The sequence below is a fragment of the Mobula birostris genome, chromosome 5 (assembly GCF_030028105.1).
Source record: "Mobula birostris isolate sMobBir1 chromosome 5, sMobBir1.hap1, whole genome shotgun sequence".
Classification (NCBI taxonomy): domain Eukaryota; kingdom Metazoa; phylum Chordata; class Chondrichthyes; order Myliobatiformes; family Myliobatidae; genus Mobula; species Mobula birostris.
This window is the reverse complement of record NC_092374.1, coordinates 179,074,652-179,218,830: the sequence shown is the minus strand read 5'-3', so window position 1 is coordinate 179,218,830 and position 144,179 is coordinate 179,074,652. Positions and strand designations below refer to the sequence as shown.

Below are 144,179 nucleotides of genomic sequence, written 5' to 3'. Positions count from 1 at the left end.
ACTGCAAGGGGAAAATCACCCTGATGGGAGTTATAGACTGGCCTCCAAACAGTAGCCAGGATGTGGGCTACAGATTACAATGGAAGAGATAAGCAGCATGTAAGAAAAGCAATGTTACTATAGTAATGGGGGATTTCAATGTGTAGGTAGAGAGGAGCTGCCCAAAGTTGTTTGGAAAGGGATGATGACTGAATGGCTGGTGTTTCTGGGGGAAATGATGTGCTGACATTGGAGAGGGTACAGAGAAGATTCACTAGAATGATTCCGGGAATGAGAGGGTTAACATATGAGCAACGTTTGTCTGCTCTTGGACTGTATTCCTTGGAGTTTAGAAGAACGAGGGGAGACCTCATAGAAACATTTTGAATGTTGAAAGGCATGGGTCTAGTGGATGTGGCAAAGTTGTTTCCCATGATGGGGGAGTCTAGTACGAGAGGGCATGACTTAAGGATTGAAGGGCGCCCATTCAGAACAGAGATGCGAAGACATTTTTTTAGCCAGAGGGTGGTGAATCTATGGAATTTGTTGCCACGGGCAGCAGTGGAGGCCAAGTCATTGGGTGTATTTAAGGCAGAGATTGATAGGTATCTGAGTAGCCAGGGCATCAAAGGTTATGGTGAGAAGGCGGGGGAGTGGGACTAAATGGGAGAATGGATCAGCTCATGATAAAATGGCGGAGCAGACTCGCTGGGCCGAATGGCCGACTTCCGCTCCTTTGCCTTACGCTCTTAAATTCGGAAGGCGCAAGAAAGACACATCCCAAAAATGAAGAAGTATTTTAAAGGGAGGATCAGGCAACTGTGGCTGACAAGGGAAGTCAACGACAGGCAAAAAAACAAAAGAGATGCCATATAATATCGTAAAATTTCATGGGAGGTAGAGACCATAAGACGTAGGAGCAGTCTACTCTGCCATTCCATCCCAGATCTCAGTCAAACCCATACACCGGCCTTCTCGCCATATCCTTTGATGCTCTGACCAATCAGTAAACTATCAACATCCACCTTAAATGTACCCACAGACTTGGCCTCCACTGCAGTCTGTGGCAAAGCATTCCACAGATTCACTATTCTCTGAAGAAAAAAATCATCTTTACCTCTGTTCTAAAGGGTACATCCTCAATTTTGAGGTTGTGCCCTCTATTTCTGAATAACTCCACCATAGGAAACAACCTCTTCACATCCACCCTATCTAGTCCTTTCAACATTTGGTAGGGTTCAACGAGATCCCCCTGCATTCTTCTAAATTCCAGTGAGTACAGGCCCAAAACAGCCAAACGCTTCTCATATGTTAACCCCTTCATTCCTGGAATCATCCTCATGAACCTCCTCTCGACTCTCTCCAAAGACAACTCATCCTTTCTGAGATATGGGGCCCAAAACTGTTGACAATTAAGTGCAGCCTGACTAGTGTCTTATAAAGGCTCAGCATTATCTCCTTGCTTTTATATTCTATTCCCCTTGAAATAAATGCCAACATTGCATTTGCATTCTTCACCACAGACTCAACCTGAAAATTAAACTTCTGGAATCTTGCTCAAGGACTCCCAAGTCCACCCGCAACTCTGATTTTTGAAGCTTCTCCCATTTAGATAATAGTCTGCACTATTGTTCCTTTTACCAAAATGCATTATCATTCATTTCCTAACCCTGTATTCCATCAGCCAATTTTTTGCTCATTTTTCCAATTTGTCTAAGTCCTGCTGCAATCGAATTGCTTCCTCAGCACTACCTATCCCTCCACCTATCTTCGTATCATCCACAAACTTCACCACAAAGCCATCAATTCCATTCTCCAAATCACTGACAATGTGAAAAGTAGCCGTCCCTATACTGACCCCTGAGGAACTTCACCAGTCACTGGGTGAGAAGCTCTTAAAAACCAACAGAAAAGAGCCTCCTGGTTTAAGATGGTGCTACTGAATTTTGACAACAGCTTAATGGTGGTTCATAAAGCAAGAAATACAAATAAATACTTTATTAATTACACCTTTTCTGTGGTAACTTGTGGTAAACGATCACCACAATGAAGAGGCAAGTGAATGCAAGGCTGACTCGAGGTTCAAGGCACGTGAGTGCAATGTCAGGTTGGAGAATTGCGTGTTAGAGGAGAAGTGGCCGGAATGAAATCGTGGCATGTTCGACTTGGAGTCTGTGATAGAGTTGGAGTGAGGGGATAGGTGAGGACTCAGAGCGGAGGATTTTCTGAGCCCATCCACCAAAACTGGGAATGAGGATGGATCAATCTAACCATCAAGCCAATTTGGAAATGTCGAGTATGGGCTGGAATGTGGTGGTGGCCATGGGCTGGGCGGGGGTTCCAAGCCCAGAGCATTTCGCCGCAGTGGGGCCCAGGTCTTCATGTGGGGATAACCCGGTGTTTGGACAATTTAAACTCTAACCAGATAGACTCAAAGGGCAGGGTTTCATGACTGGAGCCAAGAGGCAGGACTGCTTCTGTTCCACAATGGTTACTCTGCTCTCCTTGGCACTGAGCCTGTGCCCTACTGTGGCTGCTCTGGGCTCCATGTCTGAGAGCTTGTGGTGATTTGCCCCGCTGTGTGATGAACTGAGACCAAGGCTATCAGCCTTCTCCAGATGCTCTGGGCTCTGTGTTCATGGACTCACTTCCATTCTGAGTGCTGTTACTTGCCTTTACTGTTTGCAGGATTTGTGTGATTTCCACGTTTTCCCTCCACACGTTGGATGTTGGTCTTTCTTTAACTAGGTTCATTCTGGTTTCTAACTTTGTGGCTGCCTGTAAGCAGACAAATCTGAAGTTTGCACAATTTATACATACATCGACTATAAACGTACTTTGAAATTTCAACATGAACTAAAGAGAAATAGATGAAATATAAAGGCAAGATAGTCAATAATTCAAAAGAGGATACAAGAAGTTTTTTCATACATATATATAAACAGTAAATGAGATATGAGAGTGGATATTGGATCATTGGAAATTTACAGAGGAGAGGTAGTCATGGGGGACCAAGAAATACGGATGAACTTCATACATATTTTACATCAGTCTTTACAGTAGAAGACACTAGCAGAATGCCAGAAATGCAAGCGTCTGGGTGCAGAAGTGAGTGTCGTTGCTATTACAAAGGACAAGGTGCTTGGAAAGCTGAAAGGTCAGTAGGTAGATATATTACCTGGACTAGATGGACTACACGCCAGTGTTCTGAAAGAGGTAGCTGAAGAGATTGTGACCAGATTCTCAAAAGGATCCCGAGGACAGGAAAATTGCAAATGTCTCTACACTTTATAAGAAGCGAGGGAGGCAGAGAAAGGAAATTAGAAGCCAGTTGACCTGCTTCAGTGGTGGGAAAGATGTTGGAGTCTATTATAAAGGATAAGAACTCTGAGTGTTTGGAGGCAAAAGATAAATAAAATGGCCCAAAGTAAGCATGGTTTTCTAAAGGGGAAATCTTTTGGAATTCTTTCAGGAAATAACAGCTAGGATAGACAAAGGAGAGTCAGTGGAAATTGTTTATTTGGATTTGCAGAGGTCTTTGACAAGGTGCCACACATGAGGCTGCTTACCAAGATAAGAGCCCCATGGTATTACAGGAAACATACCAGAATAGATACAAGATTAGTTGACTGGCAGGATGTAAGACGGGTTTAGGCGGAAACGGGCGAGGCGAGGAAGGTTTGGTATTCATTTTTTGTTGTTATTTGAGGAGTGGGGCAGTATGAGTCTGAGGGCAGTTTGTTGTTCTTGGTGCCGGATGTGGGAAGCCCTGGAGTCTCCAAGCCTCCCGGACGTCCACATCTGCGCCAGGTGCGCCGAGATGCAGCTCCTAAGGGACCGCGTTAGGGAACTGCAGCTGCAGCTCGATGACCTTCGTCTGGTCAGGGAGAGTGAGGAGTTGATAGAGAGGAGTTACAGGCAGGTGGTCACACCGGGGCCACAGGAGGCAGACCAGTGGGTCACGGTTAGGAGGGGGAAGGGGAAGAGTCAGGTAATAGAGAGTACCCCAGTGACTGTGCCCACTGACAATAGGTACTTCTGTTTGAGTACTGTTGGGGGGAACAGCTTACCTGGGGGAAGCGACGGTGGCTGTGCCTCCGGTACAGAGTCCGGCCCTGTAGCTCAGAAGGGTAGGGAAAGGAAGAGGAGGGCAGTTATAATAGGGGACTCGATAGTAAGGGGGTCAGATAGGCGATTCTGTGGATGCAGTCCAGAGACCCGGATGGTAGTTTACCTCCCTGGTACCAGGGTCCGGGTTATTTCTGATCGCGTCCAAGATATTCTGAAGTGGGAGGGTGAAGAGCCAGAGGTCGTGGTACATATAGGTACCAATGACATAAGTAGGAAAAGGGAAGAGGTCCTGAAAGGAGAATATAGGGAATTAGGAAGGGAGTTGAGAAAAAAGACCGCAAAGGTAGTAATCTCGGGATTACTGCCTGTGCCACGCGACAGTGAGAGTAGGAATGCAATGAGGTGGAGGATAAATGTGTGGCTGAGAGATTGGAGCAGGGGGCAGGGATTCAGATTTCTGGATCATTGGGACCTCTTTTGGCGCAGGTGTGACCTGTACAAAAAGGACAGTTACACTTGAATCCGAGGGGGACCAATATCCTGGCGGGGAGATTTGCAAGGGCTACTGAGGTGACTTTAAACTAGAATGGTTGGGGGGTGGGAATCAAATTAAAGAGACTAGGAGAGAGGAGGTTAGTTCATAACAGGGGGATGGGAACAAGTGCAGAGAGACAGAGGGGTGTAAAATGAGGGTAGAAGCAAAAAGTAGAAAGGTGAAAAGTAAAAGTGGCAGGCCGGCAAACCCAGGGCAAAAATCAAAAAGGGCCACTTTTCAACATAATTGTATAAGGGCTAAGAGTGCTGTAAAACTGAGACTGAAGGCCTTGTGTGTCAATGCAAGCAGCATTCATAGAACATAGAACATAGAACATTGAATAGTACAGCACAGTACAGGCCCTTCGGCCCACAATGTTGTGGCGACCCTCAAACCCTGCCTCCCATGTAAGCCCCCACCTTAAATTCCTCCATATACCTGTCTAGCAGTCTCTTAAACTTCACTAGTGTATCTGCCTCCACCACTGACTCAGGCAGTGCATTCCACGCACCAACCACTCTCTGAGCAAAAAACCTTCCTCTAATATCCCCCTTGAACTTCCCACCCCTTACCTTAAAGCCATGTCCTCTTGTATTGAGCAGTGGTGCCCTGGGGAAGAGGCGCTGGCTATCCACTCTATCTATTCCTCTTATTATCTTGTACACCTCTATCATGTCTCCTCTCATCCTCCTTCTCTCCAAAGAGTAAAGCCCTAGCTCCCTTAATCTCTGATCATAATGCATACTTTCTAAACCAGGCAGCATCCTGGTAAATCTCCTCTGTACCCTTTCCAATGCTTCCACATTCTTCCTATAGTGAGGTGACCAGAAGTGGACACAGTACTCCAAGTGTGGCCTAACCAGAGTTTTATAGAGCTGTATCATTACATTTCGACTCTTAAACTCTATCCCTCGACTTATGAAAGCTAACACCCCATAAGCTTTCTTAACTACCCTATCCACCTGTGAGGCAACTTTCAGGGATCTGTGGACATCTACCCCGAGATCCCTCTGCTCCTCCACACTACCAAGTATCCTGCCATTTACTTTGTACTCTGCCTTGGAGTTTGTCCTTCCAAAGTGTACCACCTCACACTTCCCCGGGTTGAACTCCATCTGCCACTTCTCAGCCCACTTCTGCATCCTATCAATGTCTCTCTGCAATCTTTGACAATCCTCTACACTATCTACAACACCACCAACTTTTGTGTCGTCTGCAAACTTGCCAACCCACCCTTCTATCCCCACATCCAGGTCGTTAATAAAAATTACGAAAAGTAGAAGTCCCAGAACAGATCCTTGTGGGACACCACTAGTCACAATCCTCCAATCTGAATGTACTCCCTCTACCACCACCCTCTGCCTTCTGCAGGCAAGCCAATTCTGCATCCACCTGGCCAAACTTCCCTGGATCCCATGCCTTCTAACTTTCTGAATAAGCCTACCGTGTGAAACCTTGTCAAATGCCTTACTAAAATCCATATAGATCACATCCACTGTACAACCCTCATCTATATGCCTGGTCGCCTCCTCAAAGAACTCTATCAGGCTTGTTAGACACAATCTGCCCTTCACAAAGCCATGCTGACTGTCCCTGATCAGACCATGATTCTCTAAATGCCTATAGATCCTATCTCTAAGAGTCTTTTCCAACAGCTTTCCCACCACAGACGTAAGGCTCACTGGTCTATAATTACCCAGACTATCCCTACTACCTTTTTTGAACAAGGGGACAACATTCGCCTCCCTCCAATCCTCCGGTACCATTCCAGTGGACAATGAGGACATAAAGATCCTAACCACAGGCTCAGCAATCTCTTCTCTCACCTCGTGGAGTAGCCTGGGGAATATTCCGTCAGGTCCCGGGGACTTATCTGTCCTAATGTATTTTAACAACTCCAACACCTCCTCTCCCTTAATATCAACATGCTCCACAACATCAACCTCACTCATATTGTCCTCACCATTATCAAGTTCCCTCTCATTGGTGAATACCGAAGAGAAGTATTCATTGAGGACCTCGCTCACTTCCACAGCCTCCAGGCACATCTTCCCACCTTTATCTCTAATCGGTCCTACCTTCACTCCTGTCATCCTTTTTTTCTTCACAAAATTGAAGAATGCCTTGGGGTTTTCCTTTACCCTACTCGCCAAGGCCTTCTCATGCCCCCTTATTGCTCTTCTCAGCCCCTTCTTAAGCTCCTTTCTTGATTCCCTATATTCCTCAATAGACCCATCTGATCCTTGCTTGCTAAACCTCATGTATGCTGCCTTCTTCCACCTGACTAGATTTTCCACCTCACTTGTCACCCATGGTTCCTTCACCCTACCATTCTTTATCTTCCTCACCAGGACAAATTTATCCCTAACATCCCGCAAGAGATCTCTAAACATCGACTACATGTCCATAGTACATTTCCCTGCAAAAACATCATCCCAATTCACACCCACAAGTTCTAGCCTTCTAGCCTCATAATTTGCCTTTCCCCAATTAAAAATTTTCCTGTCCTCTCTGATTCTATCCTTTTCCATGATAATGCTAAAGGCCAGGGAGCGGTGGTCACTGTCCCCCAGATGCTCACCCACTGAGAAATCTGTGACCTGACCCGGTTCATTACCTAGTACTAGATCTAGTATGGCATTCCCCCTAGTCAGCCTGTCCACATACTGTGACAGGAATCCGTCCTGGACACACTTAACAAACTCTGCCCCATCTAAACCCTTGGAACTAATCAGGTGCCAATCAATATTAGGGAAGTTAAAGTCACCCATGATAACAACCCTGTTATTTTTGCACCTTTCCAAAATCTGCCTCCCAATCTGCTCCTCTGTATCTCTGCTGCTACCAGGGGGCCTATAGAATACCCCCAATTGAGTAACTGCTCCCTTCCTGTTCCTGACTTCCACCCATATTGACTCAAAAGAGGATCCTGCTACATTACCCACCATTTCTGTAGCTGTAATAGTATCCCTGACTAGTAATGCCACCCCTCCGCCCCTTTTTCCGCCCTCTCTATCCCTTTTAAAGCACTGAAATCCAGGAATATTGAGAATCCATTCCTGCCCTGGTGCCAGCCAAGTCTCTGTAATTGCCACTACATCATAATTCCATGTATATATCCAAGCTCTCAGTTCATCACAAACAACAGGAATTCTGCAGATGCTGGAAATTCAAGCAACACACATCAAAGTTGCTGGTGAATGCAGCAGGCCAGGCAGTACCTCTTCCTAGAGATGCTGCCTAGCCTGCTGCATTCAACAGCAACTTTGATGTGTGTTGTCTCAGTTCACCACCTTTGTTCCTGATGCTTCTTGCATTGAGGTACACACATTTCAGCCCTTCTACCTTACTGTCTTTACACCGTTTATTCTGCTTCTCTTTCCTCAAAGCCTCTCTGTATGTTAGATCTGGCTTTACTCCATGCACTTTTTTCACTGCTCTATTGCTCTGGGTCCCATCCCCCTCGCAAATTAGTTTAAACCCTCCCAAACCATGCCAGCAAACCTACCTGCAAGGATATTGCTCCCCCTCAAGTTCAGGTGCAACCCATCCAATCTGTACAGGTCCCACCTTCCCCAGAAGAGATCCCAATGATCTAAAAATCTAAAACCCTGCTCCCTGCACCAACTCCTCAGCCACGCATTCAACTGCCATCTCCTCCAATCCTTACCATCACTGTCAAGTAGCACTGGCAGCAATCCTGAGAATGCCACCTTTGAGGTCCTGTTCTTCAGCCTTCTGCCTAGTTCCTGAAACTCACACTTCAGGACCTCATCCCTCTTCCTGCCTATATCATTGGTCCCAACATGTATCACAACTTCTGGTTGCTTTCCCTCTCATACCAGGATGTCATGCACCCAGTCAGACATCCCGGACCCTGGCACCCAGGAGGCAACAAACCATGCGGGTGTCCTTCTCACGTCCACAAAATCTCCTGTCTGCTCCCCTGACTATAGAACAAGGTGGATGAATTAAAAGTGCAGATTGTTATTAATGAATATGATATAGTTGGGATCACAGAGACATGGCTCCAGGGTGACCAAGGATGGGAGCTCAACATTCAGGGATATTCAATCTTTAGGAGGGATAGACATGAAAGAAAAGGAAGTGGGGTAGCATTGCTGGTTAGAGAGGAGATTAACGCAATAGAAAGGAAGGACATTAGCCAGGAAGACGTGGTATCAATATGGGTAGAGCTGCATAACACTAAGTGGCAGAAAACGCTGGCGGGAGTTGTGTACAGGCCACCTAACAGTAGTAGCGAGGTTGGGGATGGTATTAAACAGGAAATTAGAAATGTGTGCAATAAAGGAACAGCAGTTATAATGGGTGACTTCAATCTACATGTAGATTGTGTGAACCAAATTGGTAAGGGTGCTGCGGAAGAGGATTTCTTGGAAAGTATACGGGATGGTTTTTTGCACCAAAATGTTGAGGAACCAACTAGAGAGCAGGCTATTCTAGACTGGGTATTGAGCACTGAAGAAGGGTTAATTAGCAATCTTGTCGTGAGAGGCCCCTTGGGTAAGAGTGACCATAATATGGTGGAATTCTTCACTAAGATGGAGAGTGACATAGTTAATTCAGAAACAAAGGTTCTGAACTGAAAGAAGGGTAACTTTGAAGATATGAGACATGAATTAGCTAAGATAGACTGGCAAGTGACACTTAAAGGGTTGACGGTGGATATGCAATGGCAAGCATTTAAAGATTGCATGGATGAACTACAACAATTGTTCATCCCAGTTTGGCAAAAGAATAAATCAGGGAAGGTAGTGCACCCGTGGCTAACAAGGGAAATTAGGGATAGTATCAATTCCAAAGAAGAAGCATACAAATTACCCAGAAAAAGTGGCTCACCTGAGGACTGGGAGAAATTCAGATTCCAGCAGAGGAGGGCAAAGGGCTTAATTAGGAAAGAGAAAAAAGATTATGAGAGAAAACTGGCAGGGAACATAAAAACTGACTGTAAAAGCTTTTATAGAAAAGAAAAAGATTGGTTAAGACAAATGTAGGTCCCCTACAGACAGAAGCAGGTGAATTGATTATGGGGAGCAAGGACGTGGTAGACCAATTGAATAACTACTTTGGTTCTGTCTTCACTAAGGAGAACATAAATAATCTTCTGGAAATAGTAGGGGACAGAGGGTCCAGTGAGATGGAGGAACTGAGGGAAATACATGTTAGTAGGGAAGTGGTGTTAGGTAAATTGAAGGGATTAAAGGCAGATAAATTCCCAGGGCCAGATGGTCTGCATCCCAGAGTGCTTAAGGAAGTAGCCCAAGAAATAGTGATAATTTTTCAAAACTCTTTAGATTCTGCACTAGTTCCTGAGGATTGGAAGGTGGCTAATGTAACCCCACTTTTTAAAAAAGGAGGGAGAGAGAAACCAGGGAATTATAGACCGGTTAGCCTAACATCGGTGGTGGGGAAAATGCTAGAATCAGTTATCAAAGATGTGATAACAGCACATTTGGAAAGCGGTGAAATCATCGGACAAAGTCAGCACGGATTTGTGAAAGGAGAATCATGTCTAACGAATCTCATAGAATTTTTTGAGGATGCAACTAGTAGAGTGGATAGGGGAGAACCAGTGGATGTGGTATATTTGGATTTTCAAAAGGCTTTTGACAAGGTCCCACACAGGAGATTAGTGTGCAAACTTAAAGCGCATGGTATTGGGGGTAAGGTATTGATGTGGATAGAGAATTGGTTGGCAGACAGGAAGCAAAGAGTGGGAATAAATGGGACCTTTTCAGAATGGCAGGCAGTGACTAGTGGGGTACCGCAAGGCTCAGTGCTGGGACCCCAGTTGTTTACAACATATATTAATGACTTAGATGAGGGAATTAAATGCAGCATCTCCAAGTTTGCAGATGACACGAATCTGGACAGCAGTGTTAGCTGTGAGGAGGATGCTAAGAGGATGCAGGGTGACTCGGATAGGTTAGGTGAGTGGGCAAATTCATGGCAGATGCAATTTAATGTGGATAAATATGAGGTTATCCACTTTGGTGGCAAAAACAGGAAAACAGATTATTATTTGAATGGTGGACGATTAGGAAAAGGGGAGGTGCAATGAGACCAGGGTGTCATTATACACCAGTCATTGAAAGTGGGCATGCAGGTACAGCAGGCGGTGAAAAAGGCGAATGGTATGCTGGCATTCATAGCAAGAGGATTCGAGTACAGGAGCAGGGAGGTACTACTGCAGTTGTACAAGGCCTTGGTGAGACCGCACCTGGAGTATTGTGTGCAGTTTTGGTCCCCTAATCTGAGGAAAGACATCCTTGCCATAGAGGGAGTGCAAAGAAGGTTCACCAGATTGATTCCTGGGATGGCAGGACTTTCATATGATGAAAGACTGGATCGACTAGGCTTATATTCGTTGGAATTTAGAAGATTGAGGGGGTATCTTATTGAAACGTATAAAATCCTAAAGGGGTTGGACAGGCTAGATGCAGGAAGGTTGTTCCCGATGTTGGGGAAGTCCAGAACGAGGGGTCACAGTTTGAGGATAAAGGGGAAGCCTTTTAGGGCCGAGATTAGGAAAAACTTCTTCACACAGAGAGTGGTGAATTGTGGAATTCTCTGCCACAGGAAACAGTTGAGGCCAGTTCATTGGCAATATTTAAGAGGGAGTTAGATATGGCCCTTGTGGCTAAGGGGATCGGGGAATGGAGGGAAGGCTGGTACAGGGTTCTGAGTTGGATGATCAGCCATGATCATACTGAATGGCGGTGTAGGCTTGAAGGGCCAAATGGCCTACTCCTGCACCTATTTTCTATGTTTCTAAAGAGTGAGAATAAAGGGGCCCTATTCTGCTTGGCTGCCAGAGACAAGTGGTGTGCACAAGGGTCTCTATTGGGACTGCTTCTTTACACTTGCAGATAGGTGGAGTGGCAGGTAGTGTTTGAGGAAACAGAGTGTCTGCAGGAGGACTGAGGTAGATTCAGAAAAATGGGCAAGGAAGAGGTAGATGGAATAGAGTGCAGTGAAGTACGTGGTCATGCACTTTTGCAGAAGGAACAAAGGTGTGAACTACTTTCTAAATGGAGGGAAAATTCAAAAATCAGAAATGCAAAGGGACTTGGGACTCCTTGTACAGCATTCCAGGAAGGTCAAATTGCAGGTCAAGTCGGTGGTAAAGAAGGGAATTGCAACATTAGCATTCATTCGGAGAGGACTAGAATACAAAAAGAAGGATGTGATGCTGAGGCTTTATAAGGCATTAGTCGGACCACACTTGGAATATTGTGAGCAGATTTGAGTCCCTTATTGAAGAAAACATGTGCTGGCATGGGAGGAGGTCCAGAGGGTTCGACAAGAGTTATTCCAGGAATTTAGAGGTTAACACCTGAGGAGCATTTAATGGCTCTGGGCCTGTACTCGCTGTCATTCAGAAGGATGGTCGGGATGTGGGGTGGAGTCTCTTTGAAACCTATCAAATATTGAAAGGCCTCGATCGAGTAGGTGTGGATAGGATGTTTACTGTGGTTGGGGTGTCCAGGAACAGAGGGCACAGCCTTAGAATTGTGGGACATCCATTCAAAACAGATCTGAGGAAAAATTCTTCAGGCAGAGAGTTGTGAATCCGAGGAATTCATTGCCGCAGGGCAATTCCTTGGGTATATTTAAAGTGGAGTTGATTGGTCCTTTACTAATCAGGGCATCCTGGGGGGAAAGGCAGGAAAAGGGTTTGAGATGGACAATAAATCAGCCATAATGGAATGACAGAGCAGACTCGATAGATCAGATGACCTAAATCTGCTCCTATGTCTAATGGTTTTATGAACCAACTAGATGAGGCCAGTCATGGACCGGGTATTGGGTAATCCCCTTTCACTGGGAGATCTTTTAGGGAATACTGACCATAGGATAGTGGTACACTCGGATACAACAGCCACTTTGGGTCTAAATAAAAGTGTATTTGTTCATTTCCCAAGTCTTTTTTAAGATCGCAAGTCACTGCTGGATACTCAGTACTTCAAGAACTGAAGGACAACTCATGAATGCCGTCAGTGAGTTTCTCTATAGCGATGGAGCTGGACTTATTGCATATTATCAGTGAGTGATCCAACAAATAAAAAGAGTGTTTATTGGGATTGCAATCCCTTGATGGACGTTGTGATGTAGAATACTGCAGCTCTGTTCATTGGCAAGACTGACAGTGGGGGAGTTGCATCCCCTCAGTTATGGTGAGGACTAGGCCTGGGATCACCTTACATGTCGTGGCCTGTTGCGGTTGCCCAGGAGCGGAGGAGGGCTGAGGCATTGTAGGAAAGAGCAGAGACCTCTGCTGAGCATACTGGAACCAAGCTGGGGTGTGTGCTGGTCCCTCCCATCAGTGCTGCCCTCTGATGTTTGCTGGGTGGATGAACAAGCTGGACCAGGACAATGTACAGCCATACCTCTCTGGATCTTTGGCTATCTTTTTCCCTTTTATGACTTTTTTTCCCAAAATTGTTACCATATATGGTTTTTGTGCTATGTGCAGTGTGCTGTTGATAATGCATTTTTCATTTTGGCCCTAGAGGAACATGCTTTCATTTGGCTATATTCATGTATGATATTCAAACTTAAATTTCAGAATTTAACTTACTATCTCCAGCTTTAATATAGCTATAGATAAGAATAATTATCTTAAGTTTTGACATATGGATATTTAATTGGAGTAACCCAAACTTGCAAGACATTAGGCAAGAACAAGGGAGAGTAAATTGGGAGTAACAGAATCAAAAGGTTGTGTGAGGGGGGAGATGTGGGTGATAGGTCAGGCCACATGAGGGGGCGCTTAGGAGGATGGGGTTGGGACATGATGTAAGGACCCAGGAGATGGAGGACGTAAAGGATTGAAGAAAAAGAAACGTAATGCGAGACCACAGCGTTCCAAGGAGTAAAGGAGGAGGGGAACCAGATGGAGGAAGTGAGCTGTTCACGGGGGCCGGGAAATTGGGGGGGGGGGAGAAAAAGAGAACAGGGAGGGGAATATGGGGAGGAGGGTAGAAATTACGGGACGGTAGTGAAATTGATCTCATACCACGCTACCCAGGGGCAATATGAAGTGTTGCGAGTTTGGCCTCAGTGGCAGTAACGGGGGTCACAGATAATGTCGGTGAGGGTACAGAATGCTAAATTGTACTGAGTGGACACTTGATGGCCTGAACATCAGTTTCTTCAACTTCGGGTAACGCTCCCCACCCACTCTCTTTTTCTCGACTGCCAATGCGGAGAGGGAGTGCCGTCCTTCAACTCTGCAGCACGTCAGCTGAAGCTTCCGCTGTTAGAAGCCAAGCTTCTTTGTCGCTTTTATAGTTCGCTACTGCACAAGACGCATTCAGTGTTTCTCTAAAGTCTTTGCACCGGAAAACAAAACTGATAAGCAAATCAGAAGTATATCCGCACGACTCCGCCCCGGTGTGTGGAAACGGATCCCAGGTCATACTTGAACGGTTCAGGGTGTTTTTTTTCCCTGTAAACATCGCCACTTACATTATTAACAACTCTAGGATTGGTTTGAAAACACCTCGGCACAACAAATCTCCCAGCTCGGGGGATTCTAATCAGCCTGGTGAGGTTCAGAGTCTGACCCACGTACAGACAGTGCAGGTGGGGTCTCCCAGCGAGACCACTCGAACCATCGCTGCAATCCTGATCAGCTGCAGACGGACGCTCTCTCTACAGGTGAGTGAAACGGGTTGTAAGTAAGGCAAGTCACTGCTGAATACTCAGTATTTCAAGAACTGAAGGACGATTCCATCAGTGCCATCAGCAAGTTACTCAATAGCGATGGAGCTGGATTATTATGTATTACTGTTGTGTTGTCGCTTGGACTGGTTGCGGGTCGTTGTGCCGAGACGTTCGACGATCCAGGAAATGGAGTGAGTGATCACATTGGACATTTTTATTGGGCTTCCAAGCCCTTGTTGGGCATTGTTCACATAAAATACTGCAACTCCATTCACTGGGAAGACCGACGGCGGGGGAGGTGCATTTCCTCGATTCTGGTGAGGAATAGGGATAGGCTGCAAGGTCCCCCCAGATGCCGTGGCCTGTTCCGGTTGCTCAGGCGTGGAGAGCTGAGGAATTGTCGGAAAAGGCGGAGGCTCCTGCTGAACACGCTGGAATCAAGCTGGGGTGGATGCTGTCCTCTCCCATCAGTGCTGCCATCTGCTGTTCGCTGGGTGGAAGGACAAGATGGACGAGGACAATCTACACTCATCCCTCTCCAGATCTTTGGCTATCTTCTTTTCCTTAGTGACTGTTTTTTTCTTTCTGACACTGTTACCATGTGTGCTTTTTGTGCTATGTGCAGTGTGCTTCTGGTAATGTGCTTTCAATTTTGGCCCTGGAGGAATTCTTTTTCTTTTGGCTATATTCATGTATGGTTGCATAATATTTAAACTTAAAATTGAACCTAACTTTTCAAGGTATAATATTGCCATAGATACAGATAAGTATGGACCTTGGGAGATAGTTTTAATCGGGAGCAACCAAAATTACAAGACATTTGGCAGGACCTAGCCTCATCGGCTGCAGATGACACTCGAGTGAAGCCTGTTGTTAAGTGAAGTATTGGGGCGTGTGTATGTGTGCGCGAGTGCCCAGTAGTGTCGGGTGTTTCTGTAAGTCACTAATTGTTGGTTTAAATTGATATTTCCACTTGTGTGTCAGTTGAATAAACAAATCATCCCTTGTTCACGAAACAAGTAAACGCTCAATAACAATCTGCTTTGCGCTGTTTTATTTTAGTCAGTAATATTAGATCAGACCTCAGAGCAGTACAGCACAGGAACAAGCCATTCGGACATGGGGTCTCTGCCGGCCACGATGCCAATGGAATCTAATCACATCTAAAATAAACATTTCTTGTATTAACAAAGTGTACATTTGTTTTCTTTCTGAACGTGACTTAAATGATGTTATGTGCCTGGGATGCTGAAGCAACAAAGTTTTAATTGAATCTGTTCATACATGTTCTTGTGTATATGACAATAAACTTGATTTTGACTGTGAGATTGGGTGTACTGTACACCCCCTCTTTTTCCTAACTGTTCCTGTGCAGTGCAGAAGCATTTTGAATCTTGCTGTTGTATTAATTTCTATCACTTTACCAACTAATAATAACAACCATGACATTGAGTAATTGGATGTTGGTCTTTTTTCATGGGTTCTTCCCAGTTGTTTTCTGGCTGCCTGTAAGCAGACAAATCTCATGGTTGTACTATTATTTATAGTTTGAAAATAAATGTGCTTTGAAATTTGAACTTCAACGAAAGAGAGAAAAGATGAAATATGAAGGTAAGCTAGCTAATAATATCAAAGAGAAAAGAAGAAGTTTTTTCAAATATATAACGAGTAAAACTGAGATCAGAGTGCATATCAGACACTGTGCAGTTACACTGGAGGGCTGGTAATGGAGGACTAAAAATTGGCTGTAGAATTTAATTAGTATTTTGTACCAGTCTCTACAGTGGCAGACACTGGCAGAATGCCAGAAATGCAAAAGTGTCTGGGGGCAGAAGTGAGTGTCGTTGCTCTTACTATGGAGAAGATGCTTGGAAAGCTGAAAGGTCTGAAGGTAGATATATTACCTGGACAAGATGGACTACACCCCAGTGTTCTGAAAGAGATAGCTGATGAGATTGTGTCTAGATTCTGGAAAGGCTGCTGTAAGGCAGGAAAATTGGAAATGTCACTCCACTCTTTAAGAAGGGAGGGTGGCTGAGAAAGGAAATCGAATGGCAAATAGCCTGACTTCAGTGATTGGAAAGATGTTGGAGTCTATTATTAAAGATGAGGTTTTTGTGTACTTGGGTACTCATATGATAAAATAGGCCAACGTCAGATTGTTTTTTTTTTTCAGATACATAGCGTAAAAGAGAGGCGAGTTTAGATATCGGAGTACTGGAAAATGATGCTGGAGAGGTAGTAATGGGTAACCATTACTGAATAAGTAATGGACAAGCTGAATAAGTATTTTGTGTCAGTCTTCAATATGGAAGACACTAGCAGTATGGTGAAAGATCCAGGTGTCAGAGTTCATGAAGTGTGTGAATTTACTATTAGAAGAAAGAAGATTTCTGAGAAAGTGAAAGGTCTGAAGGTAGATAGTTCTCCTAGACCACATGGGGTACACCCCAGCGTCCTGAAAGAGATGACTGAAGAGATGTGGAGGCGTTATTAATGATCTTTCAAGAATCAATGATCTTTGTTCCAGAGGACTGGCAAATTGCAAATGCCATTCCACTCTTCAAGAAAGGAGAGAGGCAGAGAACGTAAACTAAAAAAGAGAAAATCTGCAGATGCTGGAAATCCAAGCAACACACACAGAATGCTGTTTGAACTTTTTATGGAAAAAAGAACTGTTGACAAAGGATCTCGGCCCAAAACATCGACTACTATTTTCTGTAGATGCTGCCTGGGCTGCTGAGTTCCTCCAGCACTTTGTGTATTGAAAGTTGTTAGTTTGACCTCTGGTTGGGAAGATGTTGGAGTCAATTATTAAGAATGAGGTGTCAGGAGACTTGGAGGCACATGACAAAATAGGCAGTAGTCAGCATGGTTTCCTTAAGGGAAAATCTTGCCTGACATACCTGACTGAATTCTTTGAAGAAATAACAAGCAGGATGGACAAAGGAGGATCAGTGGATGTTGTGTACTTGGATTTTCAGACGATCTTTGACAAGCTGCCACACATGAGGATGCTTATCAAGATATGAGCCCATGACATTACCAAAAGATTCTAGCATGGATAAAGCAGTGGCTGAATGACAGGAGGCAAAGAGTGGAAATAAACGGAGCATTTTCTGTTTATCTGCCAATGACTACTGGTGTTCCACTAACACTAGTGGAGTTAGGACTAATTCTTTTTATGTTATATGTCAATGATTTGGATGATAGAATTGATGGCTTTATTGCAAAGTTAGCAGACAATGTGATGATAGCTGGAGAGGCAAGTTGTTTTGAGGAAGTAGAAAGGCTAGAGGAGGACTTAGATTAGTAGAATGGGCAAATGGCTTTTATTCACTAGAATTCACTAGAATTCTTTGCCACAGGTAGCTGTGGAGGCCAAGTCTTTATTTATATTTAGGGCAGAGTTTGATAGATAGATTCTGGATTGGGGATCATGCCTTATGAGAATAGGTTGAGTGAACTCGGCCTTTTATCCTTGGAGCGACAGAGGATGAGAGGTGACCTGATAGAGGTGTACAAGATAATGAGAGGCATTGATCTTCTAGATAGTCAGTATTTTCTCCAGGGCTGAAATGGCTAGCATGAGAGGGCATAGTTTTAAGGTGCTTGGAAGTAGGTACAAAGATGTCAGGGTAAGTTTTATAAGCAGAGAGTGGTGAGCGTGTGGAATGGGCTGCCGATGGTGGTGGTGGAGGGGGAAGCGATAGGGTCTTTTAAGAGACTCTGGATCGCTACATGGAGCTGAGAGAAATAGAGGGCTATGGATAAAGTCTAGGTAGTTCTAAGGTAGGGACATGTTTGGCACAGGTTTGTGGGCCGAAGGGCCTGTATTGTGCTGTATGTTTTCTATGTTTCTGTGTTTCTATTGTCCAGGCCATAAAGGGATACGGGGAGAAGGCAGAAGATCATAATCAGACTCTGAATCAGGTTTATTATTACCAGCCTGTGTCATGACATTTGTTAACTCAGCATCAGTAATACAGTGCATTACATGATAATACAGAAAGAAAAAATGTCAATGAGTTACAGTAAGTATATATGTATATTAAATAATTAGATTAAAATAGTGCAAAACAGAAGTAATATGGGAAAAAATGTTGAGGTAGTGTTCATGGTTTCAATGTTCATTGAGGAATCAGATAGCAGAGGGAAAGAAGCTGTTCCTGAATCGCTGAACGTGGGCCTTCAGGATTCTGTACCTGCTTCCTTGTGGTAGCAATGAAAAGTGGGCATGTTCAGGGTGATGGAGATCCTTAATGATAGACAGGTCTTTGTGAGGCACCACTCCTTGAACATGTCTTGGATACTATGGAGACTAGTACCTCAGATGGAGCAGACGAATTTTACCAAATTCTGTAGCTTCTGTCTATCCTCTGCTCCTATATCTTATGGTCTTATTGACTCTCAGCCGAATAAGTTACAGGCAATAAAGTCCTAGTCTACACCATTTTTCTTTGTAACTTAGGCCTCCATATCCAGCCAACATTCTGCTAAATCACTTTTGTGCCCTCACAAGTTTAATAACATTTTTCCCATAGAAGGGCAACCAAAACTGTACACAATACTCCAAGTGCAGACTTAACAAATTAGTCTGTAACTGCAAAATAACTTCCCAATTCCTGTACCTGGTGCCCAGTCTGAGAAGGGCCAGTAGGACAACCATGGCCAATGATAAAGCAAATATTACCGTCCGGCCCCTTCAGTTTCTTTATCCAGTCTCCCACAATGTCAGAGATGCTCTTGATCAGACTCTGGGGATTTATCCACCTTAAAGCACTCTAAGGCTGCAAATCTTTCCTTCCTGGTAATATGAATTTCCTCCAATACATCTCCATTGTTTCCCTTCTCTCTTACAAAACTGTGAAATTTTCCTCGGTAAACAATGAGGAGATATATTTATTAAATATCCCACTTGCGGCTTGCTCCCTAGCCACCATTATAATTCAAACTTCAAAGTAATTGATAATCAGCGTACATACATGTCCCTCATACAACCCTGAGATTCTTTTTCTGTGGGTATGCTTAGCAAATCTATAGAACAGTAACTGTAAACAAGATCTGTAAGCTGTAAACATCAGGAACTATAAACTGAAAACAAACTCTGCAAATGCAGATAATAAATAACAATGAATAATGAGCATGGATTAACAAGTTAAAAAAAAGTCCTTAAATAACTGTAGTTATCCCCTTTTGTTCAAGAGCCTGATGGTCGAGGGGTAGTAACTGTTCTTGAACCTGGTGGTGTGAGTCCTGAGGCACCTGTCCCTTCTGCCTGATGGCAGCAGTGAGAACAGCGCATGGCCTGGGTGGTGAGGATCTCTGACGATGGAAGCTGCTTTTCGACAGATTCTTTTAATGGCGATAGAACTTCTTGGGACTTTCCTCAACCTTCCTAACCAGATGCATTTCATACCTTCTCTTTGCCTTCCTGATACCCTCCAGAATATTTTTCATGTTTCTGTACTTTATACTTTATTGTCACCAAACAACTGATACTAAAACGTATAATCATCACAGCGATATTTGATTCTGCGCTTTCCGCTCCCTGGATTACAAATCGATAGTAAATAATAAAAATTTAAAATTAATTTTTTATATAGTCTTCACTGTTGTAATCATATTAATAATCATTTTACATTGATTAAGAGAAATTTATTCTCTGAGGGAATCAGGAGATAGAGGAAGAAAATGCTTTCCAAACAGCCAATCATGATTTACTATTTGTCCTATCAGTGGTTACCAGGAGGAATATACTGTAGTATCCTTGGCTTCGCTGTTTTCCCCATTGCTTGCCTGAGAATTCAGTCGCCCTCTACAGGATGGACAAGAGACTGCAGATGCTGGAATCTGAAGCAACAGACAAAATGAATCAATCAGCTTTATCATCACTGACAAAGGTCATGAAATTCATTGTTTTACAGCATCAGTGCAAGACATGTAAAACAATAATAAATTATAATGACTAATTAATGCAAAAGAGGAAGAGTGAGATTGTGTTCATGGATTGATGGATTGTTCAGAAATCTGAAGGAAGAGAGCTATTCCTAAAACATTGAATGTGGTTCCTCAGTCTCAGTACTTCCTCTCCACTAGTAGCAATGAGAAGAGGGTATGAAACAGTTGTTGAGGGTCCTTAATGTTGGATGTCACTGCCTTGAGACACCAACTTTTAAGACCAGTAATACACACAAAATACTGGAGGAACTGTGCAGGTCAGAGCATCTACAGAGAGGAAAGAAGAACCAATATTTCAGGCTGACAGCATGTCTTCGATGGTGTGGACTGTTCTGTCTGTGATAGCCTCTCATGATCCTGTGCACTGGGGTCTCCATACCAAATGGTGATGCAACCAGGCAGAATGCTCTCCATCTGTAGGAATTTGCAAGTGTTTGGTAATGGACCAAATCTCCTTCGGCTCTTAATGAAGCCGAATGAGTACCCTTGGTATTTCATCAATGTATTAGGTACAGGATAAATCTTCTTCGATGTGCGTGGAGAGTCAGTGAGATTATATCGGCTGTGGACCTGTATCAGAATCAGAATCAGGTTTATTTCACTGACATGTTGTGAAATTTGTTGTTTTGCAGCAGCAGTACAGTTCAATAGTGGTAGCAATACTGGCAGTAACAAATTACAGCAGGTCCTGGTCCTTGCTCAGGCAGGAGATAATTCTAGCCATGACCAACCTCTCAAAGCACTTCATTACAGCGGTAGTCTTTGAGGCAGCTCACCTGACTCTTATTGGACACAAGTATGATTGATGCCATTTTGAGACAAGTGGGAACCTCCGATTGCAACAGTGGTAGGTTGAAGATGTTCTTGAACACTCCAGCCAGCCGGTCGGCACAGTTTTCCAGTATCCTGTCAGGTACACTGTTGTGTTCTGCTGCCTTGCGAGGGTTCATCCTCTTGAAGGATGTTCCCATGTTGGCCTCTGATCAGAGATCATAGTTATACCAAATGCTTGGGGGATTTGCACAATATAGATTTCAAAGCCATCATAGAAGATTCCATTTCAAAGCCATCAGAAAAGAAATTGATCGTATCAGGGTTTGAAGCTGACACTTGTGATAACAGGTTTTGTCTTATCAGAAGTAATGGCCTGCAGACCCTGCTGCAGCTGTTGTGTATCTGATTGTGTATCTAACCACATGGAATTGCCTTTTCACTCTCATGGTGGCCTTCTGCAGGTCATGTGTGGACCTCTTCATGATATCTGGACCATCGGTCTTGGGCACCACAGATCTGTCACACGGTAGACTGTGAATCTCCTGGGTCATCAGTGGCTTCTAGTTTGGGGAACAGAGGGATGTGGAAAATGTGCAGGTTGATGGGATTTTTCTAACTTTGTTTTATATTCAGCACAGATGTGTTGTTCCTATGCTGTACTGTTATACAGTATGTTGTTCTGCATCCCTGCCACACCATCAAATCAAAGTGTTTTTGGGATGCTTTATTTCTGTTTCAAAATACAAAACTGGCCACAAAGTTCAGGCCTGCTTTCAGGGGAAATGTGCACCAATATGGGACAACATAGTCTAGGAGAAGGGAAGAAAGTGAGTGTGGAGAAAGGGTGGCAGTTTGCAAGGATGATAATCACCCAGTCACACTTACATCCACAGTGATGAAGTGTTTTCAGAGGTTATTGATGAAACATACAAACTCCTGCCTGAGAAGTGCTCCAATTTGCCTACCAGAACAATAGGTCCACAGTAGATGCTATCCCATTGGCTCTTCACTCATCCCTGGAACACCTGGACAACAAAGATACATACATCAAGATGCTTTTTATCGACTACAGCTCAGCATTCAATAACATCATCCCCTTGAAACTAATCAAGAACCACCAAGACCTTGGCCTGAATAGTACCTCGTGCAATTGGATCTTTAATTTCCTTACTTGCAGATCCCGGTCAGTTCGGATTGGCAACAACATATCCTCCACTATCTCCATCAGCACAGGAGCACCTGTTTTAGCCCCCTGCTTTACCCACTTTACACCTATGACTATGCAGCTAAGCACAGCTCCAATACCATATTCAAGTTCACTGTGCCTTCATTCCTTCTACAAAACTGCTTGAGCATATACTTCCGGGCACTGTATTCCATCTACAAATTCTTTGTCCATTCACATAGAAACATAGAACACATACAGCACTATACAGGCCCTTTGGCCCACAAAGCTGTGCCGAACATGTCCCTACTTTAGAACTATCTAAGTTATCCATAGCCCTCTATTTTTCTAAGCTCCATGTACCCATCCAGGAGTCTCTTAAAAGACGCTATCGATATGCCTCCACTACCACTGCCAGCAGCCCATTCCACGTACTCACCACTCTGTGTTTTAAAAAAAACTTATCCCTGACATCTCCTCGGTACCTACTTCCAAGCACCTTAAGACTATGCCCTCTCGTGCTAGCCATTTCAGCCCTGGTGAAAAGCCTCTGACTATCCACACAATCAATACCTCTCATTATCTTGCACACCTCTATCAAGTCACCTCTCATCCTCTGTCACTTCAAGGAGAAAAGGTTGAGTTCACTGAACCTATTCTCATAAGGCATGCTCCCCAATCCAGGCAAGATCCTTGTGTCACGTGTCCAGCAATAATGAATATAGAATTGAGTCAGGTTTTATAAACAAACATAAACATTTATTAAACTCTGTGCAACAGTAGCAAAAAATATTCAAACGACTAACTTAACCGGAAATTAACTGCTATGTGGCAACTCTGGAACAGTTCTTAAAGTGGTAAATTTGAACACAGTTTTAAAGTGGTGAATTTGAAAGTCCAAGTGATTTATATAGTCACTGAGGAGAGACTTCTCTGGAAACGGATTTCTTCGAAGACGTGACATTACTGCTGATCTCGTCCAAAGGATTCACGACGAACGAAATAAAATGGCTTAAAGGAACTGACTGTTTTCCTGGATGGTGAACACTGCACAAACCTTCCTGATCTTGCAAATTATCTCAGATGCAGGCCACTATTCCTGAACGAAGATTCAAGAAGGTCGATACTTTATAAAACCGCCGAACGACACCAACTTTACTCAACACACATAATAGTTGCTGGTGAACACAGCAGGCCAGGCAGCATCTCGAGGAAGAGGTACAGTCGACGTTTTGGGCTGAGACTCTTCGTCAGGACTAACTGAAAGAAGAGCTAGTAAGAGATTTGAAAGTGGGAGGGGGCAGGTGATATCCGAAATGATAGGAGAAGACAGGAGGGGGAGGGATGAAGCCAAGAGCTGGACAGTTGATTGGCAAATGAGATATGAGAGGATCATGGGACAGGAGGCCTAGGGAGAAAGAAAAGAGGGAGTGGGGGAAGCCCAGAGGATGGGCAAGGGGTATACTGAGAGGGACAGAGGGAGAAAGAGGAGAGAGAGAGAAAAAAGAATGTGTGCATATAAATAAATAAATAATGGATGGGGTACGAAGGGGAGGTGGGGCATTAACGGAAGTTTGAGAAGTCAGTGTTCATGCCGTAAGGTTGGAGGCTACCAAGACTTTACTCAATCCTTTGGGTTCCCATACTTTGGTAAGGTCTTCACTCTCCAATACCAGACTGGAAAGGTAAATCAAAGGTGCAACACACAAAAACTGGCAGCGATTGGCGAAGCTGCCGGCACAACGATTTTACCTTACAATAGAAAGTAAATCTCCACTTTAAAACGAAACTGCGTCATGAGACGAATACGCAGCATAACGACGTAACTGATGAACTAAACAACGAATCAACTGCGTGACAACAAGGATTTCCCCTTTTATATACATGTAGAGAACATGTCATCATGTGACCTCACACTGGCGGGAAAATTACATCACCCCAGCATCACAAGACCATTACATCATGCTCGCAAGATACTCAATTATATCATGGTCATAAGACAGTCACAAGGTACCCACGAGGTATGTAATGCTTGTAAATCTCCTCTGCACCCTTTGTATGGTTTCCATGTCCTTCCTACAGTGAAGCGACCAGAATTGAGCACAATACTCCAAGTGGGATCTGACCAGGGTCCTATATAGTGGCAACATTACCTCTCGGCTCTTAAACTCAATCCCACGATTGATGAAGGCCAATGCACCATATGCCTTCTTAACCACAGAGTCAACATGCATATCAGCTTTGAGTGTCCTACGGACTCGGACCCCAAGATCACTCTGATCCTCTACACTGCCAAGAGTCCAACCATCGATGTTATATTCTGCCATCATATTTGACCTACCAAAATGAACCACCTCACACTTATCTTTTTTTTGAGGATGTGACTAAACACATTGATGAAGGAAGAGCAGTGGATGTAGTGTATATGGATTTCAGCAAGGCATTTGATAAGGTATCCTATACAAGGCTAATTGAGAAAGTAAGGAAGCATGGGATCCAAGGGGACGTTGCATTATGGATCCAGAACTGGCTTGCCCACAGAAGGCAAAGAGTGTTGTAGATGGGTCATATTCTGCATGGAGGTCTGTGACCAGTAGTGTGCCTCAGGGATCTGTTCTGGGACCCTTACTGTCTGTGATTTTTATAAATGACCTGGATGAGAATGTGGAGGGATGAGTTAGTAAGTATGCTAATGACACAAAGGTTGGGGATGTTGTGGATAGTATGGAGGGCTGTCAGAGGTTACAGCGGGACATTGAAAGGATGCAAAACTGGGCTGAGAAGTGGCAGATGGAGTTCAACCCAGGTAATTGTCAAGTGGTTCACTTTGGTAGGTCAAATATGATGGCAGAATATAGTATCAATGGTAAGACTCTTGGCAGTGTGGAGAATCAGCGGGATCTTGGGGTCCGAGTCCATAGGACGCTCAAAGCAGCTGCGCAGGTTGACTCTGTGGTTAAGAAGGCATACAGTGTATTGGCCTCCATCAGTCGTGGAATTGAATTTAGGAGCCAAGAGGTAATGTTGCAGCTATATAGGACCCAGGTCAGACCCCACTTGGAGTAGTGTGCTCACTTCTGGTCGTCTCACTACAGGAAGGATGTGGAAAGCACAGAAAGGGTGCAGAGGAGATTTACAAGGATGTTGCCTGGATTGGGGAACATGCCTTATAAAAACAGGTTGAGTGAACTCAGCTTTTTCTCCTTGGAGTGACGGAGGATGAGAGGTGACCTGATAGAGGTGTATAAGATGATGAGAGGCATTGATCATGTGGATAGTCAGAGGCTTTTTCCCAGGGCTGAAATGGTTGCCACAAGAGGACACAGGTTTAAGGTGCTGGGGAGTAGGTACAGAGGAGATGTCAGGGGTAAGTTTTTTACACAGAGAGTGGTGAGTGTGTGGAATGGGCTGCCAGCAATGGTGGTGGAAGCAGGTGCGATAGAGTCTTTTAAGAGACTTTTAGATAGATACATGGAGCTTAGAAAAATAGAGGGCTATGGGTAAACCTATTAATTTCTAAGGTAAGGACATGTTCGGCAGATCTTCGTAGGCCAAAAGGCCTATGCTGTAGGTTTTCTATGTTTCTATGTTATCTGGGTTGAACTTCGTCTGCCACTTCTCAGCCCAGTTTCCATCCTATCAATGTCCCGTTGTAACCTCTGACAGCCCTCCACACTATCCACAACACCTCCAACCTTTGTGTCATCAGCAAATTTACTAACCTGTCCCTCCACTTCCTCATCCAGGTCATTTATAAAAATCACAAAGACTAGGGGTCCCAGAACAGATTCCTGAGGCACACCACTGGTCACCGGAATCTGCTCAAGTCCTCTGCTTCCTCAACTCTACTTACCCCTTCACCTGTCTTTGTATCATCTGCAAACATGGCCACAAAAAACCTTACTAACTAACGTAAAACCAACATTTACTTCCCCTCTCACATTAACTTTCTTGGTCACGTCATCAGAAACTGCATTTGTTTTTATTTTCTTAATTTATTTTTTTTCTTTTCAAATCTTTTTATTATTATTATCCAAAATTAACACGGGTACATTGAAGTAAGCAACACTTACTTCAAGAAAAACAACATTATTTTAAAGATTGAAAAAATTTTGGTGATAAAACAAAACCCTAATGAGCAAGAGTAAGTGGGGGAAAAAAACCCCATTAGGTTTTCAACCCCGGAGCCATGCAACATACAAAAAGCTTCTAAAGATAAACATCAAACCGCCAGCAAGAAAATTTTTTTTAATGCATGTGTTCATAAGACATGATCTCCCATGCACAAAGCTGTTCTGACAATGCCTAAACATCCACCGTCTTTCCCGATGTACCAATGTCTCATTTCTCAGTATCCTCTGCAGTAAATTCCCTTTCACAGATTTCAATGTTCTAGACTAGAATTCACAAAGTTTTCTTTGCCGCTCTTCTTAAATAAAGCAGAACATTCATCATCCTTCAGTCTACTGGCACCTTATCCCTTGGTTAAAAGTGATGCAACTATCTGAGCCAGGATTCCTGCAGTGTTCCTGGCTAAATCTGATCAGGCCAAGGAGATACAGTACTTTGTAAAAGTATTCAGCCCCTCCCCAACACTTTGTTCACAAAAAATGAGTACTACACCCAGGGATTTTGATCAATTTAACTGAAAATTTTTATTTGTGAATCACATGCTCCTCTTTTCACAAAACAGAAAAAATGTGAACACATAAAGCCAAAATTCAAAAACTGAAATGGCAGCAGTTCAAAAATATTTATCCCCCTTTGCTCAGTAATTAGTTGAGCTACCTCTCACAGTTATTACAGCAGATGGTCTCAAGGTCTTGACAGAGATGTTTAATCAGGTTAAGGTCCAGACTCTGACTGGGCCATTCGAAGACGTCAATTTTCTTATTTGAAGCCATTCCATGGTTGTTCTGGAAGTTTGCTTTCAGTCGTTGCCCTACTGAAAGACAACTTTCCTCCTCAGTTTAATCTTTCTGGCAGAGATTAGCAGGTTTTTATCCAGGACCTCTCTGTAGTTAGCAGCATTCACCTTTCCATCAATCCTGACCAGATTTCCAGCCTCTGCTGCTGAAAAGCTTTGCCATAGCTTGATTCACAGTATTAAATTTACACCACATGTACCATGTAGTATTGAGGTGAAAATGTTCCACTTTAATCTCATCTGACCACAAGACCTTCTTTCACATCTGTACAGTATCTTCTACATGACGCAAAGTTTTAGCGGGCAAGGATATGCTTTTTTGTGTTAGCCAGGTTACTTCCCTGCCCCCTTCCATAAATACCCTTTTTATGTGCAAGGCCTTAGAGATTGTGCAGCCATGAACTTTATCTCCAGTTGCAGCCACTGACTTCTGCAGCTCACTCAGGATGACTGTTGTCATCACAGTGGCCTCTCTTACAAGTGCCATTCTTCTCTGGCGACTGGGTTTCGAAGGGTGGCCTGACCTGGGCAGTGTGGTTGTGCTTTCATACTGTGACCTGTGCTGTCCTGAACATGTACTTACCTTAGAATTTACCCATTGCCCTCTATTCTTCTAAGCTCCATGTAGCTGTCCAGGAGTCTCTTAAACGACCCTATCGTATCCACCTCCACCACCGTCACTGACAGCCCATTCCACGCACTCGCCACACTCTGTGCAAAAAATTTACCCCTAACATCTCCTCTGTATCAACTTCCAAGCGCTTTAAAACTGTGCCCTCTTGTGTTAGCCATTTCAGCCTGGGAAAAAGCCTCTGACTATCTGCACGATCAATGCCTCTCATCATCTTATACACTTATTCTTATGAATTCGTTGAAAACAGGTCATCCTGCAATTTTTTACATCAACAAATTGAGTGAGTTGGTAAGGTAATACACAGTTTTGGATCTGAGGAAAGTTAGCATACTACTTACAGTACAAAGGGAATGAATACTTTTTCAGCCTCAAATTTTGGGTTCTAATTCTTTATAGATTGTTGACAGGTTTTGGAATTTTTCTTTTAAGACCATAAGATACTGGAGTAGAAGTAGGCTATTTGGCCCATCGAGTCTGCTCTGCTGTTCAATCATGGGCTGATCCAAATTTTCCAGTCATCCTATCTCCCTTGCCTTCTTCCTATACCCTTTGATGCCCTGGCTAATCAAGAACTTATCGATCTCTGCCTTAAATACACCCAATGACTTGGCCTCCACAGCCGCTCATGGCAACAAATTCTGCAGATTTACCACCCTGTGACTAACGTAATTTCTCTGCATCTCTGTTCTAAATGGACATCCTTCAATCTTGAAGTCATGCCCTCTTGTCCCAGACTCTACTACTAAGGGAAATAACTTTGCTATATCTAATCTGTTGAGGCATTTTAACATTCAGAGTGTTTCTATGAGATACCCCTCATTCTCCTGAACTCCAGGGAATACAGCCCAAGAGTTGCCAGGCGTTCATCATACGGTAACTCTTTCATTCCTGGACATGATGCACAATGTTTTGTAGATTAACTCAAATATCCTACTTCAACATATTTTAATTTCAGTAAACAAAACAGTAAAATGTGAAAATATTTGTGGGGGCTGAATACTTTTTCAAGGCTCTGTATTTCGAAATTTGTACCTTGTAAGTTTTTCAGCACTTCCTGTACTGTAATGTCACTGTCCACAAGACATCCACTTTACGGTTCCTAGTTTCCAAGTCTTCAAGACACTTTCCATGTTGAATGTGCATAAATATGTATAACACTGTCCAATGCAGGGACCCTATTGTCTGAAAGCCCCTGAATCAAACTGATCTGAATAACAGTGGTTCTCAGGAATTGTCAGCCACAATTTCCCTAAATTTATGATGAAATAAATCAGCATTTTACTCCCAATTTTCAGCAACTAACACACTTGTAGAACTGATAATCTAGAACAAGCATGCTGGGGGTTCCAGGACAACTGATTTTGCCGACCATTGGATTTATATCTCATCACTTCAAATTCACTGTTTTACATAGAATATGAAGCCCATCAATGCTTTAAGCTCAGTGAGTTCATGTATTATGGAAATAAACGTATTTAAACTCAATGAGTTTCAGGGAACTTGGGAAGCAGAACCTGGTGAGTTTCAGCCGGTATGTTTCAGGCCCACTCTCCAGACCCTGACTCTGTACACACTCACAGCCCACATTCAGCATCCTGGCTCCAGCTCCAGATCCCAGCTCCGTCCACTCACAGGACCACCAGTCCACACCCTGGAGCTGGGCTCCTAATGCACACTCTGTCCTCGTTATTGCTCCACACTCCAGACCTGTCCTCTGCCCACATACCCTGTGTGCAGCCACAGGAAAATTAGGACAGCCTCACAATTAGACACCTTGCAGATGGCAAAGATTGGTAAAGTAATGAGCGAGTTAGATGTTACCGGACTGGTATTTTGAACACGGGATTATCAGAGTTTTAGTGTATGAGGTTCTGAGACTGACCTCATTTTTCATCTCTGAACAGGAGCGTATTCAATACATTGCCTTATGTGTGTCAAGTGAATTCAGCTTTTTATATTTTGTTACATCTACCATTTCAGGTCACTGGTGATTACTGAGTTTCCAGCTCTCAGTGAAATGATGTGCGAAGTCATGAAAATGGCTACTCTGGGCCGTCCTTTCCAGCTAGGAATGCTGTACGATTGCCGGTCAGACACTCTGATCCCAGGTATTGGAAGATCATCATACGAAACAGTCATGGTCAATACAATGCGATAGATTCAGTTTACAAACCACAAGGTGGTGATAAGAACTCTGCAAGTTTCAAAGTAGTTATGCAAATGAATATGGATGCTCTGGGAATAACATTCCTGAAATGTGATAAGGCCCATTTCAGTGTCATAGGGTAACACCTGGCAAAGTCAATTGGGAGCAGCTACCTGCAGCAAAGTCTCCCTCAGACATGTGGGAGTCATTCCAAATGGAAATATCAGAATTCAGGGTGAATGTGTTCCCAAAGGTGGAAAGATAAGTCCAAGGAAACTTGGATGGTAGGGTCTGTCCTGTCCATGCAGCCAGAGCACATGGTCTTAAATTTATTCATGATCTGAATTCACCGAGGAGTAGCACACATTTCTAATATATTAGATTTTGTGATGGTGAAATTGCATTCTTTTTATTAGTATGCCCAGAGTCCGGTCAGGTATCCCATAGGCAGGCGGGGAGGAGATTGCTGGGATCCAGACAGAGATTGTTAACTATTTGCTGGCCACAGGCGAGGTGTTAGTCCAGACAGGCCAGGGAACACCTGGGGAATTTGAAACAGGGAATGTGTGACCAGAGATCATTTGTTAGAAATTAAAGGGAGACAATAATTCCGTAGCAGAGAAGGTGGGGAAAAGATGGAATGCAGAAGGGGAAGATTTCCAATGGGGTGAGAAATAATGAACAAATGTGACTGCTAGATGCTTATGATACTGGAAGGGTCTGTCTCCTGTGCTCCATTCAGTTCAGGCTCGAACACTGATACAACCTCCAGGTCAGATTCCCATGACCTTCAATGACCTTCTTTTCATCTGAGGTCATAAGTGCGAATGTTCACCAATATTTTCACAATTTCGATTCTATTTGCAACAAGGTGATAAGTGACATTCACACCACAGAGGTTTGTAACAAGGATCTTGTTTGGATCAGGCTGGTGAGCAGTTGTGGTCTCAGTCGGCTGAGGGGCAATTAGGAATGTTCTGGCAGGTAAAGTGACTGTTCTAAACCAGTAAATTAATTGGTTCTGTTGGTCCAGAATGTTATACATTCATTCTAAATAGACACAATTCACTGTCAAAAAATTATTGCCAGTCTCAAAGGATGTGTTGTCTGCCTGGTGCCCTGTTTTAGGACATGTCAACTGACCTGCAGAGGAATTTGAAGTGGAAGAGGAAAGGTCCAGTTGTTGTTGTTTTTGTGAGAACAAGGGGAGACATTCTCTTGAGGGAATTTAAGCAGCTAGTGACTAAATTAAAAGGCAAAACCAAAAAGATAATGATCTCCAGATTGTTTCCTGAGCCACATGCAATTTGATACAGGGTAAATAGATCAGAGAACTAATGCATAGCTCAAAGATTGATGAGGGAGAAATGGGTTTGAATTCATGGAACATAGTCCCTATATTGGGGAAACAGGAAGGTGTTCTGACTGGCTGGGCTCCACATAAATTATGGCGGGTCCTAGCAAGTCACATAACTGGGGAAACGGAAAGGCGTATAAACTAAATATGTTACAGAAGTCTCCAGAATTAAAAATAAAGACAACATTTTATTAAGGAATGAGAAATTATCATTGAAAGGATTGAACAGGGTGATGAATACAGGACTATACGTTTTATATTTGAATGTACCCAGCTCATAATATGTAATAATGTGGATGATCTTGTAGTGGAGTTATTATGTTCTGGACATCACTGATTCGAGGCTGGAAGGAGATCATAGCTGGGAATTTAACATCCGAGAATACATATCAAATTGAAAGGACAGGGATAGTGTCTATGAAAAGTATTCACCCACCTTGGAAGTTTTCATGTTTTATTGTTTTACAACATTGAATCACAATAGATTTAATTTGGCTTTTTTTGACACTGGTCAACAGAAAAAGACTCTTTCATGTCAAAGTGAAAATGGAGTTCTGCAAAGTGATCTAAATTAATTATGAATATAAAGCAGATAATAATTCATTGCATAAGTATTCACTGCCTTTAACATGACACACTAAGTCATCATTGGTGCAGCCAATTGGTTTTAGAAGTCACATATCCAGTTAAGGAGTCCTCGCTATATATAAACCTGCATGCATTCAAGGTGTTTCAAATGATTGTAGTAGAAATATACCTGTATCTGGAAGGTCCAACTGCTGGTGAGTCAGTATCCTGGCAAAAACTGCACCATGAAGACAATTGAACACTCCAAGCAACTGTGCAAAAAGGTCATTGAAAAGCACAAGTCAGCAGATAGTTTCAAGAAAATTTCTAAGTCACTGAATATCCCTTGGAGTATAGGTAAATCAATCATCAAAAAATAGAAAGAAAATTGCACAGCTGTAAAAAAAATCTGCCCGCAGCAGGCCATCCTGAACAACTGAGTAACTATAAAAGAAGGGGTTGAGAGAGGGAGGCCACTAAGTGACCTATGACAACTCTGGAGGAGCTACAAGCTTCAGTGGCTGAGATGGGAGAGAATGTGCATTCAACAACTGTTGCCCGAGTGCTTCACCAGTTGCAGCTTTATGGAAGATTGGCAGAGAGAAAGCCACTGCTGAAAAAGAACTCACATGAAATCTTGGCTAGAGTTTGGAAGAAGGCATGTGGGAGAATCTTCCAGTCACCTGGAAGAAGATTCTATGGTCTGATGAAACCAAAGTTGGGCTTTTTGGCCATCAGACTGAAAGCTATGTTTGGCATAAGACAAACACCACACATCGTCAAAAATACACCATCCCTACCAGGAAGCATGATGGTGGCTGCATCATGCTGTGGGGATGCTTCATTGCAGCAGGCACTGGAAGGCTTGAGAAGGCAGAGGGTGAAATGAATTCAGCAAAATACAGGAAAATCTGGAAGAGAACCTGATGCAGTCTCCAAGAGAACTGCAACTTGGGAGAAGATTTGTTTTCTAGCAAGACAATGACCCCAGGTATAAAGCAAATCTACACAGGAATGGCTTCAAACCAACAAAGTTAATGTCCTGGAGTGGCCAAGTCAGAGTCCAGACCTCAATTCAATTGAGGATTTGTGGCTGGACATGAAAAGGGCTGTTCACTCACAGTCCCCATGCAATTGAACAGAGCTTGAGCAGTTTTATAAAGAAGAATGGGGAAAAATTGCAGTGTCCAGATGTGCAAAGCTGATGGAGACCCAGCCACACAGACTCAAGGTTGCAATTGCTTCAAAGGTGAGGTGCATCTACTAAATACTGACTTGAAGGGAGTGAATATTTGTGCAAACAATTATTTTGTGTTTTATATCTGTAATTAATTTAAATCACTTTGTAGAAATCCATTTTGACTTTGACATCAAAGAGTCTCTTTCTGTTGATCAGTTTCAAAAAAGCAAACTTAAGTCCCCTCTGATTCAATGTTGTAAAACAATAAAACATGAAAACTTCTAGGGGACGGGCGGGGGTTGTGAATACTTTTTAATGGCACTGTAAGTGGGTAGAAGTGGTGGTGTCTTTGTCAAATAATCAAATTAAATCCTGAGAAAGAAGTGATGTAAGATCAGAAGATGTAGAAACCCTGGCGAGGAGAGAAAAGAAACTGTGAGCATAAAAAGACGCTGATGGGTGTTATATACTGGCCTCTGAACTGTCGTCAGGTTGTGGGGTACAAATGATGATGGGAATAGGAAAAGAGATGTAAAAAGGCATTATGATGGCAATGTGATTTTCCATATGCAGAGAGATTGGGAAAATCAGGTCGGTGCTGGACAAAGCGAAAGAACATTTAGAATGCATATGAGACAACTTCCAATCTCACAATGGAAAAAGTAATTCTGTTTTAGATGCAGTGCAATGAAACAGATATGATTAGGGAACTTAATGTAAAGGAATACTTTGGAGGAGGTTATCTTAATACGACAGAATACACTATCAGTTTGAGAGGGAGAAGCTAATATCAAAAATATCAATATTGAAGTGGAGTAAAGGGAACTAGAGAGGTATAGGTGAGGAACTAGTCAAAGTTGATTGGAAGGGGACATGAGCAAGAAAGACACCAGAGCAGCAATGTCAGGAGCTGCCAGAAGTAATTTGGAAGGCTCAGGATCGCCTCATCTCAAAAACAGAAGGAAAGTCCAAGCAGAACCGAAGAAACAATATAATATATAGTGGGAAGCTTTTAAAAAATCCAATAGAAGTCACAAAAAAAAGCAATAAGGAGAGAAGATAAAATATGAAGGTAAGCTAGTCGATAGTACAAAAGAGGATACCAGGTGTTTGTTTTTACAGTTATATCAACAGAAAATAGAGGCAAGAGTAGGTATGGCACCACTGGAAAACAATGCTGATGAGGTAGTAATCGGGAACAAACTAATGGTGGACAACCTCAATGAGTATTTTGGTCAGTTCTTCATTGTGGAAGACACCAGCAGTCTGCCAGAAGTTTGGCAGAAGTGACTGTAGTCACTACTGTAAGGAATAGGTGCTTGGGAAGGTGAAAGGTCTGAAGGTAGATAAGTCAACTGGATTCACTAGATTCTGGAATGCATTGGGAGGTCTGAAAAATTGCAAATACATCTGCACTCTTTAAGAAGGGAGGGAAGCAAAAGAAAATTATTGGCCAGTAGATTGAGTACCGACTACTGTGGTTGGCATGATGTTGGAGTCCATCAATAAGGATGAAGTTTCAAGGTACTTGAAGGCACATGATAAAATGGTCAAAGACAGCATGGTTTTCTTAATGGAAGAGGAAGAGGAAAAGAGTGGGAATAAAAGGGTTTCCAGTGACTAGTGGCACTCTGAGGGGCCAGTCTTTTCTTGTTATTCTGTATGTCAATGATCTGGATGGTAGAATTGATTATTTTGTGGCCACGTTTGCAGATTGGTGGAGTTCAGAAAGCAGGAGGACATGGAGAGATGAAGAAAATGAACAAAGAAGAGGCAAACGGAATACAGAGCAAGGAAGCGTATGTTCATGCATTTGGCTGGAAGGAATAAAGGCATAGACTGGTTTCTAAACGTGGACCAAATTCAGAAATCAGAGGTGTAAAGGGACTCGGGAATCTTAGTGCAGGATTCCTGAAAGGTTAACTTTCAGGTTAAGTCTGTAGTAAGGAAGGCAAATGCAAAGTAAACATTCATTTCGAGAGAACGAGAATATAAAAGCAAGGATGTAATACTGAGGCTTTAGAAGGCATTAGTCAAATACCGTCGTGGAGTATTGTGAGCAGTTTTGGCCCGTTATCTAAGAAAGGATGTACTGGTGCTGGAAAAGGTCCAGAAAAGGTTATCAAGAATGATTCTGAATAAAAGGGTTAATGTATGGGGAGTATTTGATGGCTATGTGCCTGTATTTGCTGGGGGTTACATGGACGATGGATGATCTCACAGCAACATGTCAAGTACTTAATGCTGAGATACAATGAATGTGGTGAGGATATTTCCTATAGTGGAAGAGACAGGGACCAGAGGCCAGGTCTCAGAATACAAGAATGTTCCTTTTGAACAATGATGAGGAGGATTTTTTTAAGCCAGAGTTTGGTGATTCTGTGGAATTCATTGCCACAGATAGCTGTGGAAGCCATGCTGGGTATATTTGAAGCAGAGAATGAGAGAATCTTGATTAGTAAGGGTGTGAAAGACTATGGAAAGAATGCATGGGGTTGGTATGGATAATGAATCAGCCATGGTCAAATGGAGGAGCAGAGTTGATGAATGGCCTAATTCTTCTCCTATGTCTTCTGGCCATAAGGAATCATTCCACAGTATAATCATTATTTACACAATTGAACTTAATTTGACTGTTTCCTGTTGTTTTATTCCATAGACATCACCTTGTGGGATTCACAGACACTCAAAAACAACCTCAGTCATCGGGATCAGCCCAGCACTGAGTTTCACATCATCACATTGGACTCCATGGAGAAGAAAGCTGCCGCACTCAATGTGTCGGAATCACTGAAAGCAAGTCTGCTGAGTGGTGCAGTGGAGGTGAAAGGATCAGCAAACTATCTCACTGACACAAAGGGATCAAAACGACAGGCACGAGTTACCCTACAGTACAAAACAACGACCAGCTTTGAAAAACTGACAATGAGCCACTTGAGGAAGCTGAACATCAGTGACCCGAGTGTGTTTGACGAGGGGTTGGCAACCCATGTCGTTACAGCAGTGCTGTATGGGGCCCAGGCTTTCTTTGTGTTTGATCAAATGGTCTCCCCAGCAGAGAAACTGCAGGACGTCCAGCGTGATATGGAAGCAATGATTACACATCTCCCTGAGTTTGCAGTTCATGGGGAAGACTCACTGAAAATGACGGAAGAACAGAAGTCTAATTCTGAGAAATTTAGCTGCACCTTTTATGGTGATTTCTCACTGAAGAACAATCCCACCACATTCCAAGATGCCATCAGTACCTATGCAACCCTCCCAAGCTTACTGGGATCAGCTGGGGAGAATTCAGTGCCTGTGAGAGTCACACTTTATCCTCTCAATAAACTAAACTCAAGAGCCGCTCAGGTGGTGAGGGAGATAAATGTGGGTTTGATCAGTCACTGCCAGCGTGTCCTGGAACAGCTCAGTGAGGCAGTGATGAGATGCAATGATATGCTGAAAGACAGAGTCTCCATTCATTTTCCCGAGATTGGAGATGGGACAAAACAATGCCGAGAGATGTGCTTGGAATACAAACTGATGTTCCAGGGGACTCTAGCAAGAGTTGTGCCATCTATCCGGAGAGGTAAAGAGAAGAAAGGTTTACTGGTGGATATACTGAAGAACAGGGAACTGTCACCATTCAGTCAGCAGTCACTGGTCACATGGTTGGATAATAAGGAACAGGAGATGAAGGCAGTGGGACATTACCTCAGGATATTTGAAGATATACCTTTGGTGAAATCAAAGAGAGAGTTGGATGATGAGCTGATGGATCTAGCAATAGACTATGTAGTCTGCTTCACATTTACATCACTGCATCAGGATGATCTCTATCTGTCAGAGGCAAAGAACTACCTCCAATCTCTCACAGCTCAGAAAATGCAGTCACCAACTCCTGCTACTGGAGCCTCTGCGACACGACACAGCAAGCAGTGGTTTTTCCATCAGTCTGTTTCTCGGAAAATGGAAGAAAATTCTCAATTATTCCTGGACTTTGCCACAGCCAACAAAGCAGATGGAAAAATAAAATTTCTTGTTGCATCTGTGAAGGATGACAGTCAAACAGGAGCAGCTATTTACCTGTATCAGGTAGGGTTTCTGGAGAACCCATGCTTTGAACCCCCATCACAGCCAAGGAGACCAATAGTTCGTCAAACAACACATGACAGTGTGACACTGCAGTTACATCCACCCAGATATGGTGCCAGTGAGATTGTGGGTTACAGAGTAGAGTACCAAGGCCCCCAGCAGGAGGGATGGACATCTGTGGTTACACCTGATAAATCCCAGTCCTTCAAAATATCTGGGTTGCAGCCATACAAGAAGTATCATTTCCAATACAGAGCTGTGTCTAAGGCAGGTGTCAGCAAGGCCAGTGACAGCTCTCGGTACATCACTTGTCCTACAAGTTCACCTGGTCATCTGGCCTTCCAATATCGTTCACCAATTGCCACTCTGACTTGGGACATTCCAAAACAGATTGGAGATGGTGTTAAAATCGTTCAGTACAAAATTGAATATAAAGAAGAGACAAGAGTTGGGTCCCAAATGGAGTGTGGATTATGGGAGAAAGTGAGGACAAATGAAACACAATGTCACTGTGAGCTAAAGGGATTGAAACCAAAGAAAAAATACAGAGTCCGAGTGTCTGCTGACTGTGGGGAAGCAGGTTGCAGTGCAGCAAGTGATGAGCTTTTATTAGAAACAGTAAATGCACCAAACAGAATAGCCCAGAAACTTTGGAGAGAATCTCCATTGATATCCATAGGAGACCCCTCCATTTATAAAGTAAACCTAAAAGAGGAGATATTTCATGGTATGAAACACCTTGTGAAATGCTCCTTTGGAAAACCCAATACAAAACACAGAATGAAGACAATTATGGTTCTGGGAGCAACAGGGTCAGGAAAGACGACCCTCATCAATGGGATGATCAACTACATCTTGGGTGTGAAATGGAAAGACGACTTCAGATACAAGTTAATAGACAAAGAGACAGGAAAATCCCAGGCTGAAAGTCAGACATCCTCCATCACTGCCTATGAACTCCATCATCAGGTAGGATTTAAAATTGATTACTCTCTGACTATCATCGATACACCAGGATTTGGAGACACCAGGGGAATAAGCCAAGATCAATTGATCATTGAGCACATCCAAGAGTTTTTCACCTCCCCACAGGGTGTTGATCAAATTCATGCTGTGTGTTTTGTTGTTCAAGCCTCTTTGGCTCACCTGACTCACACACACAAATATAACTTTGATTCAATTCTGTCTGTTTTTGGCAAAGATATTGAAGAGAATGTTCTGATACTGGTGACATTTGCAGATGGACGGCGTCCCCCTGTTCTGGAGGCTTTGAAATTAGCTGCAGTACCAAGTCCCAAAGATAAAAATGGTATGCCAGTTCACTTCAAGTTCAACAATTCTGTCATATTTGCCCAGCGTCCGGCATCGGGAAATTCTGCTGATAAGGGTACTTCTGATGACAGCGGGGAAGATGATGATGATAATTTTGATGCAATGTTCTGGAAGATGGGAGAGAACAGTATGAAGAAATTCTTTCAGGCTCTCAACAAAGTTGAAACAAGAAGTTTATGTTTGACCAGAGAGGTTTTGAGGGAACGTGAGCAGCTGGTGACTGCAGTGGAAGGGTTGCAGGTTCAGATCCAAGTTGGCCTGACCAAACTGGAGGAACTCCGAAAAACACGACAAGTTCTGAACCAACACCAGATCGAGCTGGATGCAAATAAAAACCTTCACTATGAGATTGAAATTACATTTCCAGTAGAGGAAGCTATCAGTGGGACTGGCAATTACATAACCACCTGTCACTATCCCTGTGAGATTCCAAATGATGATGGAAAATCTGGGTGTGCTGCAATGGACAGCAATGGGAACTGCACTGTCTGTCCCAAAAAATGTGTCTGGAGTGTTCACTTCAACCAGAAATACAGGTTTGACTATGTAACGCAAAAGGGGAGGAGAACATATGATGAGCTGGAAAAAAATTATGAGGTGGCCTGTGTTGAAAAGGTGATTCAGCAGAATATCATGGAGAGTCTTGAGCAAGAGCTTGATGTGGTTCAGAATGCAGTGCTAGAGCTTATTGAACGATTATCCATGAGCATTAGGAGACTTGAAGAGATAGCTCTGAGACCAAATCCGTTATCCACCCCAGCTTATATTGAGCTCCTGATTCAGTCTGAGAAAGAAGAGGCCAAGCCTGGGTTCCTGGACAGTATTCAGGCACTGAGGGAGGTCAAGGAACGGGCAGAGTTAATAGAGAAAGTTGCCAATGTGAATATGTCATCAGAGGAACAGAAGCAAAATCCAACAGAGTCAAAAAAAAGCACTGGAAACTGGGTTAGAACAGGCATGGCTCTCATTCTTTGTTGGTTATCTAACCATATACAACCATGTCCAAAATGGGACGTAGATGTTTCACCCAGCTGATAAACAACCAGCTGATTCCAATTCACCCTCTATCTTCTCCACCATCTGCCCAGAGAGTTTAAGACCACATCTTCTTTCCTCAGCGCTGCCCTCCCTCAGATATGATGTAAGTCCTGTTCTTCAGCTGTTTCCTTGACTCCCTGTACTCACAGTGCAGGATCTCTTCCCCCCTTTCTACCTGTCATTGGTTCCACTGTGCACCTCGACCTCTGGCATTTCACCCTCCCTTGATATTCCTTTGCAGCCGAAGTGAGACATACATCGGTCCTGACAAAGGGTCTCGGCCTGAAACATCGACTCTACCTCTTCCTAGAGATGCTGCCTGGTCTGCTGCGTTCACCAGCAACTTTGATGTGCGTTGCTTGAATTTCCAGCATCTGCAGAATTCCTCGTGTTTGCGTCCATACAAATTGGTCTTGAATCACTGAGCTCTACCACTTTAGACTCGTTGTCTATGACAATATCAGACATGGGAAAACAACAGCCAGACTGTCCTCTTCAATACATTTTGTTACCTCTTCAAAAGTTGTGGTGATAGGGGATTTTAATTTTCCGCATATTGATTGGGACTCCCATACTGTTAAGGATCTAGATGGGTTAGAGTTTGTAAAGTGTGTTCAGGAAAGTTTTCTAAATCAATATATAGAGGTACCAACTAGAGAGGATGCAATATTAGATCTCCTATTAGGAAACAGGTTGGGACAAGTGATGGAAGTGTGTGTAGGGGAACACTTTGGTTCCAGTGATCATAACACCGTTAGTTTCAGCTTGATCATGGATAAAGATAGATCTGGTCCTAGGGTTGAGGTTCTGAACTGGAAGAAGGCCAAATTTGAAGAAATGAGAAAGGATCTAAAAAGCGTGGATTGGGACAGGTTGTTCCCTGGCAAGGATGTGATTGGTAAGTGGGAAGCCTTCAAAGGAGAAATTTTGAGAGTGCAGAGCTTGTATGTTCCTGTCAGGATTAAAGGCAAAGTGAATAGGAATAAAGAACCTTGGTTCTCAAGGGATATTGCAACTCTGATAAAGAAGGAGAGGGAGTTGTATGAAAAGTATAGGAAGCAGGGAGTAAATAAGGGGCTTGAGGCGTATAAAAAGTGCAAGAAAATACTTAAGAAGGAAATTAGGAGGGCTAAAAGAAGACATGAGGTTGCCTTGGCAGTCAAAGTGAAGGATAATCCAAAGAGCTTTTACAGGTATATTAAGAGTAATATGATTGTAAGGGATAAAATTGGTCCTCTTGAAGATCAGAGTGGTCGGCAATGTGCAGAACGAAAAGAAATGGGGGAGATCTTAAATGGGTTTTTTGCATCTGTATTTACTAAGGAAACTGGCATGAAGTCTATGGAATTAAGGGAAACAAGTAGTGAGATCACGGAAACTGTACAGATTGAAAAGGTGGAGGTACTTGCTATCTTGAGGCAAATTTAAGTGGATAAATCCCCAGGACCTGACAGGGTATTCCCTCGGACCTTGAAGGAGACTAGTGTTGAAATTGCAGGGGCCCTGACAGATATATTTAAAATGTCGGGGTCTACGAGTGAAGTGCCAGAGGATTGGAGAATGGCTCATGTTGTTCCGCTGTTTAAAAAAGGATCGAAAAGTAATCTGGGAAATTATAGGTGGGTAAGTTTGACGTCGGTAGTGGGTAAGTTATCGGAGGGAGTACTAAGAGATAGAATCTACAAGCATTTAGATAGACAGGGACTTATTAGGGAAAGTCAACATGGTTTTGTGCGTGGTAGGTCATGTTCGACTATTTCTATTGGAGTTTTTCGAGGCGGTTACCAGGAAAGTGGATGAAGGGAAGGCAGTGGATGATGTCTACATGGACTTCAGTAAGGCCATTGAAAAGGTCCTGCATGGGAGGTTAGTTAGGAAAATTTGGTCGCTAGGTATACATGGAGAGGTGGTAAATTGGATTAGACATTGGCACAATGGAAAAGCCAAAGAGTGGTAGTAGGGGATTGCTTCTCAAAGTGGAGGCCTGTGACTAGTGGTGTGCCACAGGGATCAGTGCTGGGTCCATTGTTATTTGTCATCTATATAAATGATCTGGATGATAATGTGGTAAATTGGATCAGCAAATTTGCTGATGATACAAAGATTGGAGGTGTAGTGGACAGTGAGGAATGTTTTCAAAGCTTGCAGAGGGATTTGGACCAGCTGGAAAAATGGGCTGATAAATGGCAGATGGAGTTTGATACAGACAAGTGTGAGATATTGCACTTTGGAAGGACAAACCAAAGTAGAACATACAGGGTAAATGGTAAGGCACTGAGGAGTGCAGTAGAACAGAGGGATCTGGGAATACAGATACAAAATTCCCTAAAATGACGTCACAGGTAGATAGGGTCATAAAGAGAGCTTTTGGTACAATGGCCTTTATTAATCAAAGTATTGAGTATAAGAGCTGGAATGTTATGATGATGTTGCATAAGGCATTGGTGAGGCTGAATCTGGAGTATTGTGTTCAGTTTTGGTCACCAAATTACAGGAAGGATATTAATAAGTTTGAAAGTGTGCAGAGAAGGTTTACAAGGATGTTGCCAGGACTTGAGAAACTCAGTTACAGAGAAAGGTTGAATAGGTTAGGACTTTATTCTCTGGAGCATAGAAGAATGAGGGGAGATTTGATAGAGGTATATAAAATTATGATGGGTATAAATAGAGTGAATGCAAGCAGGCTTTTTCCACTGAGGCAAGGGGAGAAAAAAACCAGAAGACATGGGTTAAGGGTGAAGGGGGAAAGTTTAAAGGGACCTTTGGGGGGGGTGGCGGGCTTCTTCACACAGAGAGCGGTGGGAGTGTGGTTTGAGGTGCCAGATGAGGTGGTAAATGCGGGTTCTTTTTTCACATTTAAGAATAAATTGGACAGATGCATGGATGGGAGGTGTATGGAGGGATATGGTCCGTGTGCAAGTCAGTGGGACGAGGCAGAAAATTGTTTGGCACCACCAAGAAGGACCAAAAGGCCTGTTTCTGTGCTGTAGTTTTTCTATGGTTTCCAATAGGTGAAGCATCTTTTCTCAACAATACTTTTTTGATAATGTATGAGTAATCACCAACTGAGCAAACATGTATGATTCATGTCATTCAGATTTTGTTTCTGCACAACCTCACATACTTGTACTTCCCTGGTTTATCAGTGCTACCATTCTGCAATACAACTATCACATTAACTGCTCTTTGGCCACCTTCCTGTTCACTTGTGGATAGGTTAATAAAAAAAGTTTCTGCCCCAGAGCAATCGCTCACATACCCCACATAACAGACTGGGATACATCTTAGTTCCTGGAGGTGAAACTAAGATGATACCAAATATGCCTTTTTCAATGATAACCTGCTCCATGAAGAGGTTGTTCCCAATGGAATCGACTTGTTTCCCGGTTACCCTTACTATGCTCCTTAAATGCTTTCAGATTGTCCATTAGCTTTTCTTTCTATTTCATTTTCATGTTCTCCTCTATACCATCTGTTCAAAGTAAAGTTTATTATTGGAGTACGTCCATAAAAAAAAACCCTGAGATTGTTTTTTCCTGCAGGCATACTCAGCAAATCTATAGAATAGTAACTATAAACAGAATCAAAGAAAGAGCAAGAGCACAGAAGAAAACAAACTGTTGAAATGCAACTATAAATAAAATAGCAATAAATAACAAGAGCATGGAATAACAGGAAAACATGATAGATGCTGCTTTCCTACAACAGCATTTCATGTAGATGTGCTCGATGGTTCGGAGAGTTTTACCCATTAAGAACTGGGCCGAATCCATTACCTTTTGTAGGATTTTCTGTTCAAAGGTGTTAGCATTCCCATACCAGGCTGTAATGCAGCCAGTCAACACACTTCCAATACACATCTCTTGAAGTTTGCCAAGGTTTCTGATGTCATGCTGAATCTCTGCAGCCTTCTAAGGAAGTTGAGGCACTGTCGTGCTTTCTTTGTAATTATATCTATATGATGGATCCAGGACAAGTCCTCTCAGTTAGTGACTCTCAGGAACATAAAATTGATTAATGGACTCTCTGTGCAAGCTCAGACCTATTTGCTGGGAAGAGAGCATCTTGTTCCAGGAGAAATATGTTGGGTCACCAGAGACTGAAATTCAAGGAAAATGAACACACCTGCCAAATACTGATCAGGGTATGCAGAACGAGGTGAGTGTGTCCAAATGGGATTGGGAATGGTGATGAGGTGAGGGAGAAGGAGCGGAGAGCAGTGTAACAGGTAAGGTGAGAAAGAGAATGTGATGAAACAGGGAGGGAAGAAGAGGAACAGTGGGGACAGAGAATGCAAGAGCTGGGGTGTGGAGGGGAAGAGGAGCAACAGGTAGGAAGTAGTGGGAAATGTGGGAGAGTGGCACACATCGGAGAGTTGGGGAGAGGAAGTGAAGCCATGGAAAAGTAGGAAATATGATGAAAATGTCCAACAACTACTTCCATATCCCTTCTGGAACAAGGTGAAATTTTCCCCTGCAGTGTGAACTTTAGCTTGTAGTTGTTCAATTAGGTAATAAAGGCGTCCGTTAGCCGTGCGAGACCATGGTTCTGTGCTTGGAAAGTCTTCACTCTCCAGGGCGCAGGCCTGGGCAAGGTTGTATGGAAGACAGGCAGTTGCCCATGCTGCAAGTCTCCCCTCTCCATGACACCAATGTTGTCCAAGGGAAGGGCATTAGGACTCATACAGTTTGGCACCAGTGTCGTCGCAGAGCAATGTGTGATTAAGTGCCTTGCTCAAGGACGCAACGCATGTTGCCTCGGCTGGGACTTGAACTCACGACCTTCAGGTTTCTAGTCCAATGCCTTAACCACTTAGCCACGTGCCCACAATCAGGTAATACAATGTTTACTAACATCAGTACCAGTCTCTGTGGTTCTTGCTTCTACTCAGAGAAAAGATATAATGCGGTTATTTCTCTGAATTAATAACATAAATGAAAGTGATGAAAACTGAACACAATACTGCTGTGAAAACTGCAAACATTTATCACAATCTCTGGAAGAAACACAGCTTTGTAAAATAGGCATAAAAGATCAATGATGGTTTGATTCAAAGAAGCACAAAGAGATTTAGTTCAGTAAGAATACAAAGAACAATAACATAAATTTATGTCAGTGTAATGGAACATAAGGACAATCATCACAAGTTCCAGCAATGACAGCTCACAGTCTGGTATAGGGCCCGGCAGAGAGAGCGGGAGAAATCCAGAGTCTGGCAGGAGTGGGGAGGGGAGGATGGTTACAGCAATGGAGAAGGGGAATTCTTATTCTGACTTATCCACTTTCCTTCCAGTCCTGATGGAGGGTCTCGGCCTGAAAAATTTAACTGATTACTCTTCTCCATAGATGCTGCCTCCCCTGCTGAGATTCGCCAGCAGTTTGTGTGGTTTTGCCTTAATTATCACTGATTTTTTTTTTCTTTTAAATTGTACCTCAGATTGTTCATATTCCCTCAGCCGACTTTACCACGGCCTGTCAGTGGGAATAGTGCCCACTTGGACCACAACAACTGGATCATTCCTTTCCATTACCATGTTTCCCTCCAGCTCACAAGGGAAGATCCTTACCCAGTGAGGAAGCGCAACAACATAGGGTTTTTCTACTGGAGAGGGAGGGGCTGAGTTAGGGGAGGAAGCTCCTTAATTTCTTTTGACAAAAGTATATCACCTCAGAATACTACATGAATGGCAGCAGAGTCACTGATGTCAAAGTATGAGATTCAACAGTATGGAAAGTATTGACTATGCATGTAAAGAATAAAAATGCATTGAACAGTTTATTCTAGTAAATAGCCTTTTATTATGCGGAAAGTTTGTTAAAGAAAAACACATTTGAGGAAGAGAATCAGAGGGATGTGTCTGTCTCCTGAAACACATTCTCCAAACACCATCTCATCCATGATGTGGCCCAGTCTCCAGCAGTTGCATCATGTTGCCTGGACCACATACCGTCTGCTTGGACATGCCTATTCTATGTAATGAACGAGATCAGATTCTGGGAAATAACACTTTCAGCCTGGTACACTCCTCACCCAACATTCACTCCACCTTAAAACTATTCTCCAATGAGCAGAAACATTGACAAAACACTCACCAATCACTGACCTGCTGAGCTGTGATGTCGTAAGTCAGCCCTGAAGACCAGAAGTAGCTGTGACCAGCTGTGTCACCCTTTTAATTTTTAATGCAACTTCTTCTGATTTCAACATAGCAAACCTTTCCTGCTTTTCCACCCCAACCCCCATTGCTGAACACTGGACCACCCTGAGATCAATGCTCAGGACACAGCCAGTGCTGGTCTCTGCATCAATGCCTGTTTGAACAGTGCTCAGTGCTGACTGATTGCGGTGAAGACTTTTCTTCACAATACCCAGGCACTGTCTGGAGGCTTCCTCCATCTCGACATCCAAGCGCTTGCAGATTTCAGTGTGAAATTCTCCTTTACCACAAATGTGTACTGGGCCAAGCTGCTGTTTCCTGTTGACACACGCTCAGCTCTTCTGGATGTTTAGTAGCTTGTATATGAGCTGTCATGGCTGTTACCTGCCCCCTCATTTCCTGTTAACAATAACAAATATAATTTATGCTGTCATTCCTCATTCCCTGTGAAACAGAATCACTTTACCCTTCTTTAGACCAAATCAGCATTGTCATTACATACCTACTTCACCACTCTCTGCTTCTGCTGGAAATTATTAGAACTGAGTGCACTGTTCAGTGTGATTTTGTATCTCCTGATCATCCTTTTCATTAAGGCTGGTTGTTCAGAGGTATTTACCCTGTTTCTTTTATTTTCTCTGTGGAAGCAACTACCACAGAGACAGATACTGAGATTATTGAGCTTCTGTCACTGCAGATCATCAAGATTGCAGAGTCTAAAATCTGACATGATGCAATCCTGTAAAACTGCAAATATCTTGAGTCCAGGGAAAATGTTTTCCCAGAAAGGTGAGAAGTAAGGACAGCAAATCCAAGGGAATTTGGATGTCAAAAGATCTTGAGGGTTGGTTAAGAGGGAAGAAGATTGGCAGGAGACAGAAGGACAGCAAATCTGATAGCTTGGTTCAAGAAGGATGACACAAATAGATAAGTGGAAGGATTCCAGTCTAATATCAGTAGTAGGGAAACTCTGGGGGCAAGTAGTGACGGACAGGTTTCATTTTCGTTTGCAAAGTCAGTAATTCATCTCAGATTTTCAAAGAGCTATTGAGAGGAGATTCAGTTGGACTGTTTTGAAGCAGCAACAAATGAATTGATGTGATATTTATTGTCTTTGACAAGGCCACACCACCTAAGGATCTGAGGAAGAACCTTTCAACATGGAGGGTGGTTGGAATTTGGAACGCACTGCCTGAGGGAGCGCTGCAGGCTGAGAATCTTACACTTTAGATGAGAACTTCAAATATTGAAAGGGCAAGGTAGAAAAGGCTTCAGGCTGAATGTTACGGACTGAGATCAACAGAGAAAGTACTGGATGACTAGAACAAGCGTAGAGAAGAGCCTGTTTCTTTGCTGGCTGATTATATGTGATAAAGAGTAGCTTTCCTCCTACCCTGAAGGACTTCGTGTGTAAGGTTTTGAGGGCAACTGCAGAGTCCGAGCTGCGATCTACATTGGGGGGTGGGGGAGCAAGCCCCTCAAGGCAAACTATTCCCTCAATTGCAATAGGCAGGATCTGCAGGTAGGGCAGGTGTCACAGCAGCACAGTTATAGGCATTGAGGTGACCCTCACGGTGTAGCTGAGTGATTGGGGAACTAATCTAAATATGGGAGTTGCTGGGAGCACTGCTCAGGTCATGCAGCATCTGTAGTGAGAGAAATAGTTGACGTCTTAGGTCCAGACTGTTCATTTTAATCGCCATCTGTGTTACAGTTGCTCCAGTGTTGAGACGTTCCATACAAGTGCCTCTGAAGGTTCCAATAAACGTCACTGATCTGAAATGTTAACTGTTTCTCTCTCACCACTGTGGACTGATAGAGGAGAGCAATGGCAGTGAAGTAGAATCAGCAATTTGCTCACTTGCTGGGTGAAACATCGCCTACTGCCGCCACCCCACATATTGGGAACAGCTGAAAAGTTTGGCAGTTATTTATCGACAGACACTCAATTAGAAAATTTAGTACATTTATTTTTGATGATAGAAGCATAGAACCATAGAACCATAGAAACTACAGCACCAAACAGGCCTTTTGGCCCTCCTTGGCTGTGCCGAACCATTTTCTGCCTAGTCTCACTGACCTGCACACGGACCATATCCCTCCATACACCTCCCATCCATGTATCTGTCCAATTTATTCTTAAATGTTAAAAAAGAACCCGCATTTACCACCTCGCCTGGCAGCTCATTCCATACTCCCACCAGTCTCTGTGTGAAGAAGCCCCGCCTAATGTTCCCTTTAAACTTTCCCCCCCCTCACCTTTAACCCATGTCCTCTGGTTTTTTTCTCCCCTTGCCTCAGTGGGAAAAGCCTGCTTGCATTCACTCTGTCTATGCCCATCATAACTTTATATACCTCTATCAAATCTCCCCTCATTCTTCTACGCTCCAGGGAATAAAGTCCTAACCTATTCAACCTTTCTCTGTAACTGAGTTTCTCAAGTCCCGGCAACATCCTTGTAAACCTTCTCTGCACTCTTTCAACCTTATTTATATCCTTCCTGTAATTTGGTGACCAAAACTGAACACAATACTCCAGATTCGGCCTCACCAATGCCTTATACAACCTCGTCATAACATTCCAGCTCTTATACTCAATACTTTGATTAATAAAGGCCAATGTACCAAAAGCTCTCTTTACGACCCTATCTACCTGTGACGCCACTTTTAGGGAATTTTGTATCTGTATTCCCAGATCCCTCTGTTCCACTGCACTCCTCAGTACCTTACCATTTACCCTGTATGTTCTACGTTGGTTTGTCCTTCCAACGTCCAATACCTCACACTTGTCTGTATCAAACTCCATCTGCCATTTTTCAGCCCATTTTTCCAGCTGGTCCAAGTCCCTCTGCAGGCTCTGAAAACCTTCCTCACTGTCTACTACACCTCCAATCTTTGTATCATCAGCAAATTTGCTGATCCAATTTACCACATTATCATCCAGATCATTTATATAGATGACAAATAACAATGGACCCAGCACTGATCCCTGTGACACACCACTAGTCACAGGCCTACACTTGGAGAAGCAATTCTCTATTACCACTCTTTAGCTTCTTCCATTGAGCCAATGTCTAATCCAATTTACCACCTCTCCATGTATACCTAGCGACTGAATTTTCCTAACTATCCTCCCATGTGGGACCTTGTCAAAGGCCTTACTGAAGTCCATGTAGACAATATCCACTGCCTTCCCTTCATCCACATTCCTGGTAACCTCCTCAAAAACTCCAATAGATTGGTCAAACATGACCTACCACGCACAAAGCCATGTTGACTCTCCCTAATAAGTCCCTGTCTATCCAAATGCTTGTACATTCTGTCTCTTAGTACTCCCTCCAATAACTTACCTACTACTGATGTTAAACTTACTGGCCTATAATTTCCCAAATTACTTTTCGATCCTTTTTTAAACAACGGAACAACATGAGCCACTTTCCAATCCTCCGGCACCTCACCTGTAGACAGCGACATTTTAAATATTTCAGCCAGGGCCCCTGCAATTTCAACACTAGTCTCCTTCAAGGTCCGAGGGAACACCCTGTCAGGTCCCGGGGATTTATCCACTTTAATTTTCCTCAAGACAGCAAGGACCTCCTCCTTTTCGATCTGTACAGTTTCCATGATCTCACTACTTGTTTCCCTTAATTCCATAGACTTCATGCCAGTTTCCTTAGTAAATACACACGCAAAAAACCTATTTAAGATCTCCCCCATTTCCTTTGGTTCCGCACATAGCCGACAACTCTGATCTTCAAGAGGACCAATTTTATCCCTTACAATCCTTTTGCTCTTAATATACCTGTAAAAGCTCTTTGGATTATCCTTTACTTTGACTGCCAAGGCAAGCTCATGTCCTCTTTTAGCCCTCCTGATTGCTTTCTTAAGTATCTTCTTGCACTTCTTATACTCCTCAAGCACCTTATTTACTCCCTGCTTCCTATACATGTCATACAACTCCCTCTTCTTCTTTATCAGAGTTGCAATATCCCTTGAGAACCAAGGTTCCTTATTCCTATTCACTTTGCCTTTAATCCTGACAGGAACATACAAATTCTGCACTCTCAAAATTTCTCCTTTGAAGGCTTTCCAGCTACCAATCACATCCTTGCCAGAGAACACCCTGTCCCAATCCACGCTTTTTAGATCCTTTCTCATTTCTTCAAATTTGGCCGTATTCCAGTTAAGAACCTCAACCCTAGGACCAGATCTACCCTTGTCCATGATCAAGTTGAAACTAGTGGTGTTATGATCACTGGAACAAAAGTGCTCCCCTACACAGACTTCCGTCACTTGTCCTAACTCATTTCCTAACAGGAGATACAATATTGCATCCCCTCTAGTTGGTCCCTCTATATATTGATATAGAAAACTTTCCTGAACACATTTTACAAACTCTAAACCATCTAGACTCCTAACAGTATGGGAGACCCAATCAATATACAGAAAATTAAAATCCCCTACCACCACAACTTTATGTTTCCTGCAGTTGCCTGCTATCTCTCTGCAGATTTGCTCTTCCAATTCTCTGACTATTGGGTGGTCTGTAATACAATCCCACTAATGTGGCCATACCTTTCCTGTTTCTCAGCTCCACCCACAAAGATTCAGTAGACAAGCCGTCTAATCTGTCCCGCCTGAGCACTGCTGTAATATTTTCCCTAACAAGCAATGCCACTCCCCCACCTTTCATTCCTCTGCCTCGATCACAACTGAAACATCGGAACCCTGGAAAATTAAGCTGCCAGTCCTGCCCCTCCTGTAGCCAAGTTTCACTAATTGCTACAACGTCATAATTCCACGTGTCAATCCACGCCCTCAACTCATCTGCCTTCCCCGCAATACTCCTAGCATTGAAATATATACACCTCAGAAAATTTTTACCAACACTCACAACCTTTCTATTAGCGGATTTGCTTGAACTTTTAACATCATTTATTTTCACCCCAGCCACACTGTCAGCTCTGGCACTCTGGTTCCCATCCCCCTGCAAATCTAGTTTAAAGCCCCCCCAATAGCATTAACAAACCTCTCAGAAAGGATATTGGTCCCCCTGTAGTTCAAGTGTAACCCGTCTCTCTTGTACAGGTCCCACCTGCCCCAGAAGAGGTCCCAATGATCCTGAAATCTGAAACCCTGCTCCCTACACCAGTTCCTCAGCCACTTGTTCATCCTCCAGAGCATCCTATTCCTACCCTCACTGGCATGTAGTACAGGTAGCAATCCCGAGATTACCACCCTCGAGGTCCTGCTTTTCAACTTCCTACCAAGCTCTCTATACTCAATCTCCAGGACCTCCTCACTCTTCCTTGCTATGTCATTGGTACTGATGTGCACCACGACATCTGGCTGATCACCCTCCCACTTCAGAATGTCATGCAATCGATCAGAGACATCCTTGACCCTGGCACCCGGGAGGCAACAAACCATCCTGGATTCTCTGTCATGATCACAGAACCTCCTATCTGCACCTCTAACTATCGAGTCCCCTGTCGCTATGGCTCTCCTCTTTCTCCCCCCTCCTTTCTGCACTGGAACATCTTTCTTTCCTGCCACTGAGTTTCATTTCATATCCTCTGATAACTGAGTCTCATTCTTGGCTAACCTTTCCAGTAGCTCTGACTTTTCCTTGGCCTTTGTCATTAGCTGAATTCACTCCACATACCCAGGTTTCCTTTCACCTTTCCCAGACTGAATCAGAAGTTCAATGTAGACTGGGGTGGATTTGGTCTCTGAGCTTCTTCTTCAAGTCTTCAAATGCTGTCAGACAATTGTACAACAACTCCTACACTGCATTCTGAATCCCAACACACTCCTGTTGAAGCTTCTCTATTATCTTCTCCTGTGTCATCATCTCACTGCTGGCCTTCTATGCTTTTCTTTTATGCCACGTAATTTCTTTAGTTTCATAGATTACTTGCACATTTCCCTTGAGTGATGTAGTACGGTTGTCATAAGGCGGGCTGTCTGGGAATGGACTCAAGTGCAAGACACAGACTCTGAAGTTCTAGGGACAGGACTAGGATAGAGTGCGATGGCAACGACATGGACAGGAAACCGGGAACCCGGAACAGGACTGGACAAGAGAGTTAGGAGCCTGGGCTTGGACGAGCCAGAGACTGGACAAGAGGCTTGGCAGGAGGCTGGAGACTTGAGGCGAGGCTTGGCAGGAGGCAGGAGGCTGCAGTCTTCAGGCTTGAGGCTAGGCAGGAGGCTGCAGTCTTCAGGCTTGAAGCTAGGCAGGAGGCTGCAGCCTTCAGGCTTGAGGCTAGGCAGGAGGCAGCAGTCTTCAGGATTGAGGCTAGAGACTTGAGGTGAGGCTTGACAGTAGGCTAGAGACTTGAGGCGAGGCTTTGCAGGAGGCTGGAGTCTTCAGGCTTGAGGCTAGGCAGGAGGCTGCAGTCTTCAGGCTTGAGGCTAGGCAGGAGGCTGGAGTCTTCAGGCTTGAGGCTAGGCAGGAGGCTGCAGTCTTCAGGCTTGAGGCTAGGCAGGAGGCTGCAGTCTTCAGGCTTGAGGCTAGGCAGGAGGTTGCAGTCTTCAGGCTTGAGGCTAGGCAGGAGGCTGCAGTCTTCAGGCTAGGCAGGAGGCTAGAGTCTTCAGGCTTGAGGCTAGGCAGGAGGCTGGAGTCTTCAGGCTTGAGGCTAGGCAGGCTCCTCGGGGACAGGGCGCGGTTCACCTGGGCAGGGCGTGGATCACCTGGGCAGGGCGCGGATCACCACCTGACGGAGGCATGGGACAAGAAGGGACAGAACCAACCACAGATAACAGCGAGACGGCCTGTCTTACCCGACGGAGGCAAGGGACAGGAAGGGACAGAGCCAACCGCAGGTAAAGGCAAGACAGCCTGGCTTACCTGGGTGGAGGCAAGGGACAGGAAGAGAGCTAGGTACAGCGTGGCTCCAGGACAAGACTGCAGGCAAAATGAGGCCAGAGTTACCAGCATGACAAGGCAAGGCTTCAGGCAATGCAAGGCGAGACGAGAACTTCGGGTGAGGCGCGAGTTACCAGCAAGACAAGGCAGGGCTTCAGGGAGGAAACAGAAGGCAGAGGAAGGGATACAAGGAGTAAGGACGAAAACAATCCAGCAGCCCCGCCCTGGTCTCTGAAGGTATTTATGCAGCCAGCCCCAACGAGCATCAGCTGCCTCAATTAGAGCTCAGCAAGAACAGAAACAGGGTAGATAGGAAAACCTGGAGCAAGGGTCGATGGACCGGACCGTGAACCGGAATACGGACTTCACGGACCGGACCATGACAATAAGTTAGATTTATCTACTGACGTTGGGACGGAAGCTGAGGGAATGTACAAAGTACTTTGAGAAGTTTTCCATTCATTCTACAGATTACTTCCTACCCACAGGAAAGCATCGTGCACAGAGAAAGTTGGAGATTAGTGAAGCAACTTTGGACCCTTTCTTGATAACTCATGTTCTGAAAGCCAGCTGTTGATCATTTAGTTGAGATCATTGTTGCTGCTAAGATTGGTGCGCTCATCAACCACTAAGTTAAGATCGCTTTTACCGACTATCATGAATCCAATATGACAGGCAAATTTTCACAGGGGTTGAACTTAAGAAACACCATCCTTTTGATTTGATGAGTAAGATCAATAAAGGCCACGCCAAAGGACTGGAGCTCCGACATTTCTGTTCGAGTTGACTGTGATTCTCTCCATCAAGCTTTTGTGTAGATCGATTCTGCTCTGTGATTCAGGGGCAGTTCTTTAGACTCGTGTTGGGGAGGAAGAGGGCCTATTACAATAAAATCCCCGAGCCTCCTCGTGCTTGCTACAGTTAGACTTGTCTCCTTTTCTTGAAAATGATTTTGGCTTTTACCTCTCGGAGTTCTCCAGTTTATCTCCTTACCCTGATTTAGTAGATAGAACATAGAACATAGAAAGCCTACAGCACAATACAAGCCCTTCAACCCACAATGCTGTGCTGAACATGTCCTTACCTTAGAATTTACTGAGCGTTACCCATAGTCCTCTATTTTTCTAAGCTCCTTGTACCTATACAGAAGTTTCTTAAACGACCCTATCGTATCCACCTCCGCCTCTGTTGCCAGCAGCCCATTCACGCTCTCACCACTCTCTGCATAAAAAAAAATCACCCCTGATATCTCCTCTACCTTCTTCCAAGCACCTTAAAATGTGCCCTCTAGTGTTAGCCATTTCAGCCATGGGGAAAAAGCCTCTGACTATCAATGCCTCTCATTATCTTATACACCTCTATCAGGTCACCTCTCATCCTCCGACACTCCAAGGAGAAAAAGCCTAGTTCACTCAACCTATTCACATAAAGCATGCCCTTCAAACCAGGTAGCATCCTTGTAAATCTCCTCTGCACCCTTTCTATGGTTTCCACATCCTTCCTGTAGACTAGAACTGAGCACAGTACTCCAAATGGGGTATGACCAGGGTCCTACATAGCTGCAACATTACCTCTCGGCTCCTAAACGCAATCCGACGATTGATGAAGGCACCAACTCGGAACCCAAGATCCCTCTGCTCCTCCACACAGCCAAGAATCTTATCAATAATACTATATTCTACCATCCTATTTGACCTACCAAAATGAACCACCTCACACTTACCTGTGTTGAACTCCATCTGCTATTTTTCAGCCCAGTTTTGCATCCTATCAATGTCCCACTGTAACCTCTGACAGCCCTCCACACTATCCACAACATTGGAATTTGAGAACTTTAGCAAGGATGTCATCTGCTCCAGATGTCTTGTTGATTCTTCTGCTCGTCAACCCACAACAATATTGTCTAGCATTTGCACTGCCTGTATCTATGTTCATAACTTAAGTACTCACTCCCAACTCATCATCCACCCAATACTACTGGCTTAGGCCTGCCCATATCTCACCATCACCCCTTTACCATCACGGCCAACATGTCCCTTTGGCCAGTGTAAATTGCACAAGGCATTGGTGAGACCGTATTGGACTATCTGTGCAGTTATGGTCAGGAAGTGTGTCATTAAGCTGGAAAGTCTGCAGTGAAATTCACAAGAATATTATGGGGATTGGGTGACTTTAGAATTAAGGAAAGAACGCTGTACTGGCATGAAAGCACTAGCTGTCTACTCTGTCTATGCCTCTCCTTGCCCTGTACAGGTCAATGATATTACCTCTCATCTCGTTTCTTTAGAAATCCTAGCTTGATCAACTTTCTCACAAAAGGCATGTTCTATAAACCAGACTGAATTATGATATATCTCCTTTGCTCTCTATAAATCATCCACAGCCTTCATATAATGAGGGGAACCAAATCTGAAGACAATACTCTAAGTTAATATTACCTTGAAGCTCTTAAAATCAATTTTTCTGACCATACGCCTCCATAACTACCCATCAGCTTATGCACCAATTTTGAGTTATCTATGTACTTGGACCCCAAGATTCCTCTGTTGTTCCACACTGCTAAGAATCCTGCGGAAAAAATGAAGAGGAGTATATTTCAAAGGTGGGGAAGGGGAGAGAGAAACACAAGTGATAGGTGAAACCTGGAGGGCGACGGATGAAGTGAAGAGCTAAGAAGTTGATTGGTGAAAGAGACAGAACGCCATGGAAGAAAGAAAAGGGAGGAGGAACACCGGGGGGAGATGATGGGTGGGCAAGGAGATAAGATGAAAGAGGGAAAAGGGGGATGGTAAATGGTGAAGCAGGCTGCGGGGTAGAATTACCGGAAGTTCTGGAAATCAATATTCATGGCATCAGGCCGGAGGCTGCCCAGACGGGATATAAGTTATTGTTCCTCCAATCTAAGTGTGGCCTCATCACAACAGTGGAGGAGGCCATGGATAGATCTAGCAGAATGGGAATGGGAAATGGAATTAAAATGGGTGGACCCTAGAGAACTTGCTTCCTCACTGTGATAAGATAACAATGAGGATAAAACTCTATCGTATCTAAGAAGATGTTCAGTATTACTGTTTTCTGTCACGAGGATATATTCTAATTTTAATTTAGAGATATAGCACAGTAACAGGCCCTTCTGGTCTAACGAGCTCTCACCACCCAATTACACCATGTGACTAACTAAACTAATAACACGTACATCTTTGGAATGTAGGAGGAAACCAGAGTACTTGGAGGAAACCCATGTGGTCACAGGGAGAACATGCAAACCCCTTACAGACAGCAGCGGGAATTGGGTCTGCACTAGCATGATGCAAACCACCTACCCTACCAGAATGGGAGGGCGGGGACGTATACCCCAACTCTTATATCTTGGATTCTTATGTTTACTCACCTCTTTACAGAGTCATAGAGAGATACAGCATGGCAACTGAACCTTCAGACCACCAAGTCTGTGCTGACCATGAACTACCCATTTATATCAATCGTACATTGATACCAATGCTTCCTCCTACGTTCCCTGTGACTACCCTTCCTATGCTGCCCCTCCCCTTCACACTGCAATTAACGGCAGCCACTTATACCACCAATAGGATGTGAGAAGTATCTGGAGTACCATGAGGAAACTCACAAACTGACAGGGAGAGCATGCAAACTCCAGACAGCAGCAGAGGTCAGGATTGTACCTGGGTCTCTGGCACTGAGGCAGCAGCTCGTCTACTATCCGCAAACATAAACAGAGGATCCCCTAACTGCATCCTGTCTATGGAATCCCGTCTCTGTCCTCTGATATGTAGAAACACACCTCTACCCCTAACTACAGAATCCTTCACAAAATTCCTTCTGTTAGCTGTTCCCATCCCTACCTGCTGCATGGAGATGTTGAATTTGTGAATGGGGAAGTGGTCAATGGATAAGTGCTTAATGGGAAATGGGTCAATAATTATTCATTGAATCACAGGCGACATTTTCAGGGCTTTGGGCTTTCATTCATATTCACCGGGGTCTGGAAGAATAATACAATCCAACTATAATTCTGACAGGGATAGACAGAATGGTGTGGGGAGGATATTTGCCATAGCTGGGGGTGGCTGAGAACAAGAGTGTCGCAGTCTCAGTTACAAGGTGAAGATTTAGGAAAAAGGTGAGGATCAATATCTACACTAACAGGGGGTTTTAATCTGTGGAGTTTATGACCATCGAGGACTGTAGAATCTAACTCAATCAATATCACTGAGGAAGCGATGAGGAGATTCCGAGCCATCGAAGAAATGTTGGCAGAGAATGGGGATATGTTACTGAGATGCAGGACCAGAATTAATCATGGGACAGCCTCGAAGGGCTAAATTGCCTCTATATGCTCCTGTAGGATCATAAGATGAACGTCCAACACGATAAATGTGAAACTGCCACAGCATTGTCACCCATTCATAGCCCCTCCTGTTACAAGGGGCGCTGGGAGTGGAGCCAGGTGCAAGACACAGACACTGTCACGTAACACGTGACCGGTTAAAGAACCAGCAGAAATGGAAAACACTTTCGAGTCCAGTATTGCTATTAACTAATGATATTTATTAGTAACTACGCAATACAGCAATATAAATGTAGATAAATCAAACAGGTTAGCAATGATTATATATAAGTAAGTATATCGGTAAGTGTGGAAATATATATGAAAATCAAGCTTCTTCAAGTCTAGGGGTAATAAGATATAGTCTTATGATGATGAGTAAAGTTCAGTTCAGTTTTTGGTATTGAGTTGAGTAGTGATGGACAGAGAGAGAGAGAGGGAGAGATTTGAGTCTTCAGATGAGCTGACACCGTCGGTCTTCCCGTTGTCCTCCGAAATCCTTTAGAAGTCACCAACTGTGACCACAACAAAGGGGACCGTTTTTCTGTGGTGGAGTCATCAACCCAGGCAAAAGGGTGGACACATGGACAACTCCCCACCGGTCACTCCCTTTTCACACTGCAAGAGCCACTGATTGATTCGCCTGATCGATCCTCCAAAACCCACTTTTTCTGTGTGGGCACAACAACGCTCATTCGGTGTCCAAAAACATGTGCCTGAGGTCTATCGTCTGACCTCCTAGTTATCTCACCGTACTGAGTACCAACTGTCATTCAAGTAACTCCTCCTTTCTTTGTCTGTGTAAGAGTGCACTAGCAGGCAAATGTCCTTGGAGAAAGTATAAACAACCTCCAGGAGAAACCATAACCTCGATTGTCCATTAAATAATGCCGCCCTCGGTCACTATAGCGACTTACGTGCTGTTTGGTGCTCTCTCTCTCTCCAACTCAGCAGACAAGTTAGTTTCAGTTCCTCCTCCTGCCTTAAAGTGACAGTCCAAAAGTTAGTCTTCGTCTCTCTCTCTTTCTTTCTCTCTCACTTTTCAAAACATGTTGGTGTTAAATACTTCTCTCTCTTTTCAAAACAAGATGTCGGTGTTAAGCACCACTCTCTCTCTCTCTTTTCAAAAGCACAGTTCATAGGGGTAATTCAGAACCCCGTCACAGACACCGAGGTAGTATAAACAGAACTGTGTTTATTAACAATTACTCAGAAGGCCAGGAATGAGGACAAAATGGCAACGTGGGCTTAAACGCTGGATAAGAAACCAGTAAAGCCTTGACTTGACTTGGACTCGGACTTAACTCGGACTCGGGACTTGGATCTCGACTCGGACTCAGGACTTGGATCTCGACTTGGAACTTGGACTTGGCTTGACTTGGAACAGAGCCTGGACTCGGACTTGACTGGACTGGAACACAGAACTGGACAATGAAGAGACAGAATACCCAATTCAGAGCAGCGGCAAACGGCCGGGCCCACTCAGCCGGAGGGAATTGGACAACGAAGAGGCAGAATACCCAACTCAGAGCAGCGGCGAACGGCCAGACGTACTCAGCTGGAAAGGAGTTGGACAACGAGGAGATAAAACCACACGATGACAGTCCATTCGTATCTTTGCTCGGAGTGGCAGCAAATGACCAGAAAGTCTCAGCCGGCCACGTAAACGACAGAATTCGTACCTTACTCAGAGCAGCGGCAAACAGCCGGCAACTCAGTTGGACACGACTGAATTCACCAAGCAGCCACAGATATCGAAGCAACTTGGAGTCCGCGATTCTCGGCGGCTCCGATGATGGTCCAGACTTCTCGGCAGCCCGGAGCCTGAATCTGCCGGCCTGGCTTCCAGTAACTGGCTTCTGATGACGTGTTTCTGGTGACGGTCCAGCAAAAGAGTAGCTGGAACCCAGAGCTATTTATGTTGCAGGCTCTAAATGAGGATCAGGTGCCTTAATCAAGGCGCTCAACAGAACACGGGGAAAAAGAAATAACTGGAATGCTGAGTCCACGCACTGGACCATGACACCTCCCACTCATTTATCCTTCACTCTCTATCTCCACACCCCCGCAGCATCACTTGTACCACCCCAAAACCTTGTCTAAGTAAACTCCTCCCCTGCTCATCCCTATCGCAGCCCACAGCCCATCCCATAGCCATACTCACCAAAGCCCCTCACACCACAGTCCCATAAATGATTAACCCCACACAATCTCAGCTACAATCTCTCACACTTAGTCCTGCCCACCCAAGCCCAACTCACCTGTCAATTCTACTACAGCCCAACCAATGACCAGCCTTTCCCCATCAAACCCACCATGGACCTTCCCACACCTCCTGCTGTATCGTGCCAACATCATCCCCTCCCACTACCACAGCTCCAACCACCAGAATCCCTTCTTGCACAGCGCCTCCCCTACTGACTATAGCTGCTCTCCTATACATTCCGCACCATATCCCACCCCCTTACCCATTGTTGCCTCTCCTATTCACCGCCACAACTCCATCTCCTGGCTCACCCTCACTATCATCTCCATCTTTCATGACCACACCCCCACCCTTGTGAAGTTCTTCCCCCGGCTTCAAGCATTTCTCACCACACGTCACCACGTTCTGCTGCCTGGCCCATCACAATCTCCAACCCACCGCTGCCCGAGTCCTGCCCGCCAACACTGCCCCTCCATCACTCAGACCCATATGTAATCACAATCTACCCCACACCATGATACCATCCCCACCATTAGCACCATGGACATGTTCATTGTAGACCAACAGACCAACAATATCATATCTCAGCTCATCGCCCATCGCATTCCCTCATCAGCAACTCCATGCACCTCCTCCACCCTAGACCATCTACATCTGATACCTTCATGTAATCATACAGCACAGAACAGACCCTTTGGCCCAATTAGTCCAGGCCAACTGTGTCAAATGGATACAGAGAAGTACAACACAGAAGCAGGCCCTTCAGCCCATCTGTCCATACTGAAAACACTTAAACTGCCTACTCCCAACAACCTGCACCTCGACCATAGCTCTCCATACCCCTACCATCCATGTACCTATCCCAACTTCTCTTAAATGTTGAAGTCGAGCTCACATGCACCACTTGTGCTGGCAGCTCAGTCACATTCTCATGACCCTCCGAGTGAAGATGTTTTCCCTCATGATCCCCTTAAACTTCTCACCTTTCACTCTTAACCCATTACCTCTGGTTATCGTCCCTCCCAACCTCAGTGAAAAATGTCTGCTTGCATTTACTCTATCTATACCTCTCATAATTTTGTATACCTCTATCAAATCTCCTCTGGTCTTTTACCTTCTAAAGAATACAGTCCTAACGTATGCAATCTTTCCTTATAACTCAGGTCCTTCAGACCTGGTAACATCCTTAAAAAATGTCTCTGTACCCTTTCAAACGTCTTTACATCTTTCCTATAGGTAAGTAACTAAAACTGCAGGCAATAGTCCAAGTTAGGCCTCGCCAACACCTTATACAACTTCAATGTAACATCCTAGCTCCTGTACCCAATACATTGATTTATGAAGGCCAATGTGCCAAAAACTTTTTTTCCCACCCTATCTAACTGTGATGCCACTTTCAACGAATTATGAACATGTATTCCCAAATCCCTTTCTGACTACCTTAGTGCCTACAGTTCACTCTGTAAGATCTATCTTGATTGGTCCTACCAAAGTGCAAAACCTCGCACGTGTCTGCATTAAGTTCCATCTGCCATTTCGAAGCCCATTTTTCCAGCTGATGCCAATATCTCTGCAAGCCATGATAGCCTTCCTTACTGCCACATTTGTCCCAGCTTACTACTTGTAAAAACACCATATCCTTCTCTCAATTCCTGCACCTCTGCCTTATCTGGTCTCAGGATGATCACGAAGGAGATGTCCTCCTTTTTCAAGGAAAGGGGCTTCCCTTGCTCCACCATCACCCTACCCTCAACTGCATCTCTTCCATTTTACACACGTCTGCTCTTACTTCATCCTCCCACCACGCTACCATGGATAGGGTTCCTCTTGGCCTCACGAACTTCCCCACCAGCCTTCAGGTCCAGCACATAATTCTCCGAAACTTCTGCCACCTCCAAATGGATCCCAGCACCAAACATATCTTTCTCTACCGCCCCCCCATTTTCTGCTTTCCACAGTGATCATTTCCTATGCCACTCCCTTGTCCATTCGTCCTTCCCTACAGATCTCCTTCCTTGATCCTCTTGTTACTTGCAAACAGAAAAAGTACTACACCTGCCCCTACACCTCGTCCCTCACTACCATTCAGGGCCCCAAACAGTCCTTCCAGGTGTGGCGACACTTCATCTGTGAGTCTGCTCGGGTCATATACTGTGTTCAGTGAGCCCAGTGTGACCTCTTGTATATCGGTGAGACCGACGTGGATTGGGAGACTGCTTTACCGAACAACTACGCTCTGTCCGCTGGAACAAGCAGGATTTCCCAGTGGCCACCGATTTCAATTCCACTTCCCATTCCCATTCCGAAATGTACATCCTTGGCCTCCTCCACTGTTGAGATAAGGTCACACTTAGACTGGAGGAACAACACTTTATATTTTGTTTGTGTAGCCTCCAACCTGATGGCATGAACGTCGATTTCTCAAACTTCCAGTAATGCCCCCACCCACACTCCATTCACCATTTCCCATCCCCTTGTCCCTCCCTCATGTTATCTCCTTTCCCACCCATCGCCTCCCTCTGGTACTCCTCCTCACCCCTTTCTCTTTCTTCCATGGCCTTCTGTCTCTTTCACCAATCAACTTCCTTGACCTTTGCTTCTCCCCTCCCCCTCCAAGTTTCACCTGTTGCCTGGTGCTTCTCTCTCCCCCCACCCCTCCCACCCACCTTTCAAATCAACTCCTCAGCATTTTTTCTCCAGTCCTGCCAAAGGGTTTCAGACTGGGACGTTGACTGTTTATTCATTTCCATAGATGCTGAGTTCCTCCAGCATTTTATGTGTGTTGCTCATATTTCCAGCATCTGCAGATTTTCTCTTGTTTAGCCTTCCTCACTGTCCACCACACCCTCAATCTTTGTGTCATCTGCAAATTTGCTGATCCAGTTTACCACATTATCATCCAGGGCATTGATACAGATGACAAACAACAAAAGGAACCAGCGCCAATCCCTGCAGCACACCACCAGTCACCTGCCTCCAGTCAGAGGAGCAACCCTCAACTACCACTATCTGGCTTCTCCCACAAAACAAATGTCCAATCCAATTCACCTCCTCATCCTGAATGCTGAACAGCCGAACCTTCTAGACGGGCCTCCCATGTGGAACATTATCTAATGCCTTGCTAAGGTCCATGTAGACAACATACACTGCCTTGCCTCTATCCACTTTCCTGGTAACTTCCTCAACAACTCTATCAGATAGGTGAGACATGACCTACCATGTACCTACCTACCTGATCCTTAATCAGTCCATGTCTATCCAAATACTTATATTTCTGGTCATTTTGATTACCTTCCAATCACTTTCTCAGAATTGATGTCAGACTCACTGGCCTATAATTTCCTGATGTATGTTCAGAGCCTTTTTTAAACAGCAGGACAAAATTGCTTATCCTACAATACTCTGCTACCTCCTTGTCACTAAGGATGATTTAAGGATCTCTGCTAGGGTCCTGGCCATTTCTGCTCTTGCCTTCCATAGGGTCCAAGGGAACATCTTGTCAGGCCCTGGGGATTTATCCGCCCTGATTTCCCTCAGGGTAACAAACACCTCCTCCTCTGTAATCTGTGTTGCTCAGAAATCCAGCTCAATCAACCTTCTTTTGGGAAACAGCCCTCTAAATCTCCTCTAAAAATGTAACCCTCAAGTTTGGCCGGCGGCGGTAGACTAGGGGAAGCCACTCTCTGGCCTGCCAAACTTGTGAAATCTCGTTTGTGTGGATTCTGCATGATGTTTTCCCCCTGTTACAAATCAGTACCACGAAATAACAAACAGTACACCATATGCAATTAAACGATTTAGGTTTATAATTCTTAATTTAACTGGAGGCTCAGTAAAGAAAACAAAAAGAAAAGGGCCCATTTTAATGAAACAGTCTAACGCACACGTTGGAGCTCATGGTTTTCCTGTCGGTTTTTTTCCCCATTGATCTCCCCTGGGCGTCGTCAACTCCCAACCCCATTCCACATCCACTCAGTCCTGCAGTCTGCAACCTTTCCATTCTGGCATCTTCTCTCTCCATCTTCCACCAGACAAAAGCCCGAAAATACCTTGCTCTTGGGCACACAGGATAGAAAAACCTTCCCCTCATTGGAAGACGCACATTCCAAAGCCCCCGTTATCTCTAGTGATAACCCAAACACTGCTGCTACAGAGAAACCATTACATTAACAGTGAACCCTTTCCCAGGGTTTAGCACTTACTAGAAATTGAATGTCACTTCTGTGCTGGCCTGAGCATTTCTGACAGTTCATCTTAAATATACACCACACTTTGCATGAAGAAGCTACCCCTTATGGTCATTTAAAATCTCTCACATCTTACCTTAAGACTACATTCTCTTGTTTTTAAGCACCCGTTCCCTGGGAAAATGATTATGTACTTACATACCATAACTGTTGTGACTAATATACCGCTACTATTCTGCCCCTGGATATCGTATAATCCAGGAGATACAGTTCTAGTCTACAAAAATAACCGTGACAGTTGGATGCTGCAACTACTTGGATTTGCTTGACCAAACGGACCCAGACTCGATAGTTCCTCCGAGACTCACTTTATTGTTAATACAGAGAGGAAAATAGGGAGTTGCGAGAAATGCTTCATATTGTACACTACCTAAACCACTAATAGGTGGGGCTAACTTAAGCAACCCCTAGTAGTCTACACCGCCGAGTATACTTAGCAACGTCTGAGTGGTCCCCGAAGCAGGCGATCGACCGTGGACTGGCTAGGGTGGAGGTCGTTGGCGCCGGTTCAGCTGCTCAGCCTGAAGGTGGGACCCAGGCGAGTGGTCTGCGTAAGAAAGAACTTTCCCACATTTATAACACTATCACCACCTCCCAGTCCAGCTGGAAAGGGCTAGGCATCCAATCCGACACTTACATGAGCCCAAACTTCAAAACAGGACAGACCCAGAAATTCCTAAATTGTTGACCATTTCCTTGCCGTGTCCATTTTTCATACCCACATATCTCACCCATACATTTACCTTTGCACTCCAGCCCCTGACTCTGGTATAGCGGTACACAGACACCTGAAAACAATTACAGCAGCACACATTGACTTAAGCACATGCACAATAAATACTACAAAGGCTAATATTACCACAATCCATATTACCCATTGAACACACCCAACATTTTGATACGTTCAATCGTACAGCATATTCATAACTAATTCTCAAAAACATACTTCAATGCTCGATGCTATCATCAATATTCTCGATCCTTTGACGCGGTTGCGTCGTCCAGACTTCCTCATCCCAAACCATTCGACAGAGGGGAACCACAGGGGGAATCCTCAACTCCGGACGGTGACTCATGGAGCGAGGGTGTTTTCTTCGCGCCATAGACAGAGCATCCGTATCACTCAAGGTTGCCTATATTGGTCGCGTAAGGTTCCACTTTCTTTTATGATTGGCTGGGGAGAGGTTCCAAGCTCGGACCCTAGGGTCTTCCCTTGAAGTGCCGCTAATAGAGCAACGTACCATAGCAGCACTCCAGCCATCGGTTTGTAATACACAAGTAAACATTAATTCTAGTTCCGAGCTGTCAGACGTTCGGAATTCAAACATTGCAATTCCTCCTGTCCTTCTATAGCGACCCACCGAGTGTTGCCCTGTGCGGGGGCTACTATTTCTCCCTTCTGTCGTTCCCCTCTTGGCCCTGTCACCCATACTTTACTAGCTACCTCACTTATCTCACTTGTGGGAGCCCCCTCTAAGATACCCTCTAAGGCCACAGGGTAAGTCTGAATCAAACGGGAAATAGGGGAACCCTCTGTTTGTGGTTGATTGTTCAGAACGTTGACCGCTTGTTGCAGCACTGAATGCCATCCCTTCATAGTGTGGGTGGGGGTCATCAATTGAATCTGCTGCTTCAAAAGTCCATTTAGTTGTTCAATCAAGCCAGCTGCCTGGGGGTACAAGTTCCGCCAACTGACTGGATCTGCCCTCTCCTTCTTGTATTAACTGAGCATCGTCCGAGGGTCGCAGAGCAGCAGCCTTCTACAGTTGGCACCCCAACACCCAGCGGCTCGAGCCATCCATAAACTGGGCACTAGCCTTTTCATCCGATGTCAATTCCTCCTACAGCCGGCCCCATCGAATGGGGGAGGGTTCGAGAGGAGGAACCGCCTTCTCTTCTCGGTTCCAGCTGTCATAGGTAATCTGGCTACTTGTTCATGAAGACGGCTGACTCCTTCGGATCCTTTAGCGGTCCGGTCCTGTGCATACTATATCCACTTCACAATGCATGACTGCTGTGCATGCCCTTGTCTCAGCTTCATATCTGGGCGAGCACCCAGGACATAATAGGCTAATCGTGTCGCAACACCGTGGGGTCCGATCCCGTGATGGGCTCCTTTTCCACCAGGGCCCAGTAACAAGCCGGGAGCTGTCGTTCGAACGGAATATATCGTTCGGCAGCCTCCAGCATAGTGCGTGACCAGAACCCTAGGGGCACCCTCCTTCCATTCTGCAGTTGCCACAGACTCCATACGGCCACGTTATCGTGAACAGACACCTGTCATTCATACGGGGCCCCCGGGACCCAAGGTGAAAAGGGAGGAGCCCGTTCAACTGCTGTTTTGGCCTGCTCCAACACCTCTTCCAAGTCATAGTCATAGTCATACTTTATTAATCCAGGGGGAAATTGGTTTTTGTTACAGTTGCTCCATAAATAATAAATAGTAATAGAACCATAAATAGTAGTATGTAAATTATGCCAGTAAATTATGAAATAAGTCCAGGACCAACCTATTGGCTCAGGATGTCTGACCATCCAAGGGTGGAGTTGTAAAGTTTGATGGCCACATGCAGGAATGACTTCCTATGACGCTCTGTGCTGCATCTCGGTGGAATGACTCTCTGGCTGAAGGTACTCCTGTGCCCACCCAGTACATTATGTAGTGGATGGGAGACATTGACCAAAATGGCATGCAACTTAGACAGCATCCTCTTTTCAGACACCACCGTCAGAGAGTTCCTGCTATCTCCCCAGGTAAATTCGCTCTTCTTATGAGTGACAGCATACAATGGTATCAGTAGGAGAGTCAAATGGCGAACGTTTCTCCTCCAATATCCTAATAACCCCACAAAGCGCTGAGCTTCTTGCTTATTAGTGGGGGTAGCTGTGGCTTGTATTTTATTTCATACCTTTTCTGGAAATGATAGGGTCTTTTAAGAGACTCCTGGATGGATACATGGAGCTTAGAAAAATAGGATGCTATGGGTAAGCTTAGGTAGTTCTAAGGTAAGGACATGTTTGGCACAGCTTTGTGGGCTGAAGGGTCTGTATTGTGCTGTAGGTTTTCTATGTTTCTATGTTTCTATTTCCCTTTAAAATGACTCCCACTTGTCTGATGGAGACTTTGCTGCAGGTAGCTGCTCCCAATTGACTTTGCCAGGTGTTACCTTATGACATTAAAATGGGCCTTATCACATTTCAGGAACCTTAATCCCAGAGCATCCGTAGCCATTTGCATAATTACTTTGAAACTTGCAGAGTTCTTATCACCACCTTGTGGTTTGTAAACTGAAATTTACCACACTGTATTGACCATGACTGTTTCATATGATGATCTTCCAATACCTGGGATCAGAGTGTCTGACCAGCAGTCGTACAGCATTCCTAGCTGGAAAGGATGGCCCAGAGTAGCCAGGTCCATGACTTCGCACATCATTGCACTGAGAGCTGGAACCTCAGTAATCACCTGTGATCTGAAATGGAAGATGTAACAAAATATAAAAAGCTGAATTCAGTCGCCACATACAAGGCAATGTATTGAAGATGCTCCTGTTTACAGATAAAAAATGACACCAATCTCAGGACCTCAAACACTAAAACTCTGATAATCCTGTGTTCAAAATACCAGTCGGGTAACATCTGACTTGCTCATTACTTTACCAGTCTTTGCCACCTGCAAGGTGTCTAATTGTGAGGCTGTCCTAATTTTCCTGTGGCTGCACACAGGGTATGTGGGCAGAGGACAGGTCTGGAGTGTGAGGACAGAGTGTGCATTAGGAGTCCAGCTCCAGGGTGTGGACCGGTGGTCCTGTGAGTGGACGGAGCTGGGATCTGGAGCTGGAGCCAGGATGCTGAATGTGGGCTGTGAGTGTGTACAGAGCCAGGGTCTGGAGAGCGGGCCTGAAACATACCGGCTGAAGCTCACCAGGTTCTGCTTCCCAAGTTCCCTGAAACTCATTGAGTTTAAATACCTTTATTTGCATAATACATGAACTCACTGAGTTTACGTTTCATATTCTAAGGAAAACGTTGAAATGGAAGTAATGAGATACAATAAGAGTAGCATTATAGTAGGCAAAATCAGCTGTCCTGGCATCCCAGCATGTTTGTGCTGGATTATCAGTTCTACATGTGTATTAATTGTTGAAGATTGAGAGAAAAATGCTGATTTATTTCATCACAAATTTAGGGAAATCGTGGCTGACAATCCCTCAGAACCACTGTTATTCAGATCAGTTTGCTTCAGGGGTTTTCAAACAAGAGGGCCCATGCCTTAAATAGCATTTATGCATATTTATACACTTTCACCATGGAAAGTGTCTTGAAGACTTGGAAACTAGGGACCGTAAAGTGGATGTCTTGTGGACAGTGACATTACAGTACAGGAACCACTAAATACCTTACAAGGTACGAATTTCAACATACAGTGCCTTGAAAACTTATTCAGCTCCCACAAATATTTTCACATTTTACTGTTTCATTTTCTAAAATTAAAATATGTTGAAGTAGAATTTTTGAGTTAATCTACAAAACATTCTGCATAATGTCAAAACAAAAGTAAATTCCAAAACCAGTCAACAATTTACTAAGAATGAAAATCCAAAATTTTGAGGCTGAAAAAGTATTCATTTCCTGTCTACTGTAATTAGTATGCTGACTTTCCACAGGTCAAATAGTGTGTATTACCATAACAACTCGCTCAATTTGTTGATGTAAAAAAATTGGAGGATGACCTATTTACAATGAATTCATAAAAATAAATACACCCTCTCTCTGTAAGGTCCAACAGTAAGGTAGATTTTCAACAGACTAAACCAAAATGAAGACAAAGGAGTATTCAAGACAAGTCAGGGAAATGATAATAGAGAAGGCCAACATGGGGAAGGGTAAGAGACCATCTCCAAGGCACTGAACATAGTCAGAGCTCAGTGCAGTCCATTGTGGAAAAGTTGAAAAATATGAAACCACAGCCACACTGCCCAGGTCAGGCCACCCTTGTAAACCCAGTCGCCAGAGAAGAATGGCACTTGTAAGAAAGGCCACTGTGATGCCAACAGTCACTCTGAATGAGCTGAAGAAGTCAGTGGCTTCAACTGGAGGTAAAGTTCATGGCTGCACAATCTCTAAGGCCTTGCACATAAAGGGCATTTATGGAAGGGGGCAGGGAAGTAACCTGGCTAACACAAAAAGCATATCCTTGCCCGTTAAAACTTTGCATCACGTAGAAGATACTGTACAGATGTGAAAGAAGGTCTTGTGGTCGATGGGACTAAAATGGAACATTTTCACCTCAACACTGTGCAGTATGTGTGGCGTAAATTTAATACTGTGCATCAAGCTATGGCAAAGCTTTTCAGCAGCAGAGGCTGGCAATCTGGTCAGGATTGATGGACAGGTGAATGCTGCTAACTACAGAGAGGTCCTGGATAAAAACTTGCTAGCAGCTGCAAGAAAGCTTAAACTGGGGAGGAAATATGTCTTTCCGCAGGGCAGTGACTGAAAGCACACTGCTAGAGCATCAGTGGAGTGGCTTTAAATGAAGACAATTGAAGCCCTTGAGTGGCCCAGTCAGAGTCTGGACATCAACCTGATTAAATATCTCTGGCAAGACCTCAAGACTGCTGTGCACTGCCACTCACCTACTAACCTGGCACAGCTTGAGCAAATTTGCCAGGAGGAATCGGCAAATTTTGCTCCATTACATTGTGAAAAGCTGAAAGAGACTTATCCAAAAAGACTGCCTGCTGTAACAGCTGTGAGAGGTGGCTCAGCTAAGTACTGAGCAAATGGGGATGAACACCTTTGAACTGCTGGCATTTCAGTTTTAATTTTTAGTTTTTCATGAATTACAATTTTCTCTGTTTTGGGGGCTCTACTGTGAAAAAAGGAGCATGTGATTCACAAATAAAAATTTTCAGTTAAATTAATCAAAATCCCTGGGTGTTCACTTTTCGTGAACAAAGGGTTGAGGGGCTGAATACTTTTACAAAGTACTGAATCTCCAGGGCCTGACCAGGTTTAGCCAGGAACACTGCAGGAATCCTGGCTGAGATATTGGCATAATGTTTAACCAAGGGTAAGATGCCAGTAGACTGAAGAATGATGAATGCTTTATTTAGGAAGAGCAGCAAAGAACCTTTTGTGATTTCTAATATAGAACATTGAAATCTGTGAAAGGGAATTTACTGCAGAAGATACTGAGAAATGAGACATTGGTACATCTGTAAAGACAGTGGATGATTAGGCATTGTCAGCATGGCTATGTGCATGGAAGATCATGTCTTCTGAACAAATTCTTTTCTGATGACATGACCAAGAAAGTTAATGTGAGAGGGGAAGTAGATTTTAGGTTTATGGAATTTAGTAAGGTTTTTTGTGGCCATGCTTGCAGACGATACAAAGATAGGTGAAGGGGCAGGTTGAGTTGAGGAAGCAGAGGACTTGAACAGATTATGTGAATGGACAAAGAATTGGCAGATGGAATGCACTGCAGGCAAGTGTATGATCAAACAGTTTTGTTGAAGGAATGAGGGCGCAGTGAACTTGAATATGGTATTGGAGTTGTGCTTAGCCACACAGTCATAAGCGAAAGTGAGTAAAGAAGGTGTCTAAAACAGGTGCTTCTGTACTGATGAAGATAGTGGAACCTGAACTGACCGGGATCTGCAAGTGAAGAAATCAAAGATCTAATTGCACAAGGTACTATTCAGGCCAACGTGTTGGAGCATCTTGATTAGTTTCAAGGAGGTGACATTACTGAATTCTGAGCTGTAGTCGATAAAAAGCATCTTGATGTATGTATCTTTGTAGTCCGGGTGTTCCAGGGATGAGTGAAGAGCCAATGACAGAGCATCTACAGTGGACCTATTGTTCTGGTAGGCAAATTGGAGCACTTCTCAGGCAGGAGTTGATACGTTTCATCACTTCATCACTGTGGATGTAAGTGCTACTGGGTGATCATCATCCAGAGAGGAAATTAAGAACCTGGTGGCATGGTGCGAAGACAATAACCTATCCCTCAACGTCAGCAAGATGAAGGAATTTGTTGTTGACTTCAGAAGGAGTAGTAGACTGCACGACCCAATTTACATCAGTGGTGCGCAAGTGGAACATGTCAAAAGCTTTAAGTTCCTTGGGAACAATATCACAAATGACCTGACTTGGTCCAACCAAGCAGAGTCCACTGCCAAGAAGGCCCAGCGCCTTTACTTCCTGAGAAAACTAAAGAAATTTGGCCTGTCCCCTAAAACCCTCACTAATTTTTATAGATGCACCGTAGAAAGCATTCTTCTAGGGTGCACCACAACCTGGTATGGAAGTTGTCCTGTCCAAGACCGGAAGAATCTGCAGAAGATTCTGTTGCCAAGACTTGAGAAACTCAGTTTACAAGGATGTTACCGGGACTTGAGAAACTCAGTTACAGAGAAAGGTTGAATAGGTTAGGACTTTATTCCCTGGAGCATAAAAGAATGAGGGGAGATTAGATAGAGATATATAAAATTATGATGGGTATAGATAGAGTGAATGCAAGCAGGCTTTTTCCACTGAGGCAAGGGGAGAAAAAAACCAGAGGACATGGGTTAAGGGTGAGGGGGGAAAAGTTTAAAGGGAACATTAGGGGGGGCTTCTTCACACAGAGAGTGGTGGGAGTGTGGAATGAGCTGCCAGATGAGGTGTTAAATGCAGGTTCTTTTTTAACATTTGAGAATAAATTGGACAGGTACATGGATGGGAGGTGTATGGAGGGATATGGTCCATGTGCAGGTCAGTGGGACTAGGCAGAAAATAGTTCAGCACAACCAAGACAGGCCAAAAGGCCTGTTTCTGTGAGTTTTTCTATGGTTTCTATGGTTTCTAAGATCATGAACATGGTGCAGCACATCACACAAACCAATCTTCCGTCCTTGGACTCACTTTACACCGCACGCTGTCGGAGCAGTGCTACCAGGATAACCAAGGACACGACCCACCCAGCCAACACACTTTTCATCCCTCTTCCCTCTGGAAGAAGGCTCAGGAGCTTGAAGACTCGTACATCCAGATTTGGGAACAGCTTCTTTCCAACTGTGATAAGACTGCTGAACAGATCCTGACCCTGATCTGGGCCGTACCCTCCAAATATCCGGACCTGCCTCTCGTTTTTTTTGCACGACCTTACTTTCCATTTTTCTATTTTCTATTTATGATTTATAATTTAAATTTTTAATTTTTGTTATCAATTTGTAATCCAGGGAGTGGGACGCGCAGAATCAAATATCGCTGTGATGATTATACGTTCTAGTATCAAGTGTTTGGCGACAATAAAGTATAAAGTATCATCCTTGCAAACTGCCACCCTTTCTCCACACTCACTTTCTTCCCTTCTCCTTGACAATGTTGCCCCATATTGGTGTACATTTCCCCCAGAAAGCAGGTCTGAACTCTGTGGCCAGTTTTCTATTTTATGACAGAAATAAAGCTTTCCATTTTGATTTGATGGTGCGGTGGTGATGTAGAGCATACTATATAACAGTACAGCACAGGAACAACATAGTGCTGAATATCAAACAAAGCTACAAAAATCCCTTCAGCCTGCACATTGCCACATCCCTCTGTTCCCTAAACTGATGCCCTTCAGTATTTGACAATCCTGGAAAAAGACTGACTATCTGTACCACCCATAACACAATACACTCCTATCAGGTCACCCATCAGTCTCTGAGAGTCCACACAAAGAAAAATTGAAGGGCCACAAAGGCATAGTCAAGGGAGGCAAAGAACACTGAAAGGACTGCTTTGAATCAATCAACTTAACCATATTCAGGGATTCAGCTTTGGATTTGAATAACAACCACAGCCTTCACTGACTTCATCAAGACTTGTGTAGATAAGTGTGCAGTTTTGAGAACATACTGAGTCTTGCGAACTAGAAGCCACTGATGTACCAGGAGATTCACAGTCTACCCTGTGGCAGATCTGTGGTGTCCAAGACCGATGGTCCAGACATCGTGAAGAAGTCCACACGTGACCTACAGAAGGCAGCCATGAGAATGAAAAGGCGATTTCATGTGGTTAGATACACAATCAGATACACAACAGCTGCAGCAGGGTCTGCATACCGTTACTTCTCACAAGGCAAAACCTGTCATCACGAGTATCAGCTTCAAACCCTGATCTGATCAATGTCTTTTATGATTGCTTTGAAATGGAGAATACATCTATAACTGTGTGAATCCCCAAGCATTTGGCAACACTATGATCTCTGATCAGTGGCCAACGTGGGAACATCCTTCAAGAGGATGAACCCTCAGAAGGATGAACACAACAGTGTGCCTGACAGGATACTGGAAAACTGTGCCGACCGGCTGGCTGGAGTGTTCAAGAACATCTTCAACCTACCACTGTTGCAATCGGAGGTTCCTACTTGTCTCAAAATGGCATCAACCATACTTGTGTCCAATAAGAGTCAGGTGAGCTGCCTCAAAGACTACCGCTGTGAAGAAGTGCTTTGAGAGGTTGGTCATATCTAGAATTATCTCCTGCCTGAGCAAGGACCTGGATCTGTGCACATCGAAGAAGATTTATCCTGTGCCTAATACATTGATTAAATGCCAGGGGCTCCACTTCATTCGGAGCTGAAGGAGATTTGGTGAATCACCAACACTTGCAAATTTCTACAGATGGAGAGCATTCTGCCTGGTTGCATCTCCATTTGGGATGCAGGCCCCAGTACACAGGATCATCTGAAGCTATCATAGACAGAACATTCCAGATCATTGAACACATGCTGTCAGCCTGAAATGTTGATTCATCTTTCCTCTCTGTAGATGCTCTGACTTGCTGAGTTCCTTCAGTGTTTTGTGTGCATTACTTGTCTGAAAAGATGGTGCCTCAAGGCAGTGACATCCAACATTAAGGACAGTCAATAACTGTTTCATACCCTCTTCTCATTGCTACTAGTGGAGAGGAAGTACTGAGACTGAGGAACCACATTCAATGTTTCAGGAATAGCTTCTTCCTCTCTTCCTTCAGATTTCTGAACAATCCATCAATCCATGAACACAATCTCACTCTTCCTCTTTTGCATTAATTAGTCATTATAATTTATTATTGTTTTACATGTCTTGCACTGATGCTGAAAAACAATGAATTTCATGACCTTTGTCAGTGATGATAAAGCTGATTGATTCATTTTGTGCGTTGCTTCAGATTCCAGCATCTGCAGTCTCTTGTCCATCCTGTAGAGGGCGACTGAATTCTCAGGCAAGCAGAGTAAAACAGCGAAGACAGGGAGACTGTATTCCTCCTGGTAACAAGTGATGAGTAAAAGTAGTAAATTATGATTGGCTGTTTGGAGAGAGCTTTCTTCATCTCTTGATTCCATTGGATATAAACAATATTCAGCTGCTTCTTGAATATATTGAATGATTTGACTTTAATTACTTCCACAGAATAGAACTGAATATGTTCACCACGACCCTTTTTTTTATTAAGTGCAATCGTGAACAATAGCCAGATCAGAAATGCTGATCAAGTCAACTAGTTCCAAAATAGAACTCTGATAGGCCAATCAGATGGTTCACTGCTGCTCAGAGACAGAACACAAAAAAACATATGTACGATTAAGAAACATGAAAAAAATCGTCGAAATACTGGAGTCATGATCATCATGATGAAGTCTGCTGGAGAGAGACACTTATACACATGCTGTTCTCCATAATTCGAAGAGGTTGAAGGTTGAAAGGTGACAAAAAATGACAGAAGCACTTGGAGAAGAAATTTCTATTAAGCAATGTAAAATGATTAAAATAGTGAAAAGTATAAAAAAATCATTAAGATCTTCCATAGGGATATCAGGAAGGGAAAGAAAAGGTATGAAATGGATCTGGTTAGAAAGGTTGAGGAAAGTCCCAAGAGGTTCTATAGCTTTAAAAAGAATCTGCAGAAAAGCGGCTTCCATCATCAGAGATGCTCACCACCCAGGCCACACGCTGTGCTCACTGCTGCCATCAGGCAGAATGGACAGGTGCCTCGGAACTCACACCACCAGGTTCAAGAACTCAACCATCAGGCTCTTGAAAAAAAGGGGATAATTACACCCACTTAAGGACTCTTTTATCTTGTTATTTCATGATCATTATTTATTGCTATTTATTTATTATCTGCATTTGCACAGTCTGTTTTCAGTTTACAGTTACTGATGTTTACAGTTTAGAGATCCTGTTTATAGTTACTGTTCTATAGATTTGTTAAGTATACCCACAGAAAAAGAATCTCAGGATTGTATGAGGGACAGGTATGTATGCTGATAATCAATTGCTTTGAAGTTTCAATTATTATGGTGGCTAGGGAGCAAGCCGCAGGTGGGAGATTTAATAAATGTAACTCCTCATTGGTTACCGAGGAAAATTTCATGTTTTTGCAAGAGTTAAGGGAAACAATGGAGATGTATTGGAGGAAATTCAGATGATCAGGAGGAAGTATTGGCAGCCCTACAGTGCTTTCAGGTGGATAAATCCCCAGAGTCTGACCAAGAACATCTCCGACGTTGTGGGAGACTGGATAAAGAAACTGAAGGGGGCCATACTGTAATATTTGCTTTATAATTAGCCAAAGATGAAGTTCCCAAAGACTGGGGTATTCACTGCTGTCCCATCATTTAAGGTAGCAAAAACAAGTGAGGGAAATACAGCCCTGCCAGTCTGATGTCAGTAGAGGAGATGTTATGGAGGGAATTCTGAAGGACAGGATCTAACAACATTTGGATAGACAGTCTCATTAGGAGGAGTCTGCCTGGCTTTGTGCATGGTAAAAAGGTAAATTGGATTCATAACTGGGTTAGAGTTAAGGAGAGGGTTATTTCTCAGAATGAAGGCCTGTGTCAAATTTTATGTCACGGAGGTCAATGTTGGGACCTATGCAGTTTGTTTATGTATTTTTGGATGAAAGTGTATAAGTCATGGTTAGTGTGTAATGATACTAAGGTAGGTAGTGTGGAAGCCTATATAAAATTACAAGGACTGTTGATCAGTTCAAAACTGAAGGGTTGAGGTTTGGCAAATGACTTTCAATTCAGTTTAATGTGAAGTATTGTATTTTGGGAGTGCACAGCAGGAAAGGATTTACACTGTGACTGGTAGTCCTGTTTGTAGTGTTATGGATCAGCAGGTCAGAAGAGTACAAGTGTATAGTTGACTGAAATCCGTGTCATAGGTCGCTTGGGTAGTGAAGAATGTAAACAACAGGAATTCTGCAGATGCTGGAAATTCAAGCAACACACATAAAAGTTGCTGGTGAACGCAGCAGGCCAGGCAGCATCTCTAGGAAGAGGTGCAGTCGACGTTTCAGGCCGAGACCCTTGGTCAGGACTAACTGAAGGAAGAGTGAGTCAGGGATTTGAAAGTTGGAGGGGGAGGGGGAGATCCAAAATGATAGGAGAAGACAGGAGGGGGAGGGATAGAGCCAAGAGCTGGACAGGTGATTGGCAAAAGGGGATACGAGAGGATCATGGGACAGGAGGTCCGGGAAGAAAGACGGGGGGGTGGGGGGACCCAGAGGATGGGCAAGGGGTATATTCAGAGGGACAGAGGGAGAAAAAGGAGAGTGAGAGAAAGAATGTGTGTATAAAAATAAGTAACAGAGGGTAGGTGTTCAGCACATCTCCCGATGTGGCCTTTTATATATTGGTCTCCCGATGCGGCCTTTTATATATTGGCGAGACCCGACGCAGACTGGGAGACCGCTTTGCTGAACATCTACGCTCTGTCCACCAGAGAAAGCAGGATCTCCCAGTGGCCACACATTTTAATTCCACATCCCATTCCCATTCTGACATGTCTATCCACGGCCTCCTCTACTGTAACGATAAAGCCACACTCAGGTTGGAGGAACAACACCTTATATTCCGTCTGGGTAGCCTCCAACCTGATGGCATGAGCATCGACTTCTCTAACTTCCGCTAATGCCCCACCTCCCCCTCGTACCCCATCTGTTACTTATTTTTATACAAACATTTTTTCTCTCACTCTCCTTTTTCTCCCTCTGACCCTCTGAATATACCCCTTGCCTATCCTCTGGGTTCCCCCCCACTTGTCTTCCTTCTCAGACCTCCTATCCCATGATCCTCTCGTATCCCTTTTGCCAATCACCTGTCCAGCTCTTGGCTTCATCCCTCCCCCTCCTGTCTTCTCCTATCATTTTGGATCTCCCCCTCCCCCTCCAACTTTCAAATCCCTTACTCACTCTTCCTTCAGTTAGTCCTGACGAAGGGTCTCGGCCTGAAACGTCGACTGCACCTCTTCCTAGAGATGCTGCCTGGCCTGCTGCATTCACCAGCAACTTTTATGTGTGTTGTAGTGAAGAATGTGTTTGGCCTACTGGCCCTCGTCAGATAGGGCACCAGGTACAGGAATTGGGAAGTTATTTTGCAGATACAGAATAATTTGCTATGTCTGCACTTGGAGTATTATGTACAGTTTTGGTTGCCCTTCTCTAGGAAAAATGTTATTAACCTTGTGAGGGTACAGAAGTGATTTAGCAGTATGTTGGCTGGACTTGGAGGCCTAAGTTACAAGGAAAAATTGTGCAGACTAGGACTTTATTGCCTGTAACTTATTAGATTGAGAGACAATAAGACCATAAGATATAGGAGCAGAGGATTGACAGAAGCTACAGAAATTTGTAAAATTCTTCTGCTCCATCTGAGGTACTAGTCTCCATAGTATCCAAGACATCTTCAAGCAGCGGTGCCTCAGAAAGGCAGCATCCATGATTAAGCTCCATCACCCACAGCATGCCCACTTTTCATTGTTACTGCAAGAAAAGAGGTACAGAATCCTAAAGGCCCACATTCAGCGATTCAGGAACAGCTTCTTTCCCTCTGCTATCTGATTCCTCAATGAATATTGAAACCATGAACACTACCTCAACTTTTTTTCCCATATTACTTCTGTTTTGCACTATTTTTAATCTAATTATTCAATATACATATATACTTACTGTAATTCATTTACATTTTTTCTTTCTGTATTATCATGTAATGCACTGTACTGCTGATGCTGAGTTAACAAATGTCATGACACAGGCTGGTGATAATAAACCTGATTCAGAGTCTGATTATGATCTTCTGCCTTCTCCCCGTATCCCTTCCAGGCCTGGACAATCAAGAATTTATCAACCCCTGCCTTAAATATACATAAAGACTTGACCCCCACGGCTGCCTGTGGCAAAGAATTCCACAGGTTCACCACTTTCTGGCTAAAGAAATTTCTCCTTATCTCTGGACACCAATTAATTCTGAGGCCATGTCCTCTGGTCTTAGACTCTCCCATCATGGGACATCTTCTCTCCAAATCCACTCTGCAAAGGCCTTTCGCCATTCAATAGGTTTCAACAAGTTCACTCCTCATTCTTCTGGATTCCAGTGAATAAAATCCATTCAATCCTGGAATCATTTGCCTGAACCTTCTTTGAACCCTCTACAGTTTCAGCACATCCTTTCTCAGATAAGGGGCCCAACATTGCTCACAATACTCCAAGTGAAACCTCTCAAGTGCTTTATAAAGTTTCAACATTACATCCTTGCCTTTATATTCTAGCCCTCTGGAAGTGAATGCTAAAATCAAATTTACCTTCCTCACCACAGAATCAACCTTCAGATTACCCTTTAGAGAATCCGGAACAAGGACTCCCAAGTCCTTTTGCACCTCTGTTTTTTTGTATTTACTCTCCATTTAGAAAATAGTCAAGCCTTTTATTTTTTCTGCCAAAATCCATGACCATACACTTTCCAAGGCTGTATTCCATCTGCCATTCTTTTACCTATTCTACTAATCTCTCTATCTCCTCTTATGGCCCCTCTACTTCCTCAAAACAACCTGCCCCTCCACTTATCATCATATTGCCTGCTAACATTACAACAAAGCTATCAATTCCACCATCCTAATCACTGACATATAACATAAAAAGAATTAGTCCTAACACAGACCCCCATGGAACACCACTGGTTATTGGCAGCCAAACAGAAAAGGCTCCCTTTATTCCCACTCTTTTCCTCCTGCCAGTTAGCCACTGCTTTACCCATGATAAAATCTTTTGGTAACACCATGAGCTCACAGCTTGTTAAGCAGCCTCATGTGTGGCAGCTTGTCAAAGATCTTCTGAAAATCCACCACACAATATCCTCCGATCCTCCTTTGTCTATCCTGCTTGTTATTTCTTCAAAGAATTCTGTCAGATATGTCAGGCAAGATTTTCCCTTGAGGAAACCATGCTGACTGCAGCCTGTCTTATCATGTGCCTCCAGGTCTCCTGACACCACATTCTTAATACTCGACTCCAACATCTTCCCAACCACTAAGGTCATACTAGCTAGCCGATAGTTTACTTTCAACACACTCTTTGGCTTTTACTTTCAAAACGCTGGAGGAACTCAGCAAGCCAGGCAGCATCTACAGAAAATAGAAGCTGAGGTTTTGGGCCAAGGCCTTTCAGGCTGAATCCTACCAAAGGGTCTCGGCCGAAACGCAACTGTACATTTTTCCATAGATGCTATTTGGTTAGGGTAGCTCCCCTCAGTTGGTCTTGCCAATGAACAGAGTTGCAAGATTCTACATTATCAATGTCCAACAAGGTCTTGCAAGCCCAATAAAAGTGTCCAAGACAATCACTCGATCCATTTGTTGGATTGCCCAAGGTCTCACCACAATTGCAGGTCACAGTCCAAATGTCAACACCATCGCTATTGAGTCATTTGCTGATGGCATGGATGGAATCGTCCCTCAGTACTTAAAGTTCTTAGAATTCAGCAGTGACTTGCTATCTTAAAAAATACATCTTTGTTTAAACCCAAATTAGAGATGTGCGGATTTACTTTCTGATTTGCTTATCAGTTTTGTTTTCCGGTGCAAAGACACTGAATGTGTCTTGTGCAGTACTGACCTACAAATGCGACAAAGAAGCTTAGCTTCGACAGCGGAAGCTTCAGCTGACGTGCTGCAGATTTGTAGGATGGCACTCTCTCTCCACATTGTCAGTCAAGAAAAAGAGAGTGGGTGGGGGAGGTGTGTGGGGAGCGTTACTCAAAGTTGGAGAAACTGATGTTCAGGCCATTAAGTGTCCATTCAGTACAATTTAGCATTTGTGATAATAGACTCCAACATCGTTCCAATCTCTGTGTCTCCGCGTGCGGACCTGGCCCAATTGTGGAATAAGAGACACTGACACGGGTCGATAGGTCACTGGCTTTAATGCGAACAGTGTTAAAGGGTATGAGAACAATAAGCACTAGGCCAGACAGGGCCGTTAACTTAAACTCCCAAATGGAAAACGAAGCCTACACTGCGGCTGCAAAGAGCGAGGAAGAATTAAATGAATACCGCTAGTCTTCAGATTCAGTTGAAGCAACAGTCCAACATCTCAGGCAAGGCAGAATGCAGGCAACAAAGTGTTAATGTGTTCAAATCTCAACAAATACTTCAACGGAATGAATGGAGTTAAAAACTTTCACAATTAAATGATAATTAGCTGACACGTGCATATTCACGAGTGCAATTGCTGAATCCGCTGCGCGGCTGAATCTCTGGTTGTGACACACTGAAGTCAGGCTATCTGGCCAATAATTTTCTCTCTCAGCCACCCTCCATTCTTAAAAAGTGGAGTGACATTTGCAATTTTGCTGTCTTCAGCAACCTTTCTAGAATCTAGTCATAATCTCTTCAGATACCTCTTTCAGAACACCAGGTTGTACCCCATCTTGTCCAGGTAATATATCTATCTTCATAACTTTCAGCTTGCCAAGCACCTTCTCCATAGTAATAGCAATGACGCTCACTTCTGCCCCCTGACACTTTTGCATTTCTGGCATTCTGCTAGTGTCTTCCACTGTAAAGACTGATACAAAATATGTATTAAATTCAGCAGTCATTTTTATGTCTTCCATTACTACCTCTCTAGTGTAATCATCTAGTGGTTTGATATCCATTCTGATCTCAATTTTACTCTTTATATATGTAACCCTCATGTTCGGCCTGCACGCATTAGTCTAGGGGGAGACAGCCTCTGGCCCAGCCAAACAGAGGAATCTCGTTTGTGTGGCTGTTGCGTGCTGTGTTGCCCGGTTACAGATCTGAGCCGTAAAAAAGCAGACAGTACACCACATGCAATAAAATGGTTGAACTTTATAAATCTTAATCTGACTGTAGGGTTAGTAAAGAAAGTAGAAAGAAAAAGGACACATTTTAACAAAACAGTCTCATGCACACGTTGGAGCTCACAGTTCTGTCCATTCATTCTCCATCGACCACTGACGAGCGTTGCGGACCTTCGGAGCCTCACTCCCAGTCCACTTCGTCCAGCCGTCTACCAACTCTCTCCATTTGCGTCTTCTATCTTTATCTCTCACCGATAAGAGATTGTGAAACCCCTGCTCTCAGACCCACAAGAAAGAACAACATGCTCCTCATTGGATTGGCGCACATTCCAAAATCCCCATTATCTCTAGTCATAACCCAAACTTTGCTTCTACAGAGAAACCATTACATTAGCAGTGAAACATTACAGAGAGGCCATTACATTAGCAGTGAAACCTTTAGCAGGGCATTACATATAGTTAAAAAAAACTTTTTCTATCCTCTTTGATGTTATTGTCTAGCTTATCCTTCATATTTCATCTTTTCCCTCTTTAGTTCAAGTTCAAATTTCACAGCACTTTTATTATCACAGTATGTAAAAATTGTACAACTATGAGATTTCTTTGCCTAGAGGCAGCCAGAAAACAAGAAACTGGAAGGAAGCCATTAAAAAGTGACCAACATTAAACTCCTCAATGTCATGGCGGTTACTATTAAGTGGTAGAAGAGATGGAAATTAATGCAACATCAAGAAACAAAATGGGACATGTTGGCTGAAACAACTTCTGTTGAAGCAAAGGACTTCTGTCCCATTTGTCATTCAGTACCACACAATACATAATTCAGTATTTCTCAGAAAGTCGTTGCACTGGAAAACTGAACTGATGTGCGAATCTGAAAGTATATCTGCAGATGGATACCTGTTGTTTCTGAGCGAAGTATTGGGGGTTGTGTGTATGTCTGTGCGCACACACAGTAGTGTGAAGTTTCCTGTAATTCACTAATTGTTGGTTTAAATTGATACTTCCACTTGTGTGTAAGCTGAAGAAGCCAAACCGACTCTTGTTCATGAAGCGACTAAACGCTCAATAACAATTGGCTTTGCGGTATTTTATTGTAGTCAGTAATGTTAGATCAGACCAGAGCAGAACAACACAGGATCAAGCCACTGGATCAATATGTTGGCATCTATGTTAAAGATCAGGTTTTGGGGTACTTGGAGTCATATGATAAAACAGGCCAAAGTCAGCATGGTTTTCTGAATGGGAAATCTTGTTTGACAAATCTGTTGGAAATCCTTAAGGAAATAACAGCCATGATAGACAAAGGAGTGTCATTGGAAACTGTTTATTTTGATTTGCAGAAGTCTTTGACAATACACCACACATGAGGCTGCTTACCAAGGTAAGAGCTCCATGATATCACAGGAAATGTACTGGAATACATAGATTAGTTGACTGGCAGGGTGCAAAAAGTTGGAATAAAGGGCCCTAGTCTGCTTCTCTGCCACTAGTGGTGTGCAACAAGGATTGATGTTGGGACAGTTTCCTATCACATTATATGGCAATGATTTGGATGAAAGAATTGATGGTTTTGGGGGCAGGTTTGTGGACAATATGCAGATAGTTGGAGTAATAGGGACAGGACAAGAGGAAGCAGGGTATCTCAGAAGGACTGAGAGATTGGGAATAAAGGGCAATGAAGTGGCAGATGTAGTATTGTGTAACAAGTTGCATTCCCCTGCACTTTAGCAGAGAGAATAAAGAAGTGAATTATTTTCTAAATAGGGAGAAAATTCAAAAGACAGAGTTGCAAATGGATTGGGGGTCCTCGTGCAACATTCCATAAAGGTTAACTTGCAGATTGAGTCAGTGGTAAAGAAGGGAGTTGCAGAGTTAGCATTCATTTTGAGAGGACTAGAATATAGAAGCAAGGATGTAATGCTGAGGAACACAGACAAAATGCTGGAGGGAGTCAGCAGGCAGCATCTATTAAAATGAGTAGAGTTGACATTTCAGGCCAAGCCCCTTCCTCAGGACTGGAGGAAAAAAGATAAGTCAGAGTTAGAAGGTGTTGGAAGTTTTCTATAGTGGGGGGATCTAGGACCAGCAGACCCAGTCTTAGAATTGAGGGACATTCATTAAGGATAATATGAGGAAAAATTCTTTTGCCAGAAATTGTGAATCTAAGGAATTTGAAGGTTCAAAGGTCCAATTTAATATCAGAGAAATAAAAACATTATACATCATGAAACTCTTTATCTTCGCAAACATCCATGAAAACAGAGAAGTGCCCCAAAGCATGAACGACAGTCAAATATAAGAACCCTAAATTCCCCCCAGCTCCCCTCCCTCCTACATGTAAGCAGCGTCAAGCGACGATCCTCCCTCCCCCGCCAGCACCCACCACTGGGCACTCAAGCATGAGCAAAGCAGTAGCAAAGACACAGACTTGCAGTTACCCCTAAGTCTTCGCTTTTCCACCAGCATTCGACATTCCACAGGCTCTCTCTCTCTCCTTAATAAGGGAGAAAGAGGTGTCTCTGTTTTTCCCAGAAAGTGGGGATACATAACAAACAACTCGCAGGTTTATGATGTTAAAAGTCCGTTACATCGCTTTTTCCGAGCTCTGTTCCCAAAGATCCCAGGTCTTTGGGCAGACAGCAGTAGATCTTGCGACTCCCCTGATGACACACGGGTCTCCTGTTGTGACAGCAACCCTCCCCGCAAAGAACCGAAGTAAGCATGTAACTCCAGGTCAGTGCCTTCAAAAACACCCTGAAAGGGAAAAATAAAGGCAGGAAACGGGTTTTGGAGTGATAAATAAATCAACCATGATGGAATGGATGAGCAGTCTCAATAGGCCAGGTGACCTAATTCTGCTCCTATTTCTAATGGTTTTATGTTCTAAACCAACTAGATGAGGGATGTCATGGACCGGATATTGAGTAATCATACAGGGAATACTGACCATAAGACAATGGTGTGATCAGAGGCAGTGGCCACTTTGGTTCAAATAAAGGTGCATTTATTGATTGTGTAAGTCTTCTTTATGATCACAAGTCTCTGCTGGATACTCTGTACTTCAAGTTCTGAAGGACGATTCCATCAATGCCATTAGCAAATTACTCAATAGTGACTGAGCTGAATTATGATGTATTATTGTTGTGTTTCTGCTTGGACGTACTGCATGCCATTATGCCGAGACATTGGACAATCCACGAGGTGGAGCGAGTGATCATCTTAGACATTTTTATGGAGCTTGCAAGCTCATTTTGGACATTGTTCACATAGAATACTGTAAATCCATTCAATGGGAAGACTGACAGCGGCGGAGCTGCATTTTCCTCAATTCTGGTGAGGAATAGGGATAGGCTGCAAGGTCCCCTCAGATGCCATGGCCTGTGGCAGTTACTCAGGCATAGAGAGTTGAGTCACTGTAGGAAAAAGCAGAGGCCTCTGCTGAACACGTTGGATCAAGCTGGGGTGGGTGCTGGCTGCTCCCAACAGTGCCTTCTGGTGTTCGCTGGGTGGAAGGACAAGCTGGACCAGGACAATCTACAGTCATGCCTCTCCAGATATTTGGCTATCTTCCTTTCCTCTGTGACTGTATTTTTTTTTTCCCAAAACAGTTACCATATGTGTTTTTTGTGTTATGTGCAGTGTCCTGTGTGCTTTTGATAATGTGCTTTCAAAACTGGCCTTGGAGGAACTCTTTTCCTTTTGGCTACATTCATGTATGGTTGAATAATATTGAAACTAAAAATTGAAAATTGAACTTAACTTCTGAACTTCTCATAGCCACAGATCAGGGTAAGTATGGACCTTGTGGGATAATATTAGGCTGGAGCAAATCAAATTAGGCAAGAAGGAGGGAGAATGAATTGGAAACAACATAATCGAAAGGTAGTGTGAGGAGGAAGATGTGAATAGAAGATTGTGGGTGATAGGTGAGGCCACATAAGGGGGACCTTATGTAGGTGGGGTGAAGGATTGAAGAAAAAGAAATGTAATGGAGACCACAGCGCTCCAAGGAGTAAAGAAAATGAGGAGGGGAACCAGATAGAGGCGATGAGCTGTTCATGAGGGCTGGGGAATGGATAAAAAAAGGAAACAGGGAGGGGAATATAGGGCAGGGTAGAAAGTACGGGAGGATAGTAAAATCCAGGTTGGACACTACCCAAGTGCAATATGAGGTGGCAGTAGCAGTGGCCACAGACAGATCTGTTGGAGTGGGAATCGGATGCTGAATTGTAATCGGTGGACACCTGATGGCCTGAACATCAGTTTCTCCAACTTCCGGGAATCTCTCCCCACGTCCTCCCCTCTCTTTTCCTCAACTGACAGTGTGCAGAGTGAGTACTCTGCAGCATGTCAGCTGAAACTTCTTCTGTTGAAGCAAAGGATCTGTCTATTTGTCGATCGATACTTAACTCAGTGTTTCTCGGAAAGTCTCTGCACTGGAAAACGAAACTGTTGTGCGAAACAGAAAGTAATCTGCACGACTCCGTCAAGGTCTGCGGAGAGTGAACCCAGGGCTGTACTCGAACAAATTCAGGGTGTCTTTTCTCTTCAAATATCGCCACGTATATTAATAACAACGCCAGGATTTGTTTGAAGACACCTCGGCACATCAGAGTTGCCAGCGCGTTGTCTCTAGTCAGCCCGTGAGGTTCAGAGTCGGACCCCCGTACTGACAGTGCAGGTAGGATCTCCCAGGGAGACCACTCGTTTCAATCCCTCATCAGCTGCAGGTGGACACTCCATCTACAGGTGAGTGAAACCTGTTGTTTCTGAGTGAAGTATTGGGGTGCGTGTATGTGTGCGCGGGTGCACAGTAGTGTGGGCTGTTTCTTTAAGTCACGAATTGTTGGTTTAAATTGATATTTCAACTTGTGTAAGTTGAAGAAACCAAACCGCCCCTTGTTCTCGAAACGACTAAACGCTCAATAACAAACCGCTTTGCATTATTTTATTGTAGTCAGTGATGTTAGATCAGACCTCAGAGCAGTACAGCACAGGAACAAGCCATTCAGACATGGGGTCTATGCTGACCAGAATGCCAATGCTAATCACATCTGAAATAGACATCTCTTGCACTAACGAAGTGAATGATTTGTGTTTTTTTTTCTGAACGCAACTTAAATGATGTTCTGTGCCTGGGAAGCTGATGCAACAAAGTTTTAATTGCACCTGTTCATCCATGTTCTTGTGTGTATGACAATAAACTTGATTTTGACTGTGACATCTGGTGTTCTGTACCACCTCCTTTTCCTAACTCTTCCTGTGCCAGTGTGGAAGCAGAGGACCTTTGTCCCATTTGTCGTTCGGCACCACACAATCCATAATTCAGCGTTTCTCGGAAAATCTCTGCAGTGGAAAACGAAACTATTGTGCGAATCAGAAAAAAAAAATTCTGCACGACTCCTTCCCAGTCTGCGGAGAAGGAAGCCAGACTCAAACAGATTCAGGGTGTCTTTTCCCTGCAAATATCGCCACTTACATTAACAACAACTCTAGGATTTTACCTTCTACCGTCATCAATGATGCCCTCACCCGCATCTCCTCCATTTCTCGTACTTCGGCCCTCACCCCATCCTCCCGTCACCACAACAGGGACAGAGTTCTCCTTGTCCTCACCTACCACCCCACCAGCCTCCGGATCCAGCACATTATCCTCCACAACTTCCGCCACATTCAACAGGACCCCACCACTAATCACATCTTTCCCTCTCCACCCCTCCCCGCTTTCCGCAAGGATCGGTCCCTCGGCGACTCCCTTATCCACACGTCCCTCCCCACGGATCTCCCACCCGGCACTTATCCCTGCAAGCGTAAGTGCTACACCTGTCTCTATACCTCCTCTCTCGTCACCATTCAGGGCCCCAAACAGTCCTTCCAGGTGAGGCAACACTTCACTTGTGAGTCTGTTGGGGTCATCTATTGCATCCGGTGCTCCCGGTGCGGCCTGCTCTACATCGGTGAAACCCGACGCAGATTGGAGGACCGCTTCGTCGAGCACCTCCGCTCTGTCTGCCACAACAGACAGGATCTCCCGGTAGCCACCCACTTCAGTTCTGCTTCCCACTCCCATTCAGATATGTCCATACATGGCCTCCTCTACTGCCATGATGAGGCTAAACTCAGGTTGGAGGAGCAACACCTCATATACCATCTAGGTAGTCTCCAGCCCCTTGGTATGAACATAGTATTCTCCAACCTCCAGTAATTCCCTCCCCCTCCCTTCCTCTATCCCTATGTCACTCTGCCCCCTCCCCCAACTGCCTATCACCCTCATGTCTCCGCCTCTTTCTACTACCCATTGTGTTTTCCCCTATTCCTTCTTCACCTTTCCTGCCCATCACCTCCCTGCTTCCCCTCCCCCACCCCTTTGTCTTTCCCCTTATTTATTTTTCACCTGGAACCTACCAGCCTTCTCCTTCCCACCCTCCCCTCACCTTCTTTATAGGGCCTCTGCCCCTTCCCTCTACAGTCCTGACAAAGGGTTCCGGCCCGAAACATCAAATAATCGTTTCCACGGATGCTGCCCGACCTGCTGAGTTCCTCCAGCGTGATGTGAGTGTTGCTTTGATCCCAGCATCTGCAGATTATGTTGTGTTTACAACTCTAGGATCTGTTTGAAAACACTTAGGCACATCAGAGCTCACAGCACAAGGTATTCTAATCAGTACAGTGAGGTTCAGAGTCTGACAGTGCAAGTGGAGTCTCCCAGGGAGTCAATTCAGGCCATCGTTTCAATCCCTCATCGGCTGCAGACGGACACTCGAGTGAAACCTATTGTTTCTGAGTGATGTGTTCGGGTGTGTGTATGCGTGCGCACTGCACAGTAGTGTGGGGTGTTTTTGTATGTCACTAATGTTGATTTAATTTGATATTTCCACGTGTGCGTGTTGAAGAAACCAAAACGCTCCTTGCTCACTAAGCCACGAAATGCTCAATAACAATCTGCGGTATTTTATTGTAGTCAGTAGACCGCAGAGCAGTTCAGCACAGAAACAAGCCGTTCGGACCTGTTGCTTGTGCTGTCCAGGATGCCAATGGACACTAATCACATCTAAAATAGACATACCTTGTTTTAATGAATTGGGCAATTTGTTTTCTTTCTAAATGTTACTTAAATGATGTTATGTGCCTGGGATGCTCCAGCCACAAAGTTTTCATTGCACCTGAGCATACATGTAGCTATTTGTATGACAATCAATTTGATTTTGACTGTACACCCCTCTTTTTCATAACCGTTCCTGGATGTGGTGCTGAGGCTTTATCATGCACTGGTGAGGGTCGCTTTGAGTATTATGAACAGTTTTGGACCCCTCATCTGAGAAAAGATGTACTGGCATTGGAGAGGGTCCAGAGAAGGATCAGACGGATGATTCCAGGAATAAAAAGCTTACCATATGAGGAAAGTTTGATGGCTCAGTGTCTGTGCTCCCTGGAGTTCAGAAGGATGAGTAGAGTAGTGGTGAAAAGGATGATCTCCATGGTCGGAGAGTCTATGACAAGAGGGCACAGCCTCAGGGCACCCTTTCAAAACAGAGATGCGGAGAAATGTCTTCAGCCAAAGGGTGGTGAATTTGTGGAATTTGTTGCCATATGCAGCTGTGGAAGCCAGGCCATTGGGTGTATCTAAGGCAGGGCATGCTAGGTGCAAAAAATAACAGGGTTGTTATCATGGGTGACTTTAACTTCCCTAATATTGGTTGGCACCTGATTAGTTCTAAGGGTCTAGACGGGGCAGAGTTTGTTAAGTGTGTCCAGGATGGATTCCTATCACAATATGTGGACAGGCCAACTAGGGGGAATGCCATACTAGATCTAGTACTAGGTAATGAACCGGATCAGGTCACAGATCTCTCAGTGGGTGAGCATCTGGGGGACAGTGACCACCGCTCCCTGGCCTTTAGCATTATCATAGAATCAGAGAGGACAGGAAAATTTTTAATTGGGGAAGGGCAAATTATGAGGCTATAAAGCTAGAACTTGCGGGTGTGAATTGGGATGATGTTTTTGCAGGGAAATGTAGTATGGACATGTGGTCGATGTTTAGAGCTCTTTTACAGGATGCCGGGATAAATTTGTCCCGGTGAGGAAGATAAAGAATGGTAGGGTGAAGGACCCATGGGTGACAAGTGAGGTGGAAAATCTAGTCAGGTGGAAGAAGGCAGCATACATGAGGTTGGGGAAGCAAGGATCAGATGGGTCTATTGAGGAATATAGGGAAGCAAGAAAGGAGCTTAAGAAGGGACTGAGAAGAGCAAGAAGGGGGCATGAGAAGGCCTTGGTGAGTAGGGTAAAGGAAAACCCCAAAGCATTCTTCAATTATGTGAGAACAAAAGGATGACAGGAGTGAAGGTAGGACCGATTAGAGATACAGCTGGGAAGATGTGCCTGGAAGCTGTGGAAGTGAGCGAGGTCCTCAATGAATACTTCTCTTCGGTATTCACCAATGAGAGGGAACTTGATGATGGTGAGGACAATATGAGTGAGGCTGATGTTCTGGAGCATGTTGATATTAAGGGAGAGGAGGTGTTGGAGTTGTTAAAATACATTAGGACGGATAGGTCCCCGGAGCCTGACGGAATATTCCCCAAGCTGCTGCACAAGGCGAGGGAAGAGATTGCTGAGCCTCTGGCTAGGATCTTCCTGTCCTCGTTGTCCACGGGAATGTTACCCGAGGATTGGAGGGAGGCGAATATTGTCTCCTTGTTCAAAAAAGGTAGTAGGGATAGTTTGGGTAATTATAGACCAGTGAGCCTTACGTCTGTGGTGGGAAAGCTGTTGGAAAAGATTCTTAGAGATAAAATCTCTGGGCATTTAGAGAATCATGGTCTGATGAGGGACAGTCAGCATGACTTTGTGAAGGGCAGATCGTGTCTAACAAGCCTGAAAGAGTTCTTTGAGCAAGTGACCAGGCATATAGATGAGGGTAGTGCAGTGGATGTCATCTATATGGAATTTAGTAAGGCATTTGACAAGGTTCCACATGGTAGGCTTATTCAGAAAGTCAGAAGGCATGGGATCCAGGGAAGTTTGGCCAGATGGATTCAGAATTGGCTTGTCTGCAGAAGGCAGAGGGTCATGGTGGAAAGAGTACATTCAGATTGGAGGATTGTGACTAGTGGTGTCCCACAAGCATCTGTTCTGGGACCTCTACTTTTCGTGATTTTTATTAACGACCTGGATGTGGGGGTAGAAGGGTGGGTTGGCAAGTTTGCAGACGACACAAAGGTTGGTGGTGTTGTAGATAGTGTAGAGGATTGTCAAAGATTGCAGAGAGACATTGATAGGATGCAGAAGTGATCTGAGAAGTGGCAGATGGAGTTCAACCCGGAGAAGTGTGAGGTGGTACACTTTGGAAGGACAAACTCCAAGGCAGAGTACAAAGTAAATGGCAGGATACTTGGTAGTGTGGAGGAGCAGAGGGATCTCGGGGTAGATGTCCACAGATCCCTGAAAGTTGCCTCACAGGTGGATAAGGTAGTTAAGAAAGCTTATGGGGTGTTAGCTTTCATAAGTCGAGGGATAGAGTTTAAGAGTCGCGATGTAATGATGCAGCTCTATAAAACTCTGGTTAGGCCACACTTGGAGTACTGCATCCAGTTCTGGTCGCCTCCCTACAGGAAGGATGTGGAAGCATTGGAAAGGGTACAGAGGAGATTTACCAGGATGCTGCCTGGTTTAGAAAGTATGCATTATGATCAGAGATTAAGGGAGCTAGGGCTTTACCCTTTGGAGAGAAGGAGGAGACATGATAGAGGTGTACAAGATAATAAGAGGAATAGATAGAGTGGATAGCCAGCGCCTCTTCCCCAGGGCACCACTGCTCAATACAAGAGGACATGGCTTTAAGGTAAGGGGTGGGAAGTTCAAGGGGGATAATAGAGGAAGGTTTTTCACTCAGAGAGTGGTTGGTGCGTGGAATGCACTGCCTGATTCAGTGGTGGAGGCAGATACACAAGTGAAGTTTAAGAGACAACTGGACAGGTATATGGAGGAATTTAAGTTGGGGGCGTATATGGGAGGCAGGGTTTGAGGGTCGGCACAACATTGTGGGCCGAAGGGCCTGTACTGTGCTGTACTATTCTATGCTCTGTGTTCTGTGTTCTATTATTGGACATGGCATCAAAGGTTACGGGGAGAAGGCCAGGAACTGGGGTTGAGGAGGAGATTTTTGAGAAAAAGCGTCAGCTATGATTGAATGGCAGAGCAGCCTCAATGGGCCAGATGGCCAAATTCTGCTGCTATGTCTTATGGTCTGGAGTTCCTGAGCCTATACCGAAGCATTTTGAATCTTGATGTTTTATTAATTTCCAGCTCTTCTGCCACCTAATAATAATGACCATGTCATTGAGGAATTGGTTGATGCTCTTTTTTAATGGGGCCTTTTCAGTTTCTTGCTTTCTGGCTGCCTGTAAGCAGACGAATCTCAAGTTTGTACATTTATGTAATCTTTGAAAATAAGTGCGCTTTGAAATTTGAACTAAAGAGAAAAGAGGAAATTTAAGCTAACCAATAACATCAAAGAGGACAGGAAAAGTTTTTTTTTCAAATATATAAAGAGTAAAATTGAGATCAGAGTGGATATCGGACCACTGAAAAATTACACTAGAGATGTGGTAATGGAGGAGAAAAAATCAACTGCAGAATTTGATAATCATTTTTATCAGTCTTTACAGTGGAAGACACCAGCAGAATGCCAGAAATGCATAAGTGTCTGGGGGCAGAAGTGAGTGTTGGACCATCAGACCAAAAGACAAAGGAGCAGAAGTCGGCCATTCGGCTCATCGAGTCTGCTCCGCCATTTTATCATGAGCTGATCCATTCTCTCATTTAGTCCCACTCCCCCGCCTTCTCACCATAACCTTTGATGCCCTAGCTACTCAGATACCTATCAATCTTCGCCTTAAATACACCCAATGACTTGGCCTCCACTGCTGCCCGTGGCAACCAGTTCCACAGATTCACAACCCTCTGGCTAAAAAAATTTCTTCTCATATCTGTTCTGAATGGGCGCTGTTCAATCCTTAAGTCATGCCCCCTCGTACTAGACTCCCCCATCATGGGAAACAACTTTGCCACATCCACTCTGTATATGCCTTTTAACATTCGAAATGTTTCTATGAGGCCCCCCCCATTCTTCTAAACTCCAAGGAATACAGTCCAAGTGCGGTCAAACGTTCCTCATATGTTAACCCTCTCATTCCCGGAATCATTCTAGTGAATCTTCTCTGAACCCTCTCCAACTTCAGCACATCCTTTCTTAAGTAAGGAGCCCAAAACTGCACACAATACTCCAAGTGAGGTCGTACCAGCGCCTCATACAGCCTCAGCATCACTTCCCTGCTCCTATATTCTATTCCTCTAGAAATGAATGCCAAAATTGCATTCGCCTTCTTCACTACCGACTCAGCCTGGAGGTTAACCTTAAGGGTATCCTTCACGAGGACTCCCAAGTCCTGTTGCATCTCAGAACTTTGAATTCTCTCCCCATTTAAATAATAGTCTGCCCGTTTATTTCTTCTAACAAAGTGCATGACCATACACTTTCCAACATTGTATTTCATTTGCCACTTCTTTGCCCATTCTCCTAATCTATCCAAGTCTCTCTGCAGACTCTCCGTTTCCTCAGCACGACCGGCCCCTCCACCTATCTTCGTATCGTCAGCAAACTTAGCCACAAAGCCATCTATTCCATAATCCAAATCGTTGATGTACAATGTAAAAAGAAGCGGCCCCAACACTGCTCCCTGCGGAACACCACTGATAACCGGCAGCCAACCAGAATGGGATCCCTTTATTCCCACTCTCTGTTTCCTGCCAATCAGCCAACGCTCTATCGACATATGTAACTTTCCAATAATTCCATGGGTTCTTATCTTGTTTAGCAGCTTCATGTGCAGCACCTGTCAAAGGTCTTCAGAAAATCCAAATATACAACATCCACTGCATTTCCCTTGTCTAGCCTACTGGTAATTTCCTCAAAAACTTGCAATAGGATTGTCAGGCAGGATTTTCTTTTAAGGAAACCATGCTGAGTTCTGCCTATCTTGTCATATGCCTCCAGGTACTCTGTAACCTCATCCTTGACAATCGACTCCAACAACTTCCCAACCACCGATGTCCAGTTGACAGGTTGTAATTTTCTTTTGGCTTCCTTGCCCCCTTCTTAAATATTGGAGTGACATTTGCAATCTTCCAGTCTTCCGGAACCATGCCAGAATCTATTGACTTTTGAAAGATCATTGCTAATGCCTCCGCAATCTCCACAGCTACTTCCTTCAGAAAACGAGGGTGCATTCCATCTGGCCCGGGATATTTATCTACTCTTAGACTATTCAGCTTTCTGAGTACTTTCTCTGTCGTAATTGTGACTGCGCGCACTTCTCTTCCCTGCCACCCTTGAGTGTCTAGTATACTGCTGATGTCTTCCTCAGTGAAGACTGATGCAAAATCCTCATTCATTTCCTCCGCCATCTCCTTATCTCCCATTAAAATTTCTCCGGCATTATTTTCTATCTGTCCTATATCTACTCTCACCTGTCTTTTAATCTTTATATACCTGAAAAAGCTTTTAGTATCCTCTTTGATATTATTTGCTAGCTTCTTTTCATAGTTCATCTTTTCCCTCTTAATGACCTTCTTAGTTTCCCTTTGTAAGCTTTTAAAAACTTCCCAATCCTCTGTCTTGCCACTAATTTTTGCATCCTTGTATACCCTCTCCTTTGCTTTAACTTTGGCTTTGACTTCTCCTGTTAGCCACGGTTGCATCCTTTTTCCATTCAAAAATTTCTTCTTTTTTGGAATATATCTGTTTTGCACCTTCCTCACTTCTCACATAAAGTCCAGCCACTGCTGCTCTGCCGTCCTTCCCGCTAGTGTCCCTTTCCAGTCAACTTTGGCCAGTTCCTCTCTCATGCCACTGTAATTTCCTTTACTCCACTGAAATACTGACACATCAGATTTCGCTTCTCTGTCACAATGGCGGGGTATTGGGAGCAAGGGTGGACCCAAATGCAAGACACATCTTGTGAGGTTACTTAGATTTAGTTTATTGTTCGATACCAGGAGAGCAAGGCAGGAGCAGGAAATAGCAAACTGGACAAGGACTCAGGACTACAACTAGGCTGGGACCAAGGCTCTGGGCTTGGACTCGGAATCGTTTCCCAGAACTAGAGGAGACATGAAGAGGCTAGGGTATGGACTCCGAGCCTGAGACTGGGCAAGGACCCAGTACCTGGGTCTTGCCTCGGGCTTGGACCCCAGAACCAGGCATGGACATGACATAGGCTAGGGAGAGGAGGAACATGGGAACACAGAGCCTCGGTCTCAGGGAGCAGGTACTTGGAACCATGGACACATACACAGAACACAGAGCTGGGACCCCTCCTTGGGTACAGGACATAGGGTCGGGACTCATGACCCTCCGCAGGGCAACGGCAAGACGGCCTGACTTACCCCACGGAGGCGAGGACAAGACAAGAGAAGACATGACTCCCCATGGGGCAACGGCAAGACGGCCAGACTTACCCCACGGAGGCGAGGACAAGACAAGACAAGACCAACACGAATGAACACCAGACAGTACCTATCTAGCTCCGGTGATGGAACTAGACCGAAGTGCAGGCCGGGGCTGCAGACGAGGGCTAGAGGCGAGGGGCCAAAGAAGGGATTCAGACAGGGGGGTAGGACAGGAATAAGAGACTGCCAGGGCCAGGACTTGACTCGGAACTGGGAAGCCGTCAGGGCCAGGACTTGACTTGGAACTTGAATGCCGCCAGGGACAGGACTTGACTTGGTACTTGAATGCCACCAGGGCCAGGACTTGAATTGGTACTTGATTGCCGCCAGGGCCAGGACTTGAATTGGTACTTGAATGCCGCCAGGGCCAGGACTTGACTTGGTACTTGAATGCCCCAAGACCCAGGACTTGACTTCGAGCCTCCGGGTAGTGGCGAGCTCTCAATTTGGCCCGGGAACAGTAGACAGTGGTTCTTGATTCCCTCCGGCGGGTTAACTGATGGACCCACCTCGGTGAGGAAACTTTGCAGGCTCGCTTTGGCGAGGTAACTGGACAGGGTTCCTCCAGTGAGGAAAGCCGAATTACCGGCACTCGCTTCGGGCGGAGACAAGGCTTGTCCCGGCCAGATGACATTGGCACGCCGTGACTTTGCAGACGCTCCCACGCCGAACGGCTGAAAGCTGCAGACTATAAACTACCGGTTCAGCCGAGTGTTAGTTGACCAACTAACGAGTGTTAGAATCACCAAAGTCGAGGGACACGGGAAAACAAGGAATCAACGGTCCGGATCGTAACATAAACAAGCTAAATTTAAAGGGACCCCAATCCGGACCATGACAGTTTCAGTGATGGCCACAATATCTTAATCTTCCAAATCCGAGCCGGACTCTCAGGCCGAACCCTTGGCGTGCCGAACAATGGCCAATCCTGAAACCCCGACAGCGGGTCCCATTCCCGCAAAGAACTGAAGTCAGCGTGTAACTCCAGGCCAGTGTCTTCAAAAGAACCCTGATAGGGAAAAATAAAGATATTAAAGATGGAAATAGAGCTGTTTCCAAAGATGCAAACAAAGGAGTTGCTGTTTATCGCCATCACTGTCTTAGAATTGAGGAACATCCATCGAGGACAATATGAAGCAAAATTATTTTGCCACAGAGCTGTGAATCTAAGAAATTCATTGCTGAAGTCAGATGTGCAGGGCAACTCATTAGGTATATTTAAAGTGGAGGTTGATAGGTTCATTCATAATCAGTACATCAGCAGGGGAAGGCAGGAAATGGGTCAGAGAGTGATAAAAAATCAGCCATGATAGAATGGTAGAGCAGACTCGATGGGCCAGATGACCTAATTCTGCTCCTATGTCTAATGGTTAAATGCTCTAAAACAACTAGATGAGGGATGTCATGGGCCGGGTATTGGGTAACCATTAGGGAATACAGTAGTGAGCATAAGACAATGGTATACTCAGAGGCAGTGGCCACTTTGGTTCACATAAATGTGCATTTATTCATTTTGTAAGCCCTTTTTATGATCGCAAGTCTCTGCTGGATACCCCATACTTCAAGTACTGAAGGACAATTCCATCAATGTCATCAGCAAGTTATTCAATAGCGAATGAGCTGAATTAAGGTGTAGTATTGTTGTGTTGTTGCAACATTGGACAGTCATTATGCCACAACATTGGACAGTCCAAGAAATGGAGTGAATGTTCATGTCGGACATTTTTGTTGAGCTTACAAGCTCTTGTTGGACATTATTCACATAGAATACTGTAACTCCATTCAATGGCAGACTGATGACAGGAGATCTGCATTTTCTTCAATTCTGGTGAGGAATATGTACAGGCTGCAAGTCCCCTCAGATGCCATGGCCTGTTGCAGTTGCTCAGGCATGGAGAGTTGAGTCACTGTAGGAAAAAGCAGAGGCCTCTGCTGAACACGCTGGATCAAGCTGGGGTGGGTGCTGGCTACTCCCAACAGTGCTGCCTTCTGGTGTTCGCTGGGTGGAAGGACAAGCTGGACCAGGACAATCTACAGTCGTGCCTCGCCAGATATTTGGCTATCTTCTTTTCCTTTGTGACTGTATTTGTTTCTCAAAACAGTTACCATATGTGTTTCATGTGTTATGTGCAGTGTCATGTGTGCTTCTGATAATATGCTTTCAAAATTGGCCTTGGAGGAACTCTTTTTCTTTTGGCTGCATTTCATGTATGGTTGAATAATATTGAAACATAAACTTGAAAATTGAACTTAGCTTCTGAACTTCTCATAGCCACAGATCAGGGTAAGTATGGACCTTGTGGGATAATATTAGGCTGGAGCAAATCAAATTAGGCAAGAAGGAGGGAGAATGAATTGAGAACAACATAATCAAAAGGTAGTGTGAGGAGGAAGATGTGAATAGAAGATTGTGGGTGATAGGTGAGGCCACATAAGGGGGACCTTATGTAGGTGGGGTGAAGGATTGAAGAAAAAGAAATGTAATGGAGACCACAGCGCTCCAAGGAGTAAAGAAAATGAGGAGGGGAACCAGATAGAGGCGATGAGCTGTTCATGAGGGCTGGGGAATGGATAAAAAAAGGAAACAGGGAAGGGAATATAGGGCAGGGTAGAAAGTACGGGAGGATAGTAAAATCGAGATTGAACACTACCCAGGTGCAATATGAGGTGGCAGTAGCAGTGGCCACAGACAGATCTGTCGGAGAGGGAATCGGATGCTGAATTGTAATCAGAGGACACCTGATGGCCTGAACATCAATTTCTCCAACTTCCGGGAATCTCTCCCCACGTCCTCCCCTCTCTTTTCCTCAACTGACAGTGTGGACAGTGAGTGCTCTCCCGGAACTCTGCAGCATGTCAGCTGCAACTTCTTCTGTTGAAGCAAAGGACCTTTGTCCATTTTTCAATCGATATTTAACTCAGTGTTTCTTGGAAAGTCTCTGCACTGGAAAACGAAATTGTTGTGCGAAACAGAAAGTAATCTGCACGACTCCGTCACAGTCTGCGGAGAGTGAACCCAGGGCTGTACTCGAACAAATTCAGGGTGTCTTTTCTCTTCAAGTATCATCACGTATATTAATAACAACTCCAAGATTTGTTTGAAGACACCTCGGCACATCAGAGTTGCCAGCACGTTGTCTCTAGTCAGCCCGTGAGGTTCAGAGTCGGACCCCCGTACTGACAGTGCAGGTAGGATCTCCCAGGGAGACCACTCCTTTCAATCCCTCATCAGCTGCAGGCGGACACTCCATCTACAGGTGAGTGAAACCTGTTGTTTCTGAGTGCAGTATTGGGGTGCGTGTATGTGTGCGCGGGTGCACAGTAGTGTGGGCTGTTTCTTTAAGTCACGAATTGTTGGTTTAAATTGATATTTCAACTTGTGTAAGTTGAAGAAACCAAACCACCCCCTGTTCTCGAAACGACTAAACGCTCAATAACAAACCGCTTTGCATTATTTTATTGTAGTCAGTGATGTTAGATCAGACCTCAGAGCGGCACAGCACAGGAACAGGCCATTCAGACATGGAGTCTGTGCTGACCAGAATGCCAATGGAAGCTAATCACATCTAAAATAGATATTTCTTGTATTAACGAAGTGTACAATTTGTTTTCTTTTTGAACGCGACCTAAATGATGTTATGTGCTTGTGATGTTGATGCAACAAAATTTTAATCGCACCTGTACAAACATATACTTGTGTGTATGACAATAAATTTGATTTTGACTGATATCTGGTATACTGCACCCCTTCCTTTTCCTAACTGTTCTTGTGCCAGCGTAGAAGCAGAGGACCTTTGTCCGATTTGTTGTTCGGTACTATACAATTCATAATTCAGTGTTTCTCAGAAAGTCGCTGCACTGGAAAACGAAATTGTTGTGCGAATCAGAAAGTAATCTGCACGAGTCCGTCCCAGTCTGCAGAGAAGGCACCCAGGGCTATACCTGAACAGGTTACGGTGTCATTTCCCTCCAAGTATCGCCACGTACAGTAATAAAAACTCGAGGATTTGTTTGAAAACACCTCGGCACATCAGAGTCCCAGCACAGGGGATTCTAATCAGCCCAGTGAGGTTCAGAGTCTGACAATGCAGGTGGGTCTCTGAGGGTGACCATTCAGACCATTTCATCCCTCATCAGCTGCAGGCAGATACTCCATCTACAGGTGACTGAAACCTGTTGTTTCTGAGTGAAGTATTGGAGTTTGTATGTGTGCACGCGTGCACAGTAGTGTGGGGTGCTTTTGTAAGTCACTAATTGTTGGTTTAATTTGCACTTGTGCATAAATGAATTTATGTGTATGACAATAAACCTGATTTTGACTGTGACATCAGGTGTACTGTGCAACCCACCTTTTCCAAACTGCTCCTGGATGTGGTGCTGAGGCCTTATAAGGCACTGGTGAGTCTTCACCTTGAGTATTGTGAACAGCTTTGGGCCCCTCATTTTAGAAAAAATGTACTGGCATGGGAGAGGGTCCAGAGGAGGTTCACAAGTATGATTCCTGGAATAAAAGGGTTAACATACAAGAAACGCCTAATGGCTTGGTGTCTGTACTGGCCAAAATTCAAAGGATTGGGTGGGGGAGAAATCTCATGGAAACCTTGAAATGCCTAGACTGCGTAAAGGTGGAAAGAATATTTCCCATGGTGGGATCATCTAGGACAAGAGAGCACAGCCTCAGGATAGGGGGGCACGTTTTCAAAACAGAGATGCAGAGAAATTTCTTCAGCTACAGGGTGGTGAATTTGTGGAATTTGTTGCCACATGCAGCTGCAAAAGCCAGGTCTTTGGATGTATTTAAGGCAGAGATTGCTAGGTTCTTGATGGAAACATAGAAACATAGATAATAGGTGCAGGAGTAGGCCATTCGGCCCTTTGAGCCTGCACCGCCATTCATTATGATCATGGCTGATCATCCAACTCAGAACCCTGTACCAGCCTTCCCTCCATACCCCCTGATCCCCCTAGCCACAAGGGCCATATCTAACTCCCTCTTAAATATAGCCAATGAACTGGCCTCAACTGTTTCCTGTGGCAGAGAATTCCACAGATTCACCACTCTCTGTGTGAAGAAGTTTTTCCTAATCTCAGTCCTAAAAGGCTTCCCCTTTATCCTCAAACTGTGACCCCTTGTTCTGGACTTCCCCAACATCGAGAACAATCTTCCTGCATCTAGCCTGTCCAATCCCTTTAGGATTTTATACGTTTCAATCAGATCCCCCCTCAATCTTCTAAATTCCAACAAGCCTAGTTCATCCAGTCTTTCTTCATATGAAAGTCCTGCCATCCCAGGAATCAATCTGGTGAACCTTCTTTGTACTCCCTCTATGGCAAGGATGTCTTTCCTCAGATTAGGGGACCAAAACTGCACACAATACTCCAGGTGTGGTCTCACCAAGGCCTTGTACAACTGTAGTAGTACCTCCCTGCTCCTGTACTCGAATCCTCTTGCTATAAATGCCAGCATACCATTCGCCTTTTTCACCGCCTGCTGTACCTGCATGCTCACTTTCAATGACTGGTGTATAATGACACCCAGGTCTCGTTGCACCTCCCCTTTTCCTAATCGGCCACCATTCAGACAATAATTTGTTTTCCTATTTTTGCCACCAAAGTGGATAACTTCACATTTATCCACATTAAATTGCATCTGCCATGAATTTGCCCACTCACTCAACCTATCCAAGTCACCCTGCATCCTCTTAGCATCCTCCTCACAGCTAACACTGCCGCCCAGCTTCGTGTCATCCGCAAACTTGGAGATGCTGCATTTAATTCCATCATCCAAGTCATTAATATATATTGTAAACAACTGGGGTCCCAGCACTGAGCCTTGCAGTACCCCACTAGTCACTGCCTGCCATTCTGAAAAGGTCCCGTTTATTCCCACTCTTTGCTTCCTGTCTGCTAACCAATTCTCTATCCACATCAATACCTTACCCCCAATACCGTGTGCTTTAAGTTTGCACACTAATCTCCTGTGTGGGACCTTGTCAAAAGCCTTTTGAAAATCCAAATATACCACATCCACTGGTTCTCCCCTATCCACCTACTAGTTACATCCTCAAAAAATTCTATGACATTCGTCAGACATGATTTTCCTTTCACAAATCCATGCTGACTTTGTCCGATCATTTCACTGCTTTCCAAATGTGCTGTTATCTCATCTTTGATAACTGACTCCAGCAGTTTCCCCACCACTGACGTTAGGCTAACCGGTCTATAATTCCCTGGTTTCTCTCTCCCTCCTTTTTTAAAAAGTGGGGTTACATTAGCCACCCTCCAATCCTCAGGAACTAGTCCAGAATCTAACGAGTTTTGAAAAATTATCACTATTCCTTGGGCTACTTCCTTAAGCACTCTGGGATGCAGACCATCTGGCCGTGGGGATTTATCTGCCTTTAATCCCTTCAATTTACCTAACACCACTTCCCTACTAACATGTATTTCGCTCAGTTCCTCCATCTCACTGGACCCTCTGTCCCCTACTATTTCTGGAAGATTATTTATGTCCTCCTTAGTGAAGACAGAACCAAAGTCATTATTCAATTGGTCTGCCATGTCCTTGCTCCCCATAATCAATTCACCTGTTTCTGTCTGTAGGGGACCTACATTTGTCTTTACCAATTTTTTCCTTTTTACATATCTATAAAAGCTTTTACAGTCAGTTTTTATGTTCCCTGCCAGTTTTCTCTCATAATCTTTTTTCCCTTTCCTAATTAGGCCCTTTGTCCTCCTCTGCTGAACTCTGAATTTCTCCCAGTCCTCAGGTGAGCCACTTTTTCTGGCTAATTTGTATGCTTCTTCTTTGGAATTGATACTATCCCTAATTTCCCTTGTCAGCCACGGGTGCACTACCTTCCTTTATTTATTCTTTTGGCAAACTGGGATGAACAATTGTTGTAGTTCATCCATGCGATCTTTAAATGCTTGCCATTGCATATCCACTGTCAACCCTTTAAGTATCATTTGCCAGTCTATCTTAGCTAATTCATGTCTCATACCTTCAAAGTTACCCTTCTTTAAGTTCAGAACCTTTGTTTCTGAATTAACTATATCACTCTCCATCTTAATGAAGAATTCCAGCATATTATGGTCACTCTTATCCAAGGGACCTCTCACGACAAGACTGCTAGTTAACCCTTCCTCACTGCTCAAAACCCAGTCCAGAATAGTCTGCTCTCTAGTTGGTTCCTCGACATGTTGGTTCAAAAAACCATCCCGCATATATTCCAAGAAATCCTCTTCCTCAGCACCTTTACCAATTTGGTTCACCCAATTTACATGTAGATTGAAGTCACCCATTATAACTGCTGTTCCTTTATTGCACACATTTCTAATTTCCTGTTTAATACCATCCCCGACCTCACTACTACTGTTAGGTGGCCTGTACACAACTCCCACCAGTGCTTTCTGCCCCTTAGTGTTATGCAGCTCTACCCATATCAATTCCACATCTTCCCGGTTTATGTCCTTCCTTTCTATTGCGTTAATCTCCTCTTTAACCAGCAATGCCACCCCACCTCCTTTTCTTTCACGTTTATCCCTCCTGAATATTGAATATCCCTGAACGTTGAGCTCCCATCCTCGGTCACCCTGGAGCCATGTCTCTGTGATCCCAACTACATCATAATCATTAATAACAATCTGCACTTTCAATTCATCCACCTTGTTATGAATGCTTCTTGCATTGACACACAAAGCCTTCAGGCGCTCTTTTACAACACTCTTAGCCCTTATACAATTATGTTGAAAAGTGGCAACAATTATGATTGAACATGGCAACAGAAGTTTTGGGGAAAAGGCCAGGAACTGGGGTTGAGGAGGTGATTTAAAAAAAGGATCAGCCATGATTAAGTAGCAGAGCTGACTTGATGGGCCCTATGGTCTAGTTCTGCTCCTATGTCTTATGGTTGTATGTTCCCGTGCCTGTGTAGAAGCGCTCCGAATCTTGCTGTTGCATTAATTTCCATCTCTTCTACCACATAATTATAACCATGATGACACTGAGGAATTGGATGTTGGTCTTTTTTAATGGGGTCTTTCTGGTTTGTTTTCTGGCTGCCTGTAAGTGGACAAATCTCATGGTTGTACAATTTATACCGTGACGGAGTTCTGAATTGCCCCTAAGAACTGTGCTTTTCAAAAGAGAGGGAGAGTTATTTATCACCGACATGTTGCTTGTAAAAGAGAGAGAGAGACGAAGACTAACTGTTGGACTGTCACTTTAAGGCACTGGAAGTAAATTTGGATTTCTAGTGAATTGGAGTTGGAGACAGCACCGGGCAGCTCGTAAGTTGCTATGGTGACCGAAGGCGGTGTTATTTAATGGACACTCGATGTTATGATTTTCGGCAGGTTGTTGACACTTCCTTCAAAGATTTTTGCCTGCTTGCATTTCTTCACAGAGAGAGGAAGAAGGAGTGATTTGAATGACAGTTGATGCTCAGCATGAGAAGATAAAATAGGAGGTCAGATGATAGACCTCAGGCACATGTTCTGGACACTGAATGAGCATTGTTGTGACCGCAGGAAACGTGGGTTTTGGAGGATCAATCAGGTGGATCGATCCGTTGCTCTTGCAGTGGAAAGGAGGAAAAGTGTTGACTCGTGGGGAGTTGTCCACGTGTCCACCCTCACCTGGGGGATAACTTCACCACAGAAAACCAGTCCCCTTTGTTAAAGTCACAGTCGGTAACCTTTAAAGGACTTGAGGCAAATTAAAGTGGATAAATCCCCAGGACCTGACAGGGTATTCCCTCGGACCTTGTAGGAGACTAGTGTTGAAATTTCAGGGGCCCTAGCAGATATAATTTAAATATCGGTGTCTACGGGTGAGGTGCCAGAGGATTGGAGAATGGCTCATGTTGTTCTGTTGTTTAAAAAAGGATCAAAAAGTAATCCGGGAAATTATAGGCCTGTAAGTTTGACGTCGGTAGTGGGTAAGTTATTGGAGGGAGTACTAAGAGACAGAATCTACGAGCATTTGGATAGACAGGGACTTATTAGGGAGAGTCAACATGGCTTTGTGCATGGTAAGTCATGTTTGACCAATCTATTGGAGATTTTCGAGGAGGTTACCAGGAAAGTGGATGAAGGGAAGGCAGTGGATGTTGTCTACATGGACTTCAGTAAGGCCTATGACAAGGTCCCGCATGGGAGGTTAGTTAGGAAAATTCATTCGCTCGGTATACATGGAGAGGTGGTAAATTGGATTAGACATTAGCTCAATGGAAGAAGCCAAAGAGTGGTAGTAGAGGATTGCTTCTCAGATTGGAGGCCTGTGACTAGTGGTGTGCCACAGGGACCACTGCTGGGTCCATTGTAATTTGTCATCTATATCAATGATCTGGATGATAATGTGGTAAATTGGATCAGCAAATTTGCTGATTTTAAAAAGATTGGAGGTGTAGTGGACAGTGAGGAAGGCTTTCAAAGCTTGCAGAGAGATTTGGACCAGCGAGGAAAATGGGCTGAAAAATGGCAATGGAGTTTAATACAGACAAGGGTGAGGTATTGCACTTTGGAAGGACAAACCAAGGTAGAACATACAGGGTAAATGGTAAGGTACTGAGGAGTGCAGTAGAACAGAGAGATCTGGGAATACGGATACAAAATTCCCTGAAAGTGGCATCACAGGTAGATAGGGTCGTAAAGAGAGATTTGGTACATCGGCCTTTATTAATTAAAGTATTGAGTATAAGAGCTGGAATGTTATGATTAGGTTGTAAAAGGCATTGTTGAGGCCGAATCTGGAGTATTGTGTTCAGCTTTGGTCACCAAATTACAGGAAGGATATTAATAAGGTTGAAAGAGTGCAGAGAAGGTTTACAAGGGACTTGAGAAACTCAGTTACAGAGAAAGGTTGAATAGGTTAGGACTTTATTCCCTGGAGCGTAGAAGAATGAGGGGAGATTTGATAGAATGTAGAACATAGAACAGTACAGCACAGTACAAGCCCTTCGGCCCACAATGTTGTGCCGACCCTCAAACCCTGCCCCCCATATAAGCTCCCACCTTAAATTCCTCCATATTCCTGTCTAGTAGTCTCTTAAACTTCACTAGTGTATCTGCCTCCAACACTGACTCAGGCAGTGCATTCCACGCACCAACCACTCTCTGAGTAAAAAACCTTCCTCTAATATCCCCCTTGAACTTCCCACCCCTTACCTTAAAGCCATGTCCTCTTGTATTGAGCAGTGGTGCCCTGAGGAAGAGGCGCTGGCTATCCACTCTATCTATTCCTCTTATTATCTTATACACCTCTATCATGTCTCCTCTCATCCTCCTTCTCTCCAAAGAGTAAAGCCCTAGCTCCCTTAATCTCTGATCATAATGCATACTTTCTAAACCAGGCAGCATCCTGGTAAATCTCCTCTGTACCCTTTCCAATGCTTCCACATCCTTCCTATAGTGAGGTGACCAGAACTGGACACAGTACTCCAAGTATGGCCTAACCAGAGTTTTATAGAGCTGCATCATTACATCGCAACTCTTAAACTCTATCCCTCGACTTATGAAAGCTAACACCCCATAAGCTTTCTTAACTACCCTATCCACCTGTGAGGCAACTTTCAGGGATCTGTGGACATCTACCCCGAGATCCCTCTGCTCCTCCGCACTGCCAAGTATCCTGCCATTTACTTTGTACTCTGCCTTGGAGTTTGTCCTTCCAAAGTGTACCACCTCACACTCCTCCCGGTTGAACTCCATCTGCCACTTCTCAGCCCACTCCTGCATCCTATCAATGTCTCTCTGCAATCTTTGACAATCCTCCACACTACCTACAACACCACCAACCTTTGTGTCGTCTGCAAACTTGCCAACCCACCCTTCTACCCCCACATCCAGGTCGTTAATAAAAATCACGAAAAGTAGAGGTCGCAGAACAGATCCTTGTGGGACACCACTATTCACAATCCTCCAATCTGAATGTACTCCCTCCACCACCACCCTCTGCCTTCTGCAGGCAAGCCAATTCTGAATCCACCTGGCCAAACTTCCCTGGATCCCATGCCTTCTAACTTTCTGAATAAGCCTACCCTGTGGAACCTTGTCAAATGCCTTACTAAAATCCATATAGATCACATCCACTGCACTACCCTCATCTATATGACTGGTCATCTCCTCAAAGAACTCTATCAGGCTTGTTAGACACGATCTGCCCTTCACAAAGCCATGCTGACTGCCCCTGATCAGACCATGATTCTCTAAATGCCCAGAGATTTTATCTCTAAGAATCTTTTCCAACAGCTTTCCCACCACAGACGTAAGGCTCACTGGTCTATAATTACCCGGACTATCCCTACTACCTTTTTTGAACAAGGGGACAACATTCGCCTCCCTCCAATCCTCCGGTACCATTCCCGTGGACAACGAGGACATAAAGATCCTAGCCAGAGGCTCAGCAATCTCTTCTCTCGCCTCGTGGAGCAGCCTGGGGAATATTCCGTCAGGCCCCGGGGACTTATCTGTCCTAATGTAAGATAAGACATTAGAGGTATATAAAATTATGATGGGTGTCGATAGAGTGAATGCAAGCACGCTTTTTCCACTGAGGCAAGAGGAGAAAAATAACAGAAGATATGGGTTAAGGGTGAAGGGGGAAAAGTTTAAAGGGAATATTAAGGGGGGGCTTCTTCCCCCAGAGAGTGGTGGGAGTGTGGAATGAGCTGCCAGACAAGGTGGTAAATGCAGGTTCTTTTTTAACATTTAAGAATAAATTGGACAGATACATGGATGGGAGGTGTATGGAGGGATATGGTCCGTGTGCAGGTCAGTGGGACTAGGCAGAAAATGGTTCATCACAGCCAAGAAGAGCCAAAAGGCCTGTTTCTGTGCTGTAGTTTTTCTATGGTTTCTATGAAGGACAACGAGAAGATCGACAGTGTCAACTCACCTGAAGACTCAAATCTCTCTCTCTCTCTCTCTCTCTCTCTCTCTCCATCACTATTCAACTCAATACCATGAACTGAACTGAACTTTACTCATCATGGTAAGTCTGTATCTTTTTACCCCTAGACTTAAAGAAGCTTGGTTTTTCATACACATATATTCCACACTTACTTTTATGTAATCATTGCTAACCTGTTTGATTTATCTACATTTATATTACTGTATTGCGTAGTTACTAATGAATATTATTAGTTTATAGCAATACTGGACTCCAAAGAGTTTTCCATCTCTGCTGGTCCTTATTCCCATCACGGGGTTCGTGACAATACATACTTTGAAAATAAATGTATTTTGAAATTTGAACTTGAACAAAAGAGAGTAGAGATGAAATATGAAGGTAAGCTAGCCAACAATATCAAAGAGGATAGAAAAAGTTTTTTCAAAAATATAAAGTTTGAAATTGAGATCAGAGTGGATTTTGGACCACTGATCAATTACGCCAGAGAGGTGGTAATGCAGGTCAAAAAATTGGCTGCGGGATTTAATAATCATTTTGTATCGATCTTTACAGTGGAAGACACCAGCATGCCAGAAATGCAAAAGTGTCTGGGGGCAGAAGTGAGTTTTGTTACTATTACTATGGAGAAGGTGCTTGGGAAGCTGAAAGGTCTAAAGGTAGATAGACTACATGAACAAGATGGACTACACCCCAGTGTTCTCTAAATGGTAGCTGAGGAAATTGTGACTGGGTTCTGGAACGGCTGCTGAAGGCAGGAATATTGCAGATATCACTCCACTCTTTAAGAAGGGAGGGTGGCTGAGAAAGGAATTCATGGACCGGATAGCCTGACTTCAGTTGTTGAAAAGATGGAAATAGTTTATTTGGATTGGAAGAGGTCTTTGACAAGCTGCCAAACAGGAGGCTGCTTACCAAGGTAAGAGCTCCATGTTCTTACAGGAAATGTACTGTAATACATAGATTAGTTGACTGGCAGGATATAAAGGGTTGGAAGAAAGGGGCCCTATTCTGCTCGGCTGCTGGAGCCTAGTGGTGTGCAACAAGAGTTTGTGTTGTGACTGCTTTTTATCATATTATATGTTCATGATTGGATGAAGGAATTGTTAGTTTTTGAGCAAGTTTGTGGGTGGCAAGGAGATAGGTGGAGCAACAGGGAGATGAAGAGGAAGCAAGGTATCTCAAAAGGACTGAGAGATTGGGAGAAAAGGGCAAAAAGTGGCAGATAATATAGTATAGTAAGTTGCATGATCATGCACTTTGGCAGATAGAGTAAAGATGTGAACCATTTTCTAAATGGGGATAAAATTCAAAAGGCAGAATCGCAAAGGGATTGGGGGTCCTTGTGCAGCATTCCACAAAAGTTAACTTTGCAGATTGAGTTGGTCGTGTTACGTACCCCGTAACTGGGTTGCCAAACCAGCAGAAATGGACCACAAGTTGGAGTCTGGATTACTAGGAATTAATAAAGTTTTATTAAAGAAACAAGTAACACAGTACTCTAATCGTAAGGATATAAATGCAACAGGTTAGCAATGATAATACACACGTGTACACAGAACTAGGGTGTCAGAAATCAACCAAGCTCTATCACAGTCTAGGGGTAAAATGATCAGTCTTAAGTGACGCAGAGTTCAGTTCAGCTTAGTACAGTTCGCAGTAATCGCTGTTGTGCCGTTGGAGAGAGAGAGAGAGATGCAAATTTGATTCAGGCAGACCTTTGATGTTCTTCGCAGTTGGTTTCGGGCGGACCCTTTTATGTCTTCTATCCCGCTGTTGTCACCGACTGTGACCCCTCCGTTCCGGATACAACCGTTCTTCCGCGGTGAACCCAGCACCCAGGCAAGGGCGGACACACACACACCAGCTTCCCACCGATCGTACCTTTACACCCTGGGCATCTATGGTCGGTACCCGCGAACCGGACCTCCAAACACCCACCGACTTGTGGGGGCACACCGCTCTTCCAGGGTCTCATTATCTTGTGATCTCGTGGTGTGTCCTGTGCCTTAGCGAACCTGTTCTTTTTATCCCCCTGCTGGGGTGTTGCCTATCCATCAAACTTCAAACAGTTCAGGTTCAAAGCAACCGGTCTGTCAATATTCTGAATTGTGTTTCTTTTCCGTTATCTCTCTCTCCTCTCTCGTTAACATTTTGAATGTTTCTCCATTGTCTCCCTTATCTCTCTCATTAGCATCAATCGTCTGATAACTTGGTTTGTCGTCACAGTGGTAGGGAAAGAAAGTGCAATGTTGGCATTCATTTTGAGAGGACTAGAATACAGAAGTAAGAACGTAATGCTGAGGAACACAAACAAGATTTTGGAGGAATTCAGCAGGCCAGGCAGCATCCATGGAAATGAGTAGAGTCAATGTTTTAGGCTGAGACCCTTCCTCAAGACTGGAGATAAAAAGATAAGAAGTCAGAGTTAGAATTTGGAGGATGTTTTCTGTAGTGAAAAGAGTCTAGGAACAGAGGGCACAGTCTTAGAACTGAGAGGCAGATCCATCCAGATCAAATATGAGAAAAAATTCTTCAGCCAGAGGGTTGTGAATCTGATGAATTGATTGCCACAGACAGATGTACAGGGCATTTCATTGGGTGTATTTAAAGTGGAGGTTATCGGTTCTTTACTAATCAGGGCATCATAGGGAGAGGGCAGGATTTGGGTTTGGGAGTGATAATAAATCAGCCATGATGGGATAGTGGAGCAGACTCAAAGGGCCCAATGACCTAAGTCTAATGGTTTTATGGTCTGGACCACCTCAATGAGAGGTCTCATCGACTGGGTTTTGGTGATCCCCTTTCCGTGGGAGATCATTTAAGGAATAGTGACCATAAGATGGTGGTACGCTTGGACGCAGCAGCACATTGGTCCAAATAACGGTGCGTTTGTCCATTTTGTAACACTTTTTTTTGATATCAGGTCACTGCTGCATTCTCAGTTGTTCAAGTACCACTCCATCAGTCCTATACGCAAGTTACACCATAGCGATTCAGCTGGATTATTGTATATTATTGCTGTGTTGTCACTTGAACGTGTTACGTGCCATTATGCCAAGATGTTGGGTGATCCAAGAAATGCAGCGAGTAATTGTCTTGGATATTTTTATTGGGCTTGCAAGACCAAGTTGGACATTGGTAACATAGAATCCTGCTTCTCTGTTCTTTGGCTAGACCGACTGCAGGGGAACTGCATTGCCTTGGTTATGATGGGGACTCGGCCTAGGCCATGGGGTCACCTAAAATGACATGGCCTGTTACAGTTGCCCAGGAGCAAGGAGCTGAGGAGGTGTAAGAGAGCAAAGGCCTCTGCTGAGCATGCAGGAACCAAGCTGGAGTGAGAGCTGGCGCTTCCCTTCAGTGCTGCCTTCCGGTGTTCACTGGGTGGAAGAAAGATCTGGACCAGGGCAATCTACAATTATGGGAAGATAGTGAAACTGATATCATACCATGAGGTTGGACACTACCCAAGCACCAATATGAAGTGTTGTGAGTTTGGCCTCAGTGGCAGTAGCGGGGGCCACAGACAGATAATGTCGGTGAGGGTACAGAATGCTAAATTGTACTGAGTGGACACCTGATGGCCTGAACATCGGTTTCCCCAACCTCGGGTAACGCTCCCCACACCCCCTCCCCACCCACTCTCTTTTTCTCGACTGCCAATGCGGAGAGGGAGTGCCACCCTGCAACTCTGCAGCACATCAGCTGAAGCTTCCGCTGTTGAAGCCAAGCATCTTTGTCGCATTTCTTGTTCAATACTGCGCGATACGCGTTCAGTGTTTCTTGGAAAGTCTTTGCACAGGAAAACAGACCTAATTAGCATATCAGAAAGTAAATCTGCATGGCTCTATTTTGGGTCTAAACAAAGATGCCTTTTTGAAGATTGCAAGTCACTGCTAGATTCCAAGAACTTCAAATACTGAGGGACGATTCCATCAATGCCCATCAGTGAGTGACTCAATAGCGATGGTGTTGACATTTGGACTGTGACCTGCAATTGTGGTGAGACCTTGGGCAATCCAACAAATGGATCGAGTGATTGTCTTGGACATTTTTATTGGGCTTGCAAGACCTTGTTGGACATTGGTAATATAGAATCTTGCAACTCTTTTCATTGGAAAGACTGAATGAATTGGAGCTGCATTGCCTCGGTTGTTCTGAGGACTCGGCCTCGGCCATGGGGTCACACTTTGCAGCCACCTAGGGGCAGAGAGCTGAGGCTGTGTGGGAGAGAGCAAAGGCCTTTGAGCTCAGTGGACTCATGCTTGGGTGGGGGTTGGCCCCTCCCATCAGTGTTACCTTCTGGTGTTGGCTTGGTGGAAGAACAAGCTGGACCTGGACGATCTGCAATCATGCCTCTCAGAAGCTTTGGCTACATTATTTTTCTTCGTGATTGTATGTTTTTCTGAAATGGTAACCATATGTTCTTTTTGCGCTATGTGCAGTTTGCTGTGTACTGTTGGTTATGTGTTTTGTATTTTGGCCCTGGAGGAATGTTGTTTCTTTTGGTTATATTCATGTATGATTGAGTTATATTTAAACTTACAATTGAAACTTGAACTTCAGTTCTGAAATCTAATGAAAGCTATGGATAAGGTGAAGTATGGACCTTATTGGAGAGCATTAAACTGGAGCAACCAAAATTGCAAGAGCATTAGGCAGAAACTCGGTGGAGTAAACTGGGATCTCTTTATTGCTAACTGCCGACGGGACATCAACCGTCTCTACTTCTTTGCACCTTGTTCCCATTCCAACCTCACTCCTTCCAAACGCTCTGCTCTCCATTCCCTCCGCACTAATCCTAACACTATAAAACCCACCAATGGGGGGGGGGGGGGGAGGAATGCTGTTGTAGTCTGGCGTACTGACCTCTACCTTGTCGAGGCACAGTGACAACTCGCGGGTACCTCCTCTTATTTACCCCTCGATCGTGACCCCACTAAGGAACACCAGGCCATTGTCTCCCACACCATCACCGACTTTATCCACTCAGGGGATCTCCCATCCACTGCTACCAACCTTATAGTTTCCAGATCCTGCACTTCCCATTTCTACCTCCTACCCAAGATCCACAAAACTGCCTGTCCTGGTAGACCTATTGTCTCAGCTTGCTCCTGCCCCACCAAACTCATTTCTGCATACCTCAACACGGTTTTATCCCCCCTTGTTCAAACCTTTCCCACCTATGTTCGTGACACTTCTCACGCTCTTAAACTTTTCGATGATTTTAAATTCCCTGGCCCCCACCGCTTTATATTCACCATGGATGTCCAGTCCCTATATACTTCCATCCCCCATCAGGAAGGTCTCAAAGCTCTCCGCTTCTTTTTGGACTCCAGGCCTAACCAGTTCCCCTCTACCAGCACTCTGCTCCGTCTAGCAGAATTAGTCCTTACTCTTAATAAATTCTCCTTTGGCTCCTCCCACTTCCTCCAAACTAAAGGTGTAGCTATGGGCACCCGTATGGGTCCTAGCTATGCCTGCCTTTTTGTTGGCTTTGTGGAATAGTCTATGATCCAAACATAGAAAACATAGAAAATAGGTGCAGGAGTAGGCCATTCGGCCCTTCGAGCCTGCACCGCCATTCAGTATAATCATGGCTGATCATCCAACTCAGAACCCTGCACCAGCCTTCCCTCCATACCCCCTGATCCCCCTAGCCACAAGGGCCATATCTAACTCCCTCTTAAATGTAGCCAATGAACTGGCCTCAACTGTTTCCTGTGGCAGAGAATTCCACAGATTCACCACTCTGTGTGAAGAAGTTTTTCCTAATCTCAGTCCTAAAAGGCTTCCCCTTTATCCTCAAACTGTGACCCCTCGTTCCGGACTTCCCCAACATCGGGAACAATCTTCCTGCATCTAGCCTGTCCAATCCCTTTAGGATTTTATACGTTTCAATCAGATCCCCCCTCAATCTTCTAAATTCCAACGAGTACAAGCCTAGTTCATCCAGTCTTTCTTCATATGAAAGTCCTGCCATCCCAGGAATCAATCTGGTGAACCTTCTTTGTACTCCCTCTATGGCAAGAATGTCTTTCCTCAGATTAGGGGACCAAAACTGCACACAATACTCCAGGTGTGGTCTCACCAAGGCCTTGTACAACTGCAGTAGTACCTCCCTGCTCCTGCACTCGAATCCTCTTGCTATAAATGCCAGCATACCATTCGCCTTTTTCACCACCTGCTGTACCTACATGCCCACTTTCAATGACTGGTGTATAATAACACCCAGGTCTCGTTGCACCTCCCCTTTTCCTAATCGGCCACCATTCAGATAATAATCTGTTTTCCTATTTTTGCCACCAAAGTGGATAACTTCACATTTATCCACATTAAATTGCATCTGCCATGAATTTGCCCACTCACTCAACCTATCCAAGTCACCCTGCATCCTCTTAGCATCCTCCTCACAGCTAACACTGCCGCCCAGCTTCGTGTCATCCGCAAACTTGGAGATGCTGCATTTAATTCCATTATCCAAGTCATTAATATATATTGTAAACAACTGGGGTCCCAGCACTGAGCCTTGCAATACCCCACTAGTCACTGCCTGCCATTCTGAAAAGGTCCCGTTTATTCCCACTCTTTGCTTCCTGTCTGCCAACCAATTCTCTATCCACAATACCTTACCCCCAATACTGTGTGCTTTAAGTTTGCACACTAATCTCCTGTGTGGGACCTTGTCAAAAGCCTTTTGAAAATCCAAATATACCACATCCACTGGTTCTCCCCTATTCACTCTACTAGTTACATCCTCAAAAAATTCTATGTAATTTGTCAGACATGACTTTCCTTTCACAAATCCATGCTGACTTTGTCTGATGACTTCACTGCTTTCCAAATATGCTGTTATCACATCTTTGATAACTGACTCTAGGAGTTTCCCCACCACCGATGTTAGGCTAACCGGTCTATAATTCCCTGGTTTCTCTCTCCCTCCTTTTTTAAAAAGTGGGGTTACATTAGCCACCCTCCAATCCTCAGGAACTGGTCCAGAATCTAACGAGTTTTGAAAAATTATCACTATTTCTTGGGCTACTTCCTTAAGCACTCTGGGATGCAGACCATCTGGCCGTGGGGATTTATCTGCCTTTAATCCCTTCAATTTACCTAACACCACTTCCCTACTAACATGTACTTCGCTCAGTTCCTCCATCTCACTGGACCCTCTGTCCCCTACTATTTCCGGAAGATTATTTATGTTCTCCTTAGTGAAGACAGAACCAAAGTCATTATTCAATTGGTCTGCCATGTCCTTGCTCCCCATAATCAATTCACCTGTTTCTGTCTGTAGGGGACCTACATTTGTCTTAACCAGTCTTTTTCTTTTCACATATCCATAAAAGCTTTTACAGTCAGTTTTTATGTTCCTTCCAGTTTTCTCTCATAATCTTTTTTCCCCTTCCTAATTAAGCCCTTTGTCCTCCTCTGCTGAACTCTGAATTTCTCCCAGTCCTCAGGTGAGCCACTTTTTCTGGCTAATTTGTATGCTTCTTCTTTGGAATTGATACTATCCCTAATTTCCCTTGTCAGCCATGGGTGCACTACCTTCCTTGATTTATTCTTTTGCCAAACTGGGAGAAACAATTGTTGTAGTTCATCCATGCAACCTTTAAATGCTTGCCATTGCATATCCACCGTCAACCCTTTAAGTGTCATTTGCCAGTCTATCTTAGCTAATTCACGTCTCATACCTTCAAAGTTACCCTTCTTTAAGTTCAGAACCTTTGTTTCTAAATTAACTATGTCACTCTCCATCTTAATGAAGAATTCCACCATATTATGGTCACTCTTACCCAAGGGGCCTCTCATGACAAGGTTGCTAATTAACCCTTCCTCACTGCTCAAAACCCAGTCCAGAATAGCCTGCTCTCTAGTTGGTTCCTCGCCATGTTGGTTCAAAAAACCATCCCACATACATTCCAAGAAATCCTCTTCCTCAGCACCTTTACCAATTTGGTTCACCCAATCTACATGTAGATTGAAGTCACCCATTATAACTGCTGTTCCTTTATTGCACACATTTCTAATTTCCTGTTTAATACCATCCCCGACCTCACTACTACTGTTAGGTGGCCTGTACACAACTCCCACCAGCGTCTTCTGCCCCTTAGTGTTACGCAGCTCTACCCATATCGATTCCACATCTTCCCGGCTTATGTCCTTCCTTTCTATTGCGCTAATCTCCTCTCTAACCAGCAACGTCACCCCACCTCCTTTTCTTTCATTTCTATCCCTCCTGAATATTGAATATCCCTGAATGTTGAGCTCCCATCCTTGGTCACCCTGGAGCCATGTCTCTGTGATCCCAACTATATCATAATCATTAATAACAATCTGCACTTTTAATTCATCCACCTTGTTACAAATGCTCCTTGCATTGACACACAAAACCTTCAGGCGCACTTTTACAACTCTCTTAGCCCTTATACAATTATGTTGAAAAGTGGCCCTTTTTGATGCTTGCCCTGGATTTGTCAGCCTGCCACTTTTACTTTTCACCTTACTACTTTTTGCTTCTACCCTCATTTTACACCCCTCTGTCTCTCTGCACTGGTTCCCATCCTCCTGTTGTGAACTAACCTCCTCTCACCTGGCCTCTTTAATTTGATTCCCACCCCCAACCATTCTAGTTTAAAGTCACCTCAGTAGCCCTCGCTAATCTCCCTGCCAGGATATTGGTCCCCCTGGGATTCAAGTGTAACCCGTCCTTTTTGTACAGGTCACGCCTGCGCCAGAAGAGGTCCCAATGATCCAAAAACTTGAATCCCTGCCCCCTGCTCCAATCCCTCAGCCGCACATTTATCCTCTGCCTCATTGCATTCCTACTCTCACTGTCGCATGGCACAGGCAGTAATTCCGAGATTACTACCTTTGCGGTCCTTTTTCTCAGCTCCCTTCCTAGCTCCCTATATTCTCCTTTCAGGACCTCTTCCCTTTTCCTACCTATGTCATTGGTACCTATATGTACCACGACCTCTGGTTCCTCACCCTCCCATTTCAGGATATCTTGGACACGATCAGAAATATCCTGGACCCTGGCACCAGGGAGGCAAACTACCTATACTGGTATCTGTCCCCAACTTTTCCTTCGCTACATCGATGACTGCATTGGCGCTGCTTCCTGCACGCATACTGAGCTCGTTGACTTCATTAATTTTGCCTCCAACTCTCACCCTGCCCTCAAGTTTACCTGGTCCATTTCCGACACTTCCCTTCCCTTTCTAGATCTTTCTGTCTCTATATCTGGAGACAGCTTATCTACTGATGTCTACTATAAGCCTACTGACTCTCACAGATACCTGGACTATTCCTCTTCTCGCCCTGTCTCTTGCAAAAATGCCATCCCCTTCTCGTAATTCCTCCGACTCCGCCGCATCTGCTCTCAGGATGAGGCTTTTCATTCCAGGATGAGGGAGATGTCCTTTTTTAAAGAAAGGGGTTTCCCTTCCTCCACCATCAATTCTGCTCTCAAACGCATCTGCCCCATTTCACGCACATCTGCTCTCACTCCATCCTCCCACCACCCCACTAGGAATAGGGTTCCCCTTGTCCTCACCTACCACCCCACCAGCCTCCGGGTCCAACATATTATTCTCCATAACTTCCGCCACCTCCAACGGGATCCCACCACTAGGCACATCTTTCCCTCCCCTCCCCCCTGCATTCCGCAGATATCGCTCCCTACGCAACTCCCTTGTCCATTCGTCCCCCCCATCCCTCCCCACTGATCTCCCTCCTGGCACTTATCCTTGTAAGCAGAGCAAGTGCTACACATGCCCTTACACTTTCTCCCTTACCACCATTCAGTCCTTCCAGGTGAGGTGACACTTCACCTGTGAGTCGGCTGGGGTGATATACTAAGTCCGGTGCTCCTGATGTGGCCTTCTATGTATTGGCAAGACCCGACGCAGACTGGGAGATCATTTTGCTGAACACCTACGCTCTGTCCGCCAGAGAAAGCAGGATCTCCCAGTGGCCACACATTTTAATTCCACATCCCATTCCCATTCTGATATGTCTATCCACGACTCCTCTACTATAAAGATGAAGCCAAACTCAGGTTGGAGGAACAACACCTTATATTCTGTCTGGGTAGCCTCCAACCTGATGGCATGAACATTGACTTCACAAACTTCCGCTAATACCCAATCTTCCCCTCGTACCCCATCCGTTATTTATTTATATACACACATTCTTTCTCTCTCTCTCCTTTTTCTTCCTCTGTCCCCCTCACTATTCCCCTTGCCCATCCTCTGGTTTCCCCCCCTCCCCCTTTTCTTTCTTCCTAGGACTCCTGTCCCAAGATCCTCTCATATCCCTTTTGCCAATCAACTGTCCAGCTCTTGGCTCCATCCCTCCCCCTCCTGTCTTCTCCTGTCATTTTGGATCTCCCCCTCCCCCTCCCACTTTCAAATCTCTTACTAGCTCTTCTTTCAGTTAGTCCTGACGAAGGGTCTCGGCCTGAAACGTCAACTGTACCTCTTCCTAGAGATGCTGCCTGGCCTGCTGTGTTCACCAGCAACTTTGACGTGTGTTGCTTAAACTGGGACCTGCTGTTTTTGGGCAAGTCCACATCTGTCATGTGGAGGGTACTTAAAGACCAACTACAGAGAGTAAAGGACAGATAGGTTCCAGTAAGGAGGAAAGACAGGGATGGCAATGTAGAGGAATCTTGCATGTTGAGTGAGTTGATGAATTTAGTCAAGAAGGGAAAGGAAGCCTATTGTATGTAAGACTTAGGAAGCCTAGATCATACAACCCACTGAGGATTATAAAGAAGCTAGAAAGGTACTCAAGATCAGAATTAGGAGAGTCGAAGGACCATAAAAAAAGTTATTGGAGAATGGGATTTAATAGAATCCTATGGTATTCTGTAGCTACATCAAAATCAAATGTGCCATCAAAGTCAACCTATGCCCATTGTGAATGCAGTGTTCTGCTACCGCTGATTTCTCCAGGTAAGCCAAATGGACACACCTCCTGTGCCCCTTGTTGCGGGTTTCCTCCGTGCATCCTCTCTGGCCAAAATACGCTGCTCTGTATTCACAGGGAATCCTGTAAACGCCAACTGTCCTGGGTCCCCGGTCATCTTTGACCCTCATAAGCTGTGATTTGAGCTTCCTTATGGATTTGTGGATACTATCCTGACGATGCTTCCAGAAACCGTGGAAATCTAGGGAAGACAGGCAGTACCATAAGGAGAAGGTGAGGCTTCTTTGTTCTTTAGTCTTCCTAATGAGGTGCTGGGATAAGGTTATAATCGATACCTGTACCTGAATGGAAGCCTGAGAAAAGTTTATTCGTTTTGTAGATTGTTTCAAAATATTGCTAATGTGCTGCCTTATCCACTATTTCTGGCAGCTCATTTCAAATACAAGTCACATTTTGTATGCCACTGATGTCCCTTTAAATCTCTAGCTTCTGATGTTAAACAGATACCACTTTATTTTTAGCAACTCCTCCCTGGAACTAAGACTATGTGCTTTCAATTTATCTATGCCTGCCATGATCTTGTGTACATCTATCAGATCACCTACAAGATAGCTTTTTATAGCAGCTCATGGTTGAGCCCACTAGGGGATCAGCTATTCTGGATTGGGTGTTGTGTAATGAACCAGAATTGATTAGAGAGCTTAACATAAATGAACACTAAGGGCCAAGTGATCATAATATAATCAAATTTACTCTGAAATTTGAGAAGGAGAAGATAAAGTCAGATGTATCAGTATTAGTGCAATTACAGAGGTATGAGAGAAGAGTTAGCCAGAATTGATTGGAAAAGAACACTGGGAATGATGACAACTGAGCAGCAATAGCTGGAATTCCTGGAAGCAATTCGGAAGGCGGAGGGATGTACATCCCAAAGAGGAAGAAGTATTCAAAAGGCAAGTTGACACATCTGTGGCTAGCAAAGTCAAAGCCAACATAAAAGCCAAAGAGAGGGCAAACAGAGCAAAATTGGCAGAAAGTTAGAGGATTGAGAAGCATTTAGAAACCAAGAGAAAGAAACTTTAAAGCGTTATTAGGAAGGAATACGAAAGTAAGCTAGCCAGTAATATTAAAGAGGACACCGGAAGTTTCTTCAGATACGTAAAGTGTAAAACGGAGGCGAGTTTGGATATCGGAACAATGGAAAATGATGCTGGAGAGGTTGTAATGGGGAACCATTACTGAATAAGTAATGGACAAGCTGAATAAGTATTTTGTGTCAGTCTTCAGTATGGAAGACACTAGCAGGATGGTGAAAGATCCAGGTGTCAGGGTTCATGAAGTGTGTGAATTTACTATTAGAAGAGAGAAGGTTCTTGAGAAACTGAAAGGTCTGAAGGTAGATAAGTCACCTGGACCAGATGGGGTTCACCCCAGGGTTCTGAAACAGGTGGCTGAAGAGATTGTGGAGGCATTAGTAATGATCTTTTACGAATCAATGATCTTGGTTCCAGAAGACTGGAAAACTGCAAATGTCATTACACTCTTCAAGAAAGGAGAGAGGCAGAGAATGTAAAGTATAAAAGAGAAAATCTGCAGATGCTGGAAATCTAAGCAACACACACAACATGCTGGAGGAACTCAGCAGGCCAGGCAGCATCTACGGAAAATAAAAGTTGATGTTTTGAGCCAAGGAAGACCCTTTGGGCTGAGTCCTGCCGAAGGGTCTCAGCTCGAAACGTCAGCTGTACTTTTTGCCATAGATGCTGCTTGGGCTGCCGAGTTCCTCCAGCATCTTGTGTGTGTTGAAAGTAAACTATAGACCAATTAGATTGACCTCAGTTGTTCAGATGATGTTCGAGTCAATTATTAATAATGAGGTGTCAGGATACTTGGAGGCACACGATAAAACAGGCCATAGTCAGCATGGTTTCCTCAAGGGAAAATCTTTCCTGACATATCTGACTGAATTCTTTGAAGAAATAACAAGCAGGATGGACAAAGGAGGATCAGTGGATGTTGTGTACTTGGATTTTCAGAAGATCTTTGACAAGCTGCCACACATGAGGATGCTTATCAAGATATGAGCCCATGACATTACCAAAAGATTCTAGCATGGATAAAGCAGTGGCTGATTGGCAGGAGGCAAAGAGTGGGAATAAAGGGAGCATTTTCTGTTAGCAGACAATATGAAAATAGGTGGAGAGGCAGGTTGTTTTGAGGAAGTAGAGAGACTACAGAAGGATTTAGACAGATTAGTAGAATGGGCAAAGAAATGGCAGATGGAATACAGTGTTGGGAAGTGTATGGTCATGCACTTTAGTAGAAGAAATGAAAATGTTGACTATTTTCTAAATGAAGAAAAAATACAAAAATCTGAGGTGCAAAGAGAATTGGCTGTCCTTGTTCTAGATTCCCTAAAGGTTAATCTGCAGGTTGATTCTATGGTGAGGAAGGCAAATGTGATGTTAGCATTCACTTCAAGAGGACTAGAATATAGAGGCAAGGATACAATGTTGAAGGTTTATAAGGTACTTGAGAGGCTTCACTTGGAGTATTGTGAACAATGTTTGTCCCCTTGTCTGGGAAAGGATGTATTGAAGCTGTAGAGGGTTCAAAGAAGGTTCATGAAAATGATTCCAGGATTGAATGGCTTTTATTCACTAGAATTCAGAAGAATGAGCGGTGAACTCATTGAAACCTATTGAATGTTAAAAGGCTTTGATAGAGTGGATGTGGAGAGAAGATTTCCTATGATGGGAGAGTCTAAGATCAAAGGACACAGCCTCAGAATTAAGTGGTGTCCTTTTAGAACGGAGATAAGGAGAAATTTCTTCAGCCAGAAAGTGGTGAATCTGTGGAATTCTTTGCCACAGGCAGCTGTGGAGGCCAAGTCTTTATGTATATTTAAGACAGAGGTTGATAGCCTGATGCTAACCATGACTTGTACACTTTCATACAAAAATACATGAACAAACTACAAAGCTTCCAACATTGAGCCATGACATGAAACTTGACACAGGCCTTCATTCTGAGAAATAACCCTCTCCCTAACTCTAAGCCAGTTATGAATCCAATTTACCATTTCCCCCCAGTCAAGCATAACTTCCCATGCACAAAGCCAGGCAGACTCCTCCTAATGAGATTGTCTATCCAAATGTTGTTAGATCCTGTCCTTCAGAATTCCCTCCATAACATCTCCTCTACTCATATCGGACTGACAGGTCAGTAGTTCTTTCGCTTGTCTTTACTACCTTAAATGATGGGACAGCAGTGAGCACCCCAGTCTTCGGGAGCTTCACCTATGGCTAATGACAAAGAAAACATTACCGTACGGGCCCCTTCAATTTCTTTATCCAGTCTCCCACAACGTCGGAGATGCTCTTGGTCAGACTCTGGGGATTTATCCACCTTAAAGCACTGTAGGGCTGCCAATACCTCCTCCCGATAATCTGAATTTCCTCCAATACATCTCCATTGTTTCCCTTAACTCTTACGAAACCATAACATTTTCCTTGGTAAACAAAGAGGAGATAAATTTTTAAAATATCCCACCTGCGGTTTGCTCCCTAGCCACCATTATAATTCAAACTTAAAAGCAATTGATTATCAGTGTACATACAAAGTTTGTACATGTCCCTCATACAACCCTGAGATTCTTTTTCTGTGGGTATACTTAGCAAATCTATAGAATAGTAACTGTAAACAGGATCTGTAAACTGTAAACATCTGTAACTGTAAACTGAAAACAAACTGTGCAAATGCAGGTAATAAATAAATAGCAATAAATAATGATGATGGTTATGAAGACACGTAGTCCTCTTTTATTGTCATTTAGTAATGCATGCATTAAGAAATGATACAATATTTCCTCCGGTGTGATATCACAAAACACAGGACAAACCAAGACTGAAAAAACTAACAAAACCACATAATTATAACATATAGTTACAAACAGTGTAACAATACCATAACTTGATGAAGAAGTCCGTGAGCACAGTAAAGTTCAAAGTTTCTCAAATGTCCCACATCTCACGCAGACGGGAGTAGGAAGAAAAACTCTCCCTGCCATGCCAACCACAATCCGACTCTGAGTCATCCGAAAACTTCGAGCTCTGATCAGCTCTCCGACACTGAGTACTGAGCGCCATCTCTGTCTGAACAATTCGACCTCCTTCTTGGTCGCCAAAAGCAGGCAAGGCCGGCGATTTTGAGGCCTACCCTCCGAAAGATTCACGACCACACAGTAACGACAGCAGCGAACAGGTGTTTTAGAAATTTCTCCGGATGTTCCTCCGTGCTTTCACATCCATTCTCCATCAAATCAGAATTGTCCACGGCCCCTATTTAACAGATACGACATCATTTTTCACCGGAGAGCTGCGCACGTGCAGCGCGCCACCTTCTTCTCCTCCTAACTTAACAAGTTAAAGGAATCCTTAAATGAGTGTAGTGATCCCCTTTTGTTCAAGAGCCTGATGGTTGAGGGGTAGTAACTATTCTTGAACCTGGAGTTGCAAGTTCCGAGGCACCTGTTCCTTCTGCCTGATGGCAGCAGTGAGAACAGCGCGTGGCCTGGGTGGTGAGCATCTCTGATGATGGAAGCCGCTTTTCGACAGATTCTTCTTATTGCTATAGGGCTTCCTGGGACTTTCCTCAACCTTCCTAACCAGATCCATTTCATACCTTCTCTTTGCCTTCCTGATACCCTCCAGAATATTCTTCATGTTTTTATATTCTTCACTATTGTAATCATTTTTATAATCATTTTACATTGATTAAGAGAAATTTCTTCTCCGAGGTCGTGGTGAAAATTACTGCATTAAAGTAATTAAAGTCAAATCATTCAATATATTCAAGAAGCAACTGAACATTGTTTATATCTAATAGAATCAGGAGATGGAGGAAGAAAGCTCTCTCCAAACAGCCAATCATGATTTACTACTTTTCCTCATCACTTGTTACCAGGAGGAATAGAGTCTCCCCAGCTTTGCTGTTTCTGCATTGGTTGCCTGGGAATTTAGGATGGACAAGAGACTGCAGATGCTGGAATCTGAAACAACACACAAAATAAATCAATCAGCTTTATTATCACTAACATAGGTCATGAAATTCATTGTTTTACAGCATCAGTGCAAAGCATTTAAAAATTATGATAATTTATATTAACTAATGCAAAAAAGAAATGTCCCATAAGGCATTTTGATACTTGTTTGTTTAAAATAATTCCAACTCCATGCATATGCTGTTGACCTCCAGAATACATTATCAGAGAACTATTCTTAGTGAATTTGCCACTGTTGGTCCATCTAATTTCTGACAGGCCTAAGTTATCAACTTCCAACCTTTTCATTTCATTTAATGTGTTGTCCAACTTTCCTTTCTGGTAAAGTGTACAGATGATCCATGTTGCTACCCTTAGCCTTTTCCTATTGCTTATAATCTCTGGATGACGGTCTGGTGTCACCTGCAGCACATGACTACCCCTACCAAGTGAGGTGTTGTTCTCCCATCCTCCCGCCACCCCACTAGGGATAGGGTTCCCCTTGTCCTCAACTACCACCACACCAGCCTCCGGGTCCAACATATAATTCTCCATAACTTATGTCACCTCTAATGGGATCCCACCACCAAGCCCACCTTACCCTCCCTCCACCTTCTGCTTTCCTCAGGGATCACTCCCTATGCAACTCCGTTGTCCATTCATTCACCCCCCCATTCCCCCCCCCCCACCAATCTCCCTCCCAGCACTTATCCTTGTAAGCGGAACAAGTGTTACACATGCCCTTACACTTCCTCCCTCACCACCATTCAGGGCCCCAGACAGTCCTTCCAGGTGAGGCAACACTTCACCTGTGAGTCGACTGGGGTGATATACTGCGTCCGGTGCTCCCGATGCGGCCTTCCATATGTTGGCGAGACCTGACGCAGACTGGGAGATCATTTTGCTGAACACCTACACTCTGTCCGCCAGAGAAAGCAGGATCTCCCAGTGGCCACACATTTTAATTCCACATCCCATTCCCAATTCTGATATGTCTATCCACGGCCTCCTCTACTGTCAAGATGAAGTCACACTCAGGTTGGAGGAATAACACCTTATATTCCGTCTGGGTAGCCTCCAACCTGATGGCATGAACATTGACTTCTCTAACTTCCGTTAATGCCCCTCCTCCCCTTCTTACCCCATCTTTTATTTATTTATTTATTTATTTATTCCCTTTATTTTTCTCTCTCTCTCTTTTCTCCCTCTGTCCCTCTCATTATAACTCCTTGCCTGTTCTCCATCTTCCTCTGGGCTCCCCTTCCCATTTCTTTCTCCCTAGGCCTCCTGTCCCACGATCCTCTCCCTTCTCCAGCCTTGTATCCCTTTTGCCAATCAACATTCCAGCTCTTAGCACCATCACTCCCCCTCCTGTCTTCTCCGATCATTTCGGATCTCCCCCCCCCACACCCCACTTTCAAATCTCTTACTATCTCTTCTTTCAGTTAGTCCTGACGAAGGGTCTCGGCCCGAAACGTCGACTGTACCTCTTCCTAGAGATGCTGCCGACCTGCTGCATTCCACCAACATTTTCTATGTGCGTTGCTTGAAATTCCAGCATCTGCAGATTTCCTCGTGTTTGTGAGATTGTGTTCATGGTTTGATGGATTATTTAGAAATCTGAAGGAAGAGAGGAAGAAGCTATTCCTAAAACATTGAATGTGGTTCCTCAGACTCAGTACTTCCTCTCCACTAGCAGCAATGTGAAGAGGGTGTGAAACTGTTGTTGAGGGTCCCTAATGTTGGATGTCACTGCCTTGAGGCATCAACATTTAAGACTAGTACACACAAAATACTGGAGGAACTCAGCAGGTCAGAACACCTACAGAGAGGAAAGAAGAACCAGCACTTCAGGCTGACAGCATGTTTTCGATGCTATGGACTGTTCTGTCTGTGAAAGCCTCTCACAATCCTGTGCATTGGGGCCTCCATACCAAATGGTGATGCAACCAGGCAGAATGCTCGCCATCTGTAGAAATTTGCAAGTGTTTGGTAATGGACCAAATCTCCTTCAACTCCTAATGAAGTGGAGCCCCTGGTATTTCATCAATGTATTAGGCACAGGGTAAATATTCTCCAACAGAACATAATGAGATTCCCCCTCATTCTTCTGAACTCCAAGGAATACAGCCAAAGAGCTGCCAGACGTTTCTCATACAGTTACCCTTTCATTTCTGGACATGATGCACAATGTTTTGTAGATTAACTCAAAAATCCTACTTCAGCATATCTCAATTTTAGAAAATGAAACAGTATAATGTGAAATTGTTTGTGGGAGCTGAATACTTTTTCAAGGCACTGTATCTCGAAATTTGTACTTTGTAAGTGATTCAACACCTCCTGTACTACAATGTCACTGTCACTTTACGGTTCCTAGTTTCCAAGTCTTCAAGACACTTTCCATGGTGAATGAGCGTAAATATGCATAAACACTATTCAATGCAGGGACCCTATTGTCTGGAAGCACCTGAATCAAACTGATCTGAGTAACAGTGGTTCTCAGGAATTGTCAGCCACAATTTCCCTAAATTTGCAATGAAATCAATCAGCATTTTACTCCCAATTTTCAGCAATTAACACACTTGTAGAACTGATAATCTAGCACAAACATGCTGGTGGGGAGGGGGGTGCCAGGACACCTGATTTTGCCGACCATTAGATGCTACTCCTATTATATCTCATCAACTTCCATTTCATTATTTTCCATAGAATATGAAACATAATGCTTTAAGCTCAGTGAGTCCATGTACAAACCACCTTTGTATAATGGAAATAAAGGTATTTAAACTCAGTGAGTTTCAGGGAACTTGGGAAGCAGAACCTGGTGAGTTTCAGCCGGTATGTTTCAGGCCCGCTCTCCGGACCCTGGCTCTGTACACACTCACAGCCCACATTCAGCATCCTGGTTCCAGCTCCAGATCCCAGCTCTGTCCACACACAGGACCACCGATCCACACTCTGGAGCTGGGCTTCTCATGCACACTCTGTCCTCATCATTGGTCCACACTCCAGACCTGTCCTCTGCCCACATACCCTGTGTGCAGCCACAGGAAAATTAGGACAGCCTCACAAGTAGACACCTTGCAGATGGCAAAGACTGGTAAAGTAATGAGCGAGTAAGATGTCACCCACATTTGAACACGGGATTATCAGAGTTTTACTGTATGGAGTCTTGAGATTGGCCTCATTTTTCATCTCTAAACAAGAGCATATTCAATACATTGCCTGAATTCAGCTTTTTACATTTTGTTACATCTTCCATTTCAGGTCACAGGTGATTACAGAGTTTCCAACTCTCAGTGCAATGATGTGTGAAGTCATGGAACTGGCTACTCTGGGCCATCCTTTCCAGCTAGGAATGCTGTACGACTGCCGGTCAGACACTCTGATCCCAGGTATTGGAAGGTCATCATACGAAACAGCCATGGTCAAAACAGTGTGGTAGATTCAGTTTACAAACCACTAGGTGGTGATAAGAACTCATCAAGTTTCAAAGTAGCTATGCAAATGGATACCGATGCTCTGGGAATAAGGTTCCTGAAATGTGATAAGGCCGATTTTAATGTCATAAGGTAACACCTGGCAAAGTCAGTTGGGAGTGGCTACAGCAGCCAAGTCTCTATCAGACAAGTGGGAGTCATGCCAAAGGGAAATATCAGAATTCAGGGCAAATGTGTTCCAAAAGGTGTTAAGATAAGTCCAAGGAAACTTGGCTGTAGGGTCTATCCATGGAGCCAGAGCACATACTCTTAAATTTATTCCTCATCAGAATTCACTAAGGAGAAGCACATATTTCCAATATATTAGAAACTGTGATGGTGAAATTCCATTCTATTTTACTAGTATGCCAAAATGCCCAGAGTCCAGTAAGGTATCCCATAGGCAGACAGGGAGGAGATTGCTGGGAACCAGAAAGAGATTGTTAACTATTTGCTGGCCACAGGTGAGGTGTTAGTCCAGACAGGTCAGGCAAGACCAGGGGAATTTGAAACAGGGAATGTTTCAGACCGGAGATCATTTGTCAGAAATTAAAGAGAGACAATAATTCCGTAGCAGAGAAGGTGGGGAAAAGATGGAACGCAGAAGAGGAAGATTTCCAGTAGGGTGAGAAATAATGAGCAAATGTGTGCTTATGATACTGGAAGGGTCTGTCTCCTGTGCTCCCTGCAGTTCAGGTTCAAACACTGATACAACCTCCAGGGCAGATTCCCATGACCTATCAACTGCTGCCTGAATGGCCTTCCTTTCATCATGAGGTCAGAAGTGTGAATGTTCACCAATATTTGGATTCTATTTCCAACAAGGTAAGTGACATTCACACCACAGAGGCTTGTAACGCGGATCTTGTTTGGTTCAGGCTGGTGAGCAGTTGTGGTCTCAGTTGGCTGAGGGGCAATTAGGAATGTTCTGGCAGGGAAAGTAACTGTTCTAAACCAGTAAATTAATTGGTTCTGTTGCTGCAGTATGTTGTACGTTCATTCTAAATAGAGATAATTCTATGTCAAAATGATTGTGAGTCTCAAAGGATGTGTTGTCTGCCTAGTGCCCTGGTTCAGAACATCTCAACTAACCTGCAGAGCAGTTTGGAATGGAAGAGGAAAGATCCTGTTGCTGTGGTCCTTGTGGAAACAAAAGAAAATGTTTTGATCTGGGAATTTAAGCAGCTAGTGACTAAACTAAAAGGCAGAGCCAAAAAGATAATGATCTCCAGATTGTTTCCTAAGCCACATGCAATTGGATACAGGGTAAATATATCAGAGAACAAATGCATAGCTCAAAGATTGATAAGGGAGAAATCGGTTGGAAATTGGCGGGTCCTAGCAAATAACATAACTAGGGCTGTGGAAAGGCCTGTAAACTAAATATGTTACAGAGGCCTCCAGAATTAAAAATAAAGACAAAATTTTATTAGGGAATGAGAAATTAACATTGAAAAAATTGAACAGTGATGAATACAGGAGTGCACATTTTATATTTGAATGTACCCAGCTCAGTATACGTAATAAGGTGGATGATCTTGTAGTGGAGTTATTATGTTGTGGACATCACTGATTCAAGGCTGGGAAAAGATCACAGCTGGGAATTTAACATCCGAGAATACATGTCATATTGAAAGGACAGGTACAGTGTCTATGAAAAATATTCACCCACCTTGGAAGTTTTCATATTTTATTGTTTTACAACATTGAATCACAATAGATTTAATTTGGCTTTTTTTGACACTGGTCAACAGAAAAAGATTCTTTCATGGCAAAGTGAAAACAGGTCTCCACAAAGTGATTTTAAATAATTATGAATATAAAACACAAAATAATTCATTGCGGAAGTATTCACTGTCTTTAACATGACATATCAGTTCATCACTGGTGCAGCCAATTGGTTTTAGAAGTCACATATCTGGTTAAGGTGTCCTAGCTATATATAAAGCTGCGTGCAGTCAAGGTGTTTCAAATGATTGTACTAGAAATATACCTGTATCTGGAAGGCTGAAGTGCTGGTGAGTCAGTATCCTGGCAAAAACAACAGAAGACTGTTGTTCTGAAGACAACAGAACACTCCAAGCAACTCTGCAAAAAGGTTATTGAAAAGCACAAGTCAGCAGAAAAAATTCAAGAAAATTTGTGTCACTGAATATACTTTGGAGTACAGTTACGTCAATAATCAAAAAACAGAAAGAAACTGGTACAGCTGTAAAAATCTGCCTGTAGCAGGCCATCCTCAAAATCTGAGTAACTCTAAAAGAAGGGGATGAGAGAGGGAGGCCACTAAGAGATCTATGACAACTCTGGAGGAGCTACAAGCTTCGGTGGCTGAGATTGGAGAGACCTCAATGCTTCACCAGTCGCAGCTTTATGGGAGATTGGCAGAGAGAAAGCCATTGTTGAAAGAAAAAATCACATGAAGTCCCAGCTAGACTTTGCCAGAAGGCATGTGTGAGAGACTCTGAAGTCAGCTGGAAGAAGATTCTATGGTCTGATGAAACCAAAGTTGAGCTTTTTGGCCATCAGACTGAAAGTTGTCTTATGAAAGACATAAGACAAACACCACACATCGTCAAAAATACACTATCCCTAACATGAAGCATGGTGGTGGCTGCATCATGCTGTGGGGATGCTTCATTGCAGCAGGCACTGGAAGGCTTGTGAAGGTAGAGGGTGAAGTGAATTCAGCAAAATACAGGGAAATCTGGAAGAAACCCTAATGCAGTCTGCAAGAGAACAGCGACTTGGGAGAAGACTTGTTTTTCAGCAGGACAATGACCCCCAGCATAAAGCCAAATCTACACAGGAATAGCTTCAAACCAACAAAGTTAATGTCCTGGAGTGGCCAAGTCAGAGTCCATACCTCAATCCAATTGAGAATTTGTGGCTAGACAAGCAAAGAGCTGTTTACACACTATCCCCATGCAATCTGACAGAGGTTGAGCAGTTTTATAAAGAAGGATGGGGAAAAATTGCAGAGCCAAAGCTGATAGAGGCCCAGCCACACAGATTCAAGGCTGCGATTGCTGCAAAGGTGCATCTACTAAATGCTGACTTGAAGGGAGTGAATATTTGTGCAATTAATTATTTTGTGTTTTACATCTGTAATTAATTTGAACCACTTTGTAGAAATCCATTTTCACCTTGATATAAAACAGTCTCTTTCTGTTGATCAGTGTCAGAAAAGCAAAATTAAATCCACTCTGATTCAATGTTGTAAAACAATAAAACATGAAAACTTCCGGGGCTGCGGGGCTTGTGAATACTTTTTATTGGCACTGTATGTGGGCAGAAGTGGTGGGTGTCTCTGTTTGTCAAAAAATCAGATTAATTCCTGAGAAAGAAGTGATGTAAGGACAGAAGATATAGAAATCCTGGTAAGTAGAGTTAAGAAACTAAGCATAAAAAGACCCTGATGGGTGTTATATACTGCCTCTGAACTGTCGTCAGTGTGTGGTGTACAAATGACAATGGGAGTTGGAAAAGACATGTAAAAAGACATTATGATGGTAGTGTGATTTTGAATATGCAGAGAGATTGGGAAAACCAGATTGGTGCTGAACCAAGAGAAAGAACACTTAGAATGCATATGAGACAGCTTCCAAGCCCAGAAAGGAAAAAGTAATTCTGGATTTGATGTGATGTAATGAAACAGATATGGTTGGGGAACTTAATGTAAAGGAATACTTTGGAGGTGGTGACCATAATATGATAGAATACACCCTCAGTTTGAGAGGGAGAAGCTAACATCAAAAATATCAATATTAGAGTAGAGTAAAGGGAACTAGAGAGGTATCGGAGAGGAATAGTCACAGTTGACCGGAAGGCGTCATGAGCAAGAACGACACCAGAGCAGCAATGGCTGGAGTTTCTAGAACTAATTTGGAAGGCACAGGATTGCCTCATCACAAAAAAAGAAGATAGCTGAGAAGGGAAGTCAAAGACAGAACCAAAGAAACAATATAATATACAGTGGGAAGCTATTAAAAACCAATAGAAGTCACCCAAAAAAAAGCAATAAGGAGAGAAGATAAATTATGAAGGTAAGCTAGTCAATAGTACAAAAGAGGGTGCCAGAAGTTTGTTTTTACAGTTACATCAACAGAAAATAGAGGCAAGAGTAGGCATGACACCACTGGAAAACAATGCTGGTGAGGTAGTAATGGGGGACAAACTAAATGAGTATTATGGTCAGTTCTTTATTGTGGAATACACCAGCAGTCTGCCAGAAGTTTGAAGGTGTCAAGTGGCAGAAGTAACTGCAGACGCTACTATAAGGAATAGTTGCTCAGGAAGATGAAAGGTCTGAAGGCAGATAAGTCAACTGGGTTCACTAGATTATGGAGTGCATTGGGAGGTCTGAAAAATTGCAAATGACACTCCAATCTTTAAGAAGGGAGGGAAGTAAAAGACAGAAAATTAGTGGCCAGTTAGACTGACTACTGTGGTTGGCAAGATGTTGGAGTCCATCCATCAGGATGAGGTTTCAAGGTACTTGAAGGCACCTGATAAAATAGTCAAAGGCAGGATGGTTTCCCTAATGGAAGGGGATGAGGAAAAGAACGGGAATAAAGGAGTTTCCAGTGACCAGTGGTGCTCTGAGGGGCCAGTGTTGAGACCATATCTTTTCATGTTATTCTGTATATCAATGATCTGCATGGTGGAATTGATAACTTTGTGGTCACATTTGCAGATTAGTGGAGTTCAGAAGGCAGGAGGATGTGGACAGATGAAGAAAATGAACAACTCTGTACGGAATACAGAGCATTTGGCTGGAAGGAATAAAGGCAGAGACTAGTTTCTAAACGTGGAGCAAATTCAGAAATCAGAGGTGCAAAGGGATTTAGGAATCTTAGTGCAGGATTCCCTAAAGGTTAACTTTCAAGTTAAGTCGGTAGTAAGGAAGGCAAATGCAAAGTAAACATTCATTTTGAGGGAACAAGAATATAAAAGCAAGGATGTAATTCTGAGGCTTTAGAAAGCATTAGCAAAACTGTACTTGGAGTACTTTGAGCAGTTTTGGCCAATTATCTAAGAAAGGATGTACTGGTGCTGGAAAAGGTCCAGAAAAAGTTATCAAGAATAATTCTGAATGAAAGGGATAATGTCTGAGGAGCATTTGATGTCCATGTGCCTGTAATTGCTGGAGATTACATGGATGAGAGACGATCTCACAGCAACATGTCAAGTACTTAATGCTGAGATACAATGAACATGGTGAGGATATTTCCAATAGTGGGAGAGACAGGGACCAGAGGACAAGACTGAAAATACAAGGATGTTCCTTTTGAACAATGATGAGGATGATTTTTTTAAGCGAGAGCTTGGTGAATCTATGGAATTCATTGCCACAAATAACTGTGGAGGCTATGCTGGGTATATTGGAAACAGAGATTGTTAGGATCTTGATTAGCAAAGGTGTGAAAGATTATGGAAAAAGACGCATGGGGTTGATGGGGATAATAAATCAGCCATGATCAACTGGAGGAGCAGAGTTGATGAAGCCTAATTCTTCTCCTATGTCTTATGGCCAAAAATACAGCCTTTTCAGGAAATCAGTCCACAGTATAATCATTATTTAAACAATTGAACTTAATTTGACTGTTTCCTGTTGTTTCATTCCACAGACATCAGCTTGTGGGATTCACAGACACTCCAAAGTAACCTTAGTAGTCGGGATCAGCCCAGCACTGAGTTTCACATCATCACATCGGACTCCATGGAGAAGAAAGTTGCCGCACTCAATGTGTCGGAATCACTGAAAGCAAGTCTGCTGAGTGGTGCAGTGAAGGTGAAAGGATCAGCAAAATATCTCACCGACACAAAGGAATCAAAACGACAGGCACGAGTTACCCTTCAGTACAAAACAACAACCAGCTTTGAAAAACTGACACTGAGCCACTTGAGGAAGCTGAACATCAGTGACCCGAGTGTGTTTGACGAGGGGTCGGCAACCCATGTCGTTATAGCAGTGCTGTATGGGGCCCAGGCTTTCTTTGTGTTTGATCAAATGGTCCCTCCAGCAGAGAAACTGCAGGATGTCCAGCGTAATATGGAAGAAATGATTACACATCTCCCTGAGTTTGCAGTTCAGGGGGAAGACTCACTGAAAATGACAGAAGAACAGCAGTCTAATTCTGAGAAAATTAGCTGCACCTTTTATGGGGATTTCTCACTGAAGAACAATCCCACCACATTCCAAGATGCCATCAGTACCTATGCAACTCTCCCAAGCTTACTGGGATCAGGTGGGGAGAATTCAGTGCCTGTGAGAGTCACACTTTATCCTCTCAGTAAACTAAACTCAAAAGCTGCTCTTGTGGTGAGGGAGATAAGTGTGGGTTTGATCAGTCACTGCCAGTGTGTCCTACAACAGCTCAGTGAGGCAGTGATAAGATGCAATGATATGCTGAAAGACAGGGTCTCCATACCATTTCCCGAGATTGGAGATGGGACAAGACAATTCAGAGAGATGTGCTTGGAATACAAACTGGTTTTCCAGGGGACTTTAGCAAGAGTTTTGCCATCGATCCGGAGAGGTGAAGAGAAGAAAGGTTTACTGGTGGATATACTGAAGAACAGGGAACTGTCACCATTCAGTCAGCAGTCACTGGTCACATGGTTGGATAATAAGGAACAGGAGATGAAGGCAGTGGGACATTACCTCAGGATGTTTGAAGATATACCTTTGGTGAAATCAAAGACAGAGTTGGATGATGAGCTGATGGATCCAACAATAGACTATGTGGTCTGCTTCACATTTACCTCACTGCATCAGGGTGATCTCTATCTGTCAGAGGCAAAGAACTACCTCCAATCTCTCACAGCTCAGAAAATGCAGTCACCAACTCCTACTGGGGCCTGTGCGACACGACACAGCAAGCCGTGGTTCTGCCATCGGTCTGCTTCCCGCAAAATGGAGGAAAATTCTCAATTATTCCTGGACTTTGCCACAGCCAACAAAGCAGATGGGAAAATAAAATTTCTTGTTGCGTCTGTGAAGGATGACAGTCAAACAGGATCAGCTATTTACCTGTATCGGGGAGGGTCTCTGGAGAGCCCATGCTTTGAACCCCCATCACAACCAGAGAGACCTATAGTTCGTCAAACAACACATGACAGTGTGACACTGCAGTTACATCCACCCAGATATGGGGCCAGTGAGATTGTGGGTTACAAGGTGGAGTACCAAGGCCCCCAGCAGGAGGGATGGACATCTGTGGTTACACCTGATAAATCCCAGTCCTTCAAAATATCTGGGTTGCAGCCAAGCAAGAGGTATTATTTCCAATACAGAGCTGTGTCGAAGGTAGGTGTCAGCAAGGCCAGTGACAGCTGTCGGTACATCACTTGTCCTACAAGTTCACCTGGTCAACTGGCCTTCCAATATCGTTCACCAATTGCCACTTGGGACATTCCAAAACGGAATGGAGATGGTGTTAACATATTTCTGAACAAAATTGAATATAAAGAACAGACAGCAGTTGGGTCCAAAATGGAGTGTGGAGTCAGAGTCCGAGTGTCTGCTGACTGTGGGGAAGCAGGTTGCAGTGCAGCAAATGATGAGGTTTTATTAGAAACAGTAAATGCATCAAACGGAATAGCCCAGAAAATTTTGAGAGAATCTCCATTGATATCCAAAGGAAACCCTTCCATTTACAAGCTCAACCTAATGGAGAAGATATTGGATGATAGGAAACACCTTGTGAAGTGTTCCTTTGGAAAACACAATACAAAACGCAGAATGAAAACAATTATGGTTCTGGGAGCAACAGGATCAGGAAAGACGACCCTCATCAATGGGATGATCAACTACATCCTGGGCGTGAAATGGGAAGACGACTTCAGATACAAGTTAATAGTTGAAGAGACAGGAAAATCCCAGGCTGAAAGTCAGACATCCTCCATCACTGCCTACGAACTCCACCATCAGGTAGGATTTAAAATTGATTACTCTCTGACTATCATCGATACACCAGGATTTGGAGACACCAGGGGAATAAGCCAAGATCACTTGATCACTGAGCACATCCGAGAGTTTTTCACCTCCCCACAGGGTGTTGATCAAATTCATGCTGTCTGTTTTGTTGTTCAAGCCTCTTTGGCTCGCCTGACTCAAACACAAGAATATATTTTTGATTCAATTCTTTCTGTTTTTGGCAAAGATATTGCAGAGAATATTCAGATACTGGCGACATTTGCAGATGGAAAGCATCCCACTGTTCTGGAGGCTTTGAATGCAGCTGAGGTACCCTGTCCCAAAGATGAAAATGGTATGCCAGTTCACTTCAAGTTTAACAATTCTGTCATATTTGCCAATTGTCCAGCAACTAGAAGTGCTGCAGATAAGGGTACTTCCGGTGAAAGCGGAGAAGATTATAGTAATAATTTTGATGCAATGTTCTGGAAGATGGGAGAAAACAGTATGAAGAAATTCTTTCAGGCTCTCAACAAGATGGAAACAAGAAGTTTATGTTTGACCAGAGAGGTTTTGAGGGAACGTGAGCAGCTGGAGACTGCAGTGGAGGGGTTGCAGGTTCAGATCAGAGTTGGCCTGACCAAACAGGAGGAACTCAGGAAAACACAACAGATTCTGAACCAACACCAGACCGAGCTGGATGCAAATAAAGACTTTGAGTATGAGATTGAAACTACAGTTCCTGTACAGGAAGATATCAGCAGAACAGGCCATTACATAACCAACTGTCAAAAATGTCGCTTCACCTGTCACTATCCCTGTAAGATTGCAAATGATGCAAAAAAATCACGATGTGCAGCAATGGACAGGGATGGGAACTGCACAGCCTGTCCCCAAAAATGCGTCTGGAGTGTTCACTTTAACCAGAAATACAGGTTTGACTATGTAACAAAAAAAGAGAAGAGAACATATGATGAGCTGAAAAAAAAATATGAGACGGCCTATGGTGAGAAGATGACTCAGCAGGAAATCATGGCGAGGCTTCAGCAAGAGTTGGACGTGGTTCAGAAGACAGTGCTGGATTTTATTCAACAATTATCCCTGAGCATTAGAAGACTTGAAAAGATAGCTCTGAGACCAAATCCGTTATCCACCCCAGCCTATATTGAGCTACTAATTCAGTCTGAGAGAGAGGAGGCAAAGCCTGGGTTTCTGGACAGAATTCAGGCACTGAAGGAGATCAAGGAACGGGCAGAGTTAATAAAGCAAGCTGACAATGTGAATGTGTCATCAGAGGAACAGAAGCAAAATCCAGGAGAGTCAAACAAAGGCACTGGAAACTGGTTTAAAAAAGGCATGACTCTCATTTCTAAGTTGTGGTCTGGTGATAAATAACTGGAAGACATTACAACCATTTCCAAAATGGGAAGTAAATGTTCCACCCAGCCGATAAACAATCTACTGATTCTAATTCACCCTCCATCTCTCCACCATCTGCCCAGAGAGTTTAAGACCACATCTCTTTTCCTCAGTGCTGCCCTCCCTCACATATGATGAAAATCCTGTTCTTCAGCTTTTCCCCTGACTCCCTGTACTCACTGTGCAGGATCTCTTCCCCCCTTTCTACCTGTCATTGGTTCCACTGTGCACCTCGACCTCTGGCATTTCACCCTCCCTCGATATTCTTTTGCAGCCGCTCTGAGACATACATCTATGCAATTGAGTCTGGATCCACTGAGCTCTAACGCTTTGGATTTGTTGTCTATGACAATATCAGACATGGGAAAACAACAACCAAACTGTCCTTTGCAATACATTTTGTTACCTCTCCAAAATGTTGCTTAACTGGTGAAACATCTTTTCTCAACAATACTTTTTTGATAATCTATAAGTAATCACTAACTGAGCAAGCATGTATGATTCATGTCTTTCAGATTTTGTTTCTGCACAACCTCACATACTTGTACTTCCCTGGTTTATCAGTGCTACCATTCTGCAATACAACTAGCACATTAACTGCTCTTTGGCCACCTTCCTGTTCACTTGTGGATAGGTTAACAAAGAAAGTTTCTGCCCCAGAGCAATCGCTCACATAACAGATTGGGATACATCTTAGTTCCTGGAGGAGGAAATAAGACGATACCAAATCTGCCTTTTTCAATGATAACGTGCTCCATGAAGAGGTTGTTCCCAATGGAATCGACTTGTTTCCTGGTTACCCTTACTACGCTCATTAAATGCTTTGGGATTGTCCATTAGTTTTTTCTTTCTATGTCATTTTCATGTTCTCCTCTATACCATCTGTTCAAAGTAAAGTTTATTATTGGAGTACATGCATAAAAAACCCTGAGATTCTTTTTCCTTCAGGCATACTCAGCAAAGCTATAGAATAGTAACTATAAACAGGATCAATGAAAGAGCAAGAGAACAGAATACAAACTGTTGAAATGCACCTATAAATAAAATAGCAATCAATAACAAGAGCATGGAATAACAGAATAACATGATAGATGCTGCTTTCCAACAACAGCATTTCACGTAGATATGCTCAGTTGCTCAGAGAGCTTTACCCATTATGTATTGTGCCGAATCCATTACTTTTGTAGGATTTTCTGTTCAAAGGCATTGGTATTCCTATACCAGGCTGTAATGCAGCCAGTCAACACACTTCCACTACACATCTCCCAAAGTTTGTCAAGGTTTCTGATGTCATGCTGAATGTCTGCAGCCTTCTAAGGAAGTTGAGGCACTGTCGTGCTTTCTTTGCAAGTACATTTATATGATGGGTCCAGGATAAGTCCACTCAGATAGTGACTCTCTGGAACACAAGATTGATTAGTGGACTGACTGTACAAGCTCAGACCTATTTGCTGGGAAGAGAGCATCCTGTTCCAGGAGAAATATGTTGGGTAACCAGAGACTGAAATTCAAGGAAAATGAGCACACCTGCCAAATACTGATCAGGGTATGCAGAACGAGGTGAGTGTGTCCAAATGGGATTGGGAATGGTGATGAGGTGAGGGAGAAGCAGCAGAGATCAGTGTAACAGGTAAGGTGAGAAAGAGAATATGGTGAAACAAGGAATAAAGGAGGGGAAGAGTGGGGACAGAGAATGCAAGAGATGGGGTGTGGAGGGTAAGAGAAGCAGGCAGAGGGGCAAAGTAATGGGAAATGCAGGAGTGTGGCACACATCAGAGAGTTGGGGAGAGGAAGTGAAACCATGGATAAATAGGAAGCATGATGAAAATGTTCAACAACTACTTTCATATCCCTTCTGGAACAAGGTGAACTTTTCCCCTTTAGCTTGTAGTTGTTCAATCAGGTAATAAAATGTTTACTAACGCCAGTACCAGTATCTGTGGTTCTTGCTTCCACTCAGAGAAAAGACATAATGGGTTTATTTCTCTGAATTCATAGTATAAATGAAAATGATGAAAAGTGAACACACTACAACTGTGAAAACTGCGAACATTTATCACAATCTCTGGAAGAAACACAGCTTTGTAAAATAGGCATATAATAACAAAGATGGTTTAATTCAAAGAAGCACAAAGAGATTCCATTCGGTAAGAATACAAGGAACAAGAATATAAATTAATGTTAGTGTAATGGAACACAAGGACATTCGTCACAAGTTCCACCAATGACAGCTCACAGTCAGGTACAGGGCCCGGCAGAGAGAGCGGGAGAAATCCGGAGTCTGGCAGGAGTGGGGAGAGGGGGAGGGGGTTGGAGCAATGGAAAAGGGGAATTCTTATTCTGATTTATCCCCTTCCTTTCCAGTCCTGATAGAAGGTCTCGGCCCAAAAAAGTTAGGGGTTTATTCTTTTCATAGATGCTGTCTTCCCTGCTGAGTTTCTCCAGCCTTTTGTTTGTCTTGCATTAACTATCACTAACTTTTTTCCTTTTAAATTGTATCTGAGATTGCTCATATTCCCTCAGCAGAACTTACCCTGGCCTGTTGGTGGGATTAGTGCCCACTTGGACCACAACAACTGGATCATTCCCTTCCATTACCAAGTTTCCCTCCAGCTCAGAAGGGAAGATCCTTACTCTAGCATCAGGTGGGCAACAAATCCTTTGGTGTTCTGTATCTTTGCTGCAGCAAACACCGCCTGTCCCCTTCATTATGCTGCCCTCTATCACCACTTCATTACTCATTTCTCCCACTGATTAAATGGCTGCCTATGAGATGGTGTCATGGACTGTTTGCACATCCTGCCCAAAGTTCCCACCCTCATTCAAATCTGAGGAAAGGACGGTGTACCTGTCAGACAAGAGTAGATGTTCAGGCTTCCTGAGGGTGTCCATTTGGATCTTTCTCCTTCATCTCCTGTCGCACCCTCCTATCATTGTCCTACCATCCATATATGAGGAAATGAATCAAAGAGGTACGACGGTCTCCTGGAAGAGTACCCCGGTACCTTCTCCCTGAGTGGCACAGTATCTGAATCTCAGACTCCTGCTTATTAATCCTGGCTGAAGTTCCAACAATGAATACCTGTTGTGGACTGACAGAGAGGTAAAGAACATTTGGTCTGATATCTGGTTAGACAGGGTGATGGACAATTAAGAAGCAAGATAGATTACAGAGGAAAGATAGTGTACTCACAGAATTGAAGACATGCAAATACCTGAAGTTACAATGGATATGCTAAAAGTAGTTATAAAAATGCTCACAATTCAACAATTTTCTAAAAAATCCAGAAGTGCCCACATTTTTGACAAAAGATAAAACACATATCTTGTCTAAAGGAGAAATCGCAAATATGTCACACTGGCAGGGGCATTGGGAGCAAGGATGGACCCAAATGCAAGACACATCTTGTGAGGTTACTTAGATTTAGTTTATTGTTCGATATCAGGAGAGCTAGGCAGGAGCAGGAGTAGCGAACTAGACGAGGACTGAGGACTACGACTAGGCTGGGACCAAGGGTCTGGGCTAGTATTCGGAATTGGCTCCCAGAACTAGAGGAGACATGAAGAGGCTAGGGTATGGACTCCGAGCCCAAGACTGGGCAAGGACCCAGTACCTGGGTCTTGCCTCGGGCTCGGACCCCAGAACCAGGCATGGACATGACATGGGCTAGGGAGAGGAGGAACATGGGAACACAGAGCCTCAGCCTCGGGAGAGCAGGTACATGGAACCATGGACACGTACACAGTCAGGACCCCTCCTTGGGTACAGGACATAGGGCTGGGACTCACACACAGAACAGAGAGCCAGTACACCTCCTTGGGTACAGGACACAGGGCCGGGACTCATGACACTCCGCGGGGCAACGGCAAGACAGCCTGAATTACTCCACGGAGGCATGGACAAGACGAGACAGAACATGACCCCCCACAGGGCATTGGCAAGACAGCCTGACCTACCCCACGGAGGCGAGGACAAGACGAGACAAGACATGACTTCCCGCGGGGCAATGGCAAGACGACCAGACTTACCCCACGGAGGCGAGGACAAGACCAACACAAATGGACACCAGACAGTACCCATCTAGCTCCAGTGATGGAACTGGACCGAAGTGCAGGCAAGGGCTGCAGACGAGGGCTAGAGGTGAGAGGGGCAGAGAAGGGATTCAGACAAGGGGGTAGGACAGGAATCACAGACCGCCAGGGCCAGGACTAGGCTCAGAACTGGGAAGCCGCCAGGGCCAGGACTTGACATGGTACTTGGATGCCGCCGGAGCCGGGACGTGGACCTGGCACTTGGATGCCGCCGGAGCCGGGACATGGACCTGGCACTTGGATGCCGCCGGAGCCGGGACGTGGTGCTTGGGACCTCCAGGTAGTGCCGAGCTCTTGACTCGGCCCGGGAACAGTAGACAGCGGCTCTTGATTCTCTCCGGCGGGTTAACTGATGGACCCACCTTGATGAGGAAACTTTGCAGGCTCGCTTCGGCGAGGTAACTGGACAGGGTTGCTCCAGTGAGGAAAGGAAATTACTGACACTCACTTCAGGTGGAGACAAGGCTTGTCCCGGCCAGATGATATTGGCACGCCGTGACTTTGCAGACACGCCCGCACCGAACAGCTGAAAACCAGAGACTATAAACTACCGGTTCAACCGAGTGTTAATCGTCTCTAATCGCCAAAGTCGAGGGACACGGGAAAACAGGGAATCAACGGTCCGGATCGTAACATAAACAAGCTAAATTTAAAGGGACCCCGATCTGGACCATGACAAAATCATCCATCAAAATATTATCCCAGTCCTTGTTAAAAACTAAACATAAAATTGTCACATCATGCATCTCACAGCTAAACACCGCTCACTTGGATAACCACAATATACTTACAGAAGAGCAGAAAGGATGCCATAAGGATATGAAGCGATGTAAAGAACAACTGATAATAGATACTGTAATTCTAAATCAAGCCCGGTAGAAAAGCAGAAATCTTTCATGTTGTTATATTGACAATCAAAAAGCATTTGATACTGTCCCACTGTCATGGTTAATAGATGTTCTTAAAATGCAAGTGTAAACTACACTCAATACTTGTGAAATTCCTCTATCATCTGAAGAAGCACTGGCCTACTATAATCACCCAATCTACTAACAACCAAAAGTGCACAACTGCTGTTAACAAATAGTTTTGTCTAGCTCTAACCCAATTTCAAATTTACTGAATCTGATGAAAATAGGGTATCAAGTCAGAAACAACATTAACTCTGATTTCCCTGGACAGCCTTCAGTAGTTGCAGAGCTACGGTAGCTAACATTCCTCGAAGAAAGTCACATTGACCTTGACTTTGGCCTGGTACTGTCAGACAATGTCAAATCTCACCATTTTCGTTACACCTCCAACATTGTCTGTCTCCTGGAACACATCTCCCCAAACACTGTCTCATCCATGATGTGGCCCAGTCTCCAGCAGTTCCATTATGTTGCCTGGACAACATACCGCCCGCTTGGACATGCCTATTTTATTTAATTAATGAGATCTGATTTTAGGAAATAATACTTTCAACCTGGAACTCCCTCGCCCCAACACTCACTCCACCTTAAAATTATTCTCCAATGAGCAGAAACGTTGACAAGACACTCACTGGTCACTGACCTGCTGAGCTGTGATGCCAGAAGCCAGCCCCGAAGACTAGAAACTACTGTAACCAGGTGTGTGACCCTTTCACTTTTTAACGCAACTTGTTCCCATTTCAACATCCCATCCTTTTCCCAATCTCACCCCCACCCCCCCACCGTTGAACCCTGGACCACCCTGAGACCAATGCTTAGGTCCCAGCCAGTGCTGATCTCTTCATCGTTGCCTGTTTGAACTGTGCCTCAGTGCCAAATGGTTGTGGTGAAGCATCTTCCTCAGGAACCATGATCGCCCACATCATACAGCGCAAAATGAACGAACAAACCCAAGTCCCTCACCTATTGCATCTTCCACCCCTTAATCATGGATCCTGACTACACATTGAAGTCTCTTCGATAGGACACATGGCTGTAGAGGTTCTGAGACTTGTTGAAAGGAGGAGGAGCGGGTTATAACACTGGAAGTATTTAATCATAACTATTGGTGATATAGATTATTTGGACTAAAGGAAATAAAATGGTGATAAAAGAGTGGACCATTTGGTCCCTCTTGCTTGTGTGGTGAGGTATGATTCCTCCATTGTAAGTTGGGTGGACACAGCTTGATACCCTTCTCTCCTGTATGGACTTGGTCAGCCATTGGGCACATCATTATGTGCCATGTTGGATAACTTGGGCGATCGTGGTCTTCCCATGACCATGACTGTTCTTGGCAAATTGTTCTACAGAAGTGGTTTGCCACTGCATTCTTCTGTGTACTGTCTGGACAATACGGATGACACCATCCGTTATCAATGCTCTTCAGGGATTGTCTGCCTAGCGTCAGTCAGCGCATAACTAGGACATGTGAGATGCACCAGCTGCTGGTACAACCATCCACCACCTGCTCCCGTGGTTTCATGTGACCCCAATCAGGGTTGGGGGGAGAGGCTAAACATGTGTTACACCTTGCCTAAGGGTGAAAGCCAGGCTCGTAGTGAATGCCTTATGACCCCTGTGGTAGAGACATATCTGCACCACTACATATACAGCATTATAAAGGCACCACATCCATTTAATAAACTGTGACAGCTCCTCATTCCATCTCCAGTCACACTCCAGTGTGCTCTTCAAAGACTAGATTGGAAGGTTTCCCAAACTGGGCAATTCCTGTGTTGTCCATGTCACCATGCCATCACCTTCCCGCACCTTCCATCTCGACATCCCAGCACTTGCCGATTACAGTGTGAAATTCTCCTTTACCACAGACATGTAATGGGCCAAGCTGCTGTTTCCTGCCCACTCATGCTCAGCTGTTCTGTGTATTTAGTAGCTTGTATCTGAGCCATCGTGGCTGTTACCTGCCCCCTCGCTCCCCATTAACAATAACAAATACAATTTATGCAACAACCACAGAGATGGATACTGAGGTTATTGGGCTTTCACTGCAGATCATCAAGATTGCCGAGTCTAAAATCTGACATGATGCAATCCTATAAAACTGCATATATCTGGAGTTTAGGGACAATGTGTTCCCAGAAAGGTGAGAAGTAAAGACAGCAAATAAAAGGGAACTTGAATGACAAGAGATCTTGAGGGTTGGTTAAAAGTGAAGAAGGTTGTCAGGAGACAGAAGGACAGTAAATCTGATAGCTTCGTTCAAAAAGGATGACACAGATAAATACATACAAGGATTCCAGTCTTATATCAGTAGTCGGGAAGCTCTGGAAGCAAGTAGCAACGGACTGGTTCTATTTTCGTTTGCAAAGTCAGTAATTCATCACAGATTGTCAAAGAGCTCTCAAGAGGAGATTCTGTTTGGATGTTTTGAAGCAGTAACAAATGTATTGATGTGATATTCATAGTCTTTGACAAGGCCACCTGAGGATCTGAGGAAGAACCTCTCAACGCGGACGGTGGTTGGAATTTGGAACGCACTGCCTGAGGGAGTGCTGCAGGCTGAGAATCTTACACTTTAGATGAGAACTTCAAATATTGAAAGGGCAAAGTCGAAAAGGCTTCAGACTGAATGTTGTCTAATGACATCGACAGAGAAAGTACTAAATGACCAGAATGAACATAGAGAAGAGCCTGTTTCTTTACTGGCTGATTGTATGTGATAAAGAATAGTTTTCCTAATGACCTTGTGTGTAAGGTTTTGAGGGCAACTGTTACAAGGGGACATTGGGAGCAGACCCAAGTGCAGGACACAGGCAATAGAGGTAGTATAAACAGAACAGTGCTTATTGTTGGTTACTAGGAAGGTCAGGGAGTGAGGAAGAAAATGTCAACATGGACATAAACATTGGATAACAACCGGGTAAACCCTGGACTAGACTTCAACTTGGACTCAGGCCTTGGATCCTTGCCTCGGACTCGGGACCTGGATCCTTGCCTCGGACTCGGGACCTGGATCCTTGCCTTGGACTCGGGACTTGAATCTTGACTATGGAGCCTGGACTTGGACAATGAAAAGACAGAACACCCAACTCGGAGTAGTGGCAAACGGCCGGACCTGCTCAGCTGGAAGAACTTGCACAACGAACAGACAGAATACCCGACTCAGAGCAGCGGCAAATGGCCAGACCTACTCATCGGGAAGGACTTGGACAATGAGTCTGGACTTAACTGGAATTGGACAATGAAGAGACGGAATTCACAACTCAGAGCAGCGATAATCGGCCAGACCTACTCAGCTGGAAGAACTTGGACAATGAAGAGACAGAATTCCCAACTCAGAGCAGCAGCAAAATGGCTGGACCCACTCAGATGGAAACCAGACAACCAAACCACACAACGACAGTCCATTCGTATCTTTGCTCGGAGTGGCAGCAAACGGCCAACAAGTCTCAGCCGGTCACGAAAACGACAGAGTTCGTACCTTACTCACAGCATTGGCAAAACAGCCGGCAACTCAGCTGGACATGAAAACAATTGAATTCGCTAAGTAACCACAGGCTCCGAGGCAACTAATTCCATGATTCACGGCAGTCCCGGGATAAACATAGCCGCAGTGGCTACGGAGAGATAACTGGCTTCTGGTGACTGGTTTCTGGTGACGAACTTCTAGTAACGGTCCAGCGCTGAATACCTGTCCCTGGATCCTATTTAAGCTGCCAGTTTGAAATGAGGATCAGGTGCCTTAATCAAGGCGCCTAATGGAACATGGGGAAAAAGAAATAACTGGAATAAGGAATCCACATACTGGACCGTGACAGCAACTGCAGAATCATAGTTATGATCTACATGGGGGGAAAAGGGAGCAAGCCCCTCAAGGCAAACTACGCCCTCCATTTCAATAGGCAGGATCTGCAGGTAGGCTAGGTTTCACAGCAGCACAGTTATCGGCAGTGAGGTGACCCTCACTTGGTGTAGCTGATTGATTGGAGAACTAATCTAAAGGTGGGAGTTGCTGGGAGCACTGCTCAAGTCAGGCAGCATCTGTGGAGAGAGCAACAGTTAATGTCTTGGGTCCAGACCGTTCATCTGAATCGCCATCTGTGTTACAGCTGCTTCAATGTTGAGACATTCCATACATGTGCATCCGAATGTTCCAATAAATGTCGCTGATATGAAATGTTAACTGTTTCTTTCTCACCAGTTCGTGTCTGAGCCGCTGAGCGGTCCCGGCAGCTTGAAAGGAGCCTTCTGGTCATCTTGAAATGAATACTAACATGGCATTTGCCTTCCTCACCACCAACTTTACTTGCCAGTCAACCTTAGGGTGTTCTGCACAAGGACTCCAAAGTGCCTTTGCATCTCAGGTTTTTGGATTTTCTCCCCATTTAGAAAAAAGACTGCACATTTATTTCTTCTACCAAAGTGCATAACAATGCATTTTCCAACATTGTATTTCATTTGCCACTTCACTGCTCATTTTCCTAATCTGTCTAAGTCCTTCTACAACCTTTCGGAACTCCCCCTCCCCCTCTCACTTTCAAATCTCTTACTAG

General features: G+C 44.1%; 2 protein-coding genes across 2 annotated transcripts; both read left to right on the top strand.

The window, feature by feature from the left end:
• Positions 1-13,857: 13,857 nt before the first annotated feature.
• Positions 13,858-45,198, top strand: LOC140198079 (uncharacterized). The gene is made up of 3 exons (XM_072258955.1): positions 13,858-14,269; positions 29,717-29,844; positions 35,646-45,198. The coding sequence occupies exons 2-3, from the start codon at positions 29,754-29,756 to the stop codon at positions 39,428-39,430; spliced, it is 3,876 nt and encodes a 1,291-aa protein (XP_072115056.1). The 5' UTR covers positions 13,858-14,269; positions 29,717-29,753; the 3' UTR covers positions 39,431-45,198.
• Positions 45,199-85,100: 39,902 nt separating this feature from the next.
• Positions 85,101-135,049, top strand: LOC140198430 (uncharacterized). The gene is made up of 3 exons (XM_072259520.1): positions 85,101-85,142; positions 125,069-125,196; positions 130,911-135,049. The coding sequence occupies exons 2-3, from the start codon at positions 125,106-125,108 to the stop codon at positions 134,594-134,596; spliced, it is 3,777 nt and encodes a 1,258-aa protein (XP_072115621.1). The 5' UTR covers positions 85,101-85,142; positions 125,069-125,105; the 3' UTR covers positions 134,597-135,049.
• Positions 135,050-144,179: the final 9,130 nt, after the last annotated feature.

Bases quoted from the DNA above. Each gene is read 5' to 3' on its own strand.
- LOC140198079 (XM_072258955.1), top strand. From the start codon at position 29,754: ATGATGTGCGAAGTCATGAAAATGGCTACTCTGGGCCGTCCTTTCCAG. The intron at 29,845-35,645 runs GTATTGGAAGAT...TTTATTCCATAG, and splicing joins GTCAGACACTCTGATCCCAG to ACATCACCTTGTGGGATTCA.
- LOC140198430 (XM_072259520.1), top strand. From the start codon at position 125,106: ATGATGTGTGAAGTCATGGAACTGGCTACTCTGGGCCATCCTTTCCAG. The intron at 125,197-130,910 runs GTATTGGAAGGT...TTCATTCCACAG, and splicing joins GTCAGACACTCTGATCCCAG to ACATCAGCTTGTGGGATTCA.